The 121440-nt window shown below is 57.1% G+C and overlaps 3 protein-coding genes, 2 long non-coding RNA genes and 1 pseudogene across 14 annotated transcripts; 1 reads left to right on the top strand and 5 right to left on the bottom strand.

Moving 5' to 3' along the window:
- Positions 1-1735: 1735 nt before the first annotated feature.
- On the bottom strand, positions 1736-15138 carry CARD19 (caspase recruitment domain family member 19). Of its 2 annotated transcripts, XM_025931588.2 has the most exons (6): positions 14919-15138; positions 5427-5569; positions 3835-3988; positions 2716-2775; positions 2460-2531; positions 1736-2009 (listed from the first exon to the last, which is right to left on the bottom strand). In XM_025931588.2, exons 1-6 carry the CDS (start codon positions 14923-14925, stop codon positions 1894-1896), a joined length of 552 nt encoding a protein of 183 aa, XP_025787373.1. In that variant the 5' UTR covers positions 14926-15138; the 3' UTR covers positions 1736-1893. The 2 variants fall into 2 exon arrangements, with proteins under 2 accessions (XP_025787373.1, XP_025787375.1); XM_025931590.2 differs by lacking the exon at positions 2716-2775 and having other exon boundaries at positions 14919-15135.
- Positions 15139-15906: 768 nt separating this feature from the next.
- Positions 15907-16944, top strand: LOC147574637 (uncharacterized). The gene is made up of 2 exons (XR_015243365.1): positions 15907-16163; positions 16281-16944. It is a non-coding gene; the product is annotated as an uncharacterized LOC147574637 (long non-coding RNA).
- Positions 16945-21307: 4363 nt separating this feature from the next.
- On the bottom strand, positions 21308-37905 carry SUSD3 (sushi domain containing 3). 3 transcript variants are annotated; one of them, XM_086684761.1, is made up of 6 exons: positions 37751-37889; positions 33278-33358; positions 27045-27233; positions 25423-25567; positions 24891-25043; positions 21308-21995 (listed from the first exon to the last, which is right to left on the bottom strand). In XM_086684761.1, the coding sequence occupies exons 2-6, from the start codon at positions 33321-33323 to the stop codon at positions 21803-21805; spliced, it is 726 nt and encodes a 241-aa protein (XP_086540887.1). In that variant the 5' UTR covers positions 33324-33358; positions 37751-37889; the 3' UTR covers positions 21308-21802. The 3 variants fall into 3 exon arrangements, with proteins under 3 accessions (XP_086540887.1, XP_086540885.1, XP_086540886.1); XM_086684759.1 differs by lacking the exon at positions 33278-33358 and having other exon boundaries at positions 37751-37905; XM_086684760.1 differs by lacking the exons at positions 33278-33358; positions 37751-37889 and adding an exon at positions 33168-33276.
- An 8164-nt stretch (positions 37906-46069) lies between these two features.
- Positions 46070-101994, bottom strand: FGD3 (FYVE, RhoGEF and PH domain containing 3). Of its 6 annotated transcripts, none has more exons than XM_086684754.1 (18): positions 101856-101994; positions 78569-78718; positions 77040-77562; positions 72286-72375; positions 71508-71644; positions 69955-70111; positions 67351-67489; positions 66843-66901; positions 64142-64288; positions 63022-63114; positions 61190-61269; positions 59947-59977; positions 58996-59103; positions 58062-58124; positions 53457-53579; positions 51890-52033; positions 51244-51390; positions 46070-51004 (listed from the first exon to the last, which is right to left on the bottom strand). In XM_086684754.1, exons 3-18 carry the CDS (start codon positions 77520-77522, stop codon positions 50786-50788), a joined length of 2220 nt encoding a protein of 739 aa, XP_086540880.1. In that variant the 5' UTR covers positions 77523-77562; positions 78569-78718; positions 101856-101994; the 3' UTR covers positions 46070-50785. The 6 variants fall into 6 exon arrangements, with proteins under 6 accessions (XP_086540880.1, XP_086540884.1, XP_086540883.1 ...); XM_086684758.1 differs by lacking the exon at positions 101856-101994 and adding an exon at positions 87041-87170 and having other exon boundaries at positions 51244-51387; XM_086684757.1 differs by lacking the exon at positions 101856-101994 and adding an exon at positions 87041-87170 and having other exon boundaries at positions 78601-78718.
- Positions 101995-105817: 3823 nt separating this feature from the next.
- On the bottom strand, positions 105818-109018 carry LOC147574636 (uncharacterized). Of its 2 annotated transcripts, none has more exons than XR_015243266.1 (3): positions 108697-109018; positions 107818-108331; positions 105818-106858 (listed from the first exon to the last, which is right to left on the bottom strand). It is a non-coding gene; the product is annotated as an uncharacterized LOC147574636 (long non-coding RNA). The 2 variants fall into 2 exon arrangements; XR_015243265.1 differs by having other exon boundaries at positions 107818-107981; positions 108697-108996.
- Positions 109019-118537: 9519 nt separating this feature from the next.
- On the bottom strand, positions 118538-118955 carry LOC112868579 (small ribosomal subunit protein uS19 pseudogene; annotated as a pseudogene).
- Between the last annotated feature and the right edge of the window lie 2485 nt (positions 118956-121440).

Below are 121440 nucleotides of genomic sequence, written 5' to 3'. Positions count from 1 at the left end.
TTCTGACGAAGAGCACGAGACTGAGCAGTGCCGTCCAGGGCCTGCTCGAGGAGTGCTCACAGGAGTGTCTCCACTGTACAGATGGGCAAACCGAGGCTCAGTTTGGAGACACCCCGGGGCCTGCAGCATAGAGGTGGAGAGTGAGTGCAGGCCATGCTGTCCCACGGCATCCAGCCGGGGCGCCGGAATGAGGGAATCAGCCCAGGAGCTGGCTGCGTGTGTGGGACACCACGTCCCGGAGCCGGGCCCCTCTGTCCCCACCCGTTTCCCTACACGTGCCCTGCCACCTTGAGACCTGGGAGCAGCTGTCGTCCCTGGAGGTGGCCTGCCCTGGCATCTCCAGAAACCTCCCATGGAAAATGCAAACTCATGGTGATTCTTGGGTTGACAAATACGCTTCTGTTTCCCCAAAAAGGGGCTGTGGGGGAGGAGCTGATGGAGGAGGCAACTGGGAGCGGGACCCCTGGGGGCCACCTGTGCCTGGTGCACATGCATGTGTGGCGAGGCCGGGCGGAACCCCCATCTCGGCGGCTGTGTGGTCCTCGGCTTTGGACTGAAAATGACGGCGCCCAGAGGCGACGCGGTGCCATGAGGTCCTGATTGCAAGTCCGCAGGCGACTCAGTCGGCTTACGGGGCCCTCAGCGTTGTGACACTGAATGCCAAGGCTAGGGCACCAGGCCCTCTTGGACTTGCACACTTACCCTCCCATGTCCAAGGGGAAGTTTCCACATTGGGATCCTGAGCCTGAGGCTGGCAGGTGAGACGGGTGTAGACACCCCAGTTGAGGGGATAGGCCAGTGTCCCCAAGATGAGGATGAGGGGGGTGGTGCAAACCCCAGGCTGGTGGGGGCAGTGGGGAGGAGCCAGAGGCCAGGACCCTGGATGGCACAATGACATTTCTCAACTCTAAAAGTTCTAGAAGGTTTTGTGGACTGTTTTGTTCTGAGTTTCTGCCTGGAATCTGGGACAAGACCTTGGGCTCATTTCTAGGCCCAATGGACCCACCCCAGACCCATTAAGCCCAGGTCTCACCTCCTGATAGGGAGGGACTCCACTCCCAGGACAGAGGCGGGTGAGGTCAGGCAGGGCCCCGGACCCGGGTGTTGGCTCTGGTGACTCGATGGGGACAAGGGGCTGTGAAGGGTCCCTTTAGGACACATCACAGAAGAGAATGAAGGCAGTGGTGAATCTCAGACCCCCTCACGTGCCAGGTCCCCCTTTTCCTGGCTGAGTAACCTCAGTATCCTCTTCAGGAAAGCAGGGATGCAGCCCCCACCTGCTGGGGTCGCAGGGTGGAGTGAACACATATGGGCATGGGGCTTCTTGGGGCATCTTGGTATGTGCAGCTGGTGCCCCCCCCCCCCCCCCCGTGGCCCCAGGCAGGGGCTGGCAGATGGCGGGGCAGTGCCCCCACCCAGCCCTCCCACCTGGGCTGGTGGCTGGGAAGGGCGAGGTGATGGGCAGGGATGGGGGGATGGGTGTGGGGGCTGACCGTGTGCCAGGCAGACGACTACAGAGGGGCTCCAAGCGAGGGGTGTGGGCGCTGGAGAGGCACGGTGGGAGGGAGCAGGGGAAAGAGAGGAGGGACCTTCTGGGGAGACGGTGAGGTGGGGGGACGTTGGGGGTGGGTGCTGAGGGGCAGTGGGGGCTGAGTGTGGGACACTGAGAGCCCTCAGAGTCAGCCCCGCCAGCCAAGACACCACAGGGTCTCAGGTCAGAATCATCCAGAAAACATTCCCAAGGGAAGCGACAAGACTCCAACATTTAATGTTGAGCACCTTTGTCAGGCGAAGGTAACTTTCTTAAAAAAGTATAAATAGTGAAAAATAAACATTTAGAAAAGTGGGGCCCCCTCGGCAGGCAGGCGGGGTTCTTTGGTGGGGGCAGGGTCATCAGAGCCCTCCCAGGTCATCTGTGAGGAAGGCCAGCAGGAAGCGGCTGACGTGCCTGTCGACGATGATGGGGGAGAAGCCCAGGACACGCCGGGTCCCCGGCAGCACCTTGGGGTCTGGAAGACAAGGTGGTCTCAGACACTGCCACCGACGTGCCTGTGCAGCCCCACAGCCAAGCGGCGTGGGGCGTCCCTGCCAAGTGGGCCTGTGCGGCACTGGCTCCCCGTCCACGACTGTGACAGGCCCGGTGTGGCCAGGCAGGGACGGCAGCTGCCATGCTGGGCTGCGGGCCCCCGTCCATTTGCCAGGGCTGTGACATGGGGGCCAGAGGTGGGCACCCTACTCCGGGCCCCACACAGGACAGGGGCCCCCAGAGCCCCGGCTGCACCCTGCCTCCCGCCAGGGGCTGTCACCCTCCGACCCCTGGGGGTGGTGGAGCCCCCATACTCCCTCTTCTTCCTGTGCCTGCAAACTGGGCCCCGCTGCCGTCCCACCACACAGGCTAGGAAATTGAGGCACAGGGAGGCCAGGTGGCTCGGTGCTTGGGCCCGGCAGGCGGCACCCACCTGGAGGGCAGCAGTAGACGAGGAGCGCCAGCCCCGCGGCCAGGCCGAGGCAGGCCAGGAAGGCCACGGGTCCTGGGGAGAAAGGGGGCATGTGGGCACATGGCCGCCTGAGCCCGGACGGCGGGCGCCCCAGCGAGCACCCTGGGGCCCAGTCAATGGGAAGGCAGGACCGAGCCTGACTCGGAAAGGAGAAGACCCTGAGGCAGAGACGGAGCCCTGGGTGGGGGACAGGGTGGGGGACGTGGGAGGCCGTTACCCCTGTCACTGAGCTCGCGGCCCACGGTGCCGGAGTCTAGCTCTGTGCAATCTGAGTTCTCTGGAAACAAAATCACAGGGCTCGGTTAGTTGTGGGCCGGCCAGAGGAGGGTGGTCGCCCCGCCTGCAGGAAACCAAGGGGCTGCTCAGGCTCCTTCCCTCCACCCCCGGAACCCCTAGGCTGGGCCGGCCCAGGCTGTACACACACCCACCCAGCCTTCTGGGCCAGGCGTGGCAGAATGAGCACCAGGGAGGGAACCGTGGGATCAGCGTCACAGAACCCTGAGTTTTGGATCTCCTTCTGTCCACATCCTGAGACCCCGCGGGCCATGGGTAGGGGGCATCGCTCCGTGCGGAGGCAGGCACCGAGCGTAGCATCCCAAGTCTGGTGCTGTCCACACGAGAGCAGGGCACACTCTCTCCCAGACCTCCCCAACTGGCCACCTGCTGGTGGCCCAGGAGCCAGGAAGGTGCTTGATGCCCAGCCAGACCGTGGGGCCCCCCAGTGGCTGGTGTGACACACGGGTCCTGGACCAGAGCTCATCCTCAGGTCAGGGACACCTGCCCCGGGGTCCCAGCTGAGCAGTCAGGGTGAGCCACCCTGTCCCTCAGGCCTCCGGCTTCCCATCACAAGATCGAGGGACACAGGCCCCTCCTCCAGGGGACCAGGGCACAGAGGTCTCAGGCCTGGACTGCCATCCCCGCCTATGTCTCCTCCATCCCCACGTGCAGCTCAGAGGGTCCCCTGGGACTCACGTGCCTCTTGAGCTCTCGGGCAAAACCCTTGAAACCAAAGCGCGCATGCCTCAGACCAGCCACCGTGCCTGACATTGTTCTACAGAAACGCCCACATTACGGGGATCCCCCCGCCCCTGGCCAGGGCACCCTCAGTTGTGGGCACGACCACAGTTTCTGCCACGGGGGCACAGATACTCAAGGCCGGCACAGCCGTGAGCGGGCCCCCAGCCCGCAGGGGACGGGCCCCAGGGCACCAGGCTGGAGGGAGGGCGGAGCCACACCCGCCAGACGCCTCCTCCTGTGTAACAGCAGGCACGCAAGATGCGGCAGTGTCCACATCCGACCGCTTGCTCCTGTCTGGGGGCGCGGGGGGCACACTTACGCAGGGCCAGCCGGCTGGGCAGGCGGCTGTGCAGGGGCTGCGCGTGGATGTACAGGGCCCGGTAGAACTCCTGGCAGTCCCGCTCGCCGCTCCGCTGTAGGTGGCCCAGCAGGTCACAGAGCCGCACTCGCAGGGACGCCTTGGGATTCCGGAACTGGGGGTGGAACGGGTGCGTGGAAAGGTCAGGCTGGAGGGGCAAGGCCAGGAGGCTGGGGGCTCTGGCTCTGCCCTGGGCTCCAGCTTCTGCATCAGAGGGGCCCCTGCCCGGGGTGCGGCGAGGGCGGCAGCACAGAGCACCCAGAGGAGGCATCAAGTGCCACCAGGGCCACGGCCCACCCACGTGGCGCCCAAGCCGGTGCTGTGGTCACAGCACAGCCACTGGTCCTCCCTGTGGAGTACCCCCCCTGTGGAGGCCAGGACAGGTCATCAAGAAAGACAGTGGTGACATTGTTCCAACTGTTAAAAGCTGATGGTTTGCCATGTGACTTTGGCAGGTCATTTTACACCTTGGGACTCTGTTTCTTCACTTGTAAAAAGGCTACAAGGAATCAAGGAGGTGATGTCATAAGTAATAACTTCTAGTAGTTTATAGTCAACAGGAATGTGACTCAAGGAATTTAAAAACGGAGGGCTAAGCAGGAAAACAAAACAAAATAGCCCAGAATCTTCTGATGAGTTCATGGAGAAATGTATGGTTCTAAAGGTCAGTGAGCCGGCAGGTGGCATTGATGCAGGACCTGGAGGCTGTGGCCTGGTGCTGCCACCTGGTGGCAGCATACCGTTCCACTCAGAACCAGAGTGTAACAGAAACTGCAAGTGGAGGGTGGGAGCCAGAGAAACCAAGGAGCAGAATAGCGTGGCAATGCGCATGCAGGACTCTCCTTCTTCTTGTATAAACGTCTGTGACTTCTCAAATATTTATATAATAAACGCGTATTAGACTTTTAATTACAATAATAAGGTATGAATTCCACCCGTACTTTTCCTTTGCTGTAGACTTTCACAACCTGAGCATCTGAGCCAGTGGCAGGGCCCATGAGCCTTCCAGCTGTGTTGGGGGTCAGCCTCACTGTGCCCAGGACAGGCCCCAAGCCCTGTAGGCAGCTCTGCAGCCCCGAGAGTGGGGCTCACTCAGCCACTCGGCTGGAGGGGGCCCCACACCCCAAAGCCCTGGCCCTGAGGGGGAGTCAGGGAAAGGGCGGCTCAGGCGAGGCGCACCCACCTCCCTCGGTGTCCACTTTTGAACCTTTGGAAGAGGCGGGGTGCGGAGCCCTGCGGCATTGGGGTGAGCCCGGCCAGCGCCCCCGCCCCCTCTCCCCTCCCAGGCTTGTCACATGCAGTGGCGCACTGTCCTGTCTCCTGTGATGCTTCCAGCGGCTCTGGAGGGCTGGCAGGCCCCGAGGACACAGGGAGAGACTGAGGCTCAAGGAGCCGGTGTTCCGGGCCCAACGTCACTGCCAGGAGTCAGGCTTTCACCTCCACTGTCCTTCTCCACCCCCCCACCCCCCACCCGCTTTCTCCCAGCCCAGGGAGGGAGGGACAGGGAGGGAGAGATGTGCCGCCCCCCCCCCCGCCTCCCCCCACCCCAGCACCTTCTCTGCATCATTGTTGCTGAGGATCTGGGGGTAGTAGCGGTTCAGCTGGAGGATGATCCTGTCCACCTGCTGCTCACTGAGGCGTCCGTGGCCCATCAGGAAAGGCGTGTCCTGGACCAGGCGGTCACAGTAGGTCTGCTCTGAAACAGCAGAGAGCACGGAGGGCATGAGCCCGCACGGCCGAGGAGCGGCAACGGGGCCCACATGCCACCCTCGGCGTGGCCCGCAGGCCCCCGGGCGGCACATCAGCTGTAAGCCGTCCCACCCGCGCAGGCTATGCACAGCCCAGAACCCCCGTGTCCTGCCGCCCCCCTGCCAGAGATGGGGCGCACTAGTGTGTGGGACCACAGACTCCAGCTCTTCTCTTCTACGCCTGAGAGCTTACAGCAGGAGATAAACTCAGGCCGAGTCCGCTGTCCCTGGGTCCCCCCCCCAGGGCCTGCTGCAGGGACACAGCAGCCTGGAGAAGGCCCGATCCTGCAGCTCCCACGGCTGCTGTTCCCACAGGGACAGGGGCGCAGGGCTGGGTGGCCCGTGCTGGCATGGCCACGGGACACGTGAGCTTGCCCGGCCTTGTGAGACTGCCACAAAGCAGATCGGTGTGCCCAGCCAGGGTCCTGGCATCACTGCCATGCCTTTTTCCCATTAAGAATGTTCTTTAGAATGACAGGCCTTTAAAGCCCAGGGGCGGGTCAGTGGTTGGTGGGAGGCACAGGATCCCCAAGGAAGGGTGCTGAATCCCAGAGCATCCACTACGTGACCAGGTGCATCCCCCCCACCTCCACTGGTGCCAGCCTGTCCCACTTGCTGGTGGACACGGCGGCTGGGTGAGGGCAGAGCTGCAAAGGAGGAGCGTTTTTGTGTGTGACTGGAATTAAGTTGATATCAATTCACATTAGATGGTTACAACTTTAGGATGTTATGTGGAACTCTCATGGTAGCCACAAAGAAAATATCCATGGAATATCCACAAAAGGAAATAAAAAATGTTATTACAGAAAATCAACCAAACATGAAAGAAGGTAGTAATGGATAAAGGACAAAAAGCTACAAGACCTACAGAAAACAAACAGCAAAAATGCAGAAACAAGCAATTCATTATCAGTAATCGCAGTAATTAGTTTATTATTATTTTTTTTAATATTTACTTCTGAGAGTGAGAGAGAGAGAATGAGCAGGGGGAGGGGCAGAGACAAAGAGACAGACACAGAATCCGAAGCAGGTTCCAGGCTCTGAGCTGTCAGCACAAAGGTGGACACAGGGCCTGAAATCACCGTGGGATGATGACCTGAGCTGAAGTCGAGGCTTACCAATGGGGCCACCCAGGCACCCCAGTGATTGAAGTTATTACTTTATTTTTTATTTATTTATTTTTTTTAAATTTTTTTTTTCAACGTTTATTTATTTTTGGGACAGAGAGAGACAGAGCATGAACGGGGGAGGGGCAGAGAGAGAGGGAGACACAGAATCAGAAACAGGCTCCAGGCTCTGAGCCATCAGCCCAGAGCCCGATGCGGGGCTCGAACTCACAGACCGCGAGATCGTGACCTGGCTGAAGTCGGACGCTTAACCGACTGCGCCACCCAGGCGCCCCTGAAGTTATTACTTTAAATGTAAACAGATTAAGGAGTGCCTATCTGGCTCAGTCAGCGGAGCATGCAACTCTTGATCGCGGGATCATGAGTTCGAGCCCCACATTGGGTGTAGAGATTACTTATAAAATAAAAGCTCTCAAAAAAATAAATGTAAACAGGGGCACCTGGGTGGCTCAGTCGGTTAAGCCTCTGACTTCGGGTCAGGTCAGTATCTCACGGCTTGTGAGTTCGAGCCCCACGTCGGGCTCTGGGCTGACAGCTCAGAGGCTGGAGCCCGCTTCGGATTCTGTGTCTCCCTCTCTCCCTGCTCCTTCCATGCTCATGCTCTGTCTCTCTGTCTCAAAAGTAAATAAACATTAAAAAAAAAATGTAAACAGATTAACAGATGCAGATTGGCAAAATGGAATTTTGATATTGTGATTTCTAATAAGAAATACATATTGGCACAGGGCTCCTGAACCCCCTGGAATGTCCTAAGAGATGAGCCATGAAGACGAAGGTGTCTTTTGTTCCTAACGAGCCCCCTTCAACCTCATCTGGCCGTGTGCACGAGGTGACTCTTCTAAAGCCCCTAAATAACCACGAGATGGGACTGGTTGCCAGTGCAGCCAACTACATGAGGCTTAGAGGGGAGAGGGGCTGGAGGCCGAATCCATCACCAATGGCCAATCATTGAATCAATGACGCCTATGTAATAAAACCTGCGTAAAACCCCGAGAGGATGGAGTTGGACGAGCTTCCAGGTTGCCGAGCGCATGGAGGCGCTGGGGCGGCTGGCCCGGCAGAGACACAGAGGCTCTGGGCCCCTTCCCGAGTTCTTTGCTCTAAGCACCCTGTGCGTGTGGATGTTCACTTGTATCCTTCTGTGATAAGTCAGCACTGGTATGGAAAGTGTTCTCCCAGATTCTGTGAGCTGTAGCAAATGACTGAACCAAAAAAGAGGGTCACAGGACCCTCGGTTTATAGCCAGTCAGTGAGAAGCCTTGTGACTGGGGTCTACAGCGGGGACGGTGTACAGGACTGAGCTCTTCACAAGTGGGAACTGAGGCCATCCCCAGGGAGACAGCGTCGGGAGGTGAACTGTGACACCCCCAGCTGGTGTCAGGGGACTGCTTGATGGAGGTGAGGAACCGCATACCTGGTGACCAGAAGTGCCAGGAGTCCTCAGAGGTATGAGTGCTGCGTGTAGGAGCAGAGGAGAAACAGAGTTGTTTGTCCTCTGAGGATTAAAAACATATGATTCAACTGTGAGCTGTCTCCAAAAGACTCAGATCCAAAGACACACATGGGCCGAAAGTGAAAAGAAGGGAAAAGGTGTCGCTGCAAACAGCAACTCAAAGAGAGCAGGGTGGCTCTGCGAATAGAAGCCAAGATTGACTTTGCATCAAAAACTGTTACAAAAGACCAAGAAGTACATCAACGTTAATAATAGAGTCAATTCACCAAGAAGATCTAATAAGCACGTGAGCCAGGTATCAGAGCCCCCAGATAATAGTAAAGATTTAGTAATAATGAAAAATAGTATCAGTTGGAGATTTCAGTGCCACACTTTTATTATTTTTTTAATGTTTATTCTTGAGAGAGAGAGAGAGAGACAGAGCGTGAGTGGGGGAGGGGCAGAGGGAGAGGGAGACCCAGAATCCAAAGCAGGCTCCAGGCTCTGAGCTATCAGCACAGAGCCCAACGCGGGGCTCGAACTCACGAGCTGTGAGATCACGACCTGAGCTGAAGTCGGACGCTTGACTGCCTGAGCCACCCAGGTGCCCCAGTACCGCGCTCTTAGTAATAGCCAGAACTACCACACAGATGACCAGTAAGGGAACGGAGGGTGTGAGCCACATGATAACCAACGAGGGCCAACACACCCGGACTGCAGTCACCCAACAGCAGCAGAAAATACAGGTGCGCCTCCCTTTACCGCACTTTGCAGATACCGCGATTTTACAAACTGCGGGTCTGTGCTGAGCCTGCTCTGAGCAAGTCCACTGGAGCCACTTTTCCACCAGCATCGACTCACTTGGGTCTCTGTGTCACGTTCTGATAATTCTTGCAATTCAAACTTTTCATTCTTCAAACCGTATTTCAAACCTTCTCATTATTATTACAATTGTTATGGTGATCTGTGATCAGTGATTATGAGTTGCTGAAAGCTCAGATAATTGGTAGCATTTTTTACCAATAAAATATTTTTAATTAAGGTATACACATTGTTTTTAAGACAGAATGCTACTGTGCACTTGATAGAGTACAGCATAATGTAAACATAACTTTTATATGTGCTGGGAAACCAAGAAATATACTGGGCTCACTGTTTAATTTTTTTTTTTTTTTTTTTTTAACTGGACTCACTTGGTTGCAATATTTGCTTTACTGTGGTGGTCTGGGACCGAACTCACAATAGCTCCAAGGTGGACCTGTACATTCTTCTCAAGCACACATAGAACATCCTCCAGGACAGACCATAAAACAAATGTGGCTACAAAACAAGTCTTAATATCTTTAAAAAGGCTGAAATCATACCAAGGGTCTTTCTGATCACATGGAATAAAGCCAAAAATCAGTAACAGAAGGAAAACTAGAAAATTCACTTTTATGTGAAAATGAAACAATGGATCAAAGAAGAAATCACAAGGGAAATTAGCAAGTACCTTGAGACAACTGAAAATAAAAATACAACACACCAACATGTAAGGGATGCCATGAAAACCGTTTGGAAGATGACATTTAGGCTGTAAATGCACACTTTACACCAGAAGAAAGATTTCAAATCAACAACCTAATGTTACACCTTAAGGAAGTAGGAAGGGCAGAGCAAACTAGACTCAAAATAGCAGAAGGGGAGGAAATAATAAAGATTACAGCAAAGATAACTGACATGGGAAATAGAAAAAACAAAACCAAAACAAAACTTGGTTCTTTGGAAAGATCAACAAATTGACAAAACTGTTAGCTAGACTTACAAAGAAAAAAGACTCAAATTACTAACATCAGAAATAAAAGTAGGAAATGAACTACCAATTTTACAAAAATAAAAAGGATTATAAAAGAATACTTTGAAAATGTGTAAGCCAACAAATTGGACAAACTATATGAAGTGGACAAATCCCTAAAAACACACAATCTACCATAACCAAAACATGAACACAGAGAAAATCTCAATGGACCTCTAACTAGTAAGGAGATTCAATTAGTAATCAAAACTGTCCTAACAAATAAAAGCTCAGGACCAGATGGCTCCACTGGTGAATTCTACCCAAAATTTAAATACCAAAACTTCTACAATTCTTCCAAAAAACACAGAGGAGGGAACACTTCCTAACTCATTCCACGAGGCCAGCATTACCCTGTTACCAAAACCAGTCACAGATAACTACAGACCAATATCACTTATAAACACAGATGCCAAAATCTTCAACAAAACACTAGTAAACTGAATTCAGCAGCATATTAAAAGGATTATACACCAGAATGCAAGGGTGGTTCAACATAAGATAATCCATCAATGTAACACATTATGTTAATAGAATGAAGAAACACACACACACGATCACGGTCATCTCAAATGATGCAGAAAGGCGTTTGACAAATGCAATATTCCTTCTTGATTAAAGGAAAAAAGCATTCAATAAATTTAGAAGAAAATTTCCTCAACAAGATGAAAGTCACATATGAAAAACACTCAGCAAATATCATGCTTAATGGTAAAAGTCTGACAGCTTTTCCCCTAAGATCAGAAACCAAGCAAGAGGTCCACCCTCACTACTTCTTTTCAATGCATTACTGGAAGTTCTAGCCAGAGCAATTAGACAAAAAAAAAAAAAAAAAAAGTTATTCAAATGAAAAGGAATAAGTAAAAAATAAAAATAAAAAAAAAAAAAGGGGGGCGCCTGGGTGGCTCAGTCGGTTGAGTGTCTGGCTTCGGCTCAGATCATGATCTCACAGTTTGTGGGTTCAAGCCCCGCATCGGGCTCTGTGCTGACAGCTTAGAGCCTGGAGCCTGCTTCTGATTCTGTGTCTCCATCTCTCTCTGCTCCTCCCCCACTCATGCTCTGTCTCGTTCTTTCTCCTTCAAAAATAAATAAAAACATTTAAAAAAATTTTAAAAAAAGTAATAAGTAAAATGATCTCTTTTTGCAGATGGCATGATCTTCTATCTAGAAAACTCTAAAAAGGTTAAAATCAATCAACAAATTCAGCAAAGCTGCAAGATACAAAATCAATACACAACAACTAGTTGCATCTCTATACACTAATAATCAACAATCCAAAAAAGAAAATAAGAAAACAATTCCACTTACAATGTCATCAAAACTAATAAAATACTTAGGAATAAATTCAACCAAGAAGGTAAAAGACTTGTACACTGAAAACTTCAAAACATCCCTGAAAGAAATTTAAAAGATACAAATTAATATACCCTCTGTTCATATGGATTAGAAGATTTAATGTCGTGAAGATGACAATACTTCCCAAAGTGATCTATGGAGTCCACGCAATTCCTATCCAAACTCCAATGATGTTTCTTGTTTTTCATTCTAAAATTCATACAGACTCGTTTTTTTTTAATGCTTATTTTTTGAGATAAAGCACAAGCCTATGCATGTGGGAGGGAGGGGCAGAGGGAGAGAGAGAATCTTAACCAAGTTCCATGCCCAGTGTGGAGTCCTACATGGGGCTTGATCCTACAACCCTGGGATCATGACCTGAACTGAAATCAAGAATCGGATGTTTGGGGCACCTGGGTGGCTCAGTTGAGCATCTGACTTCGGCTCAGATCATGATTGCACTGTTTGTGGGTTCAATCCCTGAGTCAGGCTCTGGGCTGACAGCTCAGAGCCTGGAACTTGCTTCAGATTCTGTGTCTCCCTCTCTCTCTGCCCCTCCCCTACTTATGTGTGCGCACTCTTTCTCTAAAATAAAAATTAAAGCATTTTTAAAAAATAGGTGCATTTCGGGGCACCTGGGTTGCTCAGTCGGTTAAGCAACTGACTCTTGATCTTAGGTCAGGATCTCACGGTTTGTGGGATGGAGCCCCATGCCTGGCTCTGTGATGACAGCACAGAGCCTGCTTAGGATGGTCTCTCCCTCTCTCTCTGCCCCTCCCCCCCCCCCTCTCAAAATAAATAAATAAACTTAAAAAATGTTTAAGAAGAATAAATGCATTTGTTGTGAGTAAATACTACCTCAATAAAGTTGATTTTTTTCAAATGGGGTCATCATGTGGGAACAAGAAGGGCCCCTCCTAGATTTCCGCCATGGGGCCTACTCAACACACCATCTGTCCTCCTCACCTCTCTCTCCCGCTGCCACCTCCTCCTGGCTGGTCTTTTCCCTCAAAAATATGAATTTCTAACTTCTGGATCCTCCCAGGTCCTGAAAGTCTACCTGGCAGACGCACTCACCAGCAGCTCCACCATGGTGAGGAAGTCACCCCCAGGGACACCAAAAGATCTGCCACGGCCACATGGGCAGGACTTTCCCGGTCACCTGGCGTCACCTCTCGTAGCCCCTCTGATCCGGCTGATGGCGTGTGCCCCGTGACCGGGCACTCTACAGGCTCTTTGCGTGCAGATCATCTTCATCGCCCCATCAGCTCTGTGGCTCTAGCAAGACCATCGCCCCCATTTCCAGATGGGAACAGATGAGGGACCTGCCCAAGACCTCAGCCACTAGAGAATGAAGATGGAGGATGGAGCCAGGCACAGCTTTGTGGCATCCAAAGCTCTGTGGCTGTGTGAAGCCACTGCCTCTTGACATCCAAGACTTCCCACTCGTCTAATTAACGTACTAATTAACTGTGCAATTAGTGCATCCTGACCCCAGGCTATTCTGCCCAGCACTGCCTCTACAACGTGTGCACTCGTGCACAGGGCAGGCATACAGCAGGCGCTCACTAAAGAGTTCTGTCAGTGGACCACGGCCAGCACACTGGCGGTCCTCCGGCTGCAGCCCTAGCTAGGTGGAGTCTCCACCGCAGCAAGCATGAGTCACCCGGCGGCACGGGGCATACACAGCCTGGGGCTGAAGCCTTCCGTGGTGGCTGGAAGCCGTGCAGGAAAACCACACTCAGATGGCCACACCCAGGAAGGAAAATGCACAGGAAACTTTGGTCCCGGGTCCTAAGTAACAGCCCCAGAAAGCTCTTGCAGGATGGAGTCGAATGTTCTGGCACAAACCCACCCAACTCTGCCAGCAACTTCTGCCAAGCCCCACCTCCCTCACCTACTTGCTCAGCTGGTGCCAAAACCCAGACCCCCCAACCCCTTACCCCTGCGTGGCACTCAAGGCCCTGCGGGAGCTACCTCAGGTGCCTTCACCCCAGGTTCCTGAGCTGTCCTGCACAGCAGCCGCCCCCCGCCCCTGCCGTGGCACCATGCTGCCTGGGACACCTGCCAAAGGATGAGAACCCTGTCCCTTGGCTTCCCCCTGGCTAACCTGTACTCAGCTCACCATCCTCCCCTCAAGAGGCCTCCCTGAGTTTCATGGCTCCCTCCCCACTGCAGTCCCTGACCCGCTCAGAATCCCCTCCTGTTTGGGGCTCTGGACCTGGCCTCAGGTGTGGCGCTGAGAGGGCTCACTCCCCAGCACACCTGGGTCCACAGAACAGTAACAGCTGCAGTGACACCTGGCCAGCATTGGCCCCGTGCAGACATATCGGGTCCAAATGCTCACCCTGCAACTTGTCATGAAGGCCCCAGAACCAGCACAAGGCAGACCCCCCCAGTCATGGCACAGGAACAACAAGCCAAGGGTTTCATCCCTGCAGCCTGGCAAAGCTGCCCGCACTCTCTGGGCCTCAGCTTCCTGCCCCAAAAATGAGGAGCTGTGACAGGAGGGATCTCTAGAGGCTCAGCGCTCAGACTTGGCTGCGAGAAAGGGGCTGTGGAGAGGCTCCCACAGGACCTTGAGGGGCCTGGGCAGGGCACAGGTCTAGTTCTGCCCCTGACCACCCAGGTAGCCTGGTGCTTGGCACCTGTCCAACCTGAGCCTTTATTTCCTCATCCACATAGAGACAATATCCTACATGTCCTTCTACACCTGACACAGGGCCAAGGGCACAGCAGGCTCTCAGAAAAAGCAGCCACAAATGAGAAGGGTTCTGGGAGATGACAGGCGAAGAGGGTGCAGCTGGGGTCTCTTCTGACCTACGCTGGGACACTGGTGTCCCAGAAGACACCAGGTACCAGCCCATGAAATCCTATTTGTGGGACTCCAGTGAGCACCGGGAAGAGAACAGGACCCTTGGGAGCCTCCCTGAGCCCTCTGCCACCCCGGAGGTTGGAAAAGTGGGGCCCTGGGGAGCAAGAACATTCCCTGACCATGCTGTCATGAGATCCCTGGCCAACCCATCTCCATCACCAGGTCTCTCCATCAGTGGAAGTTCCACACAACAAGGTGACCCCGCTCAGCTGGGACCAGGAGGGAGGTGGGTTCTGCAGTCCATACAGGCTCTGGGGGTTTGGCTGCACTTCAGACCCCACTCTGGGAGAATCTGGAGGGGGCAGGGCCGCCCTGCACGCAGCACAAAGCCCAGGGGTGCTGGCTGAGTCTGTGTCCCCAGTTCTCCTGGGCCTGACCCCAAACAAGAGTCCCACCGGTACTATACACGGGTGTCAGGTGGCCAGGATGACCCCCGCGAAGACTGCTGGTGCCCTTTTCACCCTCGCCTCCCCCTGTCAGGCCGCAGCATCACCCCAGCCCCTCGCCCACGGCCCCTCCAGGCTCCGACCACCGCCCCCGGCCGGTCGTCGTCCCGCCCACAGAGAGGCGGTCACGGACCAAGGTCACTGGCCGCTGCCGCGAGGAGCTGCCGCCGGGGCAGCACCGGGGGGTCACCGCGGCCGCGCGCCGGTCCGGGGCTGGCAGGCTGGACACCCGCCCGGCCCGCTCTCACCTGTCATGGCGACGCACGGCACGCGCCCGGCCGGGCCCGGCCCGTCCACTTGCCGCCGTCCACCCGTCAGGTCGTCTGTCCGCCGCCCGCCCGGTCCCACTCGCTCCGCCCCTTCCCGGCAGGCCCGCCTCCCGGCAGGCCTCGCCCCGGTCTCGGCGGTGTCGCCGCCACAGTCCCAAGTCGTCCCCACTGAGCCGGCCCTTTCCCGTTATGCTCCGCCCACAGAGGCAGCGGCAGCGCCGCGAGCGTCCCAAGCCCTGCCCCCGCTCGAGCCCCGCCTCCACCCGAGACACTTACGGCACCCGTAGAAGTTATAGGCCCCGCCCCCACTGAGCCGCCCCCGTCCCGTTATGCTCCGCCCCCAGCGGCAGCTACGGCGCCGCGAGGACCCAAAGCCCCGCTCCCCACTCGAGCCCCGCCTCCTCCGGACGTTATGCTCCGCCCCTAGACCCGTGGCCTTGCCGCGAAGGTCCTAAGCCCCGCCCCCACTTGAACACCTCCCCCTCTGGCGGCACCTACGGCTCTGGCAAGAGTTCTTGGCCCCACCCCTCGCTGAGGCCCTTCCATCCCGGGCGCCGCAGGCGTCTTCGCCTACGCGAGGGCTATAAGCTCCGACTCCACTGAGCCCCACCCTTGCTGACGTCTGTTAGGTCGCTTCTACAGCCCTGAGCCATGCCCCTCACTGAGCCCGGCCCCGCCACCTAGGGGCCTTCTGAAGTCTCGAGTTTCCAACCCGCATAGGGTACAGAGTCCTCACAAGCCCTTAGCTCCGCCCCTCAATAAGTCCCGTCCCGCCGTCCTGTCCCAGGGTTCCAAACTCCGCCCCCCATGGCCCCGCCCCTTCCGGCGACGACCAGGACTCTGAGCCCCCCACTCCAGCCCCGCCCCCAGCCCTGACGCACCTTCCCCTACTGCCGACTCCCGCCTACTGGCTCCGCCCTATCTAGGCTCCGCCCCTCGAGGCCCCGCCCCCGAGGTGGCCCCGCCCGGGAGTAGGTGGCTCAGCCACGCTGGGCGCAGTAGGCTGCCCTGTCCCGCGCCACAGCGCCCCACGCCCGAATGAGAAAACTGAGGCTCTGAGAGAGGAAGTGACTTACCTAAGGTCACGCAGGTCAGTCTGTAGGAGGAACAAGGACAAGCCTGGGATAAAGGCCGGTGGGCGTCCAGTAGCCAGGAGGGATCAGCCAAAAGGGGGCAGTACCTGGACAGTGACGAGGGATGGATCCCCGCCTGTCCAGCCGTCAGGTGAGACCACAGCCCCAACCTCAACAGAGAGCCAGAGCCACCCTGCCAAACCTCACGTGAAACAGAGCTGTAGTAACAGGTGATAATGACGATTGTTTTTGAACCACTGTGTTTCAGGGTAACTGGTTACCTGGCAGTTATACACGGAATGCACCAGACATCCAAGCAGACGCCCGGCCAGAGGGAGGCAGAACTCCACACGATGGCTGGGGAACAGTATCATGCAGGAGCCCAAGCACAGACCACCTTTCTAGGCTTGAGAGACAGTCTGGGCGGCTGGACTGGAACCTGCAATAGCAGTGAGGTCGGGAGGTGACCGGGGCGTCATGCAGAGTCTCGCAGGCCAGGCAGCCAGGGCCCAGTATTTGAGGTTATGCGCTGAGACGAGGGCGTGGTGATCTCTGACTGATATGTTTGAAAACAGCCTCTGTACACACGAAAGAATTAACAGTAGGGTCTCCAAGAGACGTGTGCACACTCCTGTTCAGAGCAGCATTATTCACGGTAGCCAAGAGGCAGAAGCCAGCCAGTGTGCGTGAGCGGAGGAACGGGTTAGTATATATGCTGTGTCCAGACAGTGGGTTCAGGCTTAAAAAGGAAGGAAAGGGGCGCCTGGGTGGCTCGGTCGGTTAAGCGTCCGACTTCGGCTCAGGGCATGATCTCATGGTCCGTGAGTTCGAGCCCCACGTCGGGCTGTGTGCTGACAGCTCAGAGTCTGGAGCCTGTTTCAGATTCTGTGTCTCCCTCTCTCTCTGCCCCTCCCCTGTTCATGCTCTGTCTCTCTCTGTCTCAAAAATAAATAAACGTTAAAAAAAAAATTAAAAAAAAAAAAAAGGAAGGAAATTCTGACACCTACTGCAACATGGATGAGCCTTGAGGACATGATGTTGAATGTGATATTGTGATTTACAGTAAGAAATACATATTTGGTCTTCCTCCTGGCAGAACTCTTAAAACCCTAGGGATTTCCTAAAGGAGAGAAAAAGGTGCCTTTTGTTATGTTAATGTGGCGACTTTTGGAATGTCCCCAGGTCACCTAAGAATGGGGCTGGTGGCCCAGAGAACCCTCCATGTAATTGGAGGGTTAGAACTTTCAATCCACCCCTCGGGTCAGGAGAGAGGAGGGGGTCTGGAGCTTGAGTCAATCCCCAAGGGCCAATGAATAGATCAATCGTGCCTTAAGGGACAGGGTTCAGAGAGCCTCCGCGTTGGTGTGGGAGAGTGGTCTGCCTGGAGAGTGCCTGGGCTCTCCGTGTCCTCTCTCCACATGCTGCCCTGTGCATCTTTCTGAGTTCTGTGAACGACTCTAGCAAATTAGTCCAATCTAAGGAAGGGATGGTGGGAACCTCTGATTTACAACCAGTTGGTCAGATGCACAGGTGAGAACCTGGATTTACGGCCGGCGTCTGCAGCATGGCAGGTGGGGGACACTCTAGGACAGCCCGCTGCTTGTGGGATCGAATTCTCCTGGCCACAGGGTCAGCAGTGAGTTGAACTGTAGGCCACTCTGCTGGTTTCTGAGAACTGCTTGTTGGTGTGCGGGGAAGCCCCCTCCACACGTTGGAAATTGGTTGCACAGAACATTAAGGACCAAGTGAGATAAGCTGACACAAAAGGTCAAATACTGGAGGATTCCACTTACATGAGATCCCTACGGCAGCCAAGTCCATAGACAGACGGTATGGGATGGTGGGTGCCAGGTGCTGGGGAGAGAGGAGACAGGGGAGTGTTTAAGGGGTACAGAGGTTCAGTCTGGGAAGATGGGAAAGTTCTGGAAACATGTTGGTGATGGTTGTACAAGAGTGTGAATGTACTTAATGCCCCTGCACTGTATGCTTAACAGTGGTTAAGATGGTAAATTTTTATATTATGCATATTTTACCACAATTAGAAATTCAAAACCCCAAAGCAACCCTGTGGTAGGGTTCTTTCTGTGTGGAAATTCACACGTGTGTGCAGGGTGGTACCTGAAGGGAGGCAAGGAGCCTAGGAGACCAGGAAGCTACTCCAACAATCGGGGCGACAGGAGCCAGAGGCTGGATACACCGAGTGGGTTCCACATGGGTTCTGAGGTTGAGTCACAAGGACTCGCTGCAGGACTGGATGTGGGGTCTCAGAGAAAGTGGAATCGGTGTTTGGGCCTGGGGGAGTGGAAGGGGCAGGTAGAATCAGGAGTTCCTCTTTGCTGAGTCCAGAAGCTGAGGTGCATCTAAATCCCTGAATGTTCAGGCCTGAGGAAGCTAACAGCTCGCACGTTGTTTCCTGGGCCGCTTACTTTTGAGTCACAGCCACTTGCCAGACGTATGAGTGGAGATACCCCTGGAAGATTCCAGCCCGGCCTCTGCTGACAAGGGCCGTGGGGCAGATGTGCCCAGCAAACCCACAGAACCAGGAGACGAAATGGTAACCTGGCGGCTGTGGTGTTAAGCCAGAGTTTCCCGGTGGCTGGCTGTCCAGCAGTGGATAAATGGTACACACAGATAACCAAGTTGCTGAGAAATGGACTCACAAGGCAGTTTTCCCCCAGCCATTGTCCCCCGAGCGGGGGACGTTCTACCTGGGATGGGGTGCTGCCTGATGCTGCTCAGCCTCTTCTGGGGACAGGAACGGCAGCGCCCCAGTATTGAGGGCTGACTGGTGTTCTCTGATGGCGTAGCTATCCTAGCACCTCAACACCGCGGGTCTCGCGTGTTGGAAGGGCTGGGGCAGGACTCGAAGCACATGCGGTGGAGAGGAGGAGGGCACACCAGGAGAGTCACCCTCCTGGCCCGTGACGTCAGTCTGGTCAATGCGTGGTGCGCATGAGTGAGGTGCGTGCCCCCCAGGCCAGAGCCCTGCCTTGAGGGACCCTTCACATCCCTTCCTCTTCCCAGAGGTCATGGACCGCCCCCTTGGGATGGGGCTGCTCCCCCAGCTGGGGGCCTGTGACCGCACAGCGCGAGCAAGAAATAAACCCTGAGGCTAGGGGGCTGCTCCGGACTGAATGCTCGTGTCCCCCAAATCCGTGGATCAAGGCCCTGCCCCATGGTTGTCTCTAGAGATGGACCTCTGAGGAAGTACTGAGTGTAAACTGGGTCCTAAGGGTGGGGCCCTGATCCCTACGATTAGTGTCCTTGTAACCAGACACCAGAGAGCCCACTGCCCTGGTCACCCAGCACGCGTGAGGACACAGAAGGTGGCTGTGTGCGAGCACGAGGGTCCACACCAGAACCACATGGGCTGGCACGTGGGTCTCGGGCTCCCAGCCCCCAGGACTGGGAGATAAATCTCTGAGGTGTGCCTCCACCCCAGGGCCTGGGGCTGGCACAGGGCTTGTTCCTCGCAGCAGCAGGACACTTCCTGAACACCATGATGACCTGGGTGGAGAAGCTGGCCTGGCAGCATTGCAGGCATGAGTGGGGATGGGGGTGGTGGCAGGTGCCGAGGCCCCTCCGTGGGAGTGAGCTTGGGGTTTCCAGAAGCAGAAAGGTGTTCACTCCTCTCTTCCCAGTACAAGGTGGTTTTGGGGGGCTTGGGGCTGGCTGCTTCCCTGTTCTCTGCAGCTGGGTGATGCCTCTCTGCCCTGAACCGTCTGGGACGCTCCCAATCCACCAGAGACCCCTGGCTGTGGCGCACACGGGTTCAGAGCCCAGCATGCCACACAGCTGAGGCCTCCCGCCCCCGGGTCTCCTGGGCAAGGACTCTGACACTCGTGCACCTGCCCCAGCCGGACCCCATCTGTCACCCTCAGCTGTTAGGAATGCAGAACGGGGCCGCCCTCCTTGGGCCGCTTCACCCCAGTCTTCCCGTCCTGCGCTCCGGGAGCCCCGGGTCAGTACCCGGGGACAAAATACTTGCCTCGGCAGGACTTGAAAGCACGCAAGGAGCACAGCAGTTTCTGACAGCGTCACGGCCACCCTCTGTGGGGTCACGGCAGCTTGTCACCCCAGCCCGGCCCCCCGCAGCTGAGCCTGCAGACTCGTCAGAGGCGCGTGGCCCAGGGGCACGGCTTGCCACTGCCAGAGAATCTGGGGAGAGCCCAGGTCTGCCGGCGACACCATCATGTGGAGCCTGCACTGCTCAGGTTGAGGGTTGGGAACGACGTTGCCCAGCTGGTGTCCCCCGGCACCCCCCACGGGAGCGTGGCGTGAAAGCTTCCTCGTGCCCAGGTGAGGGCTGCACACACCCTCTGGCCTCACGATCCCACCCTGAAACCCACCCTACAGAACAGCATCCCAGGACAGAAAGGATGTTGGCACCAAATGCAACAGCTGAAAACCACCCAAGGGTCCCTCAGCAGGTGGCTTCCCAAAAGAGCCAAGGGACAGACAGACCAATCCGGGTAGCCTGCATCAGGATATATTTGTAAGTGATGGGAAACACCGCAATCATGGCTTCAGGGGGACAGCCCAGGCTCCTGAGGACCACAGGCTGCCCTCCTCACGGCCCCAGTGTGGCTGTGGAGGCTCCGGGCAGGAAGCAGGGAAGGTCAGAGGACAAACCAAAGTGACTTTTCTCAATGGCCAGACAGATCCCACCCCAAAATGCAGGAGACTGGAGGTTGGATCTTAACCGGCCCAGGACAGTTGTGGACGTGGAGGGTGGGACCTAGCAGCCCCCAGGAGCCACTCAGAGGCGTGGCTGAGCAGCGAGCCCTGAAGGAGCACAGCAGCAGGTGCAAACGTTTAGAGCCACACCTGATGGGTGTGGACATACAGGTATGCTGTCTGTCTGTCCCCTCAGGAAGAGGGGCTGGGTGGTAAGAGACAGGACATCTTCTTGTCAAACTGCTTTGACGAGTTCGGGGTTGGGGGACTGTGATGGCTTTGAAGGTGTCCCCCTGTGCCTGGTCCTCCTCCCATCCAGAAGTGGAGTTCAGCTGCCCCCTTGCTGGCTGGCATGCAGCAGCAGTGACCCGGCAGGACTTCCCAGGCCCCGGAGGGCATGGCTGGCACTCAGGACTCTCACCGTGGACACCAGCCCCCAGTGTGCAAGGAGACCCGGGCCACTCGAGATGGCCACTGCCGTTGAGGTCTCTGTGAGCAGGCTGCTGATGGCACTGCCCGACGGAGCCCGGGCAAGCCCGGGGCCCTGAGCAGCAGTGACAATAAGGGAGTTGTTTTACACCCTGAGTACAACAGAGATTGAAAATCAAGACAGTGATCTTTATCTTTGTTTTCCCAGTGTTAGAATGGTTTATTTCCCACCTCTCACCCCTCGTGGCTACTGTGCAGGTAACAGAGGCAGCACCCCAGCTGGGCCCCTGCTCACAGGCCCCGGCCTGGCCTTCGGGGAAGATGAGGCAGCCAGCAGGAGCCGAGAGGTTGGCTGCCCGGCCTCCTGCTCTGCTATAAGTGAGATTTGCTTAAAATGTCCTCCAGTTTCTTTAAAGGAGCAGGCTAGGCAGGGTTGCACCTGGTTCCAGAACCTTTCGTGCTGGTTCCAAGGGAGCCTATCTATAAAAACTGTTCTGGCTGGGCGTCCCCGGGACAGGACACCCCACTGGCGTCCCCAGCTCAGCACCCTGAGGGATCCCTAACCCCAGAAGGTGATTTCACTGACCACTCTTAAGCTGGGCACAGGTGGATATGCAGGTGGCTGGGTGGTGGGGTTGGCCTGGTCTTCCCAGTGTGGAGGGCAGGCTCTGGCCTCTGCCTCAGTCACCCCGGGACGTAGGCCGCATTCTGCCTGGACATTCCTGCAGCGGGCCAGGAGGTAGGCAGGGCGTGCCCCGGGTCCGCCGTGTGCACCATCACCTGGGCACGGGGTGAGCCAGCAGGACGGGTGGTCCAGGGGTCCTTGTCCACGCCACGGGCCATGCCAGCCATTTCTCTGGTGCCCTCACCCAGGTCTCTGCAGGAAGAAGAGGCAAAGCTTGGGGGAAGAGCGGGGACCCCGTGTAACCCGACACTGCCCCCATGCCGGGCACCTGGGCCCTGCCTTCAGTGGGCTTGGGGCAGGGTCAGAACTGCCCTGAGCCTGAGGAGGCCCCTCCCTGGGCCTCAGACCCCTCACTTCTATGAGGTATGTGGTCCAAGGAGCAGCATGCCCACCTTCCAAGCTGGGAAGGGGCTTCCCGGGGCGGTGCTGGGGAAGGGGGCTTATTCAGCGTGTGCAGAAAGCACAGGGGGGCCCGTTGCTGGGGGCAGAGACAGCTTTGCTCCTCCAGGCTGTCCTCTGGTGGCCTGGGGCCGGGTCACCCACTGCCTGTATCTCCGGTTCCTCTGTGCATCCCACCTCCAACCCACAAACCAATCACACTCTTCAGCCTGACCAGAGGCTGCACCCCCATCCACCGGGTCGTCTCCTGCTCACACTGCCCTGCTGCTTCCTGCCCCCACTTAAGATGCTGTCTCTCTCCTTCCCCCAAATGCAGACTCTCCCCATCTGTTCACCACAGGCATCACCTCCTCCAGGAAGCCTGCCTGGATCTCTGCTCCCCCCACACTTAACTCTCAGAAAAGCTCTAGGAAGTAGTAGGAGTTAAGAAGTTATGTTGGTTTGATGAATAAGTAAATGAACCAGTTAATTAGCGGAGAGGAAAGACTGCTTGGTGGGTGAGGCTGTGGACTTTGGAGCCAGATAGCCGGAGTCCAAACTCGGCTTCACGCTTAGCTGTTATGTGCGATTCTGGACAAGTTTCTATTAAAATGGGATGGAAACAGTGCCCGCTGCTAAGGTTAGAGCAGCACCTGGCCTATTGGGAGTTGCTGGGAAACATACAGAAAACAGGAATGCCGGGGGCACATCTGGCCTCCTCCAGACAGCCCCACTGACCTAGATGGGGGGCTCGAGGCCCTGGGCCTTACCTAGGAAGGCACATCCGAGAGACAGCCGTTCCTCCCCCACTGAACTGGTGCATCCCCAGCTAAGACACAGCATGGTGTGTCACAGTCTGTAATGGGAAGGGAAGGTGCCACCGGGTAGGGGGCGATGGAAAAGCTCGGAGACCTGCCGGGGGGAGGAGGGGGGCTGACCGTCCGCGAAGGGAATGTATCAGCCGAGACCCCACGGTGCAGCCGGAGCAAAAAGGCAGGCACTTGTGGCCGTGGCTACGCTTCTGTCCCAAGGACACACAGAGCTCCCAGAACAGCCGTCACCAGCAGGCGACGCGCAGAGTAACCCCGAAGGACTAAAGCCAACAATACAACTGACAGCGATGGTGTGGGGAACACCTCAGCGTTAACCGAGGAGCCGCCGAGGAGCATGAAGCTGTGCCTGCTAAGGGAGTGAGCGGGAGACAAGTCCTGACACCCGGTGATGGTGCAGCTGTTGTGAAAACGGCTCAGATAACTTGTGCTGGGCTCCTGGGGAAAGAACATGGAAATAAAAACATCCAGACTGTTGACCTCAACAGTCCATTCTTGGGTGGTCCCAAATGTCATCTTGAGAAAGGAAAACCACTCTAAGTAAGTGCAGACATTCACCCAAACCCGAGTGCAGTGGCTGGAGCATCTGGGGCGACGCTCTGGGGACCGCGGACCACGTGGTGCACTGATGGAAAGGGGGCGAGGCAGCATTTCTGCCACGCCACCGTGACGTGCGCCTAGTGTGTGTCTAAGGTGCATCTGGAGCTCCAGGGAGGGAGACAGGAAATCAGCGCCTCCCCGTGGGCCAGACTCCACACTCCAGCCATCGCTGGACCTGGGAGGTCGCAAACAGACACGGGGCCAGACCACCGCACCACAGCCGCGCCTCAAGACAAGAGCAGGATGAACGGTGACGGCCGGCACTCCCCGAGCCCTGTCCAGCCGGCCCAGGCACTGCTAAGACCCTGGCCGTTTGACGGAGGACCCTGAGGCCGAAGCAGCCGCCATGCAGCAAGGCCACCGGACGGGGACAGGTGGACGGAAAGGACTGGAGCCTGTGGAAACGTGAGCCTAGATGAGGTCGGGGACAGTGACCGTGAGCATGACAGGGGGCCCATTACACGTTCCGTCTGCTTCTGTGTGCTCCTGACATCTCCCCAAAATAAAGTTCAGGAAAGAGTTCAGAGTGACGTGCAAACAGCAAAACCAAAAAGACAGTGAGTAAACAGCCAGAGCTCATCCTCATTCCTCACAACAGGAAGGGCAGAGTCGCGGCACAATTAGAATCACCACGTGTAACCCCCAGGCCACAGGTCAGGGCCGTGGGGGGAGCAGTATGGCCCCTTGCAGAGTCCCCTCTTCATCACGGGACGTGGACACCTCAACCGAGAGGCCCCAGAGCATGTGACCACGGGGCGCCAGCCTGACCTGTGTCTGTGACCCACAGCAGCGCCACCAGGGGGCACATCCGGGAGATGCAGCCTGAGTGTGGCCATGCAGAAGCCTGGCGTCCCAGAACCCGCAAGAGACAAAGCTGCCAAAAACAAACAGCCCGCCCCACTGAAGGCGCCCGGAGCCCCAGCGCTGGGGTCAGAGGGCACATGCTGAAAGCTAGAAACACCGGGAGCTGTTGTATCTGCAGCCCACGTGCAGTCTTGACCAGACTCCGGGAGTCAGAGGAAGGGACATAAGAGAAAGTCCCTGTAACGGTTCAGAAAGTCTGTGTGCCCGTGCAAGAAGCACAAGACCCAGAGCCCTGCTGCGTCCCCCGGGAGGGGACCTCCTGTCTCTGCAGGTCTGAGTTCCCAGGATAAAGGCACTGGGTGGTGGGAGCTGAGGCTCAGGTAAGGGTGGGCAGCGTGTGGGATGACGGGCGTCCTGACCGAGCTGGGCCCCCCACCCTCACGCCCAATGCCCCCCTCGCCGTGCCCGTGCCCACGTGGTGAAGCTGTAGTTGTCGTGCGCCTGGCCAGGGCGGACCCCGGGGTCCCTGCCACCACCGCCGCCGTTGTTCGGGCCCTTGAGGCCGAGGTAGGAGGCCTGCACCGTATCCAAGTCCCCGGCTCTCAGCTGGAGCCACAGCTGGGTTGCCCTGGGGAGAGACGGGGGAAGGACATTCAGGATGCCAAATCCTCTGCAAGGCGGTTGATGAGCCGGACTCTGGCTCCTCACCCTGCTCACCCAGCACCATGGAGCCCAGGCCGCGAGCGGACCCAGACTGAAGGAGGCCCAGACCAGACCCATGTGTGCGGCCTGGTTAGGAAAGACCTTCCAGAGCCGCGAGGCTCTGTGAGTCGCAGGCTGCTGTGGGGCAGCACTCGGTAGCCGGGATCCCTGAGGAGCCAGGGCAGCCCCAGTGCCCCTGGACACCCGCCGGAGGCCCAGGGCACGGATGGCAAGTGCCCATGGAGCGCCCTCTGCCCTCAGGCTCGGGCGGCAGGGAGGGCTGGAGGCCGCTGGGGCCAGCGTACCTGTCGGACGGCTGCTCGCTCCTCTTCATGCACCTCATGAGGCAGCAGGTGAGGAAGGCCATGGACATGAGTAGGATGACGGCACAGCTGACGATGGAGGCGATCACGGCCACCTTGAAGCCGAAGGTCTCGTACGGCGGCACGGCTGTGAGGGAGACAGGGCCACCTCCTGCACAGGGCTCGCGAGGCCCTCGGCAACCCCGTTCCGTGGGGGAGGCAGGGAGGTAGGTGCTGGTGGCTGGGGCTGTCAGGGAACACTGTCCCCTAAAGGGGGGGGGGTGCTTGGGCAGGGTTTCGGAGGGTGTGTAGGAGTTCACAGCAGCACGCCCGGAAAAGCTCTGAAAGGAGTTCAGTGATAGCCCCCTGGTTCCATGGCAGCCACATGCCAGCAGTGGCCTGCTTCCACGTGCTCCAAGCTGGTAAACCCTTCAGGGGCCCACGTGCCTTCTCAGTTCACTTTCCAGGAGGCTCAAAAGCAAGAAGAATGCCTGTGTCTGAGGCCAAAGGGCCTTTGCTGCTTAACAGCCGTGTGACCTCAGCTATGGGTCGAGCAGTGTTCTACCGGCTTCTAACGGGCATCCTGGGAAGACAAGGCCCAGGGTCCTAGTCTGAGCAACACTACACACCCTGCCCTGCGGTGACACTGCTCACGCCCCGCCTCCACCCTCATCCCCTGCCCCAGCTGAACACAGGCCACCCAGACCCAAGAGCTCTCCCGGCCGCCCCTGCAGCTGTATATCCATCTTCTGGCCCATGGGGGTGAGGGGAATCGTGTGCGGCACTTCTTAGGGCCTTCCTTTCCTGCCCGGCCACGACAAGCACCAGAACACAGGTGCCATTGTCTTGAGTCCCACCCCAGAGCGAGGGGCCAGTGCAGCCTGGGTCCCCCCTCCACAGGGAGTGCCGTATGAGATGCCCATCCTGAGGGCTATGGGCCCTCAGAGAGAAAGCTCCTTGTCAGTGAATCCCTGTTATCTTGGAGCCTAATCCGGATGGGCGCCCTCCTTCTCAGAGACTGATCCAGCACATGAGCATTTGAAAGGCTCTGAGAAGTGCTCTAGCCTATTAATCCAGCATGTTCCAAACCATATTGGCTACGAAGCCCTCTTTGATGCCCGACACACGTCAACGCGATACAGTGACCTCCCTTTGGAAAACCCTTCACCACCCTGTACAACAAATACAACTCGAAAGCTAGAAAGCCATCTCGTCTCCTGACGGGGAGCCCGGGGCTGCAAGCATCCTGGCCCTCAGTGTCCCCAGTTCTAGAATCCATAGCACACACAATATCCTATTAAGGTCTGTTGCATGGGTGCATAAAAGAATGAATGAACAGACAGAGCTGCTTGCTTAAAAGATGACAGAGAACAGCTCAAACAAGCTCTCGGTGCTGACAGGCCAAGTCGGTGGCAGAGCGAGGGTTGAGGCTGCTGGGCCTGGAGTCCATGTGCAGACATGGGGCCCAGTGGGGGCTGTCCAGCTGCCAGCAGCGGGGTCGGGACCCTACAGAGGCCTAGCGGGGACTTATACCCACCACATCCCCTCCGTGGATGCTCACACCCCACATGACAGGACCAGGTGCCCCCCACCCCCTGCAGGTACTCAGGGGAAGCGGGCCTCACACTTGCACACGGGGCTCACTGAAGACCACTCGGCAATGCTCCCCTTCCAAGCACAGGTGAGGAGGCCGGACCCAACCATCTGGTGGCCTGAGGGGCAGTGGAACACGAGGACAGTCCCCACAGAAGTGCCGTCGCCATGAAGGACTTGAAGGGTGCCCCGCGGGGGTGGCTGCACCCGTGTGCACGTGCCTAGGGAAGAAGAGAGCAGAGATGAGGACCCTACCCTGGACGGCAGAGGGTGGGAAGGAGCCCCGGCGGGGAAGGGCGCTGCTGCTCCAACAGCCACACGACGCCCTGGGTAAGGTGCCACGGCCCAGGCCATCTGGCGTGGCAGCCACTCGGCCGGTGGCCTGGGGGCCAACGCGGAGCAGATCCCAACATTAAGTGAACTTTAGAGGTTCCAAAGACCACAGTGTTGAAAAAACGAATCTGTGTCAGAAGACAAGAAAAGCAAACACAGGTGACTCTTGAACAACATGGTTTTGAACTGCTCGGGTACACTCAAGTGTGGACTTTTTACAGGACAGGGCTGTAAATGGATTTTCTCTTACTTACGACTTTCTTAATGACGTTTCTTTTCTCTAGTTTACTTTACTGTAATCATACGGTACATAACCCATCTAACATGCGAGATAGGTGTGAACCAGCTCTTGATGTGATCAGTAAGGCTTCCGGCCAACAGTAGCCATTAGTGGTTAAGTTTTCGGGGAGTCAGAAGTTATATCCAAATATCAACTGCATGGGGGTCAGGACCCCTAACTCCTGTGTTGGTCAAGGGTCAACTGCACACAATTAGTATCTAAGCGTAGCTCCAAAGGCAGAAGCAAGGAAAAAACAGGGGAAGGGAGAGACGGGCAGTGTGGGTGAAAAGTAAGAAAGGAGAACTTTCGTTGCTCCAATAACTAAGACACAAACAAGCTCAGGTGAAACAACCAGGAAGAGATCTGGAGAGCGCAGGACGAAGGTTCAACCCCCTTGCTGGTTGGTATCTTCGTACCCATCCACAAAAGCTGACCCCAAATAAAAAACAACGGCTAACGTGGGAACACGTGCTTCGCAGAAAAAACACAAGGAGCCGAGAGGCAAGAATCTGTTTCCTCACAGTAGCTGAGGATGTGCGGATTCAGAGACCTCGTCTCTCACCCCTCGAGCTGGCCAATCGTAAGAGAAAAAAGACCATGTGCCAAGTTCAAGAGGCCTGGGAACGCCAGCTCTGCGTGGATCCAAACCTTTCCGGGTGGGAAAACGTGTGAAGAGCTTTGTGTCGTGGATCATCCGAGAATTTAGCCAAAGGAAAGAATTACGAATCTGCAGCCAGGATTTCTACACCAGGATGTTCACCCCCACGTGTACAGAAACCACCAATGTGCCTGGCCGTGGACCCGTGCGGCCAAGCAAGGCATAGCCTGGTGACAAATGCCAGCCAGCCGTCCTTCCGTAAGGACGTACAGAGACGGTATGAACGGAGTGGCAATCACAGCACCGTCATAAGACCGCCACAATGACAACAGCTGGCACTTACAGGGAGCCTACAGAGTGCCGGACGCTGAACGCATGCCTTACGTGCACCGACACATCAACCTGGACAGTGCCTTCCTGGGGAGCCACCATTCTCCCCACTTGACAGGTTAGGAAACCGAGGCTAAGTCACTTCCCAAGGCTACACAGCTCTTGTGTTGCAGGGCAGGGATTCGGAACCAGCAAGACGGCACCAGGCAACCTGCTGAACACGTGTGTGCACACGGACATATGCACGCAGCCACGTGCCCTGTGTCTGGCTCCCCTGCTCAGCACAAGGCCCAGGGAAGGCACCAGCCACGACATTCTGCCGTCAGCCTGGCACGCTGGGACCCAGCCAAGCTCCTGCACTCGCCAGGCTGCGCGACACGTGGCCTTTCCCGTGTTCACTCGGACGGCAGCACCAGGCCGGCTCCTTCGTGCTCCAGCCCTGACACGTGGACACTTCTTGATCCGCAGCCAACTCGCCAGCCAACGCTGCGGGCTCTGCTTTTAAAATCTGTACCCAGGACACCCCCCGGGGGCTAGAGTGCCCCCCAAGGCCACGCCCACCTGGAAGCAGCCACGGGGGCTCCATGCGTGCCACCATGGCACCCCATTCCACATAAGCTGTGGGAGGAGAGCACACCCAGGACCGCCCGGGACAGCAGCTGTCACTCGGGACAGCCACACACGCACATGCCTGGCACATCCAACCTGTCCAGAGGGGAAACCAAGGCAGGGGGAGGTCAAGCCACCCCTTGTCCAGCTGTGCTGGCCTTGCCCCACTCAGGGCGAGGTTGTTAAGGGGGCAGCAGCCTGAGCATCGGCCCCGCTTCGTGCTGTCAGGAAAACAGTAGGAGCCGCGGCTGCCCCAGGCCTCACCATGGGCAGTGACTGTGAGTGACAGCATTTGGCTGTGCTCTGCCACGCCGCACTAGTCCACCCCTTGTTCTGCCCCACCGAGAACTGGGGGGAGGGGGGCTCACGGGCCGAAATGTGGGGCAGAATGTGAACCGGGGGCCCTCATGCTTTGTGCAAGGGGTGGGGTGCTGACTCCTGGATCAGCTGACACCAGGAACCTAGTGGGTGCTTGGCTACAGCCCTGTGAGCAGGGCAGTCCATCACTACCTTACACATGGGGAAACTGAGGCACAGCAAGGCTGGGTGACACACCGCGGGAACTGGCCGCAGCTGTCCCCGTCTGTCCTGCGGCTGGGAGGATGTGGGCCCCCGTCTGCAGGTGTCCGACACCAGCATCACTACCCCCACCAGCAATGCAGCTCTGATAGAATGTTCTGGCCAAGAAGCACCCTCACTCCTAGCCTCGTGCAGCACTCCTAACCATCTCAGAGGACAGCGGAGAAGAATCATCGTCTCCATTTTGCCGCGAGGAAACCAAGGTTCCACAGGGGAGGGGCCCGGGACTAAGTCAGCAGCAGAGCAGGGGGTGTGGGTACCTGTCCCAGAGCGGGTCTTTCCCTGATAGACGGCACTACCAAATTACTAAGACGGTGTCAACAATCACAAAGAAAAAGAACAGGTAAATCAGAAAAGAAAAACCAATGTCTCAGAAACCAGGGGAAGGGCAATTAGTTTAAAAAAAATAAATAAATAAAAAGCATTCACATCAGAAAAGAAGCAAACCTCCATTTGACACCATCTCGAATCCAAAAATCCCCAGGCATCTACTAAAAACCTACAGAAACTCGTAAGTCCAGCAAGGCTGCAGGATGCAAGCCCAACACCTGAAAATCCATCATATTTCAGCACACTGGCAGGGAACAAAGTGGAATAAAGAAAGCAGTTCCATTTACAAGAGCGTCCGAAGGAATACATCGCTTAGGAATAAAATGAACAAAAGAAGAGTAAAACTTAAACCCCGAAAACTACAAGACACTGCGGGCGGAAATAAAGGTCCTGCCCAGAGGTGAAGTCGCACGTGCCCGAGGGCCGGGAGACTGACCGCCACACTAGCCTCGGCTCCTCTGCAGACACACCACAGCCCCTCCCAGAGTCCCAGCTGCTGCCTTTCCAGAAACTGACAGGAGGGTCCTAAAATTCTTAAGGAAATGCAGAAAACCTAGGATAGTTCCAACAAAAACTCTCTTGAAAAACATCAAAGTTGGAGGACTCACACTTTCTTGTTTCGAAACTTTCCACAAAGCTACGGTGAGAAAGGGACAGACCCGGAGCCAATGGAGCAGAAGTGACAGTGCAGAAATGAACTCTTAAAGTCAGGTGAGCTTTGATGAGGGCACGAGGACCGTTCGGCGGGAAGAGAACGGTGTTCCAGCAGCTAATGCTGGGCAACAACATCCACAGGCAAAGCAGCGCTGGCCCTCTCCCCACACCAGACACAAAAACGAACTTCAAGTGAATCCCAGACCTAAATGTAAGAGCTAAATCTGCAGAACTCTCAGACGAAAGCAGAGGGATAAATCTTCCTGACCTTGATTCGACACCAAAAGACTAACGACAAAAGCAAAAAATTGATAAATGGGACTTGACTGAAATTAAAAATCTTTGTGCTTCAAAGGCCATGATCAAGAAAGTAAGAAGACAAGCTACAGAGTGTGAAAAAATATTTGTCAACTGTATATCTGATAAAGGACTTGTGTTTAGAGTGCGGAAGTTATTATGCTGAATTATAAATGAAAAAAATTTTTATTTGAGAGAGAGAAAGAGTGCGCGCGAGAGTGGGGAGGGGGCGGGGAGGGGGCAGAGGGAGAGAGAGAGAGGGAGGTGACAGAGGGAGAGAGAGAGACTCTTAAGCAGGCCCCTTGTTCAGTGCAGAGCCCAAGGCGGGGCTCGATCCACCAACCTGGGATCATGACCTGAGCCGAAATCAAGAGTCGGCCGTTCAACCAACTGAACCACCCAGATGCCCCGTTATACTCACTCCAACATAAAAGACAAATAACCAAATTTAAAAATGGGTAAAGTATCTGGACAGACATTTCTCGACAGACATACCAGTGGCCCCCATAAGCACATGAAAAGATGCTCAACGTCCTTCCTTCAGGCAAATGCAAATCGAATCACCAGGGAGTCCCTGCTTCACATCCAGCAAGCACCTGTCCCTGAAAAGGACCAGGTGTCCCCAGGAGGTGGAGAACTGGAGCCGCGTGCCCTGCAGGTGGGAGCACAACACGTGAAGCCCCCTTCCTGACGGTCACATGGGGCGTTACCACGTGGTGCAGCGCCGCCCCGCCCAGCAACACAACCGAGATGAAAACACATCCACACACAGACTTGCACACACGCACACACAACAGCGTCACTCACGAGAGCCAAACGGTGGAAACCACCCCAACGTCCACACGGATGAGTGGACAGATAAATAGAAAATGGTACAAGCCCCGCTGGAACAGCACCAGACGACAAAAAGGAGAGGGGCAGCGACACAGGCCACGGTGTGGCCGAACCCTATGAGGACAGGACGCTCGGTGCCTGAGCCAGTCACAAAACCTCATGTTGTCAGACTCTGTTTATAGGAAGTGTCTGGAAGAGGCAAGCAAATCCTCACAGGCGGAAAGCAGATTAGCCATGGGCGGGGGGTGCGGGGGGCGTGGGGGGGAGACTGCTGGAGGGCGCACGGCTTCTGTCCGGGGAAAGGACTGTGGTGATGACTGTACCTATCTGAAAACGTACTATAAGCCACTGAGCTGCACACGTTAAATGCACACTTTAAATGGGTGAGTGACATCTCAATAAAGCTCCTAAAAATTCCAGGAAAATACTTGTGTCAATCAAAGAAGTGCAAATTTAAAATGCGAGGTATTGTTTTGGCCCCTTAGCTTGGTCAAGATGGAAAAGACTGGCGTACGGGGCGGGTGGGGTGTGTGTGTGTGCGCGCAGAGCCCCGGCGTGGAGGGCAGGGGACCCACCCTGTGCCCTCGAGGTGGACACTGCCCGCTTCCGCTCGCTGACCTGGGACTGAACACTGCAGACTCTGGGCTCTTAACGGACCGCCACACTTGGCCTCGACAGGCACCAAGGCAGGAGCGACGGAAAGGCTGTCCCAGCCACCGGGCTGCAGCCAGCGCCCCCACCAGGACCCGTGGACACGGACACCGGCTGTCCTCCCCGCCAGGAGGCGGGCGGGGCATTGTGGAACCGGGTAGACGGAGCAGCCACAGGCCGGCCACGTGGCCCCTCCCCCGGGGTCACCAGGGAGCCAACACTTCCTAGTCCTCAATTTAGAGCCGCCACTTCTGCTTCTGGGGCTGGGGCCGCTAAGCAGCCTCTTTCGGTGCTGCCCCGTGTGACCCGCCTGGGGAGGGGGCTGGCCAGGGGGAGAGGCCGGGAGCACTCACAGCACCCGCACCAAGTGCCTGGCCTGCACACCTAGAACTTTCTCAAGAAGGTCAGGAGCCCTGAGGGACAGACCAGAGCGGCAGCAGAGGTGATGAAGCAGCCTGGTGAAGTGTCAAGGGCAGGGTCAGGCTGGGAGGTGTGGTAATAAATCCATTCAGCTCTGCGGGTGCGTCTGTGATATTTAAGACAAGGGGAGAGAGCCTCCAGCCAGTGTCACTGCTGAATGTCACCGCCTGGCAGCCAGGGCCCGGCCCAGCCCAGACCCCTCGGGCTCTGCGGCACCCCCCCTGCCCCCGCCACCCGCACCTGCTGCTCTGGGCCTGTGACCCATCTGGAAGTACCCAGACAGCACTGCCATCTCAGGAACTGCTTCGCCCTGTGTGCACGGGTTGGGGGAGGGCCCCGCTGTCACTCACATCCTGTGCTGCTGCCGGTTCCCGTGGGGGTGGCCAGGATGCCCATCCTGGGTTTCTCCACCCAGGGGATGGGTCACACATCTGAAAGGAGAGAAGTGATTCTCCCTAAGGTGCTCAGAGCCATAAAGGGGACAGAGAGAGGGGGCCGTCAGGGAAGGGGGAGGTGCGGCACCGACCCGCAGACAGGAGACAGGATTTAGAGCCCACCCAGTGAGCACACTGTGGGGTGGGGGTCTGCGGGTCTCCGAGAGACTCAGAGTGGGGGGCTTTAAGTGCAGTCCTGGCTCTGTGCCCTAGCCCTGCGGCCTCACACTCTGCATTTCTGCAGCGAGCTGAGCTCACACCCGTCAGAGGCAGGGAGCCACAGCATCAGTGTGTGGCCGGCCAAACACAGGGCCAGAGGAATAATCGTGGTGAGAGGAGAGGGAGGAGCCCTGCCCACTACCTGCCCAGAAGAGGGGAATGCCTTCCCTGGGGGGCCGACCGGGAGCCCCACGTCCCGGACAGGATGCTGAGGTGGGAAGGTGCTCCTGCCCCTGCTGGGAAGCCCCCAGCCCCCAAACCTCAGGCCCTCTCCACTGGGTCTGACTTGAGTCCTGGACCAGGGCCTCACCTTGCTCAGACTCAATTTCCCCATCTGCAAAACAGGGTGAACTGCCCCCCCCCCCGCAAGGGTCATGAGAAGAGTAAGGCCACCCCAGGGAGACCTCAGAGCAGTGCCTGAGCTCAGAAACACTCCCCAGGAGGGGGCTCAATGCCTCATTCTGAGCACCCAGCCCATGGCACCCCAGACACCCCCAGGCTCCTATGGGTCTCTTCCAGCATCCCTTCCGTGGGCCCAGAAGGCCAGGGAACACATCTCTGGGCTGAGCCCATTTTCGAGATGAGGAAACTGATGTCCCCCGTGTACACTGGCAGGGTCCCCACAAGACCCTTCCACAGAACTGGTGACACACAGCCAGGGCAGGGAGGTGGTTGAGTGCCAAAGGGCTGCGGGGGGCTGTAGTCACGTCCACCCAAGACCCCCTCCCAGAGACGTCCTGAGGAATCACCACGGCCGGCGGATGGGCCAGCGGGCCCTTGACACCATGGCCCTTGACACGGCAAACCCAGCTTCTGCTCACAACCCTTACTGACCCCTCCCCGTCCTGGAGACCCCAGACCCCATCACTGGCTCCCAACAGCCCCTCCCTTGATATCTAAGAGGCAAATCCCACCTCCTCCTGTCGCTGCTGAAAACCCTCACAGACACCCCGCTGCCCCTGGGCATCCTGCAGGACACCCTCACGCTGTCCTCTCCTCCAGGCCCCTCCCACCTGTGGCTGGCCCACACACCTGGAGCTGCACCCCCCCAGCCCTTCTCTGGCTGGACCTATGCACCCCTCAACCGTGGGTGCATTGCTCCTTGGGCCCTTTGTGGCCTTTTTGTACGACCTCTTTTTTACTAGGTGCAAATAAATCTTAAAGCAGGAAAAACAAAGTAAATGGATTCACTGCAAAGAAGACACAAACCCAAACCAAACCCTAGGGGCTCCCTGGACAGTGAAGGGCAGACTTGCCCTGGAACGCCCCTTGTCCCCAGCTCCCGCCCCAACGGGTCCAGGAGGATGCTCCCTCTCATGGGGAGGGGGGGTGCAGGGCCTGCCATGGTGCTTCCCCAGCCCAGCCCCGCATGGCCAGCAGGGTGAAGAACAAGTCTGTTTGTTAATCTTTTATCTGGAACCTTGGGCCGCAGGCCTGCTTGCTCCGTCCTCCTCCTTCCCGGAGCCCACACCGCCCTCAAACCCTGACCTCCCCCCGCCACCCCCCCCCCCCCCCGGACCTGGTAAATCAGTTACTTTTTTCCGTTCTGGGAAGAGGTGCACTGGGACTGGGATGGGGAGACAGGTTGCTGGGCCCGCTCACCACCGGCCTGGGTCCCTGCGACACTGGAGAGTTGCTTCCTTGATCTGCGTCTGGGTTTCCCCCAAACGGAAAGGGAAACCCAAGGAGGAGAGTTCAAAGGGTGACATGTGCTCTATGGAGGGTGGGACCCCCAAGACCCCAGCAGGGGGGGACAGCCACACGTGGGGGGGACCACAGCCCCAGCTGTGTGTCTTCAGGCTAGATACTCGCCCTCTCTGAGCACGTCTCCTGTCCCCTCCGAGGGCAGGCCCGGGCCTCTGGCCTCGGCCACAGTGGAGACGGGGTCTCCCGGCACGCCCCCCAGCTGGTGGGTCAGCCCACACTGGCGGAATCCCCAGTGTGTTTCAGAGCAGACCCAGGCTGGTTCCCACCCAGGAAGAGCTGCCACCCAAAGCTCCAGGGGCGGGGGAAGGAACGTGAAGGCAGAAGGCGGGGCTGGACCTCGGAACAAGGAGGCCACACTTGAATTCCCACCACTCCCCTTGGGCCTCGGTCTGTTCTCTGTGAAGTGGGCGCAGATCACCGGTGCCGCAGGGATATAGGAGTCACGCCCCTGGCACGCCCTCATCATCCGGGTCCTCCTGCAGCCCCCTTCCCAGGCATCTCCTTCAAGGCCCTTCCAGAAGTGGGAGGGGGTCACCTCTGGCTGCTGGAACTGTGTCCTTCCCGCAGGGCTGCGTTCCTGCACAATCTCCCCCATCAGGGAGTGCTGGAGCAGCCCGGGATGCGGGCCAGGGCCGGCGGGGGCCTGTGGGCAGCGGAAGGGTGGCCTCCATGGCGAGCTGGGCACCCGGCCTCCACTCAACAAACACTTAACCCCTGCTGTGAGCCAGCCTCTGCCCTTCACCAGCCACACCTGGGCGAAGAGGGAAGAACGTGGACCCCGGGACGCCAGGTCCGTGCGGCTAGACGTTGGAAGAGCAGAGTGATGCGTCCATTTTACCACGGCAAGGAAAAACACGCCCCCCGCCCCCACTGCTAGGTTGTAGCGTGTGCCAAACTGTCACAACCCCACAGGGACAAGTGGGTACACATTTCAAGCTCAAAAGACTGGGGCCATGGGGCAGGGGGATGGTGGGGTCTGGGGTGACTGTGTTACCCTGGAGCAGAACAACTGTGGCGGGGGTGGGGGGTGCACAGGCCTTCCTGACTCCCCCTGACTGGTCCACAAGGCCGGGGACAGGCATGCAGTGCCCACTAAGCACGTGGGGGAAACTGAGGCCAGAAGCAGAGCGACACATCCCAGGTGAGAGGTGTCTTTCAACCCCAAATGCTGGGGAAGGGCTAATGGGCTGGGACCCCCAGGGCGGCCAGAGGAGTCTGAGCCCTAAGATCCGAGGCGGGGAAAGCCTGAGGGCGGGGACTGGCCTCTGAGGCCCCACCCCCCACCCCCAGGATTCTCAGCAAACCGTCTTTTGTATGCAGACACATCAGGGCCTCCCCTTCCCCGTCCTAGGCTGGTCTTGTGCAAGTGTCTCCACCTCTTGGTCAACACTCACCTCCCCGGCAGTGGGGCAACACTCACTCGGTCGTCACAAGCACCAAATTCGGTATTAGGGGGACAGGGAGTCAAAGAAAATAAACCCACCTCACCAGGCCAAGCTGCCCCTAGAGCCAAGCACCTCTCCTCTGCCGGCAACTTGCCTCCTTGGGCCTCAGTTTCCCCATTTGAGAAGGAGCTGCCCGCCAGGGCCCCCAGGGTGGGGACTGTTTTAAGCAGGACTGGCAGCACCCAGCGGGGGGCTCCTCCAGGCCCCGCTTCCACCCGTGCGAAGAGCCCAGTCCTGAGCCTGGCCTGGGCCACAGGTGTGCAGAGACCTTCAGGCATAAGGGGGAGGGGGCAGTGTCCGCTAAAGTGAGCCTCGGGGACCTCTGGTTCTGTTTCTCAGTTAGGCTTTAGGCGCATTCATGCAGCAAAGCCAGCCTCCAAACCTGGGGCTTCGGACGAGCTGCACACCGCAGCCAAAGCACGAAGGTGAACCCTCTTCAAAACATTCTCGAAATCAGTCACAAAGAACGCTAAGTGCCAGTCCTCCCACTTCCGGAGACCCCAGACTTCGTTCCTGGCCCGGGAGCCTGGCGACCGCGGAGAGTCGTTCCCCCGCCAGGCTCAGTTTCCTCACCTGTGAACTGGGGGTGGGGGGCCAGCCGGGGCACCGGAGCGCCTCCCCGCTAAGCGAGGCCGGGTCCCCACGTCGGCCGCACCGACTTCCCTGCTCCGAGCGGGGCGCGGGCGGGGCGGGCGCCGCAGCGGGAGCGGGCGCGCACCTGCGCGGAGGGGCGGCTGGCCGCCGCCGCCTGGTTTCGGGCCGCCTGCAGCCGGGCTTCGGCTCCGCTGAGGCGCCGGCTGGGCGGGAGGGGAGGGTCGGAGAGGGTCGTCCTCGGGCGGGTCTCGGGCTGTGGGCCTCCCCGGACGCGGCCGTGCGCCCCTTCTCCCGGCTGCGCGCCCCCACCGCCACGGCTGTGCGCACCCCCTCCCCGCTCCCGCTGCGCCGCGCGCCTCTTGGGCTTCCCGGTCCGTGAAATGGGTGCAGAGCCTCGCTCGTGGCCCGCAGCCCCGGCGCTCACCTGTGCCGTTCCCCGGGGCGGGTTCGGCGTCCACCGCGCGCCCCCCGGGCCTCGCCCTGCGGCGAGGGGTCGAGGCCGCCCCGTGCATCCCTGCGCTCCTCGCCGCTCGGCGGGGACCGCGGGGCCTGAGCCGGAGGGGCGGGGCGGCCCGGGACACGTCCCCTAGGGCCGGCCCCGCCCCGTAGGTCGGGGGCGGGGCCGACCCCGCGGGAGCCCCAACCCCCCAGGGGGCAAAGCTGGCGGTGCAGGAAGTCTCGCTCCAGGGCTCTGCACGGGCTTTGCCCTCGGCTCCCGCCCCTCTGAAAACCCCGGTTCCCCAGGCCAGGTGTCCTCCGTGAGCGGCACATGTGAACCCCATCCGTGTCCCTGTGGGCCAGGCCCTCTGAGCTGGGGGGTCGATGCTGTAGGTCTTCACTGAGGAGCCCCGGGTGGTGGGGGCAGATTCAGACCCCTGGGGTCTGGCTGTGCCCTCACGAACGCGGCGGGGCACCTGCCCTCTCCCGGCTCAGCCCCCGGCCCAGCTCCCCGGGTCGTGGTCCGGGCTGGACCCGGAGCTGCAGCCCGCCCCTTCCTCTCCCTCTGACCCCACCCCGCCCAGGCGCCTCGTCCTTGCCTGGCCATTCGCCCAGGGGGCTCTCAGACTACTTCCCAGCAGAGGCGGCACTGGGTGGCTCAGGGCTGCTCCCAAGCAGGCTTGTCTCTTGCGGAGTTGGAGGAAGTGATCTTGGAAGAAAGAAGAGCAGATGCAAAAGTCCTGAGGTGGAATATTTTGGAAGCTTGAAGAACAGCCGAAGTCCCTGGCTCATGAAGCCTGAGAAGGTGGCCCAGGTGGACAGGACTGGCTCTGGAGGGCCTGCCAGGTGGCACAAAGAGGTGAGTGTTCTCCTGGAACCACAGAGCAGGGTCCCAGCAGGGCAGCCCATCCCCACCTCTGCTTTCAGAGCCAGTGGAATACGTGAGGGACCCTCCCCTCTCCTGGGTCTGAGTTGCAGTCACCCCATAATATCTGGTCCCCACTTCAGACCTGTGGACCACACATGATGAATTTCTTCAGTTCCCCTGACCAAGCAAGTATATCCCGTTTGCCACATGGGAAAGCCAGGTGAGCCCACAGGGCCTGCTGTGATCCCTGCTCCCTCTAGACCACACTAGGCTGGAGCCCCAGAATTCCCTGCCAGAGGCGCCCAGCCCATCTCCAGGGCTTGCACACAGGGCTAACCCTGGTCTCTGCTTGTGAGTGGGAGGGGAGGTGGGACCGGCTGGCCCAGGCCTCCAGGAGTCCCAAATGCCAGATTGAGCCTGGCCACTTAGGGCGGTATGTTCCGGGGTACCTGCTGTAACAGGGCGCCACAGGCTGAGTGTCTTAGAACTGCACACCTGTTGTCTCGGGGCCTGAGATCAGGTGCCAGCAGATGTGTCCCCTCCAAAGGCCCTAGGAAGGATCTATTCCAGGCCTCTGTTCAGCTTCCTGTAATTCCCTGGCTTGTGGCTGTATCATTCCAAACTTCACGTGGCCGTCTGTCCCTTTGTACATTTCTGTCGCTGCCCAGATTTACCCTTTTTATAGGGACACTAGTCTTACTGGATTAGAGGCAGCCCTTCTGACCTCACTTTAAGTTGGTTACCTGTAGAGAGGTACTGTCTCCAAAAACGGCATGTTCTGAGGTACTGGGGTTAGGACTCCAGCACTTGAATTTGGGGGGGGGGGGGGTCTGGGCACAGTTCAGCCCCTGACAGATGGCAGCGAGGTCAGGGACACAAACTGTTCTCGCTGGTCTACAGCTGGGTAGTGGGTTCTGGGCGTTCAAGCATGTGGTGCTGGCCCCCTCTACTGTTAGGCAGCTGGGGTGGCCCAAGACCTCTGCCACATCCCACGGGAAACCGTGTCCCTTGTCACAGCTCAGAACACCCACCTGCCACGAAAGCCATCAGAAGCAGCAGGGGGCACTGGGGTCGGTTCTAGAGGTGGGTCCGTGGCTGATATGAGCCATGTGCTGGGCTGCTGCATCCATCCATGTTTTCCAGGGCCTCTTGGAGAGCCCGGCAACGCTGACTGTGTGCAGGGAGGGAAACCGAGGCCCAGGTGGGGAAGGCACTTGGCCTACCTCAGATGACAGACTGCCTGGGCCACCCCCTGCCCCAAAACCTTGTCCCCTCATCCATGGCGGAGACCGTGACTCTGACAGGCCCCCCCACCCCGATGCCACGAAGCTTAGTGTTTTCATCTGGGGGCTAGAGAAGGTTCTGCCACCTTCCTGAGATCACCCTGAGATCACGGAGGCCCTGCGGTGATCAAGGCTGGAACTGGGCCCCTCAGGCCCCACCCCCTTGCCACCTCCCCCCGCCCCCGTCTGCCCTCCCAGCTGCCCAGGGCCCCAGCCTCTCTGTGTCCTGGCCCAGACTGGGAGCAGTGCCTGGGCTATGCCAGGGTCTCTTACCTTCAGGCTTCAGCCCCCCTTCCAGGGAGCCCTCCCTGTTTACCTGCAAACGGCCCCTACAGCGACCTCAAAGCCTGTGCTGAATCTCAGAGAGGACTGTGGCTCCCCCTGTGCAGGTGTAAGGGGCCAGGAAGGAACTTGTGGGCGGCTGTTGGAGAGGCAGCAAGAACCCACACGGACGCCTTGGGGAGCTGATTGAAGCCGTGGCCTCTGCATTTGGGGTCTGGCCCACACCCTACCACCTGCCCATCTCAGTTTACAACTGGGAGCAGGCAGTACGCTGGAACATTGTGGAATGAATGGACTCGTGGAAAGGAACCAGGGAAGGCAGTGAGGGGAGAGAGGTCTGAGGCCCTGGGTCTCCGTGTTCTGCTCTGTAAAGTGGGCTCATACCTGTGCTGCCAGACCTGTCAAGGGGATGGGGAGGATCTACCCTGGGGGTCTCCTCTTCCTGAAGGGGTCCCATGGGTACCTTCCTCAGCCCCCAGTTTGACCGATGTGGTGTCCATGGGCCCTGGCAGCCTGGGGGAGGGGGGCTGTTCATAAGCCTGGATGGGGGCAGGTGTGGTTTTTGGTGTGTTTCCCTCAAATCGGATAATAACTGTAGAAATGTAAAATGCTGTTTATTTTCTTTAAATATTCTTTTTTTGGGGGGGCGCCTGGGGGGCTCAGTCAGTTGAGCGTCCGACTTCAGCTCAGGTCATGATCTCGCAGTTTGTGAGTTCGAGCCCCGCGTCGGGTCAGGCTTTGTGCTGACAGCTCGGAGCCTGGAGCCTGCTTCGGATTCTGTGTCTCCCTCTCTCTCTGCCCCTCCCCCACTCGCACTCTGTCTCTATCAAAAATAAATAAAATGTAAAAAAAGAAATTTTAGGGGTGCCTGGGTGGCGCAGTCGGTTAAGCGTCCGACTTCAGCCAGGTCACGATCTCACGGTCCGTGAGTTCGAGCCCCGCGTCGGGCTCTGGGCTGATGGCTCAGAGCCTGGAGCCTGTTTCCGATTCTGTGTCTCCCTCTCTCTGCCCCTCCCCCGTTCATGCTCTGTCTCTCTCTGTCCCAAAAATAAATAAACGTTGAAAAAAAAAAAAAAAGAAATTTTAACAAATATTCTCTTTTTAACACTTATTATTTATTTATTTATTTTGAGAGAGAGCGGGGGACGGGCAGAGAGAGAGAGAGAGAGAGAAAGAGAGAATCCCAAGCAGGCTTCATGCTGTCAGGGCAGAGGACGATGAGGGGCTTGAAACCACAAACTGAGATTAAGACCTGAGCCAAAATCAAAATTCAGATGCTTAAACGACTGAGCCACCCAGGCGCTCATATATATATATATATATATATATATATATATATATATACACACACACACATATATATATATATTTTTTAATTTATTTAAGTAAAACCTACACCCAGCATGGGGCTCAAACTCATGACCCCGAGATCAAGAGTCACATGCTTTTCAGACTGAGCCAGCCAGGCGTCCCTTCTTTAAATATTATTGATTTTGGTTTGTTTGTTTCTAGTTGATAGAAACGTGAGATATTCATCCTAAAAATCTTTTACCGTGGACCAACTCCAGAAAGTTCTATTGAAAGATGGTTAAGAGGGAAGCAGTGTGGCCTCAATGGGCTTTCCCTCCTTTTTTTTTTTTTTTTTTTAATTAAAAGCAATTCTCAAAAAAGTAACCTGAGGTTGTAGCTCCAACGAGCTGAATGTTTGGGCTGAATTTCCCCAAAATGTTTTCTGTCAGGCCATTTGGTGCCCGTGCGCACACTGGCCGTTCAGCTGCCCCACAAGAAGGCGAGACTCTGCTCCCTGTCAGGCCCCAGCTCTGACTGCTGGGCTGTCCGTCCCTGGCCAGCCGCCTCGCAAGCCAGCTTGCCTGGGCCTTCGGGAGGGGGGTGGGGGAGTCACCCCAGGCGACACCCAGCTGCTGCCTACAGGTTTACAGTGACAGTGACGGCGTGGGGCTCCTGCGGGGACACAGGCCTCGGGGCCACATGCTTCCCCGGAGGGCGAGAGCAGGTGGTGGGTTCACCGACTAGATCCCAGCAGCCCCTCCTGCAGGACAGCCCTCACAGGAGGGACACAGCCTGCGGGGCTGACCCCGCGGCTCCTCCGCCCCCACCGCTGGGCAACTGTTTCTTGCCTCTTGCGTCTTCTTTATGCTGGAGTTTCTACAACAAGCATGAAGCCATTCTCTAGTCAGAAAACAGGAAGCTAGTAAAACCTTTAAGGGTGGGGTCCCTGTAAATGATTGCACACATTCACAGGACAGTCGGGACTCCACTGTGAAAAGATGCGTGATAATCCCTCATTTGCACATGGGGAGACTGAGGCATGGAGAAGGGGACTGTCCCATCCAAGGCCACTCACCAGAATGAGAGGGTTTGGGGCCTGCGGGGGGCGGGGGCTCGTCCTCGAGCAGGGTTCAGGCGAGCCAAGCTGTAACAAGTGCACGGGAGGGTCAAGGGCGATCCTGGGGCTTAGTGCTGATGAGCTGCCTAAGCTTCTTTGAAGCCTGCACCTGCCCAGGGAGTCCCCGGTCACCAGAGAAGTGTGAGAGCCTGCCCCTCATGCTCCGCAGGCCCAGTGCCCAGTGGCCCCCGTCAGTCCCCCTTGTCACACTGTGGTTGGCTTTGGACGAGCCCCGCCCCTCTCTGGGCTCCAGTCGGGCTCCCACCTCCCCCAAGCCATGCCTGTGGATGCTCAGAGCTCTCTCTCTGGCACCTCAGAGGCCCAGGCTTGGGGCCCGGTTCACGGCCTGGGGAGGCACTGCTGGGGCCCCCTATACAGCCGGGGAGGCTGGCTAAGGCCATCCGAATGGATAGATCAGAGAGCCCTGGACCCTGGCAGGTGCTGAGAGGGCTCTCATTTCACAGATGGGGACACAGCTGGCGGGGGAGGGGTCTCCTCTAGTGACACAGCTCATCCCAGACTTCTGCTCCAAGGCCCAGACGCTGGGGCCTGACTGTCCGGCTCTCTGTGCCTCTGTTTTCCCACCTGTAGAATGGGTGCGCTAGACGTGCAGGGCCTCCAAGCATGTGCAGCGCATGCGGCCCACCGTCAGGGCTGGTAGGAGGGGCTCATGCCATCGCTGGAGAAGTGTGCCGGACAGCAGCGCGGGGAGGGCCAGGCTGCACACCTGCCCCTGCCCCAGCACTCTCTGTGCTGATGACCACGCTTCCCAGTAACCACCTTGAGCACTGTGCTGTCTTCATTTAATGGGTGAGAAACTGAGGCTCAAGATTGTGACTCACGCATTTTGCTAAGTGGCTGCCCCAGGCGGCTACAAGAGACAGAACCCCAGCGTTGGCCCAGGGGCCATGGTGACGAGTTCTGAAAGCCCTTGGGGCTCTGGGTCCCCGGGCAGGGGGGCCACCCTCCCAGCGTCCCAACACTGCTTCCCAGGGACGCGCTGGACCACGTGCTCACTTGTCCCTGGGCCACCTGCTGCAGTGAGGCAGAGGTGTGCCACGGGCCTGACCACTGCTGGGGCTCCAGGGCTCCAGGGACGTGCCGCTGCACGGCAGTGGCAATGCTCACGACGGTCATTTCTGCTCATGCATCTGCATCCAGGCCTGGCTGCAGAGGGCTCACCGGGGGCTGCTGGGGCTTCCACGCAGCATGGTGCTGGCTCCCGGGAGCACGTGTCCCAGAACACGGGGAGTGGGAGTTGCCCCTTTCTGTAAGTGTGGCCTGGAACTCGCTTGTGTTCTGTTCTGTCCATCAAGCGGCCGTGGAGCTCGGGTTCAAGGAGCGAGACAGACCTCACCTCTCAGTGGTTAGCAAGTTTGAGAGCCACATGGGGGCCCGGGCACTGGGCCAGCTTGTCCCAAACGCTCCTTGCGTATCCGCCAGGCACACCAGCAGCTGTCCCCAAATCACAGAGTAGGATCAGATTCAGACCCCAAATGTGGGTGCGACCCCGCTGAGTTCCGAGGGACACAGACACACCAGCCGACCCAGGGCTCCGGAGGACTGGGCGTTAGCGCTGGAGGGGACGCGGGTCACATCGTCCAGATGTTCATCTGTATTTTCTAGACTGTTCAGAGGAATGTGTACTTTGTCCATCTAGCCACCTGGAGCGAGGCCGGCTGAGGGCATGTGGGCACAGCCCACGACCAGAGATGAGGGCATCTCTTGACTGCATTCCTGACAGTGGCCCCTCTCAGCCTGGGTGGTTCCATGCTCACGGCCATCCGGGTTTTGCTGCTCTCTTTTCTCCCTTGTCCCCTGCACCATCATGCTCCTGAGACCCTTGGAGACCACCTCGTTCCCAGCTCCTCTGTGAGGCTCACAGAGGCCAGGAGAGACACTGAGGCTAACCCAGTCGGTGAGGGCCAAGGCCCTGATGGTGAGCACAGGCTGGATTTCAGTGTGGCTACATGCTCAGCGGGGCCTTTGCACAGTGGACAACACGCTCAACTGAGCACAGCAATCCTTTGTGGGAAGCGTGCTGCTGCAGTCTTCAGAGGCTGGAGACTCCCAGGTCCTACAGAGGGTGGCCATCACCTCACCTCTGCAAACCAGACTCAAAGGGGTGATTAGGCTGCATGGTGCCTGCTCAGCCCTCTTGCCTCTGTGTCCTCTTAGCCGGTCACGGAGTGCCGCCTGGGGCTGCTCTGGCTGCCGTTTCCCTGATCTCCCGGGTCCACAGGGCCTGGGAGCGAAGCCTTCTGTCATCTCATCCAGCCCTGTGGCTCTGCTGGTGTTTCCATCTCAGCCTCAGTACCACCTCCTGCAAGAAGGCCTCCCTACTGCCCTGGCTGGGCTGGGCTGAGGAGGCCACGAGCAGACAGATTCCGCCCGGAGTGCAGGGACCACACGTGGTTCATCTCTGCCAGGCACAGGGCAGCCGTCACCAGCAGAGTCCACGGACGAGAGCTGCTTCAGGTGGGTAGTGCTGGTGGCACCTCGGGCAAACTCCCCTTCTGTTCGTTCTCTCCACTCACCAGGTGGAGCTCTGGCCTAGACCATCAGCTACCTTGAGCTCAGACCCTGGTGCTGCTGTGGTGCTTTGGGCAGGTTGTCTGTGGCAGGGGCTGCCTGTGCACCCCCCTCCGCCCCGTGGCCTCTCAGCCAAGCCCCTCGGGGCCCGAGGCTCCCCAAGGCTCCTTCCCGATGGCCTTTCATTTTCTGTGATCTGAGGCTTTGCCAGGCGTGCTGACCCTGGGGGCGGCCCCCCCCCCCCCCCCAGTGCTTGGAGATGGTAAAGGATGCCCCCGGGGCTGCCTTCACCTGCAGGCCAGCCTGTGCAGAGCCACAGCCACCTCCTTGCCCCCTGGCCCTGTCCACTTGCCCTAGTCACCCCAGGCCGGGTATCAGACGGCCTCCGAAATTACCCGAACCGCCAGTCGGAAGGCCAGCAGCGTGAGCCGCAGAGACTTCAGGGCCTGATGCTTTGTCCTCACAAGCCTGGGCGCCGCACAGGGGTTCACGCCGCCAGACAAGGGGCCCCACAGGCCTCGCCTGGTGATCCCAGCTCTGCCCCTTTGTCAGACTCGGGGGGTCACAGCCCCGATCTCTCCAGCAGCACCTCAGGTCTCTTCAGACCACAGTCTCTGAACAGGGCATTTCCTGAGTCAACACCCCAGCAGGTTCCCTTCTGCCCAAGGGCCCCTCCCCGATTTGTCCTCAGCTAACATCCAGCTCTACTTTCCACCTGAGGCAAGGGTGGCCTCCCCTCCGTCCTGTCTCAGCTCTCACCGGGGGTGCCCTCATCGCCCGCGTTTCTGGTGGGAGCACGCCCCACACTCCTCCCGTCCGCAACTCCACAGCCACTCGGTTTGGGGTGTTAGTCACACAGCCCGTCCCGTATCGCACGGAACCCGTTTGTTGGAGCTGCCATGCAAATGGTCACAAAGTTGGCAATGACAGAAATTAAGGGATTAAAACAGCAGAAATTTACTCTCTCTTGGTTCTGGAGGCAGGGAGTCTGGGGTTAGGGTGAGGGCAAGGCCACACACCCCCTGGGAGCGTGGGGGGCCTTCCGGAATGTCCTCTCCTCTTCTGATAAGCACTTACTGGGTTTGGGGCCCTGCTCTATGCTTAACCAGCAACATCTGCAAAGACCTTATTGCAAATAATGTCACCTTTTGAGGTTCCGGATGGACGAGAATTTGGAGGTAACGGACACCATTCAACCCGAGACACCTGTGTTGGCTCTCTGCCCTTCTCCATCTCATTCTCCACCCACACAGCTCTTTCTAGGTGGCCTCCTCAATAAACTCCTTGCATTCAATCCACATAACAGGATCTGCTACTGACAGAAACCTGACACAGCCCCTGCTCTGATCTCCTGGGGACCTCCCCGTGCTGAGCCGTAGCGCACCCCTGTGTGCGGGAGAGGGCGGTGGCCCCTTGGTCCCAGGTTTTGGGAGGACACAGAAGAGGCTGCTGTAGGTTCTGGGCCGAGGGCCGCACACACTTCCTGCTCTGGGGATGACCCTGGATGGGCTGCTCAGTTGTCAGTTTTCTGGGGCCCCTTTGGGGGCAGACATTGTGTTTCGGGGGCATTACTTGCTTGCCTAGGTTTTGATAAGGCACAGGGAGAGGGGGGCCTGTCAGAGAGGGGGACATGTGTCACAGCAGGCAGAGCGGCCTTGGCAGGAAGGGGGACAACTTTGTCCCCCTCAGAGGTACTGCCGGTGTGGATTCTGGCGGGGGACATCTTGGTGGCCGCAGGCTGGTCCCTACAGACGGTGGCTGCGGGGTAAGGCAGGCAACAGAGAGCAGAAACCTTATGGCACACGCTTCATTCTCCCACAGCAGCTTCAGGTGAGGCTGGAGATGGCTCTATTCCCTAGGCCCCCAGAGGCCCTTCCTTCCTGTTCCAGGAGGGCCCTCTGGCCCTCTCATGCCCAACGCTGGGACCAACCAGGAGTGCTGCACACAAGGCTTCCCACGAGTAGGCTGGGGGCTGCGCTTTCCTGGGTTCAGCGCCTCCGTCCGCTCTGTGCACCCGTAAGCGGGCACCACACCCATTAGTCCACCGAGCTGGCGGGGCCAGGCCTAGCCTGGCAGTCCTGGGAGCCAGCAGGGCGGAGGCGGCCGTTTTTCCAGGATGGAATGTGCAGAATGTGGGGTGGGCGCCTGGCTCCTCCCCACAACCTGCCCTGACCCCACTCACCGTTTTGGGCTCTCAGTTGTCTCCCTCATAAAGTGGAGCCCTGGTGGGTGCGAGGGTGTTTGGTCAGGGAGCAGCCGTGCCTCTCCTCACAGCAGGTGTTCAGAACACCAGAACCCCTCAGGGACCACCCGGAGACCTGCCAGGACAGCCTGGAGCCCCCTGGCACCCTTGAGACTCCCCTGGGGACCACTTGGAGCCCCCTAGGGATCACAGCTGCATCATCTGGAGAAAGAAAGAGTGCTGACAGGTGGATACACCTGGACCGAACGCCTCTCGAGCACTGCCCACGCGGACTTGCACCTGGGGCACACAGACCTCCTTCCTGGGTGCACTAGGTGGCTGGGTGGGAACCAGGATGCAGAGGGGGTAGAGTCCCACGGGGGGAGGGTGTGAAGGACTCAGGTGCTGTTCTGGGAGGCTTCATGACCCTTTTCTCCCCATGTCAGAGATTGGAGGTGACCACCAGCTGATCCTGCCCACCGGAGCCCTGTGTATGGGGGGGTGGTGCCTGAAAGGAACGGGAGTTGGGGTCCATGACAGCCTCGGTTCCCAGCTGGGCCTCCTGGAAGGATCCGAAGGGGCTCACCTGCAGATACGTGCAAACAGCTCTGGGGGAGCCAAGCCCGCCCTGGTGCCCGGTGCCAGGACCGTCAGGCCCCAGGAGGTGTGGGAGCCACAGCTAGAGCACCTCAAGGCCTCAGCTGTGGGGTCTGGCATGAGCTGGGGCTTCAGGGGCTGATCCTGCCACCTCAGTGTCCCCCTGGGGGACAGGCATAGCTGCAAGTGGACCCAAATGCCCCTCTGCCAGTGTTCTGGGGCATGCTGTCCCCTCAGGTCTCATCGTGCCAATCTCTGCAATGGGACCAGACGCCCAAGGATAAGCTGGCTCTGTCCCTGAGTCCCGGAGACCACGGGGGAGGCAGCCACTGGGTCTCTCTGAGCCTCAGTTTCCTCTGTAAAACAAAGATCCCAGGCCCAAGGTGTTCAGGGGCCACACGGAAAGAACAGCGTCCCCAAGCCTTCACCAATCCTGTTGGCAGATACCAACTGAGCACCTGCTAGGAGGCGAGCACCTGCTAGGAGGCAGGCACCTGCTAGGAGGCAGGCACCGTTGTGGGTGTACCGTGCTGCCCCGGGAGCTTCCGTGCTGGATGGAGAGACAGGTTAAAAAGGGCAAGTATCCAAGCAAAAAGTAGAGACCGGGCACAGGTACATCCAGCACGGTCTCAAAAGGGCCGACAGGGAGGTGGGAAGGAGGCGGGTACGTTCTAATAAAGGTCCAGGGCCGGAGCCGGGGGCACCTGGGTGTGGGGAACAGGAGAAAATGAGGCTGGACGTGTGGAAGGGCCAGAGGCTGCAGGGTGTCGTCTGACCCCCCAGTCCCAGAAATCCAGTGGTGGCACAGAGGAGGCGTGCGAGCAATGCCCGGCACGAACAGGTGGATGACACCCAGCCAAGTCCCTACCTCACTGTGTGACCTCAGGCAAGTGTATTTCCCCCTCTGGGCCTGGTGAGGGGACATGTTCCCACGGTGGGGTGGTTAGTGGGCCCTGGCACCCACGATGGGAGACTGGGCTCCGACTGCTAGCTACCCTTCCTCCTGTGAACACCTGCTCAGGTAGACCCCCTTGCTCCAACCACAGCCCCTATGCGTGGCATCAGGCTAGGCAGGCAGGGACTGAGACCATGTCCTGTACCGTCTGGCATTGCTCAGGACCCTCCATGGGTGGGCAGGAGAGTGTGCCCAGGCCCTGGGCTTCAGGGCAGGAGGGGCCCCTGGGGACAGACCTGCCTCCTGGGGCTGCTCACCGCCACCCACCTGTGACTTCAGACTGTGGTAGTTGCTAACTTTTATCAGGATGTTTCACAAGAACACTGGCGTTTCATCTCTTTAAATGCCGGGAGCTGCAGCCTCCAACTTGCCCATCACAGGGGTTTTCCTGGAGACCCACTGGGGACCCGGGGCCCTGTCTCTATCTGCGCCCCCACAACCCTGCTGCTGCCAGACGGATCTAGTCACACTCCCAGGCCCGCCCCGTGGCCCCCACCTCTCAGAGCAACACCAAGGGACACCTTGGGGAGACCAGGCCCTGGGGTCTCCAGCCTGCTCTGCTCCCCACCTATGACCTGCTGGCCCCTCGTGGCCCTGCCCTAGGCTTGAACTCTCTTCCTGTAACACCCGCCCTGGGGTGTCCTCCGCTCCGGATTCTGTTCCTCCCAAACCCCGAGGCACCATGTCTTGCGGCTGCTGGAGTCCTTCCCAGTGTCTCGTCCAAAATCCACGGGCCCCAGGGCTCTCTGATGGACTGCTGTGGAACATAACTCCCAGCGGACCCTCAAGGTTGCCCAGTGAGGAAAGGGCCCCCCACTGGGATCACTGTGGAAACCTGCATGTGGGGACTCCAGGCTGGTGGGCAGGAGGAGAGGGCCGGGTCTGCCCCGGCTCAGAGAACTCATGGGGGGCAGCTGTGAGGACCCCTCCTTGGGCACCTACTGTGGGGGGGGGGCTAGTTTCCTCCCACCCCACGGAATGCTGCTATTCCCAGTGGGTCACTTCCGGCCACCCCCTGGGTCTGGGGTGATAGGACGCAGTTTCCTTAGCTGTCAAGTGGGCACATCCTGGAGAGAAGGGCCCAGTAGGTCCTGCGGACACAGTAGGTGCTCAGTCACCACACAGAGAGCAGAAGTCATGGGTGTGGGGGGAAGGGGACCAGGTGGGACCAGGGGGAGGGGCTGGCTGGGCCCCAGGCCCTACACTGCGCCACAGGGTGGGTCCCATACCCCCAGGCCTAGCTGTGCTGTCACCCTCTTTCCCCACCTGGCGCCCCTGCCCTGAGGCTGTGCCCACCTGCTGGCTGCCAGCATTTATTTCTGCAGACAAGCAGGTCCTGCCGCTGGCCACACACACAACTCAGGCCTCTGCTGGCCTCCGCTGACTTTCTCAGGGAGGTCCCGCAGGGATGGCCCAGGCTGACCACCAGCCAGTCCGAATGGGGAGGTGGGCCTCGGGGCCCGGACAGGGTGGAGGAGGGGTGGAGTCCACCACCGGTCACAGTTCAGCTCACGGGTACAGACGGTGTGGATGGGGCGGGGGTGGGGCAGCAGAGAGGGAAGGCAGGACTACAGACCTCCACCAGGCCCCGGGTACCCCCAAGTCGCTCCTTCTGCCTTCCAGAGCTGGTGCCCCACACCAGACAGTCTGCCAGCACCCTCACTCCAGGCCACACAGCTGGGGCCGAGGGCAGAACCAGGCTCTTTGCGGAGACATGCTGGGTGGGCAGCTGCCCCCTCTGGGCCTGTTTCCTCCGCTTCTGAGAGGTCCCTTCAGGGTCAAGCGCCCTGTGACCTGTCCACCCCCAGCGGTCCGAGCCCTTTGCACCTGCACGCGGCCTCCGACGCCACCTCCCAGGTGACAACAGGCCCCACCGTGGTGGCTGCGGAGCGGGGACACCTGGCGGAGGCTCAGCTCACGGGGCCCCTGGGAAGGCCCGAGCCGGGTCTCCACGGGCAGCTGCGCTCAGGGCCTCCAGCCACCGCTGCTGCTGCTCTGCCGACGGGGTGCTCAGGTACAGGGCCTGCTGGGCCTGCTGTAGCCGCCACACATGCCCGGTGTCCAGAGTCTCCGTGGGGTCTGGCACGCTCACTGTGCAGCCCGAGAGGGGGATGGTGCGTGGCGGCCGGCCAGCCTGCAGCAAAGGAGAGGTGGGTTGGCACCCAGGCCTCTGTGGTCCGGGCACCGCTGACCACTCCTTCCCACCGGCGGGCAGCAGAGGGGTGACTCAGAGCAGCCGGGGAAACAGAGGCCCCAGATCACACAAGTCCGAGCGGGGTTGGTCCCGGGCAGTGTGGCCCAGGCCCCTCTGGGCTGTGGGAGCTGGGACACGCCCCCCAGGACAACCCCAGGGGCGGGGGGGCAGGCACACACCTGGCTGCCTCCCTGCAGGTGCAGCACCAGCTCCAGGGGCTCCGACGCGGGGATGGTAGCCCACACCTCGCTCCAAGCGTCACCGCTGTCTGACACCCGCAGGTGACCACAGAGCAGGCTGGGCTGGGCGTCCACAGCCGCCGCCTTCTGGAGACACAAAGGATGGGTCAGGCGCAGCCTCCCTGCAGGTGGCAGCCTTATGGGCGGGGGTGGGGGTAAAAGCGCCAGGCCTGGCCTTCTGGGAGCAGACTGGACAAGGTCCCAGGCTGGCCTGACCCACTCCAGGTCACCACAAGGCCTCTTGCTAGCAGGCTGGACCCTCTAGGAGAGTGAGGCCACCAGTGGGTCCAGGAGAAAAATAAAGACAGAGTAGGGAAGAACAGAACAGCAGGAACCAGGGCGTGGCTCACGGGGAAGGGCTGTGTTTCAGCTGAATGCACACACCATACACACACACACACACACACACCATGTGCACATGAACACACACACTGAGCACACGCACACACCGTGTGCACATGAGCACACACTGAACACACACACACCCTCTGTCCCGGCCCAAGGGAAGCCGACAGCTCTGGGAGCATGGTCTACGCCGTGCCAGGGACAGGGGCTCCTGTCCAGGACGTTCACTGGCCCCGCCCACCTCTGTGCTGTGCTTGGGGTCCTCGGGCACCGCCTCAGGGCTGGGGGTCTCAGGTGCTACCTGCTGGGTCAGGAAACACTCTCGGCAGACTCGGCTCTGCCTGCCGTTCTCAGCCTTGAACTCGGAGCACTTCCCACAGATGACCTGTAAGGGAGAGGGCACCTGTGACCTCACCTTCCCGACAGAAGACTGTCCAGGAAGAGGCTGGAAGGGCCAAAGGGCCAGGAGAGACGCGGCATGTAGAGGGGAAGGGCTTCTCCGCAGGAGCCTCGTCAGAGGACAGGGACCCTGGTACGGGCCCCTGCCGGGCATCCAGGACTTGCCTCCTCACCTGGAGGGTCTAGGGGTCTGTGTGGAAGACTGGGAAGAGGTGTGTGTGCACGGAAGGAAGACTGGGAAGAGGCACAAAGCACATGGAAAGATGCTCAACATCACTTGTCATCGGGGGAATGCAAATCAAAGCCCATGATGAGATGTCACCTCACATCAGTCAGAATGGCTATTATTCAGAACACAGAAGGTAAGTGTTGGTGAGGATGCGGAGGAACTGATGCCATCAGCATTGTTGCTGTGAATGTAAAATGGTATGGGTGCTGTGGAAAAGAAATATTTGGGGCCTCAAAAAAATTGAAAATGAAGTTACCCTATGACATAGCAATTTCCATGATTTCTACTAGATTTCTACTTCTATTTCTAAGGATGGTTGAATAAGTGAATGGACGGATGGATGATGACCCATCCGCCTACCACCCACCCACTCATCCATCCGTCCTCTATCCATCCATCCACCCATCTATCCACCCACACACTCACCCTCCATCCATTCATCCATCGAGCTATCCACCCACCATCCACCCACCGTCCATCCATCCATCCTCTGTCCACTCACCCACCCTTCATCCACCTGTCCGTTCACTTAAGGGCTCATCCATTTACCTCTCCTTCCCCCAGTGCCTCAAGGTTTCATGCAAGGGCATGACAGCGAACAGCAGACCAGGCACAGTCCGCTGGTATGTTCTGGAAAAAACAGTTCTAAGACAGCTCTGTGCTTAGACCCCTTGTTGACACACATTCCATGTTAACAACTTAACCTAGGAACACTTCATCAGGCACAACTTTCCCTTCCAGTGTTAAACTCAAAACCCCACCCTCAAGAGAAAGGGTCGTGGGGGCTCTGTGAGGAGAAATGGAGACGGTGATCAGTCAGGGTGCCGGTTGAAGGTGGCCTCACATTCCACAGGCCCACCCAACCGTCAGCACCCTCGGAGCACCCGGACCGAAGCAGCAGGAGGGAGCTCCCATCACGCCTGCACCCTGCACCTGCCTCCCCCCACCCCATCCCCCCCCACCTCCTCACAGGGCATGAGGTCACCCTCATCCCCCAGCTCCCGGGACACCCAGCTCTGAGCTCTGTGGTTCCAAATCTGGCACTTTTTCAGCCACGACAGCGCTGGCCAGACGCGAGCGGACCAGAGAAAGGAGGGGAGCCCCTACTTGGGACGGGCCGTCGCCTGCCTGCTCCAGGGCACCACTCTGCGGGCGGGGAGGGGCCGCCGCTCAGACTCACCGCCCCGCACAGCTTGCACCGGTGCTTCCTCTTGGTGATGGAGTTGAAGGTCTCGCCGCAGCTCCTGCAGCCCTGCTTCTCCTTGTCGCGCCTGGTCTTAGCAGACCCTCTCCTCGGCTCGGGCTACGGGGGTGGCAAGGGCGCAGGGGCAGCTGGGTGAGCACGCGGGCAGTGCACGCGCAGAGCAAAACGCTCGCGGTGCAGAAGACAGAGCAGAGCACGTCGCCTCTGCTCCCGCCCAGCTCCACCCCCCAGGCTGCCCTGGGGTCACTGTGGCCCACAGGAAGAGTGTAAGGGGTCTGGATCTCTGCTTGGATCGACTCGGCCTGCGTGGAGGCCAGTGACAACCTGCTGGGTCTGAGAAGACGGTGCCCAGCCACCCAGGTGGGGAGAGGGGGTCTGCCCGGCATGGCCTGCATTGCCTGGAGCCCGTGCCGCTGGCCTGAGGCTCAGGGGCACACAGGGCCCACCTGGGCACCAGGGAGGTGGGCGGCAACTGCACCCTCTCCGCCTCCACGAAGCCTCCACCAAGCGGTCTGGCCCTCCCGCCCAGGGGTTGCCAGGGGATCAACAGGAAGTCAGGAAACGAATGTGGTTTGTGTTCACAGAGGTTACACAGTTTTGGGACAAGTCACACGAACAACATAAAGCGCTTTTCGTTTAAACAGGCTGCGTCGGGTCCGGAGGGCGAGGGCAGGGGTTTCCATTTTACTCTACTGCTTTAGTGATTGCAGACGAGGATTTTGTTGTCGAATGTATCCACTTTTCTTCCTAACTCTGATGTCGCCCAACGCTAAGGAGGGAGCCCCTGTGTGAGAGGTGCAGTCAGACAAGTGGGGGCACTGCTGAAGGCTGCCCGGACACCGCTCAGGGAGAAGACCCGCGTGCAGGGTGGCAAGCAGAAAGGTTATTTGTGAGCGGAGACAAGGCTGCAGGAAGCACGCCCGGGGGCTGCTACTGGCTGTTTGGGGCCAGGGTAACTTTCTAGCCCAAGTCTGACTGCAGTTGTTCAGTTGGTCACCAGAAACATCTTATAGAAGAGGAAGAAACCAGTAAACAAGCAGAATGCAAACCAGCCTCTGCGAGCAGCCCCCTCCCAGCCTCCCGGCCCCACCAGGTTCCGTCTGCACCACGGACAGCGGGGTCTGCGTGCTCGGCTCCCATCCCCTTGTCACCGTGACTTCAGTTGTGTCCAGGACCCCAGCACCCCCAAGGCAAAGGCTTTCTCACCAGCAGGAGGCAGGTGTGAGCAGGTGCACACTGTGCAGACAGCACAGCATGAGGCTTCAGTGGGGGCTCAGCAAGGCCACTTGGCTGAGCCTTGGTTTCTCCATCTGGGTAGGAGTTGTACAGCCCCCAGCCCCTGCACTGCCCCTCATCAGCCACGAGACCATGAACGAATCATCTCTCCGAGCCTCAGGGTCCCCCATCTGTACAGTGGGGTTAGCAACGGCTCCTAAGCCCCATCATAGCAGGTGGATCCTGACTGACTTTGCCAACCCCCCTTCTATGTTCCCATTTCTCCCCACCTCACTCAGGGCTCCTTTCCTGGAGACTATCTCAGGACTGCTCAGGGCCAGATGTGGGAGGGACGGGGTCTGGGGTCGGGGGCACAGGGCAGGGAGAGGAAAGGGGAATGTGGTCATCCTTGAGGCATGCCATGGCCCGGAAGCCCCCACCCTGCCCTCCACCACCCCCCAGGGTGACCCACCAAGGGCCTACGAGGCACAAGTGGCCAGCAGAGAACAGCAGGGCAGCTGGATGTGTGCACTGGCCCAAGGCCAGAGCCACAAATCACAGCCGGGAGTCCGTGTGGGCTTCCAGGGTGTCCCAGGGGGTTGGGGCAGGAGGAGGGCCGGAGAGGGCTGGCCCGTAAGAGCTGGAGGCGAATGCTGTGGGGCTGGAGCGCCTGGGCACCACCTGAAGGTCAGCAGAATCAAGGGCAGCTCCACAACAGGGAGGCTGGGGGCTGGGGCTGAGGGGAGCAGCCTTCTCTGGAGAGCATTCTGTAGCCCCACGCCAGCACCCTGGGTCTGGTCTTGATGCGGCTCGCCCCAGGCCGCGCAGCTCCCAACACCGACACTGACACCAACACCGACACTGAGGGGTCAGGAACCCACCCGCAAGGCCGGGGACTGGGTCTCCTTGGCTCACCAGGCTCCCTCTGTGGTCAGGTTATCAGACGAGAGAATGAGAGCAGTGCTCATCTGTTTGGATGCTGCGACGCCTGAAAGGCCTGGGCCGAGTCCTCAGGCAGGTACAGAACTGTGGCACCCGCAAGGCTCCACCCAAAGCACCCCACATGCCAACATGGATGCGGGAGGGGGTCTCTGCCCAGGGCGCTGGGGTCTGATTCACTGAGTGTTTTTCGTCCCACAGCATAGAAGCAGGAGAAACATTCAGGCAAACGTTTGCCCCCAACAGGTGGCCGTGACAAGCAGCCCCTGAAAGAACCTCACACCTGCCCGAGGGTCCTGCAGGGCGTGGACATGGACCCTGCCCGGACCCTCTGCTCCCTGTGGGCAGCTCTGTCCTATGAGCCCAGAGGTTGGGCTCGGGGTGGAAGGGCAGCGCCACGTCGTGGTGGTGGTGGGGGCAGGGCCTTGCTTGGCAAGGAACTCCCTTAGAGGGTTCCGCATGCCCCCCCACCCCCATGCGTCTGGGCCCCAGGAAGCCTCTGTGAAGAGCCACGTGACTCTTGCAGAACACTGAGGGCTTCAGCTACTTGCGAAACTTCCTGGTTTGGGTTTAGCTTCTCTTAGGAAAAGCGGCTTGCAGAAGCATCTGTCTGAGGACACCAGGGCTCAGGAAATGAGACCAGCACAGCATGCATGGGCTTAGCCATCCTCTCTAAATGTGCTAAGAGTAAGCTTACGTCTGTAGCAAGGGTCAGTCTTTCGGTGTCAGAATGAAAACTCATTTTTTGGGCACCTTCCGTATAGGTGCCCAGAGGAGGTCTCACTCAGGCCCTGTACAGCCAGGGCTCTGCCCACACTGAGCTGCCCCAGGTCCAGAAACATTTCTGCTCATAGGACGCACCAGTGAGAAAAGTATGGAGCTGCCAGTCTGCTGCATTGTTTGTATGTCGTGGGCCCCGAGCAGGTGCACAGGCCCAGGGGAGGGTCAGGAGGGTGAAGCCAGACACAGGAAGTCCCTCAGGGAGTTCAGGGGCGGTGACAAGACCATCCCTTCCCCACTGCCCATGCCCCTTTCAGGCTTCTTGACTCAATAATTCTAATTGCTGGGGACTGCGTCTGTTCCCCAGCGCCATGAGGCAGCTGTACCACTTGAATAAGGGGGCTCCTCTTGTCACCTGGCCCCTGCACCCCTCATGACCCCCAAATGCCCCCTCCTTCCCTGGGGGCCCAGGAGCTTCTCAAGGTTTTCCCAGCGCCTGGTACCCGAGGACACAGGCTGGGGGCCCAGATTCCACTCTCCTAAGCAGCAGGAGGCTGCAGTGTCCAGGTGCACCTGCCCCTCCCAGCAAAGGCCACGATGGGAGGAGGGGACTAATGTATTCTTACTAAAAATTCAGGCCATGACAGGAACCTTGCTCCCTGTGGCCAAGGAGACAACTGCCATCTCCCCAAAGTTTCTTCAGATGCCCTCTTCCCAACTCGAGGAAGGAGCCAGAAGCCAGGCCTGCCTCCCAAGCCTCTCTCCAAAATGGGGCCGCCCAGAACAACGACCAATCCACAAGGGCCACACAGCCTCACTGGGCGAGCTCTGGGCTTCAACGTTGGATTAGGGAGACTCAATAGCAACTTAAGGCAGCACCTGGGGGGGGACGTGAGCCTGGAAGGTGAGGGCGTGGGAAAGGAGCGGAGAGGCTGGCGGGTCGCAGAATGTGACCTGGGGGACTCAGGAGCAAACCCTTGGGCAGCCAGCCCAAGTGTGGGCCTCCAGCCCTTCCCCGCCAGCCTGCCCAGGAGTGTCCCCTCCGGCACACAGGTGCAACACTCCCCTGGTGCCTTGGGTCACAGCTGTCATCAGGGTTCACGACTGGTCGGCCAGTGGTCAACAACCACACTCACGAAGTGCCAGGCACACACACTCACCCTCCTACCTAACCCCCCAACCAGCCAGAGGAGAGGAGGCCTGTCCCTGTCCGTGGGTGGGGACAGGGACACAGGCTACCTCGCTCCTTCCCTGCCTGCCTGGCCCCAGGTGGCAAGAAGGTGAGCAGGCTTGGAGTGGGGGTCTCGGGCACCACTGTCTTCCCGGGCCTGCAGGGAGGACCTCCCTCCATCCTCCTGGGCCCAAGGCATGGGTCAGACACCGCCTCCGAGGAGCCTTCCCTGAGAGCGCCCCTGCCTGTCCTCCCGAGCCCTGGGGCCAGGGGGCTGACCTTTCCCTTTTGGATGACCCAGCGGCCTAAAGGTCAGGCACCGCCCTGAGTCACTTTTCACAGGAGGTAAAGAGCCCAGCTGTGTGACCTCTACCCAACCCAGGCAATGGACACATGGGTCCCAGCAGGCTCCCCCGAGTCCTCTCCCAGCAGGGCCAGAGGCTGTCGCTGAGGGGACTCAGGTCAAATGCGGTAGCATCCTGGTCCCAGCTCACCCTCCACTTTCCACCCCTGCCGAAGCTGGAGGGGTCACTCACCCCCGTGGTGCCCCCTCCACCGCCGGCTGCCACAGCAGGGTCCTCAGAGCTGGCACTCACCACCTGGAAGGGACAAAGACAGTCAGCATGAGTGCAGGTTCCACGGCCCCGCGCTGACATCCAGTGTGGCCGTAACCCTACCCCTTCTGCCTGACCACAGGGGCAGGAAGAGTCTACTGGGGCCCAGTGTTTGCTGGGACTTTGGGGAACCGCCCCTCCCGGGCCTAGCGTGGGACACTCCTGCAGAGTCTGTGCCCCACCGTGTAGGGTAGGGGAGAGGGCCTGGCTCTTCCTGCCCCTCTGTAGCCGCAGGGATGGTTCGGAGTCCAGGCTGCCTCTGCTTAAGGTGGCCTGAGACGGATGCAAAGTTTTCTTTCAAAATGTGTTCACGAAGCAGAAAATAAAGGACAGATATGATGCAAATATTAAGTGGTCTGACAGGCAGACCCAGTGAGGCTGTGGGAGGGCCAGCCGGGCCTGGTGATGGGGACACGGGGACATGAGGCTGTGGGGCCAGGCTGGGCCAGGCTTCCCTTGGTTTCAAGGGTGCCTCTGCTGGGGGGTGGGAGGGAGGGACCCCTCCTCTGAAGGCACTCATGACTGTGCCCACAGGAGGTGGCCCCTAAGGGGTGGCTGCGGTTGACACGGCCCACACCTGGCCCTGGGCAGGGCCCTGCCTCCTGCGTGTGGGGACAAGCGAGCTCCTCATGCACAGCGTCACCCAGGCCCATTCTTCCTTCCTGCCCAGCTAAGCACTGACCCACCTTGTTGAGCCCCATGGCCCCTGTGTCAGTACTCAGTAAGGGACAGGCAGTGAGTGAATGTCACCCATACGCTGGCCCCTGGTCCTTCCCCGGGGCGCCAGCCCTCTTGCATCAGGCCTAGTGCCCACCCCTCAGGGTCCCTGCCGTGCCTCCAGGGCGCTGGTGCTCACAGGGGACTCTGGGGCGAGAGAGGAGTCCTCATCCTGGCCGAAGGAGCCGCTGAAGGCCTTGAAGGTCTGGCTGTTCTGCCTGTGCCTCTTAATGGTGGCCTCAATGACCTGAGATGAAACCACAGAGAACCAGGGCCCTCAGCGAGCACATCCAGGAGGGAAGGGGCCAGCACACCTCTGTCCTCACGGACGGATCCCATGGCCACGCACGTCCCTCTGACCCACGACCCGACACAGGTCACCCATGGCCAACCAAGTCTCTACTCCCCATCCACAGGTCCCAGGCCCACCCTGCATGCCAGGTGCCGCCCCCCCACCCACACCACCCGCCGCCTGCCAGCGTCTAGGCTGCCACAGATGCTTCCCGGATATTCTGTATGGACCTGCAGACACACATCCATTTCCCACAGCAGCGTTCCCACCTTGTTTCTGTTTGAATTTCCTTTTTCTCGCCTTGCCCAGATTTCTGTTCTAAGAATTCTGGAAGCCACAGGCCTTCCGGGTCAGTGCTACACTGGGCTCCCCTCCTCAGCCCCTGCTCTGACCTTTGCCCTCATGGCTTTAGTCTCTGTCCCCCTTGTCCTCACCGTGGCTGATCCAGGCTAAGTCTGCTCTGGCTGCCCCAGAACACTGGCCACCTCCCCATTCCATGTGACCTGCTGCTCGTGCCGGCTGGCCGTGGGCTCCCCTTGGGCCCACCAGACGGCAGAGATCCACGTCCCCACCTGCCCACCTCCAGGCCTTCCGTGTTTATTTGTTCACTATGGTGCCAAACACGTGAGCCGATTGAAAGACTTGTGGCATCTGAAGGGACTTAATGAGGGTCACGTCATCACTGCGAGGGGACACATGGGTGGGCAATGCCTGGGCCACTCTATCCCTTGCTGCAACATGAAATGGCCACACTGCCCAAGAATTTGGTCGATTACTTTAAAATTTTAAAAGCTTCACCTGAATCCATTCTTTTTTCTCTTCTTCCGTCCTATAAAAACAAAAGCAGTATTTTATCAACCCGGTCTTAGACACCATTAATCACCAGACTCCTGTCAGTCCCGCAGCACATGCCCCAGCTGCTCACAGCCTCCAAGTGCAGCTCAAGGGCTGGAGGACCATCTCCAAGTGCTCTGGCACACTGTGGGCAGGTGCAGTCCTGTGAGACCAGCTGGAGTCAGGGTGTGCAGGTCGGGTAGGTGTGTCCAGGTGGGACAGGTGCAGTCACATGAGACCAGCTGGAGTCAAGTGTGTCCAGGTTGGGGGGGGGCAGATGTGTCCAGGTGGGCAGGGGTAGCCAGGTGCAGTCAGGGGTGGCCAGGTGGGGCAGGTGTGTCCAGGTGGGGCAGGGGTGGCCAGGTGGAGTCAAATGTGTCAGGAGGAGTCAGCTGTGCCCAGGTATGTCTAGGTGGAGTCAGGTGTGGCCACATAGGGTCAGATGTGTCTAGACAGGATCACATATGGCCAGGTGTGGTATGCAGATCCCCCTGCAGTGAATGTAAATCAACGCCTCCCTGGACCACAACAGTTGTTACAAAGATCTCACGTTGCTCATGGAAACGAGAGGCGGGATCTCCTGTACGTTCCTGCCCCTCAGAGCACAAGCCTGGCATCAGTTACAGGGTAGTGTGACAACAGCCACCAAAGCCTAAAGCAGATGTGCTACTGTCTGACCAATGAATTCTACTTCAGGAAACTTCCTGAAAGACAGGCTGACAAACACACACAGAGCTGGCACAAGAACGCTGCTTCTAGCACTTTCTACAGTATGAAGATGCAGGAAGAGCCTAGGTGCCTGTCAGCAGGAGCTGGCCACGGCCCATAACAGAGAATTATGCTGCTTATGGAAACGGGGCTCGGATATGAAATGATTTCTTACAGCAAGAGGCAGAACGGGCTATATAATAAATAACCATGTGCGATTTTAAAACTCAGTACACGTTCATACACCCAGAAGTTCCGGAAAGACACCTTCAAGATGATTAAGAGTGTCTGCTGGGGTGCAGAAGAGGAGGAAGACAGCAGCTAAGTTTTCACCGACTTCCCCTTAGAGCTGTTACATTGTAAACCACAAATAAGTGAATAACATAAGCCCAAAACAACACGTCACAAGGTTATCCCGTTCAGAAAAAGAAAGCTGTCTGCTAAAATCTCAGGTCAAAGCTGTTCCCACAGCAGCAGAGGCTGGGACAGCCACCCTTACCGAGTCTGCAGCTCCAGGGACCGCTTCCTTCCCATTATGACGAAAGTGTGGGGTGCGTTTGGCTTGACGATATCCTGCACCTAGAGACACAGGGCCAAGGGCAAAACAAAACCACCGGTTACTTAGCAGGCCCTGAGCAGCAGGCTCGTGCTCTCAGACTGGGGGTCTTTCCTGAGAGGGGGCAGAGGTGACCTAGTGGGTGGGACACCAAGGGAGCTGGTCCACGCAGGAGGGCGGACCACTGTCCCGCCCAGACAGGGCTAGGACCTCTCGTCTCCTGTGCTTGGAACTGTGCCGGCCAAGCCCTCCTGTCTGTGGGGCTTCCCAGGAAGTCAGCCACCAGCCCCTGATGCCCCTGATGCCCCTGATGAGAGGAACCTTGCCCCACCAAGGCACCTGCAGGCACTGCCCCTGGGAGAAGAATGGGAATCTCAGAAGGAGCCGGAGGATCTCTACCACCCTGCCAGCCCCCGTGATGGGAAGTCACCCTCATCCCTCTGATACCCCACCCCTAACTAAGACCCTCAGGCCCACCAGTGTCAGAACTACAACCCAGCCTTAGGGAGACACAGGCCTACCCAGAATCTGGGGTTGGGCCTCATAGCAAGAATTTCCCAAACGCTCCAAGGTTGACAGCTTGAGCGTTAGCGTGTCTAGTTAATCATATGCCACTGATTCCTTACACAGAAACATTACAAAATGAGTCCTTATGAAAAGTAGAAAAATGTGTTTTTTTCCGTAGTTTTTACTTTTAACGCTTTTTCTTAAGCCTGGATTCAAAGAATTCTAAGAGGTATATTTTCTTCAATCATTAAGGCAAACCTTCATCTCATGAAACTGATTAAGCGCTTGATTTAGTCAGGGGTGCCTGGTGGCTCAGTTGGCTAAGCATCCGACTCTTGGGTTCAGCTCAGGTCATGATTTCACGGTTCATGGGATCGAGCCTGGGCATGGAGCCTGCTTGGGATTCTGTCTCTCCCTCTCTCTCCAAATAATAACTTAAAAAAAAATTCTTTTGGGGCGCCTGGGTGGCTCAGTCGGTTGGGCGTCCGACTTCGGCTCAGGTCATGATCTCGCAGTCCGTGGGTTCAAGCCCCGCGTCGGGCTCTGTGCTGACAGCTCGGAGCCTGGAGCCCGTTTCAGATTCTGTGTCTCCCTCTTTCTCTGACCCTCCCCTGTTCATGCTCTCTGTCTCAAAAATAAATAAATGTTAAAAAATAAAAATAAGAAAAATTTCTTTTGATTTAGTAAGTATTTTCAGAGTGCTGCTTAATTCAGAGCCCTCCCCCACAGGAAAGGGCACTGATTCCAGCCCCTGTGGCTCCTGTGCCAGGACACAGGGGGGCTCGGGGAGCACAGGACAGCAAGCACAACAGGTCGTCTGGACCTTGGGCCTTCAGAACCTCATGTGGATTCCAAGACTGTGCAGGAGAGGAGACAGTATGGGACCAGGGAACCAGGGGACCAGGGACCAAGCAGGGAGAGCACCCTGTCCACGTTCTTCCCAAGCTTCACCTTCGGGTCCCTAAACGGGCCTTGAGCATCAACCTCACAGGGACAGAGGTGGCCCAGGTTCTGGTGCTGTCCTTCATCCTGCAAACAGACCAGCAGCACCCTAGCAGGCAGGCCAAGTACAGAGACAGGGACCCTGCCCACACTGCCAGGCTGAGTGGCCCCCAGAAATATTTAGGCCATACCTGGAGCACAGAGAAGCTCAAGAAGTGGGTGAGGGACCAGGTGCACAATGGTGACGCTCCAGCAGAGCTTGGTGTCCCCACCCCCCTGTCCCATGCCCTGCCAGGGAAGCAGGTGAGAGGGAGGGGCTCACCCACCTGGAGGTCCGAAATGTCCATTTTCTCCCGGACACTGAACTTCTGGCCCATGAGCCGCAGCTTGGGCACACAGTAAAGGATCATGCTGTTGAACTGCAACAGGGACAGGCACCGGGTGAGGGGTGCCTGTACCCCCACAAAGGAGGCACTACAGAGAGGTGGCTTGGCAAGGCCCTGCGGCTGGGCTGGGCGTGGCTCCGTGGAGGGCAGGGCGGGGAGCATGGTGGGTGGGATGTGCTCTTTGGCCGAGGGGGCGGGGAGGGCGTGCTAGGAAGGGCGTGGCTCTAGGTAGGGCGTGCTAGGAAGGGCGTGGCCAAGAGGGGCGGGGCCAGGGGCGTGAACCCGCGACGGGCGTGGCTTCATGCCGGTGGGCGGGGCTCTTGGTCAGGATGAGATTCTGTGGTGGGGGGCGTGACAGGAAGGGGGTGGCCCTGTGGAGAGGCTGGGCAGGGGGCGTGGTTCTATGGTGGCGGGTGTGGCTCTCTCTGGGGCAGAACGCGGTTCTGTGGTGGGGGCGGGGTTCTGTGGCAGGGGCGTGGCACCGTGGGCTGCAGTGCTGGGTGCGAGCAAGGCGGGCAGAGCCGAAGCGTGCCAGGTATAGCGTGAGCCTGAGACAGATGTGGCTCTATGGCTGGGGGCCTGGCGGGGGCGTGGTGATTAGGGCGTGGCTCCGTGGCTAGGTTCTGTCCGGCAGTTTGGGGTTCTGTGGCGGGGGGTATGGCTTTGTAACAGTGGCTCTGTGGCAGGGGCTCTGAGGCGTCCTGGGCTGGGCTCTGTCGGTCAGGTTGGGGGTTCTGCGGCAGGGGAAGGGGGGCGCCCCGTGGCGGGAAGGGCAGGGGCGTGGTTCCCTGTGGGGTTGGGCGGGGCTCTGCTGCAGGGCGTGGCCTGTAGGCGGGGCTCCGTGGTGGGGGCGGGGCTCCTGGGAGGGCTGGGCGGAGCTCTGCAGCAGGGAGCTGGGCTGGGCGGGGCTCTGTCCGTCTGGTTGGGGTTCTGCGGCGGGGCGTGTCGAGAAGAGGCGTGGCTCTGTGGCTGGGGCGTGGCGGGAAGGGCGTGGCTCTGCGGCCGGGGCGTGGTGGGGGCGGGGCTCTGCGGCAGGGAGCTCGGCTGGGCGGGGCCTCACCAGGAAGAGGTGGCGGTCCTGGGCAGTGCCGTTCTTGGCAGACAGCTTCAGGATGTGGCCCTCCTTGATGAGCTCGTTGGCGGGGTTGACGATGTCCTCCTCGCCACCAAGTCGCTCATACACCTCCAACAGCTTGTGCATTTTCTCCTGTGACAGACACAGGGCTTAGGCCACCACATGGGCACAGGGACCAAAGGGCCCGTGGTGGCCACCCTGCAGGTGCGGCCCAGAACCAAGATGGGGCAGCAAGCATGCCGATGAAGAGGTGGGAGGGACACGCCAGGTGCCACTCAGGCTGGGCGTTAAAGAATGAAATGAAGTCGCCCCGCAGAGAACGACGAATAACAGCCACTAACACCACTGCGATGGGCCAGGCTGGGTTCCTCACGATACAGTTATTGGCTCAATTCCAGCACCGACCCTATGACGTAGGTGTCATTTTACCCCAGTTTAGACAAGGAAACTGAGGCATGGAGAAGTCAAGTGAGTTTCTGAAGGTGTTTCTGCTAGAGAACAGGGACTGGCCCTCTCATGACCTCTACGCTGCACCCCCGGTCCCTCTGTGGTCAGAGGAGGTATTTCCGGTGGCTGCAGCTTTTGCCCTGGACCGTCATCACTGCCTGTGGTAACCTTGCCTGGTTTCCTGTTCCTCTCAGACCACGTGGCCCAGGGCCGTCAAGACACCAGACCTCTGCGGGCTGGAGGTCATCTTCGTCTGGCCTCAAGACTGCTTGTGTGGTCACATGGCCACGCGGGTTGTGATAGGAAAGGGTTGGCAACCTGTGGCCCCAGCTCTGAGCCGAGAGGCCATGGGCCCTGCCCTGAGCTGCCAGCACCAGGGCTGGAGCTGGGACCAAAGGAATGAATGCAGCAGAAGGCAGAGCTGAGCCTGCAGGAACCTCAACTCAGTGACACAGAGCCTGGACCTGCGGAGCCACAGCAACCGCTGCCCGGAGACCTGGCCAACCTCAGCCTGCACACCTCGGAAGCAGGCTCGTTTGGCTAGCCCTCTGTCTCTGGTACAAACACAGGTGGAAGATGTGGGTGTAGGTGTAGAAGGGGGAGCCAGCATAGAGAGTAAGCAGGAGCAGGCAGGGCATGGCCAAAGGGCCTTGCATGTACTGGGGTGCTGGGCGTGTACCTGGCATGTACTGGGGGACTGGGCATGCAACTGGTGTGTACTGAGGGGCTGTGTATATACGTGGCGTGTGGGAAAGCTGGTGTGCACCTTGGAGGCAGTAGCAGGCCAGAAGATTCTGAATAGAGAGTGACAAAACAGGTGCCCCATAGAAAGCTCTGAGCTGGAGAAGTGTGGATCAAAACTGGGGAGACTCTCAGGCTGGGAGAAGCCAGGGCAGTGGTCCAGGTTGAGCGGGGGTAGGGCCTGGTACAAGGGTGGAGAGGCTCCCATGAGCACACACTGATAATTCCCTAATGCCATGCCCTGGGGTCAGACCAGGACCCCACACCACCCGCCACCCCTGGCAAGCAGAGACCTCACCAGACTAGGGGAGAGAACCGCTGCAGGTGTGCTACAGGTGGGGCAGGAGTCCACCAAGGAGGAGGCCTCGTCTACACCCCTCAGAGATGGAAACCTGTGGGCACTCCCCCAAACGTCCACAGGCTCCATGTTACTTGTGACCATGGAGTTCTCTTTGGCATCCACCAGATTTAGTGGGGAGGCGGAAAGGGAAATTAGACAAAAAGGACCCAGGGTGAAATGTAACCTGTGTAGGTTGCGGTGGGCACCCCACAGTGGGCCTGATCTCTGACTGATCTGTCCCTGGGGCCCCAGAGCAAACTGGAGACAGGCAGGTAAGGATGTGGGGCTGGACTGCAACACAGCACCTATGGGAACCAGCAGCTGCCTCTCCTTTCTCACAATGAGAGACGTGGGGTCGAACAAATATTTCACTCCTTTTCCTCTCAAAAACAACAGTGCCCATGTGAAAATAAATTAGGTCTCAGGATTGGGAGACCCTAGGGCCAACTGATGGCACAGGCTCACCCAGATGGCATCACAGGTGCAGTGCAGAGCTTATGGGGTTTCCCAGTGAGGCCAGGGATTTGGATTCTCCTGTGAACCGCCCCAATCTACAACGCTGGATGAGGACTTAGAAATTCTGCCCAGGCACTATGCAGGCCAAATAAGGGACAGAGCCACCTGGGTCACAACAGGGCATGGGCTCCTCCTCCACCTCTAGGCTGTGTTTGGAGGTGATGAAGTTTGGCCACAACCCTGATGAGAGACCCCAGAGAGAACGATCTGCCTGCCATGTGCAGACACACGAGAACGGGACAGAAGCCTGGGATAGAAGCTGCAGGTGCCTCCATCTGGGCTCTCCAGTGTTCAGACCTGCCACATACACATTGTTGTGTAAGCCCATCTGTGGGATTTTGTGACAGCAGCCTGTGCTAAGACAGAGCTTCGACAAGTGAATGAATGAATGAATGAATGAATGGTGGGTCCTGTTCTGAGCACTCTATGTAGGGTGACTCATTTGATCCCACAACAGCCCAGTGAGACAGGTCCTGTCAGTGACCTCACTTTACATATGGGGAAACTGAGGCACAGGGCACTAGACAGCTTACCAACAACCCTAGAGTTAGTAAGGGGCTGGCCTGTAGAGCTCGTGGCAGAGGTGTGGGTGGTGTGCACGCTGTGGGGCCCTCAGGCATCTGCCAGGATCCCCACACTCACCATTTTCCGGATGGCGGCGTTGGAGTGGTTGGCGGCAGTGGAGATGAGCTCCAGGGACCCTGCGGGAGGAAGATGTGGAGTCAGGCTGCGGGGTGCCTGCTGGCGCCACACACACATCCTGACCTCACCAGGTGCTGCCCTGCTCCTGCCCTTTCCCTGCTCGGGAAGGGTGGGGCCCTGCAGACACACTCCATTTTGTGGGGGTCTGCGGGGGGTCTGCCAGGGCCGGCACCCCACTCCCCCTGCCGCCACAGTTACTGCCTGTGGACCAGGAGCTGCCCCTTCCTGGGGCCTGAGCTCGGCCAGCATCCAGCAGCCCTCTCCCCAGAACCGGTGTCCACCCCTCACAGTGCAGGGGGGGCAGACGGTTCTCTGTCCTCAAAGACTCAGTCCCTTCCCCAGCTGTGCTTGGGGGCACCTGGCTGTCTCCCCTGCTCTGTCCCGGTCTCTCTTCTCTCTCTTTGGCTTCCCAGCAGGGGCCCCGGCTCCCACTGCCCAGGAGCCTCACTTTCTGCATCCTTCCGGTCAGGGGCGTCTCCGGGGAGCCTCTTCAGATAGTCCTTGAGCAGCAGCTCGTAGCGGGGGACCCTCTGCACGGGCTCCAGCATATGGTGCTGCAGAGTCAGGTTCCCGCACACCTCCTGCTTCTGTGGGGGCGACAGACACACGCGTGGACCCTGGGCCCTCATCCCTGCTTATGGTGCCACAGCACCTGCACCCTGCTGACTGCAGACCACATTTACAGCTGGGTAAACTGAGGCTTGGAGAGGCTGCACAATGGAGCAAGGGCCCAGACTCCCAGTGCTAGCTCCTTTATACACGTCCTCACTGGAGTCCTTGCACCCAGACGACTTCTTTCCCTCACTGGTAACTCCCCCACTCCATCAGGGGCTGGGCCTGCTCCCCTCCCAGACATCAGGAGTTCTCTGAGTGCTGCTGTGTGTTCTCATAGAAATGCAACCCTGCCTGCGTGCAGGGGTGGGCTCTCAGGCCCTACCCTGCCCCTGCCCAGCAAGGCTCACAGGCTCCCTACCCCCTGACCCTCTGCTCCCACAGTGCCACCTCTGTGCTCCCCTCTCAGGTCCCCTCCCCTTGCTGCCCACCTCCTCTTCCTCGCAGATGAAGAGGAAGCACCCCTGTTGAGGCCCTGCTTGCCTCTTACAGAGTCCCCCTCGCCCCTGCCAGGGGAGGTGCACTGTCCACCCGCTGTTCCCCACCTGTCACCTGTGCCCACTCAAGGCCCACAACAGAACGGCTTCCAGCTCAAATGAGCTCCAAAGGCTTCACACACAACAGGCCTGGAGAAACACTGGCCTGCAACTGTCACAAACACGATCCTCCCGGCAGGGGCGGGGGGGGGGGGGTGCGTTATCAGGGGTGAGGAGGAACCAGATGTTCACATAATCTCAAAGTAGCTCCCTGCAAGAAACTTATTGGGACCACGGAGGGCACGTGCTTCCTGGGAAAGGAGACCATGGCACAACTCACGCTCTAGCAGGCGGGCGTACAGAACTGCTGCACCTGCACACTCCGCCCTCCTGATGGCCTGCTCGGGCCGACAGTGCCTGCCCCACCGCTGGGCCTCCAGGCCCTGCTGATGCAGGCGGCACAAGCTCCCGGTTCCTGCTGGTCACCCGGGGCTGGGGCTCAGCCACGGGCCCAGCCTGGGAGGCTGGAGGGGGTATTCCGTGGAGACAGCTGGGGCGGATGTGGCTGCTGGGGGGAGGAAGGACTCGGCATCAGCACTGTCCTCTCTGGGGTGGGAGGGAAGCTGGGACGCAGGGGGATCTCGGACTCTACACTAGGAAATCACAGGTGACCTGATGGCTGCAGGATCTGGGGAAGATGCAGAGTGGAGTAAGGTGTGTGTGAATGCATGTGTACACGCACGTGTGTGTGTGTGTGTGTGTGTGTGTGTGTGTGGCATGTGCACACACATGCACTCTGTGGTGTCCAAGTGTGGCGCTCAGGGTAAACAGATGTTGGGACAAGCAGCTAACTATTCACAAAGATAAAACTGGATTCTTACCTCCTACCACAATCCTTTTGGAAACTATTCTGGAATAGCAATTCTAATTTTTTAAAATGAAGACATAACACAGCCGTGGGATGGGAAACGCATTTGTAAGCATTACTTTAAAGATTTCTTAAAGCGTTAATATATTAAAAAACTAGTGAAGGGGCACCTGCGTGGCTCAGTCAGTGGGGTGTGTGACTCCTGATTTCAGCTCAGGTCATGATCCCAAGGTTATAAGATTGAGCCCTACATTGGGCTCTGCTCCAACAGTGTGGAACCTGCTTGGGATTCTCTCTCCTCTCTCTGTCCCTCCCCTGCTCGTGCTCTCCCTCTCTCCCAAAACAAAATAAACATTAAAAAAAAAAAAAAAGAACTAGTAAACGTGAGTACTTAAAAACAAAAAATTTGTATGGCAAACAACATTAATAAAATTAAAAAATAAAAGATCAATGAGGAAAATAACTTGTAGGACACAGAAGATGTTCTTAACATATCAAAGCCTGGGGCGCCTGGGCGGCTCAGTCGGTTGAGCGTCTGACTTCGGCTCAGGTCATGATCTCGCGGTCCGTGAGTTCGAGCCCCGCGTCGGGCTCTGTGCTGACAGCTCAGAGCCTGGAGCCTGCTTCGGATTCTGTGGCTCCCTCTCTGCCCCTCCCTACTTGTGCATGTGCGCATTTTCTCTCTCTCAAAAATAAACATTTAAAAAATTGTACAATGAAAGAAAGAAAAAAATTCCATTAAAAAACATTAAAAATCTGAAAAATTGTTAAACAAAAAAAAAGTGACATAGAAGAGACTGCTGCAGCAGAGACGTGATCGGGCGGCTTGCAGAAAGACAGAAGGAAGACCGATGCACATTCCCCTCCATGCCTGCGTGGCTGGTGAGTGGGAGACACGGGCACTGGACCCAGAATCTACCCAGTAACACATCGCACCACCTCTCTGAGGCATGCTTCCCTCCTGTGAAATGACAACTAGGGTTCACGTCCCGTGGTTACTGCGTAGAGCTTCTGGACACAATCTGCTGTTTCACTGAACTTCCCTGCGCCAGCACGCGACCCCGCGCCATGCTGCACAGTCAGGCGGCTGCCCTACCTGTATGCCCTGGATGATCTCTTTGAACAGCGGTGAGCGCTGGGTCCAGGTGCTCACCAGCTCCACAGCACGGTCGAAGTTCTTGACGTACTCGCCGTACATCTTGAGGAACGGGGCCAGCTTCTGCAGGATGTCTCCAAGCCGGGGGTTCGTGTCCCTGTGCAGGGGAGACCGGTTGTCCGAGAAACAGCTTGGGCGAGGGGCCAGAGGTAGGACAGGGACTCACCAGGAATCTGTGGGCCAGCAGCCCAGCCCCCAGCTCTGTGTGATGGTGGGCACACCGGTCACCCTCTCTGAGCCTGACTTCCACCCCGCCTCCCATATCCCACGGGCTGGGAAACAGCACACTACACGAGGTAAACGAGAGGATCGCATGGGCCCTTCGACAGTGCAGGCACAGGACCGCCGCTCCACACCAGGGGTGCCCGCGGTGGCGTGACTGCTCAAATGACAGGCACCCATCAAAGAGCATCCGTGAAACCCCATTTCAGCCGTTAGATGAGCAGATTTTAGGAACAAGGGGCTGAGCAGGCGCTGGCCTAAGAAGGGGAAGGAGTGCACGGACGGGGATTTGAAAACGAACTTCCAGAGGAAAAAGACATCAACAGCCTTTGGCCTTGGAACTGTGGGGAACCGACCCTAAAGAGATGGTCAGAAAGCACGTGCAGACAGCCATCCACTGTGGCATCACTGGACCGTGCACCGGGGGACGTCGCTCAAAGGCTGGCCACCTGTGAAGGCAGGCGGGCAAGGCCCTGGGGAGTATCTGCGCACACGTGGTCTTTCCAGATCCTCAAGGAGAAAACCCACTTTTAAGCAAGTGTGCACAGCGGCCTGGGGACTGTATAACCCTCACTGCAGGTGGAGTACATCCTTACAAAGGACCGACCAACTGCCAGGGACCCTCCCTGACACCCGAGTCAAGGCTCCTGGCGTCTGTGCTCTCAGTGGCCCGGCTGCAGCTGCAGAGTGGGCTCTTGGGCGCCAGAGAAGGGAGGGAGCAGCAGAGGCCCCAGAGCGAAGCAGCAGCACCCGGAACCGGGGGGCGGGGAGTGGGGGGAGGCACATGCTGCGGAGAATGGCAAGTCTGGGGCCATGCCTCACGGCCGAGCTGACCCTCTGCTAAGAATGCCCAGAGGGGCAGAGGGGCAGGACCGCCCCTGGGGACAGCAGCAGAGGATCCAAGGGGCACTGCGAGGGGGAACATCTCAGTTTTTAAGGCCAAGGCGGAGTATACACGAGGAGGGAAATGAACCTGCCGGCACTGTTTACTCGATGTTTGAGATCCCATAAAGCCCTGAGTGGGTATTGAAGTCCCTTTGATTTGCAGGTGAGGCAGCCTAGATGTGGGGACACTGCATGGAAGGAGCCAGGCCCTCAGGTGCCTCCTTGTCTTTCAGGCACACAAACCAGATTGAGAGGCCGCTGGGTCGTGAGAATTCCACAAAACCACCACGACAGAGTCGCCAGGGCCCCAGCCTCCACCAGCATTGAGGTCACGCTCCTGGGGAGATGCCCGCCCCCACTTCCGCGGGACCCGGGGCCACGCTCACCACTCCTCCGTGATCCGTGTCTGCAGTTCCGGCAGGAGGAACTGCCCGTGGAAACGATAGATCGAGGAGATGTTGGAGAAGATGCCTGTGGTGACTTCCGGAGGGATGCCTGCTTCCGCCAGCTGGGTGCAGAAAACCTGGGGTGCAGAGGCCCACAGAGCGGGCGCTGAGCGAGGGCTGCCACAGACAGCACGACCGCATTTGCCCCGTGAGGCGTTCGGGAGAGGCTGCTGCTGCCCGTTTTCTTCATCAAACTGGCTCAAACCTACGGTTTTACAGCGAGCGAACTTATGGCTGAGGAGTGTGGGTGAGGCAGACACAGTCCCCTGCTGATGGGGACGGGCCATCTTCCCTCCACCCACCTGCCACGGGACCTGGGAGGTCCCGATTTCCTTCCTCTGCTCCGTGAGCTACAGACAGAAGCAGCACCTAGCACTCTCTGAGTTCCCCAGGGGTTTATTTCCTGTGCCCATAAATCCTGTGCTGCTGTGGGGACAGGGAGGGGCCAGCCGCTGTCCCGACCACTTACACAGAAAGATTTCCAGAGGCCATTCACGAGCTGAGACAACGCAACTGCCAGGCAGAAAGACCCCGCAGTGACAGGACAAGACCTCTGTCCCAGAGCCCCAGGCTCAGACAGCGAAAGGGAGGGGTCTCTGGACGAGACTCACATTCCAACCGTAAGGCCTAGCCAGCACCATGAGATGGGGACTCTGCCTCCGCCACTGCGCACAGACACCCTCACATGCATGAAGAAGGGCCCGGCTGCGTGTGCTACCTGGTCCAGTAGGTGCAGCCGTCTCACGTAGGTTTTCTCTGTGTGCAGGAGCTCCTGGGCGATGTGGAGCAGCTTCTGGGGCTCAGAGCACTGCAGAGAGAAGAGCATAGCTCCCTGGGGAGGCGGCTCTGACGCTGGGTGACCAGGGGTCCCGGAGGGCCGGAGGAGACCGCTAGGCCTGGGACTTTTTGGGGAGGTTTCTGGGGAAGGCACAGCAGCTCCTGCCAATCCCCTCAGAGCCTCTGCAGCCCAGAGACAGCTCTGCCCTCCCGAGACCCTGGCCACAGAGCCGGTGGAGCAGCCACATCAAAGTATCCTGTGGCCTTTGTCAGCAAGATGGCAGACCAGAAAGGCGCTGAACTCAAAACCTGTAAACCAAGAATGCTGTATCTAGAAAAGCTGTCCTTCAAAAATGAAGAAGAAATGGGGCGCCTGGGTGGCGCAGTCGGTTAAGCGTCCAACTTCAGCCAGGTCACGATCTCGCGGTCCGTGAGTTCGAGCCCCGCGTCAGGCTCTGGGCTGATGGCTCAGAGCCTGGAGCCTGTTTCTGATTCTGTGTCTCCCTCTCTCTCTCTGCCCCTCCCCCGTTCATGCTCTGTCTCTCTCTGTCCCAAAAAGAAATAAATAAACGTTGAAAAAAAAAAAATGAAGAAGAAATTAAAAAAGAGTGTCCCAAACAAACAAAAGGCGAGGAGTTCATTATCACCAGACCTGCTCTGTAAGAAATGCTAGAGAGTCATGCAGCTGTACAAAAATACAGGCGCTCTGGTAAGGAAAACACATGGACAGATAGAACCTGTATTATTGTAATTCTGGTGCATAAAATTTAAATGACAGAAACCATTAAAAACCTGGAAATCTACACTAAAGGGTAAACAGTATATCAATGTGTAATTCATGACATCAGTAATGGAGTGGGGAGGAGGGGCTGCTGTAAAGGAGTGGTTTTTGCAGTCAAAGTCAACTTGTTACCAGTTTAAAATAGAATGCTATAACTTATGGTGTTTTATGTAACTTCAATGGTAACCACAGAAAAAAATTCCTACAGAATATACACAAAAGGAAATGAGTAGGGAATCAAAACATACCATTACAAAAATTCAATGAAAAATAAGGAAGGCAGTAGGAAAGGGACAAAAAATCCACAAGACATGTAGAAAACAATGACCAAAATGGCAATGGTTAAGTCCTTCCCAATCAGTAATTACTTTAAATGTAAATGGATTAAACTCCCCAATCAAAAGACATGGACTGGATGAATGGATTAAAAAAATACTATCCAAGTAACTACTTGCTGTCCACAAGACACTCACTCTCGATTTAAGGACAGACGTAGGCTAAAAGTGAGAAGGATGGAAAAGATACTCCATGCACATAGAGACAAAGAGAGAGCAGGGGTGGGCACACTAATATCAGACAAAACAGACTTTAAAGAAAAAAGACAAGACAGAACTTCTGTTACAAGACAGAACAAGGGACAGGATATAATGATAAAAGGATCAATGTAGACACAACCACAAATGTTTATGCACCAAGCCTGATAGCTCCTGAATATAGGAAGCAAACTTGACAGAACTGAAGGGCGACACGGCAACACAGAGATGGTAGGAGCCTTGTGTACCCCATTTTCCTACTGGACCTGCAGACAGAGTCCCAGTGAGGAAACAGAGGCTGTGAACAACACAGTAGACCAACCCGCCAAGCAGACATACACAGAACCCTCCACTCAAATCAACAACCTAACTTTACACCTCAAGAGATGAGAAAAAGAACACACTAAACCCAAAGTAGTCAGAAGGAAGGAAATAATAGAGATTAGATCAGAGATAAATGGAACACAGAATAGAAAAACAATGGAAAAAATCAACAAGACTAAGGGTTGTTTTTTGCAAAGGTCAACAAAATTGACAAACTCTTAGCTAAATTACTAAGAAATAAAGAGAGAAGACTCAAATTACTAATATCAGAAATAAAAGAGAAAACATTACAACTGATGTCACAGAAATAAAAAGGATCACAAGAGATTGGTATTAACATTTATACTCCAACAAACTGGACATCCTACAAGAATGGATAAATTCCTAGAAACACATCAAGACTGAGTCATGAAGAAATAGGAAATCTGAATAGACCCACAATGAGTAAGTAGATTGGCTAAGAAATAAAAAACTTCCCAAAAAAGAAAAGCCCAGGACCAGATGATTTCATTGGAAAATTAATACCAGTCTTTCTCAAATGCTTCCAAAGAATTGAAGAGGAGAGAACAGGTGTGCCTGGGGGGCTCAGTCTGCTAAGCATCTGACTCTGGATTTCGACTCAGGTCATAATCTTGCAGTTCATGGGATCCAGCCCTGCGTGGGACTCTGTGGCAACATCAAGGGTCCTGCTTGTGATTCGCGCTCCCTCCACCCTCTCTGCCCCTCCCCCAATTGTGTGTGTGTGTGTGTGTGCTCTCTCTCTCTCTCTCCCCATCCCCCAAAATAAAATAAAAACTTAAAAAAAAAAATAAAGAGGAGAGAACATAGCTGAGCTCTGTGAGGCCAGCATTACCCTGATACCAAAGCCACTCAAAGACTTTATAAGGAGGCTACAGAGCAACCTCCCTAAAGGACACTGATGTGCAAGTCCTCAACAGAACAGTAGCAAATTTCATTCAACACTACCTAAAAGGATCATATGCCATGACCAAGAAAGATTTATTCTGGGATGCCAGAGTGCTTCCATACATCAACATTCAACACACAACATTTACAGAATCAAAAACCCCACCTGATCATCTTAATTGACACAGAAGAAGCATTTGATAAAATGCAATACCCTTTGTGATAAAAGCAACATACTATGAATAAACGGGGACTTCCTCCACATAATAAAGGCTGACTTGATGTGTGTGACCCTCCCACATCAGCATGCCCTCACTCTACCTGGGTGGGGGGACGTGAGGCACAGGGTCCCAGGGCTCTGGTCCAGTGCCTCACACCAGGGATGGGCCAGTGTGTGATGTTCTAACCAGACACCCAGGATGGAGAAGGCAGACAAACCCAGAAGTGTTGGCATCTCCATATTAGAGACACGAAGACCTGGGCCTTCTCCAGCAAGCCCCTGGCCCCAGGCACATCCCCAGAGCCTGTGTGGGCAGGATGGGACAAGCCTGGGGTCTGCACCTGCTCCCAGCACCCCGGACACACCTTGAGAGTCACAGGTGGTGTGGTCCTTAGTAACCACATCATTTATTTTCTGCATTTAATTTTTTTTAACATTTTATTTATTTCTGACATAGAAAGAGACATCGCACGCACGAGTGGGGGAGGGGCAGAGAGGGAGGGGGGCAGAGATCTGAAGGAGAGCCCCACGTGGGGCTCAAACTCCCAAATGGTGAGATCGTGACCTGAGACGAAGTGAGACACCCAGATGCCCCTATTTTCTGTATTTCAGGTGTTTGGACATCTTGGGACCTTGCTGACCCCACAGCAAGGGCCCCTCCCAGGTCTGGCTGTTTCTTGCAGATATAAAGGACCCACGTGCAATCGTGTCTTTCACATGCAAGCCAGGCCACGCTGATCCAGACATCTGGGAACGCGTCTGTGCCCAGGGCACACCAAGGTCATTCAAGTTGGCCAATCCAAACTTGCTCACTCTGCTTCTCCCGTTCCTTCCCACAGAAACCACAATGTGTATTTGCCACAGTTTTCACCCCCTCTGCCTCTTGACCCACTCTGGTCCTGCCCGTGTGGCCCCGTGGCCCGGCCTGCTCCTCTTCTTGGGAACTATAAGTAACAAACCATCCGTTTTTAAGTAAGCTCCACGCTCAACGTGGGGCCTGACGCACAACCTGGACATCAAGACTCACGTGCTCTACTGGCCGAGCCAGCCAGACTCCCCACCATCTTTTTCAACGGCTGCCGCCTCCTGATGTGTTGGCATTACCACACCCGAACAGTAACAAAACCTAGATTAAACCACAGCTCCCTCCTGCCCCCGAAAAGTTGGCTCACAACAGCGAGGGCGCGTGGTGGCCCCTCACCCTCCAGGCCTGTCTTCTGTCTCGGTCACGTTAGCCAGTAGGCTCTCCACCGGGGCCAGCAGGTCGGGGGTCCCCTCCACCGGGGCCACAAGGTCGGGGGTCACCTCAACCAGGGGTCACCTGGGCTTCTCGTAGGACCCGGTTGCTTGTGCCACCCTCCCCACGCACAGGCGTCTCTCAGAGCCAAGGGCCCCCTGCTTCATCTCCCCATCCCCACACGTCCCCGCACGGCGCCCAGAGCCCGAGATGCTGACAGGACACAGGTGGGTCTGTCACAGCACACCCGCCATGTTGTGGGCATATCTCCTTCCCGGAGCATCTGCACAGGGCTTGGCTCCTGTGCCCAGGCTCCCCTCCCGCCCCTGCCATGCTCCACGGTGACCTTGGGGTTCCCCATTCCTAGCACAGGGGACACTTATGCTGCCTTCCTCACAGGGGCTCTGCCAGGCAGGCAGCCAGTCCTGGTGAAGGGTGTGGTGGTGGTTCCATTAGCACCGTCACGGCCACCGGGGGTGGGGTCCCCGTGCCACCGTGTGGACATGTTAACCTAGGCTCGGCAGTGAGGTTGCCGCCTGAGGTGTTGGGGCCCCTGCCCTACCCACTGACCTGTTGCAGGGCCTGTCTGAGCGTGCTGACGTGCAGCCACTACTGGAACCAGGCGGGAGCGATGCCACCGTGACCCTCAAGACCCTTCAGAAGACCCCTGCTGCCTGGAGGTGGGGTGGCCTACCTTGGCTGTGTCCACACGGGCCCCCGGCGGGCTGTTCTCAGTGTCTGGCTCCTCAGCGCTACCTTCGCCCACATCATCGCTGTCGGCCTCCTCCCGCAGGGCCCCACCTTCTGGGGCTGCCTCTGGGTGTAGCCCCGGGACCATGGGGCCCAGGCCGGCCTCACCACCCTCTTCACAGGGAAAGTGCTCGCCGGCCACGCTGCAGGATGGACTGTCGATCCCACTGTCGCGATTAGGGATCTTAGCGCCACCACTGGGGTCCCCCGCGGGGCCTGCATCTGGGGGCCTGTCCCCTGCGGTCGGGCTGCCAGGACTCCCGGGGTCAGGGTCCTTGCGGGGGGCTCTGGACCCAAGGGGCAGTGCTTGGAACTTCCCCGGGGCTGCCCTTGGCAGCCCTGGGGAAGAGCAGTCAGGCTCCATGTTCGGCTCCTCCAGGGCAGCAGCGGGGGTCGGGGCTGTTGAGGACCCCTCTCCTGACTCCATCCTCAAAGCTGAGCTCTGTGGGGGACCAGCCAGGGGCTTCCTGTGGGAGGAAATGAGCAGGGTCAGTGCCAGCCAGGCATGGACCAGTCCATGGGCACAGGCATGTCCCCCCAGAGAAGGGAGGAGGTGGGAGGGGACCGAGTGTGGAGTGAACAGCCCACACAGCTCCAGCTAGGCCCTATCCAGACAGACTTTTAGAGAATACCAAATGGAAAACATTTTATTTTTAAAATAAAATTTTTTTACATCAAAAAAAAAGGAAGGAGAAGAGACACAGAGGGAAAGAAGAAGAAAGGAGGGGAGGAAGGAAAGGAGAGAAGGAGGGAGAGAAGGAAGAGTGGAGGGAGGAGGGAGGGAAGGGGGAAGGGAAGAAGAAGAGAAGGAGAAAAGGGAAGAGGGAGGGAAAGGAGGAGGGAAGGGAGGAGGGAGGGAAGGGAGGAGGGAAGGGAGGAGGGAAGGGAGGAGGGAAGGGAGGAGGGAAGGGAGGAGGGAGGGAAGGGAGGAGGGAGGGAAGGGAGGAGGGAGGGAAGGGAGGAGGGAAGGGAGGAGGGAGGGAAGGGAGGAGGGAAGGGAGGAGGGAAGGGAGGAGGGGGAGGAGGGAGAGAAGGGAGGAGGGAGAGAAGGGAGGAGGGAAGGGAGGAGGGAGAGAAGGAGTGTCGCAGTGTGAAGCCAGCCACTGCTCCATACATTTAAACCATGTGCACAAAGTCACGGTCATGAGATCACCAGCAGTCTGCGAGGTGCTCTGGCTTCTGGGTGCTGTGTACCCCATGATGTAGTTCTGAGGGGACCCTCCTTGGCATCACTGGGGCTGCGTGTCTGACAGGTGATCAGGCACCTTCCACAGACCCGGGGCCAAGGAGGCCAGGGCTTTGCCCCAGATTCCTCCCCCCCCTCCCCCGCGCCCACCAGAGCACCCTGGAGCTACTTCCTGCTTTCACCTCCCACCTCTCCTGGAGGAGAGGGAGTCAGGTGCCAGTCTGGGAGGGTGGGGCTGGGCCAGGGGAGATGACATTCCCCCCAAACCTTCCTCATGCCCCACTTACCTGGCCCCAGGTCCCCAGTGAGGGCTCTGCACCTGGCTCCTTGCTGGCAGCACTCCTTCCGGGTCACGGTCGGCGGCTCAGGCCAGAAGCCGGCGTGAGAGAGACTGGCCGAAAGTCTCCTTCCTGCCCATCACGTTAGAAGTGGGGGTCCTGAAACAACACGGTGGGAGAGGGAGCATGAAACCGCGGCTCCGCCGATGCCAGGATGCCAGGCCGGCTCCAAAGGCAGCGGGTGTAAGGGCAGCTTCACGGCCCCGCCCAGCGCGGCCAACCCTGCAAGGGTCACGGCCACAGGCGGAGGGAGCACAGGGGCGGCTCGAGGGCCAGGACTGACGCCTCGGAGTCAGGGTCGCACCCGGTGTGCAGAGAGCCGGCGGGCACCCTCCCAACACCCCCGGACGCAGCGCCCAGGGCTCACGCCCACAGTCAGCCCAGCGGCCAGCAAGCAGTTTCTGCACCCCCTCCCCTCCTCCCCGAGAGACTAGGCTAAAGACCCACCGGTGGAGACGCAGCTCCCTCTGGCTCTCACACAAAACCCAACAGGCATCCAGGGCCTGGCCCTCCCCTCGGCGGCGCTTCAGGGCAGGAAGACCTCAGGGCAAAGTCCTGAGGCACCAGCTCTGCCTACGGCACCTGCCACCTGCGTAGCTGGCTTCCGTGTGGCGGGACTGCTCCCGAGCGGACCTTTCCCTAAGGGACACCAGGCCACAGCAGGACGCACACCCTGGCTGCCACGCTCCGGATCGCTTGACGCGGGGGGGGGGGGGGGGGGGGGGAGGGGGGGGGGAGGGGGGGGTTGGGAAATACCAAGATTTCCAGCCCGCGTTGTGCTCGCCGTTCGGAGACAAACTCAAGTTCCAGCAGACACTCAGGACACAGCCCTGCCAACGCGTGGCTGGAATGCGGGCGGCAGGCTGAGCCTCCCTGTGTCCAGCGGGTCGTCCAGCACCAGGTGCAGCCTCCGCAACCCCACCTCAGGCTGTCCTGCCTCTGGTCGGGGTGGAGAGACAGCCTCCACCGGGCGGCAGAGCACAGCGCCCCCAGCAGGTGGGAACCGGCACTGCGCGCACTGTCACCCAGCGGGACAGGGACCTGGGTGACAGTCCAGGAGAAGAGGAGGTGGCGGTCACCAGGCAGAGCCCTGGAAGGAGAGCCCGTCAGGGAGCAGAGCGCTGCAGGGCCTCCAAGGATGGCTCAGAGCACGCGAGAGGGCGCCACGAGACCGAGCAGGAGCCGCTGGAGGGCATGGCACGGGTGCGGGCTGGGCCATGCGGTCCCCACGGGGGACCCACGGGGAGCCCTGCTCAGGTCCCAGGAAGCCCCTGTTTACACGCAGCGTCACTGCGTCCCTGAACAACGTTCACAACCGGTGATGAGAGCACAGACCAGGGAAGCTGCGGGCGCACGTCCTACTCCGTGCACAAGGTCAGCAGAGACGGGGGCGCGCACGACTGTCTTCCAGGAGCGGATCCGCTGTGGGCAACAGAAACCATCCCGACCAAGTCACAGAGATAGCGGGATGTGGAAAAGCCCAGCGGCACAGTGTGCGTGTACCTGCACTCCCTGTGTATATAACTGCAGGCCAAAAAAAGGGATTGAGCAGGAAATGCTTGAGGAAATCATGGCCAAAGTGTTTCCTGATTTAATAGAAGCTGTAAATCCACGGATCTGAGCAGCTCCGTCGACGCCAAGCACAAGAAGAGCGCGCACTTAAACATTTTTCCACAGAGAAAACTCGGCTTACAAAGCCTCTCTGGCGAATTCTGTCCAACATTCGGGAAGAAATGATATCAACTCGACACAAAGCTTTCCAGAACACCGAGGGAAAGAGAACACCTGCCAACCGCACGGATGGCTCTGGAAACACCGTGCAGGGCGGAAGCAGATGGACACGAGGGAAGGTCCTCATCTGCTGCTCCATCTACAGAGTTCCGGGAGACGCACGCTACCCTGCGGCCTGGGATGCCGGGCCGCTCATTGTCGTGACCGGGGAGACCGTTTCACAGGTACGGACGCGTGTGGAAACATCAGGTTGTGCGCTTTGAACACGGGGAGTTCCCTGTGTCGGTTACACCGCCCAGATGGTGATGCCTCTGACTTGCTCCAGCTCGGCAAGTCAATGTCCCCAAGTGCCATCTTCCTTATTCCAAAAAGGGACGGAGAGTCAGCCAGAGCACAGGGCCAGGCCCGTGGCCTAGGGAGGCTCCGGCAGCACTGGTGCCCACCTGGGCATTCCCTTCCGGAGGAGTGGGCTGCATTCTTCCCCCAGAGGCCCTTGGGCCACGAAGGCCCCTTCTTCCAAGGGCAGCAGCAGGAAGCAGCTCAGACAGACAGGAAAGCCCAAGGCTCAACATCAACGCGTCCTTCAGGGAACGCAGAGCACCGCCTCCCACTCTGACTCGGGAAGCCCTGGGATGCAGCCCACGACCCTGCTCACCCCAGGACTGGTCTCCCCGCTGCCTTGTCGAGGCCAAGGTCAGGGAAGGCCAGCCCAGTTGCCGCCCACCTTCCACGCTGCTCAGGGGACCAGACGGCTTTGGGGAGGGAACACACGTGTGCACACACACACGCATGCTTCCACAACACGTGCACACACACACACACACACACCACGTGCCAGGAGCTGTGCCGAGCACTTCTGCACACCTGCCCAGTCACAGTCACCAAGGTGGGTGATGCTCTGTGTCTCAGACAAGCAGCACCTGGGAGTCTCTATCCAGACACGCTGCTCTGAACCCCGGACTGGGCTCTGGGCTCATTCTGACATGTCCAGGGCCTGGGGGGGGGGCGGGGGGTGTCACTACGGGAGGTGACACATCTCTAGCAGGCCCTGGCTCTCCCCTTAGAAGCCCCGAGTCCCCCCAGCTGAGTGAGGCTGGCTCCTGCACCTATGCAGGACTCAGCCAGGGTCCAGGGCCCCTGACAGCCAAGACTGCCACTACCCAACAGAGAAGGCGCCAACACTGGGGCTGGGGGAGGTCTGGGCAATGTAGAAGTACGGACAGATCAAATGTCCCCCTCTGTGCAGGGTGCTGGGGACCATTTAAGTGTCTCCACCGCAGCAGCCAGCAGACGGGGCAGCATGAACGCTGTCGTCCCGGGCCTGGGGCCCTAGTACTGCCCGAGACAGGCAGGGACGGTCCTGCAGATGGACCACAGGGCCGACCGCTGCTTAGTTTCCCCTGTGGCGAGGTCTGCTCCTCAGGAGCAGCACAGGAACCCCTGCTGGAACCACCACCATCTCTGTCTCTTGCCGTCTGGCACCTGGCACCCTGTCAAATAGCAGCCGCCAGAGGCGTGAGCCAGAGAAGCCTCTGGAACTGTCCCGGCCCTGACTGACCCCAGAGAAACCCTGAGTGAGAGCCACCTGGCAGCACCCTGCCAGCCCCAAAACTATGCGAGATATTCAGTGGGGCTGCTCTCTCCCCCACCAAGCTCAAGTGGTTGGTCACCTGCAGCAGGTGACCCGAACGAGACTGAAAATACCATGGGGCGGCACCAGGAACCTCGGTGCTACCACACCTGCACGCGGATCCAGGCTGGGAGACACGGCTGCAGAACCCACGAGCTGCCAGTGAGAGAGGCCCGTGACCCGGGGGTGTTCCGCTCCAGGTCAGGCACTTGTGTTGGGGCCTCAGCCTGCGGTCTCCGTCCCGTCTGCTGAGCACACGCAGGCCCTGGCACGCGTCTGGGGTCAGTGGGATCTTGGAGGCGGGCGGGGCCACCAGGGCAAGCTGAGCACGGAGAAAAGGAGATGGATCGACACGGTGCTGTCCCTGCCTGCTGGGCTGCCCACACCAGCTTACATCCTGACTCAAAGTTCCTGCACTTTTGCAAATGGTTTGATGCATCCTTTCCAGAAAACTTAGAAGTTGTGGGAAAACAGAAAGGAAGTTAGAGCTCCCTGTCACCCTAGCACTGGGATGCTCGTGTGAGCGGCAGCCTGGGGACTGGATGGTCCCAACAGGGTCCTGGGTGGGCTGCAGCCTTTCTTAGAGACATGCTTTTGTTTCAATGCCGATTCCAACACGAATGCGTCTTGTCCTCAAGAATGCTTTCCTCCCAGAAGAACTGAAAGCAAAGACTTGAACGAGTACTTGCACACCCATGTTCACAACAGCAGTATTCACAAGAGTCAAAAAGGAGAAGCAACCCAAGTGGTCACGGGGGATGATAAACAGCACATGGTGGGGCTGTGTGACAGAACATAACTTGCCAGTAAGAGGAGACAGACCCTGACACCTGCTACCTCACGGATGGGCCTTGAGGACATGATGCTGAGGGCGGTGAGCCCGTCACAGAAGGACATGCCCCGTGTGATTCCACCCACGCGAGGTCCCTGGGGTCGTCAAATCACAGAGACAGAACATGGATGGTGGACCCCGGGGCGGGAGGCAGTGGTGGTGGGGCCAGGGCAGTTCGTGTTTCTAAGTCTCAGTTTGGATGAAAATGGTCTGGACGATGGATGGTGGGGATGCTTGGAGAAAGATGTGAATACACTTAATGCCACTGAACCAGACCTTTAGAGTGGCTTGGATGGCAAACTTTATGCCACCTGTATTTTACCACACACACACACACACACACACACACACACACACACACACACAGAGTTTTTAAAAAAAGGTGTGTTTTGGAAAATCCTATCAGAAGTTGTGTGAACCAGAGTCGAGACAACAGTGATTCAAAAGCACCTAAAACCTACTCCCCCGCTGTGCCTTGGCCTTTTCTCCACACCCCGGAAGCCCCTCGGCCTGTGGGGACACGCGGTTGTGGTGAGAGCTTGGCCCAGAGCCAGCTGCCTGAAAACCTATTGACCTGCTGCTGCTAAGCCACTGCTCTGCTGCTCTGCCCCCCGCCCCCCGACCTGGTCCTGGGGCTCGAACAGACGGGGGATGGGGGCTGTGACACAGACCTGGGGGGAATCCTGACAGACCTGGGGGGGGTGCCCACACTTGGTAATGGCTGACACAAATGGGGAGGGGGGACGCTGACACAGACCCGGGGTTGAGGGGGGAGAGTGTGGACCTGATGGACGCACAGCACAGGAAGGACGCACAGCACGCAGGTGTACGGTAAGCGCACAGGACGCTCGGCACAAGGTGCGCACCGCAAACTGGTGAACGGCCCGGGGGACGCATGCGCACAGAATGCACAGCATGCGGGGCGCACGCGCAAGGATGCACAGCATGAGAGGTGCGCGGCACGCAGGTGTATGACACACGCACGAGACGCACGGGACGCTGATAACACAGCGCGCGAGACACATGCGCACAGAACGCACGGCTCGCAGGACGCACGCGCATGGGACGCACGATACGCGGGGCACCCGGCACAGGGAACCCACATGCCCAGAACGCACGTTACCCAGGACGCACAGCATGCGTGACACCCGGCACGCAGGTGTACGGCATGCGCAAGGGACGCATGGCACGCAGGACAAACTGCCTATGGGACGCACAGCACGGTGCACGCAGGTGCACGGCGCACGCCCAAGACACACGGCACGCAGGACAAACAGCCTGTGGGACACACGCCACGCAGGTGTACGGCACTCGCATGGGACGCACAGCACGCGGGTCTGGCTGTGCCTGCAAAACCGACCACCTCCGCTGCCTCTACTTACTGTTTCCTTTTCCTTCCTATTTTGTTTTCCCCTTGAACTTTCTGTATACGCGCGTACTTCTGTTTCCTGCTGTTGGTATTCACCGTCGCTGCACGCTGCGGCCCTTGCCAGCCATCACCCAGCTGCAGGAAGAAGGCCCGGCCTTCCCACCGGTGTGTAGGCCCATGCGGGCGCCGGGCTGTGTGGCAGGGTTGCGTGCTGGGGGTGGGCCACCAACTTCTGGTGCTGCACTGAGCCACCTGCTTCTGGGGTATGTGTGGCCCTACCTTTCATTATATCTGAAATTTTCACTAAAACATCTAGTGAAACAGGCAGACGTGCACATTCCCAAAGCTATCTCACGGAAACCCTGCCCCGCGCTCCCGAGAGCCACCCTGTGTGCGTGCACCCCGGTCCCACCCGGGTCCACACCGCCCTGGGGAGGCCTCCCCACGAATCCCCACCTGCAGTCACTGTCCCTGCTGCCCCGGTGGAGCCCTCCCCATGACAACAGGTCTCTGTGCAGTGAGTGACCTGCCAGGTAATTGTGGGAAAGGGACATCAGGCAGCAGATTCACCTTCCCAAACCCTCTCACTTGGGCGAGCCAGAGTGCCATGTCCTGGGCGCCCACGGCTTCATTCATGTGGGCCCGTCAGAGCCTGCAGAGCACTCCGGAAAGGTCAGTCACCATCCACCTGACTGGACACCTACACGACCAATCATCACCATCATATGCGAGACCTCAGATAAGGAACATATCCCAGCCAGAGGGAACAGCATCCCAGAGAGGGAACAACACCCCAGCCAGAGGGAACAGCATCTCAGAGAGGGAACAGCACCCCAGCCAGAGGGAATGGCGTCTCAGAGAGGGAACAGCACCCCAGCCAGAGGGAATGGCGTCTCAGAGAGCGAACAGCAACCCAGAGAGAGGGAACAGTGTCCCAGCCAGAGGGAACAGCATCCAGAGAGGAAATAGCATCCCAGACAGAGGGTATAGCATCCCAGACAGAAGGAATAGCATCCCAGACAGAGGGAACAGCGTCTCAGAGAGAGAAGAGTGTCTCAGAGAGAGGGTACAGTGTCCCAGAGAGAGGGAACAGCACCCCAGCCAGAGGGAACATCCCAGAGATGGAACAGCATCTCAGAGAGAGGGACCAGTGTCCCAGAGAGAGGGAACAGAGTCCCAGACAGAAGGAACAGCACCCCAGCCAGAGGGAACAGTGTCCCAGTGAGAGGGAGCAGCATTCCAGAGAGAGGGAGAAGCGTCCCAGAGAGAGGGACCAGTGTCCCAGCCAGAGGGAGCAGCATCCCAGAGAGAGGGAGCAGTGTTCCAGAGAGAGGGAGCAGCGTCCCAGAGAGAGGGAGCAGTGTTCCAGAGAGAGGGAACAGCGTCCCAGCCAGAGGGAACAGCATCCCAGCCAGAGGGAACAGCGTCCCTGATGGAAGAAACAGGGCAAACGAGCATCAACCTGGCCATCCAGAGAACCAGGTCATGCGCCTGGAGATGGAGGAGGTAGAATCTTAGGGCTGCAGACAGAATGGGTCTCCCAGCTGTGGGCAGCTAGGGGGCTGTGCAGGTGGGTGACGCCCCATTCAAGGCTGGGCTTCACATCTGTCCTACGGTTTGACTTCCATATTCACCTCCTTTACTGAGGTGCCTCACTTTCGTCATGTGTCAGTGGAAATCCTCAGAATCCACCTGGGGCAGGTGCTCCCAGCACTGGGCCAGCAGGTGCACCACTGTCACCGTTCTGAGTCCAAGGACAGCCCCAATCCTGGGATCTTGAGGGGCTCAGGGCAGCGATGCTCCGTGTGTCCTCAGAGCCTCGTTTAACCCGTCTGAGCTCCGGCCTCAGCAGACCAACTGAGGTTCAGGCCTCTGCGTGTCAGGGCATATGGGCCCGTCCAGTTTCGGAGGCCCCTGAACTGTAGGAGGTGCTGGGCTTTGTGGGGAGACGGACATCAGCCCCGAGGAGGGGAACCAGGGCCCTCAACATCCTGCAAACACCCAGCTGGAGACAAACCACTTCCTCCCTGCGCACCCGGCCCCACCCGGCTAAGCTGTCAGGCTCCGAAGGTTTGAGTTGGGCCCGAGGCCGAGGCCCAAAGCTCCCTGTTTCCTCTCCTGCCCAAGTGGCTGAGTAGTCAGCCAGTCGACTGCAAGCCCAGAGGGCCCCGGGAGTTGGGTGCTCAGGGCGCAACTGTGCCCCTGGACATACTCCTGCTCTGCACAAACACACTGGCGTCTGGCTCCACCCACAGCCACCTGTGGTGTGCCCCCACCCAGGAGTCAGCCGTGTGGGGTTCCCAGGGGGTCCTCCTCCCCAGTAGGGCCGCCACAGCCAAGCCCTGTCAGCATCTAAATTGCAGGTTGCAGAACCTTCCAGAGCCACATTTTGTGGGAAGGCCTACCCGCCCGGGGACTGTGTCTGGGACCACCCACCCCTCCTAAGCCCAGGCAAGGGAAGACCAGCACTGGTCAGGGCCTCAATGACAAATGTGCAGGTCGGACCCACGGAGGGGGGCGGTCACCCTGAGCCAGGTTGGCCTCAGACCCCGGCCCCTCCCGGGCTCCGTTCACCTCAGCCAGTCTGAGCAGCCCCAGACGATGCCGAGTGCTGTCCTGGCAAACGGTGTGCTTGCCGCTGGATGCGGCCCATAGCACCCTGGTTCTTCACAAACAGGCCCCCAGGAGGCAGAGGAGTGCGCACAACACGCTGCTCACGCACCACCACACGGTTCCTGCCTTGGAGCCACCGACGCCAAACGGCCCCTGCTCTGAACACCCTCGTCCCCAGGAGTGCCCTGTGCAGCACCAGCACAGGCTGCGGGGGCCAGCGAAGACCCCGGAGCTGGAACCACTCACCTGCTCTCCGTGGGAGTGTGTGCTTCTGTCCGGGGCGGACCTCAGGCAGCAGCGAACACAACTTCCTTTTGCTAGTTTTGCAATACAGGTCACCAAAGACGTTGCCTTTGCATTTCCGTGTCGTCACACGCCCAAGCTCACTGGTTCCCCAGCTGCCTCTTCTGTGAAAGTACAGCCCGAACCGGCTGGAGAGCTGTCCAGGCCCCGCCGAGCCTCTGCACCGTGGCCTGCAGTGGCTTCACAGTGCCCTGAACTGTCCTGGGCACGGACGTGGCGGAGGCCCCAGACTTCCTGCCTCCAGCTCGCCTTGTGGGCTTTTCTGCACAGATCTGCAAGCACACGATCTTGGGGTGCCCAGCAGACGTGAGCAGTGGGGTCCCCTAGCTGAGAGGAGGGGCCAACAGACTATCAGAGGAACGGTGAAAAGGGCCCACCCTACCCACGACACTCCGTGACCTCGGCGAGTAAATACTTGAGAAGTGGAGTCCTAGAGCTCGGGCCACGAGTTCTGCCCGCCATCCAATGGTGGCTTCTTCATCCCGCCATGATGCTTCTTTAGAGACAAAGTGATTCTTTGAACCTTGATGTCCTCGTTGCTGGCCAGGGGTCACTGTGGAGCCCCCCAGGGCAGCACTGCACACGCAGGCAACGTGTGAGGGTGAGGAAATGAGCAAAGGGGCAGCTAACGGGGTTCTCTGGCCCACGAAGACCTGCCTCGTGCATCCCCACAGCTCACGTGGCTCCCCAGTGGGGTCTACACAGCACGCTCGCTCCCATGCCCTGCTGTTTGGGGGCGGTCAGGCTTTACCTCCAGATAGCCTTCCTTCTAAGCTGAGGTCTGAGAGAGTCTGTGAGGAAGGTGCCGACCGAGGTCAGCCCGCAGCGGGGGCCGCCGTGTGCATGGACGCAGGTACACTTCCTTCCGGGAACGTGAAGACCGAGGCGGGTGCGCATTCTGTGTGCCCCCCCCCACCCAGCCGCCACCTCACTGAGGACTCAGAACTGCCCCACCCGGCAGGTGAAGGACGGTGGCCGGTGTCGCACCGGCACCTGGGCTCACGTCCCGGCTCTTGGGCCAAGAGCTCTGTGCCACAGAGCCTCGCTTCCTGAGCCATAAAATGGAGAGAATACGGGGTACATGGGGTTTTTGGGTGGAACGAGGGCCTGGCCCGTGGCAGGGGAACCCTCCAGATGCTCCCGGCTCAGGTGTGGCAAGAGCAGCACCTGCCACCTTCCCCCAGCGTGGCCCTTGCCCGCTGACATCCCTGAGCCAGGACACTGGCCGTGGGACCCTGTCAGGACCTGAGGACCCAGGCCCGGAGCCCTGCTGCACACAAGTGGTCTAAGAAGGCAGGAATGAGGGCACACGGCACGGCAGCAGGCCAGGTATAAAGACCCAAGAGTGATGAACAAAAAGTGCAGTGGGGCGCGGCCTGGCTGGAGAGCATCCTATGGTGGGCGGCGGGGGGGGGGGGGGGAAGGGGGGAGGCATGTCAACCAGGGAGGTGGCACCGTCCAACAAGGAACACACTTGTGACAGCCAGCTCCCAGGGGAACGGTCACATCTGGGTGTTCCTTCACTGCACACCTGTGCCCTTTGCTTGGGGCTGACCCGGTGACGTGCCACTGGGACACCAGAAACGAAGAGGGCGACCTCCAGGGTCAGGTCTGCCTTTCCCTCCTGGGCCGCTGGCTCTGGGGTAGCCGCTACCACGTGGCGAGGACCCTTAGGCCGTAGTGTGGAGAGCCCCGCGTGGGCAGCAGCGGAGGCTGCCAGCCGGCAGCCGGCACCAGCCTGCCTCGAGGTAGAATGAGGGAGTGGATCCCTGCCTGTCCAGCCGTCAGGTGAGACTGCAGCCCCCGCCTCACCAGAGACCTTGACCAGAGCCAGGCTGCGCCTAAATTCCTGACCCACCAACGCCAATAGAATTGATAAGTGTTTACTGTCATTTTGAGCCACGTGGTTTAGGTTGTTTGTTATGCAGTGATAGGTGATATACTGCGGTCATCAGGAAAAAGGGCCAGGGGTGACCTAAGGTCAGAGGGTGTCAGGCCACAGTGGAGAGACATCAACAGGCAGTCTTGTTTTAAGGCACTATTTCTCTATCCAATGATTTAATCAGTGGCCCAACAGACCAAACTGGGGCCTCGACCCGGAAGGGCTCCCTGATGGCGGTGAAGACCCGTTCTGTGCTGCTCACTCTCGGTGAGCCCAGAGGGCTTCACGGGGTCCGAGGCTCTCTGGGGGAAGGCCGCACATGCCTTCCCGTCTTCCACGCACCCACCCTCCACGGGCGCTGCTCACATGACCCAGCCCTGGACGGTGGGAGCCCTGTGCCCCCTCCGGTCCTGCCCCTTATTGAAAACATCCGGAATTAAAGTGTTTATTTCTTTGTAAAGAAAAAAAAACTTGCCAAGATAACCAAATTCTCTCTCCTGTCCTTTGATAGATTTCTGGGCACAAACATTAAAATTCCATGTTTACTAAACACATTATGGTGCCCCACATCAGATGTGGGTAAAACCTGAGTCTGTGGCCAGTGACATTTTCCCCAAGCTAAGCTTCTGGACAAACGGAGCCCAGTGTGTGGACGTGGACATTGGGAAAAGCTGTGTCCAGGCTACCCAGCAGCCCCTCGTACTGTCTCTGCAACTTGTCTGTGCCTCTAAAATTATTCCAAAATCAATATTTAATGTTTTAATGGATGGAACGATCGTGTTGTGGGACCACGAGCCACGCTGTTTTCCCTCAGAATCATGCTTCTCACAGCCTTTCATGTCCTGAGTGACTTCCACCAGGGAGGCAACGTGAGGGACACAGGTGGTAAAGATGGTCACTGGACGCAGAGCCATCTGTCTGCGGTTTTCACGTGCAGGGCTTCCACTGAGCCCGCGCCTCGTCTCATTGCAACTTGGCTCAGTTTTGTGTCTTCTTCAAGATTCAGACAGCTGGCCTCCATTGGATGAGTCACCTCTGTCATTTAGTCCTGGTGAGGAATGAGGGATGCGTGGGCTGTGGAATGATCCAGAAGCTGATAGCTCACAGAAGAGGAAATCTAAGTGGCCTGCCACACATGTGATGGGACAGCTACGGCCCACACCCACGTACCCTCTCTCCCCATCAGGTTAGCAGAGACCCCTCCACAGGTTGGGTGGGGCAAGGGAAGGGGACACTTGCCCTTTGGCCCAGCACTGACCACTCCAAAATCAGTGCTGAGCATACCGCACAGGTGCGTGGTGGCAAGGGCCAGGTGGCTCCCTGCACCAGGGCCTGGAAACAACCAAGGCCTGAGCACTGGCGGGTGGACTGCACGGTCCCGGGTCAGTACAGAGAAGCACCTGGCTGACGGCTGGGGTGGCAAGGACTCCTCATGGGCTGACCCGGCTGGTCTCTAAAACGGGATGAAGTACTGGCCACAGAATGTTCTAGTTGTGAGTGCTGCGTTTTAAAAAAAATGGTTGTGAGGGGCGCCTGGGTGGCTCAGTCGGTTAAGCGTCCGACTTCAGCCAGGTCACGATCTCGCGGTGCGTGAGTTCGAGCCCCGCGTCAGGCTCTGGGCTGATGGCTCAGAGCCTGGAGCCTGTTTCCGATTCTGTGTCTCCCTCTCTCTCTGCCCCTCCCCCGTTCATGCTCTGTCTCTCTCTGTCCCAAAAAAAAAAAAAAAAAAAAAAAAAAAAAGATTAAAAAAAAAAAAAATGGTTGTGAGAAAAAAGCCTACCTGTCTATGTGGGAAGACCACAAATAGGGCAAAATATTGACACTTGATAAATGGAGAAGGATGGGGGGAGCACGAAGGAGCCCAAGGGAGGAGGATGGGGGAGCACAGGGGGAGGATGGGGGAGCAAGAGGGAGGAGGATGGGGGAGCACGGGGGGAGGAGGATGGGGGAGCATGGGGGAGGATGGGGGAGCACAGGGGGGGAGGATGGGGGAGCACAGGGGAGGAGGATGGGGGAGCACAGGAAGGGAGGAGGATGGGGGAGCACGGTGAAGGAGGATGGGGGAGCACTGGGGGAAGGAGGATGGGGAGCACAGGGGGGAAGGAGGATGGGGGAGCACAGGGGAGGAGGATAGGGGAGCACAGGAGGGGAGGATGGGGGAGCACAGGAGGGGAGGATGGGGGAGCACAGGGGGGGAGGATGGGGGAGCACGGGGGGGAGGATGGGGGAGCACAGGGGGGAGGAAGATGGGGGAGCACGGGGGGGAGGATGGGGGAGCTAGGGGGGAGGAGGATGGGGGAGCACAGGAAGGGAGGAGGAGGAGGATGGGGAAGCATGGGGGAGGAGGAGGGGGGAGCAGAGGATGGGGGCACTGCTACCCCAGAGAAGAAGGGAGGCCTGAACAGGTGCAAATAGTGGTTGGGGAGCACCCCTCTCCCTGCACCTCGTGGAAGGCAATCTGGAGCCTCCACCAAAACAACGATGACGAAATGGCTCACAGCCCTGTGTGCCGTGGCCTCTGCATGTGCCAGTCCTTCGTGCCCATGGCTGAGCAAGAATGTGACACATGGCCGTGTCTGTAGGAGGGAAATCACAGATATGAATGGCTGCCAATGGGGAACCGCTTCTGTCCATTACCACAGTGCAGAGGTTTCTATAATAAGTAAAATGGTTTAGTTCATTAAGTAAAATAATTCCTATAATAACAAAATTAAACTGAATTAAAACAAGACAGGTAGTGTCGGCGGGTCAGGATGGAGGAACGTATGAACGAGCAGGATGGGGAGTCCAGAACTGCAGTCACGCGCACGTGGTCAGCTGGTTTTGGCTGATGGTGTGAGCGCTCACTGGGACGGGACAGCCCCTCGCAAGTGTGCATTAGCAAGTGGACACCGCACGGACAGGTGGACTTCAGCCGTCACTCACCTCACACACAATAGCTGGGACGGATCGGTCTTAACCGCGAGCACTAGAGAGCTTCTAAAAACACGCAGGCGAGACACCTACGCCCTCAAGGCATGCAGATGTCTCGGGCCTAAAAGCCACAGAAAAAAACGTGATAAACCAAACGTCACCGACATGACGCTTGTGCTTATCCAAAGGGGAGCTGCGGAGTAGGAGGAAGTACTTGTAATACATCCATCTGACAAAGGACTTGTGTACAGAATATATAAAAAATTCCTATGGATACATGTTTTAAAATAAGGCTAGTTTGCTGTTTGTTGCCTCTGGGACAAGATATTATTACTGAAATAATCTTGTGAAATGTGCCTATCTCTTTCCCTACTTTTATGTCTATGCCTTTCAGGAAGATGTTAAGGTTAGTTTTCACCTTAACATCAGGTGTTTTAGCACCTCTTTCCTCCATTAGACATTCTATCTGTCACATTTTTCTAGTGTGATAGTAAACACTAGTCAAATGATACAAAAGTTAAAAAAAATTCCTATGAACCGATAAAGACAAAGAATCTGATAAAAATAAATTGAGGAATAGACTAGACCAGGCACTTGGCTTACAAACGTTGTCTAAACAGACAAGGAGCACACAGGGACAGGCTCAGCAGCACCGTCATCAGGGAAACGTAAATTAAAGCCTCCACGAGATACTGAGATACCGCCATGCCCATCAGAGTGGCCAAAGTCCAAGGCTGATGGTACCAAGTGCCGACAGGATGAGGGGTGACAGAAGCACTTGGCATACACCCGCCTACAACCCAGCAATCCCACTCCTGGGGGGGGGGGTCTCCCCAAGAGAAAAGAAAACGCCTGTCCCCACAAAGACCTGGTCACTATGTCTGTGGAAACCTTGTTCATAATAACTCAAAACTGGAAATAACCCAAATGTCCGCCAACTGGAGAATGAATCAGCCAAGTGTGGAACGGTCCTAACAGGAAACATCACTCAGCTACTGATACACCAGCGACAGGGATGCGTCTCATAAGAAGCCAGACGGAAAAGGCTATTCTAGGTGAAGCGAATCAACAGGCAGAACTTGGGCATGAAGTTGGGGCGGCAAAACCTCTGTGGTGGGGGCTGCTCCGGCTGCTGTAACAAAATCCCGTAGAAACCACAGGAATGCATCTGCCCCAGTCCCGGGGGAGGGAAGTTGGGGAGGCAGGCGTGAGCAGGGCCGGCCTCCCCTGAGGCCTCCCTCCTGGTGCGTAGACGGCCATCCTCTCCCGTGTCCTCACGGGGTCGTCCCTCCGTGCATGTCTGTGTCCACATCTCTGCCTGTAAGGACACCAGTCACACTGGATTAGGGCCCACACACAAGACCTCATTTTAACCAGTTAGCTTTTTAAGGGTTCAGTCTCTAAATACGGTCACATTGTGAGGCATTGAGGGTTAGGATTTCAGCACATGAATTTGGGGGGCACCGTTCATCCCACAACACCTCTGGAGGGTGGGAACGGGGGAGGATGTCACTGTTGTTGCTCATCAGAGCGGAGCACATGGAAGGAATAAACGTGTCCATGTGTGCAGATGACACGCTTGTCTAAGAAAATCCCATGAATCTACAAAAACACTTAGAAGTAGCAAGTCACGGACACAAGATCAATTCACGAAAATCGCTTGAATGTTTATATGCTGGCGATGAACGTGCAGATGCCAAAATCCAAAAAACACAATGCCATTTACACACACACACACACGCACAAGCATGTGCTAAGCTTGGGTGCTGAAAAGTATAGTATGATGACGAAGGAAACAGAAGTCTTAAAAAAGGCATATTGTGTTCACGGACTGAGGATTCAAGACAGTAACAACGTCAATTCTCCCACAAATGACCTGTGAGTTTAATTCAGTTTCTATCAAGGTCCCAGCAAGGCTTTCTGTAGACCTTAGAGGAGCTCATTCCAGAATGTACATGGAGGGCACGGGTCCCCAGGCAGCAGGCGGCCGTGAGCAGGTGGACGACGCTGGAGGAGCCCCTGGCCCCACAGTAAGGTCCCTCTGTAGCCACAGCAAAGGGGACAGGGTGGTGCTGGGGGGACACACACAGGCATCAACGGGGCACAGCGGGAGCCCCACTGCGGGGGCGGGGGGGAGGGGGCTGCCAACCGTGCGAAGGGAGGAAAAACAGCCTTTCCACAAATGGCCTTGGAGGACGGGACCTCCACAGGCAAACAAGAAACCCGACCTAAACCACACGCCTGATACACCAGCACAAAGTGGGTCATAGATCAAACGTAAAATGTAAACTAACTTCAAGAAAAACAGGAGAAAACTTTTGGGACCTGGGGCCACGAGCCCCGATGGGAAAATTGACAAGTGCGAGCTTGGCCGGGGTTAGATGCCCTCACACGTGTGGGAAGGAGAACATGGAGACAGGCCACGCCAGCCCACAGCGTCCAGGATGTGCTGAAACTGGCCACCCACACCCGGCTCACAAATGGGCTGCCGCTCTGGGAAGAGCCCGGCAGGTCCTTCTAGAAGGAAAAGGCCACCACCCAGGACACAGCAACGGCCTCGTGTCCGTGCGGAGACGTGAAGTCCTGCGTCCATGCAGACACCTGCACGCAGATGTGCAGCCTCATTCCCAACAGCCCTGGCCTGCACACAGCCCCGTGTGCCCCAGGGGTGCAGGGCGAAGCTGAGGCACGCCCGCAGCCCCGACCCGCTGGGTGCACAGCAGACCGGCGGGTCCATTTGAAACAGCTCCAAGCTCCACCTACAGAGCATCGTTCATGGACGTTCATCGTTCACGGAGCACAGGCGAGCTGCGTCCTTAGGCAGTTCACACCTGGCTGTGCCCGTGCGGACATCCTGCTGTGCACGGCACTCCACAGTTGTGCAGGACGTCACCCTCCGGGGAGGCTGCGTAAACCACACATGAATCTACAGTTAGTTATTGCAGAATAAAAAGGTTAATTTTTAAGAGAGAGCTAATGGAGGGCGCCTGGGTGGCTTAGTCAGTTAAAGGTCCAACTTCAGCTCAGGTCATGATCTTGTGGTTTGTGAGTTCAAACCCTGCATCGGGCTCTGCGCTGACAGCTCAGAGCCTGGAGCCTGCTTCCAGTTCTGTGTCTCCCTCTCTCTGTCCCTCCCCCACTTGCACTCTCTCTCTGTGTCAAAAATAAACATTTTTAAAAAATTGAAAAAAAAAGGGGCTAACGGAGTCCCCTGATTGTTAAGACAGTGACTTATCCAGGGAAACAGGGCAGCTCCTAGAATCCCCAGCACAACAGAAATGGATGTGGGGCCGAGCCCCAAGGCCTCGCAGCTCCTCCACATTAGCCAGCACATCCCCCCCCCCCCCGTCACCCTGTGCCCTCTGCCCAGGGCGCCCCCCGCACCACCGTCCACACCCAGCACAGGTGCGCAGGCTGGACACTCCTGCCCTCCAGTGCCCGCCGCTCCCCTCCCCACAACATCGGCACCTGGCATCACAGCCCCTGTGTCCCCACAGAGTGAAGGAGGAGCAGCCTCGGGGACACCCCGCCTCCCTGCTCCCAGAAGGGAGGCCGTGTCTCAGGAGGCCAAGCAGCTGCCAAGGCCAGGCTGGGAGCCAGCAGAGGATGTGGCCGGGACAGCGGGCCACTGACACGGGGCGCAGGGCAGCAGGGCGAGCCAAGGCCCTGCAGGGCGAGCATCCCGGTACCGACGGCGATGAGGAAACCGAGGCTCAGGGATGCGCGAAGCCTTCACTCAGTCTCCCAGCAGCTCCCCAAGATGGAGGCTTGCCCGCCCCTCATCCCTGCACGGCTCCCTGCGCCCTGCCCCTCCCGCTTACTCCGGGGAGGACCGTCAGGCCAGGGTGGGTCAGTGTCGGGCACTGAGGCGGTGGGTCACAACGGGCTTTGGAGGGGTCAGCTCTGTCAGCCGGCAGGTGCCTGAACACCCACCCACCCAGTGCCGGACAAGACCCGGGAGGGAACAGCAAACTCCCCACGGACGTGCAGGCCGCTGGGCTTGCCAGCTCTAGGGCTGGGCTTCTGGGGTTTTCCATTTTCCTATCCTTGCTTCTCAGGAATATATGCATTTTTACAAAGAACATTTATCGTATTTGCATTTGGGAGAACAGTCAACCTATTTAAAAATAAGACGGTAAACTCTTATTGCTCATTCGAGATTCCAAACCTCCAGCAACTGCCGTCAGAGGCACTACTGTCTCCACGTCTGTTTATACATGGAAAATTTAATTTCTACTTAGCTGTCTTAAATTTCTCTGAGGAAAAATGCGGTCAAGAAACCCAGGAGGAATGGACCCGGAATGTAATTCTGCTTTCTGAAAACACACTTTTGCAAAATGTTCTCTAGATTCCTTTCCACTGAAAGTGCATATTGTTCAAAGACAGAAAATGCCCCCTAAATTGGGCGCTGCTGAGCATGTAGCCAGAAGCCAGGCGGCACAAAGGACGACCGAGTGGCCGAGGACGGACTCGCAGCCCACACCTGGCTTTGGGCGCCAGATGTCAGCGTGAGAGAGTGAGGGCCCGAATGCTGAGCCGTCCCATTACCTCTTTATGCAAACAACACAAAAGCAGAATTGCTCTGAAAACCTTTGACAGTTCAGTCATCCCAGCCAAAAGGAGCCTTTGGGATGCGCTGGAGAGCTTGTGGCCTCAGTCCCTTACCTGAGGTGGCGTTTGGGAGCCTTGCAGACAGAACAGGACAGTTACGGGAGGTCCTGGTGAGTGAGGGCAACGCCCCAGGCGAAGTGGCCCCTGGCCTGTGACACAGCACTCTGACGCCCGTCACTGAGGGGGTGCCGTGTCTACGGGCTTTTTTTTAACCCCGTAAGAAAGAAAATCATTGTGCGTATATAGGCACACCTCGCTTCCCTGCAGTTTTTCACAAACGGAAGGTTTACGGCAACCGTGTGTGGAACAAGACTTTTGACACCATTTTTCCAAACTTGTTCATCATTATATGTTTCGGTGATCTGTGATCTTTGATGTTACCATGCTAAGCTGAGGCACTGCGAGCCAAGCCATATGAGATGGTGAACTTAACTGATAAACTGATAACTGATAAACTGTGGTGTTCTGGCTGCTCACCTGTCCCCCGCTGCATCTCTGTCCCCCTTCTCAGGCCTCCCCATTCCCTGAGACACAACAGTACTGACATTAGGCCCACTCAGAACCCCACAATGGCCCCCAAGCGTTCAAGTGAAAGGAGTCACGCGTCTCTCGCGTTCAATCACAAGCTAGAAAAGATTAAGCTTCGTGAGGAAGACAGGGCGAAACCCAAGCCAGGCCGAAATCTAGGCCACTTGTGCCAAACAGGTAGCCAAGTTGTGAAGGCAAAGGAAGAGTCCTTGAAGGACGCTGCACGCATGCGCCACTCCAGTGGACACACGGGTGATAAGCAAGGGAAACAGCCTGAATGCTGATATGGAGGAAGTCTGGCCGGTCTGGATGGGAGATCAAAGCGGCCACGACGTTCCCTTCAGCCAAAGCCTCGCCCAGAGCAAGGCTCAGACTCTTCGATCCGGCGAAGGCTGAGGAGGTAAGGAAGGAGCAGAAGAGGTAGGAGCTAGCAGAGGTTGGTTCAGGAGGTTTGGGGAAAGAAGCTCTCTCTGTGACGCCCAAGTGCAAGGTGAGGCAGCACGTGCTGACGCAGAAGCTGCCGGAATTATCCAGAAGATCTGGCCGAGAGGACTCAGGAAGGTGCTCACACTAAACAGCAGACTTTCCATGCAGATGAAAGAGGCTTCTGCCGGAAGAAGATGCCACCTAGGATTTTCATGGCTGGAGAGGAGAAGTCAGTGCCTGGCTTCAAAGCCTCCAGGGACAGGCGGACTCTGCTCAGGAGCGGATGCAGCTGGTGACTTGAGGTGGAAGCCAGGTGGAAGCTCACTGGCCATTCTGAAAATCCTAAGCCCGTAGCAATCACGCAAAATCTCCTCCGCCCGTGCTCTTTACTTGGAACAACAAAGCCTGGCGGACAGCAGATCTGTCCACAACACGGCTGACCGACTGGTTCAAGCCCACTGTTGAGGCCTGCTGCTCAGGAGAAAAGATTCCTTCCAAAAGATTACTGCTCAAAGACATTGCACCTGGTCACCCAAGAGCTCTGATGGAGACGAGCAATGAGATTACTGTTGCTTTCACACCTGCTGCCAACACCACCACCATTCTGCAGCCCACGGATCGAGGGGTAATTCTGACCTCCAAGTCTCATTAGTTAAGAGACACCTTTCGTGAGCTCATAGCTGCCATACACACCGATTGCTCTGATGGATCTGGGCAGAGTAAACTGAAAACATCCTGGGAAGGAGTCACCATCCTAGATGTCATGAAGAACATTGGGGATTCATGGGAAGAGGTCACAATTCAACACGAACAGGAGTTGGGAAGAAGCTGGTTCCAGCCCCAGGGAGGACTTTGAGGGGTTCAGGACTCCAGGGGAGGAAGTCGCTGCAGACGTGTGGCAACAGGAGAACCGGAAGCAGAAGGGGGGCCTGAAGACGGCAGGGAGCTGGGCCACCTCAGGATAAAACTCCAACGGACGGGGACTTGCTTCCCGTGGATGAACAAAGAAAGTGGTTTCCTGAGACGGAGTGTGCTCCTGGTGACGATGCTGTGAAGAGTGTCAAAATGCCAACACGGAATTGAGAATATCACATGAACTTAGCTGACAGAGCAGCGGACAGGGTGTGACAGGATAGACTCCGGGTTTGAAGGAAGTTCTGTGTGTAAAATGCTACCAAACAGCATCACGTGCTACAGAGAAATCGTTCTTGAGAGAAGAGTCAGTCAACGTGGCAAACGTCACAGTCGTCTTATTTCCAGAGATGGCCACAGCCGCCACCTCCCTGCGGGGTCAGCCGCCACTGCCCTGAGGGGTCAGCAGCCTTCAACCCTGAGGGAAGACCCTCCACCAGCAAAAAGATCGTGGCTCGCTGAAAACCCAGATGATGGTTCGCGTTTCTTAACAGTACTTAAGTACTTATTGCAATATTCACTTTGTCCCAGTGGTCTAGAAGGAAACCCTCAATTTCTCTGATTCAAGAAGTAGGGTGACACGGGGTGGCCACCAGCACCCAGGCCCAGGCCCTGAGTTCGGGGTCCACCACCGTCCCGGCCGCACACTGCAGCCCCACGTACGCATCCTCTCCCATTGGGATCCTCACTCTCAGCTCCTGATGAACCAAAGTGATTCAGCCTTCATAGCTCTGTGTATTTAGGGGACTGCCTTTCAGGGGAGGGAGGATGGGAATCTGCTGGCAGCCCCCCCCAAACACGCAGTGTGAAAGGAGGGAGCGGGAGGGGCTTACTGGAAATTAATTACTGGGAAACAAAAGGTTCTCATTTCCTGGTCAAGCATATGTCGCCAGCAACTTCATTCTAAAAGCCCCAGCTGGAGCTCTAGAAAGCCCGTGGGGATTCCCTCCTCGGCACCAGACACACCAGACCTGGCCTCCTTGGTCTCTCACCTCCCACTCAGCCAGGCAGGGGCGGCGGCCACCCCCATTCTGCCCCATCTCCCTGTTCCTGCGGGGGACCCTGGGGGCTGAGCAGCCCCAGGAGGGCATGAGCTGGGGGTGGGGGCAACTCTGGGCTGACAGCCTCAGCTTCCACCTGGAGCATCCTGCCCTTGCCGTGTCCCAGGTTGGGGTGCTCTGTGTCCCCAGGTCACCTCGGGGCTCCCGAACAGCAGACCCCCTCTGAGTGTTCCTCAGATCTGCTCATAGGCTCCCACAGCTCACAAGGGCCAACCTGGAAGTGGGAGGTAGCTTCCTAAACTCACAAGCGGGAAGAGTCAGCCCGGGTCCAGCACTCCCACGGAAGTGGGTCCTGGGCTCCCACCCTGCGGCTTCACCAGCCCCTCCCTGAGTTCGGTCTGGCAAACACACAGCTCTCGCCTTGCATGCACCTGCTTCTCTATCCTGCATGCTTTAGCTGAACCAGATCCCTTCTGCAGCAAGATGGCAAAGAGGCAGGAGGGAGGAGGAAGGGAGGGGTGGAGTGGGGGGAGGGAGGAGGATGAAGGAGGGAAGGAGAAAGGAGGGAGGAGGGAGGAGGAGATGGATGGAGATACAAAAAAGGAAGTGGATGGGTCACTAGGTGGTTAGTGGTGCTCAGTGCCCACGGGCCAGTTAGTTGAGTGCTACTGTGGGTGTAGGAGCCTCAGGGGAGTGGCAGGACGGTGCCCCCTCCTTGGCTGCAGCGCAGGGTATGGGGCCAGGCATCAGTGCCCACAGGGAGGAGACGGCCTTCAGCCCCTCGGGGGCAGATCGCTGCCAACATGGGCGCCCAGCCTCTCACTGGACAACTGGTCCCTGTCCACACATGCACACACACAAGTCCACGCACACACACGGTGGGCAGCGGCTGCAGGGAGGGGGTGGCTTGAGTGGCTGGGATTGCTGAGCCATGGGCATGCTCCAACCCCATCTGTGCTTGAGGGAGGTCCCCACACAGCCCCAAGGCCCCTGGGGGTCTCTCACCATGTGTCCTGGGGTGGGAGGAACCCCCAAAGCTGGCCCGAGGCTGTGGGACTGAGGCAGGACTGGCGACCATGAGCCTGGGAAGGCATCCCGCCACCCAGGGAAGCCATTGCAGTCTGACCAGCCATGTGCGTGCACAGGGCACCCTTCAGCTCCTGTCACCCATAGGAAGCCCTGCTGGACAGCTGGGGACACTGAGGCATGGGCCCCAGTCACATGGTTGGGGGGCAGGTGGTCGTGTCCTGCCCTGAGCCCCCAGAGCCCGTCTGTCCACTGTGCCCAGAGCAGGGCCAGGCCCCCATGGCGCAGGCTGAGGTCACTGAGCGAGCCCACCAAGGGCCCGGGGACGAGCTGTGGCAACCACTGTGGTGCAGAGGAGGAAACTGAGGCCCCGGCCCAGGGTCTACCCGAGGGAGTCTCTGTGCCGGTGGGACCCTGGCCTGGCACAGAAGAAGCCCTGCACCCAGAGCCCATGGCCTTCAGCCGCCCGCCCCAGCAGCCCAACAGCCAGGCCTGGAGGGAACCCCCACCCCAGGCACGTTGAACTTTCCCGCAAAGGCACTGTGGCTGGGCCTGCCGGCTTACACTAGTTCAAAGAGGAGTCGTGTGTGCAAACCCCTTCACTCCAGGCTGAGCTGGGAAGTCGCCCAACATGCCCATGTCCTGGTCCACACCTCCAAAGAGCCTGGGGCCTGGCGTCCCCAAGGACTTGGGAGTGTGCAGTCTTCAGCCTCTCTGTCAAGAAAAGGTACCCTCGACCACATGCATCCGAGGGGCTGGTTTTCCTGAAGAGAGAGAAAGCGGGGGGGGGGGGGGGGGGGGGGGGGGGGCGGGGGAACGCTGGAAACTTAAGTGACAGAAGCCAATCCTAGAAGGCAATACCTGCACAGTCCTGCCGGTGTGACCTGGCTGCCAGGGGCTTCTTAGGGTGTGAAATGATGGACAGGCGTCAGGACACGTTTGTCCCAAGCCCACGGAAGGCCCACCAAGAGTGACCCCAACAACGTGTGGGCTCCGGGCCACGATGCCCAGCCCATGCAGGCTCACAGGCGCCCCTCCATGAGGGGGAGGCGGGGGTGGGCCGGGGGCGCAGGGTAAATCTCTGAACTTCCCTCCATTTTGCTGTGGACCTAAAACTGCTCTAAAAAAATTGCTTTTATAAAAAGACTGTCCGGCGTCTGAAACGGGGTCCCTGTTTTCGTGGCAACCTCAGGCCGTGGCATTTCTAAGCACACCCCCACTCCCCTCCCGGCGGTTCAACCAGACGTGGGGACGTCCGGAGACACACACGCACGTGCCCAGCAAACATCCAGGGGCGGGAGGCCGGGGGCGGGCACCCGCCGAGGGAGGGGCAGGCCCCCTCCTCAAGTCACCTGGGCGCGCGCAGGCGCTGTGTCCCTGCCCGCCACCCTGCAGGACGAGCAGCGCGGGGACCGGGACCTCACCGCCACCTGAAACCTTTCCAGTCGCACCTACTCACCGCCTTCCCTGCCAAGGGGGCCCAGCAGGAAGCCCCCGTCCGGCGCGCGCGCGGGGAGGCCACCACGGGGCGGGCACGGCGGCCCTGCCCCCTCAGGCCCTCCCTCGGGCGGGGCGGCGCCCGCACAGCCCCTTTCTTCTCCAGCCCCGACAAAGCCAGCAGGGGGCGGGGCGGCCCCGGGGATGCCCACCGTCTCCGTGGCAACGCGGAGGGCCGGCTGCTGGGTGCGGTGGGACGCGAGCCGGGTGTCCCTGTGGGCGGAAGCGGGCCGGGGCAGGCTGGGAGAAGAGAGGTGTTATCTATTGTTCCGCAACCCCCTGCGGCCTGCCCCCCCTCTTACAGACTTGTTACAAGGTCCTGAGGCCACAGGACACCTTACTCCACTAGCACGGTTGTGTGTACACGCTTAGCACGTGTCTCGGAGGCTCCCGGGAGGACACAGTTGCTTACAGAGGGCTTTGTTTGGAGGCCGTGCGGGTGTGTGTCTGGGTGTGTGTGTGTGCATGTGTGCGTGTGAGATGCTGTGTGTGTGTGATGCTGTGTGTGGCTGACACAGGACCCAGGCAAGACATGGGCAGCCCTGCCAGGCCACCCCAAACCAGCCGTCGGTCGGTGAGGGACAACACACACACACACACACACACACACACACACACACACACGTGCCCACAGGACAGCAACATGCCTGTAGCATCAGGGACAGGAGGTGACAGCCAGGGTGAGGCCCCCGACACCCAGGAGATGCTGGGCCCGTCGTCCTGTCCTCTGGACACAGCTCCAAGTGTCCCCATGTGGCCTTTCCTTTGCCAGGAAATCTGCAGATAGAAACACAGGCTTGTGGTCCACCAAGAATGTCGTGTCATCGGCTCCTGAGGCGAGCGCTACGTGGCATTAAATAGTTAGGAGGCTGTGCAGCAGCCGTGGGGGCCGGATCACCATTTGGGAAAGATGCCTTCTGCCACGTGGAGGGACCGAGTGCAAGTGTCCCTTCTTCCCGCTCAGCCGTGAAGGAAGAGTCTGGCAAATAGCCACCAGGAAGGACGGGGCCGCTGGCTTTCAGGCACTTCCCATCCGGGCTGCATTTCTTCCTCCAAACCCGGGTCTCTTCTCCCGAAACTCCCACCCGACTGCCTCTCGGAGAAAGGCTCCCTCCCAGTGCAAAGCCACAGGGGGCTTCAGATTCAGCCCCAAGGTCATCCCGGAAGGAGACCCCGTGCCTCCAGGTGCCACCAGGTAACTCCATCCCGGGGTCCCGAACCCACCGTGACTGTTGCCAACCCCAGTAAAGAAAAGGTGTCTTCGGCTGAGGTTGGAGCCGTGTGATTGGCCTGTGGCATGCAAGAAATGGCAGAAACACTTCAATCCCAAACGTTTATCTGCTGTGTTTAAAGATAGCCAGCAACGGCCTGTCAACAAACGTTTCTGCTGTGCTGCCTGGAGCACAAGAGGCAAGGCATCCTGTCCCCAGCGAGCTGGACACACACTCTTTTCTCTGCAGCATTGGCCCCCAAGCACACTGGGTCCTGCACCTCTCCCCCGACCTCCACCAGCTGCGTGACCCCCGAGAAGGGGCCCCCTCCTGTGCCGGTCTGATGTGCCCGAACACTCTCCTTCAGCACCCAGGCATCGCACCTGCGGGGCCCACAGCCCCGAGCTTGGCCGCTTGCCGTAGAGATGCTGACTCCCCCTGCCAGACACACAGACAGCAAGTAAGCTACTATTACACGGTGAGTGTAACTCCAATAAGGACTGTTTACTAAACGCTTACGTACTGACCAGTGATGAATCAGTTGCTCTGGACACTCGCTGGACGCCAGGCCCCCAAGTGAGGGCATCATCGCTTGCCCCCAGGGAGGTGAGCATCATTAATTCTAGTCACAGATGAAGAAGCCTCAAGGCGGGTGAAATGCTTGGGAGGGAGCCGGGAGCGCCTCCAGACAAGGCGGCTGGAGCTCTGTCTGCCGGCTCCTGGCTCACCGGCCTGGGCATGGGTGCCACCGTGGCTCTCGTCCTGACAGCTGGTGGATGGAAGCCACATGTGTGCGCACACACATACCCACCCCACATTTCTGTGCTGTGACAAACCCAGAATGTTCTAAATTAAAAAAAAATACTTTATTCTTTTTTTTATTTAAAAAAATTTTTAATGTTTATTTTCGAGAGAGAGAGACAGAGTGTGAGCGTGGCAGGGGCAGAGAGAGCCAGAGACACAGAATCGGAAGCAGGCTCCAGGTGCTGAGCTGTCAGCACAGAGCCTGACATGGGGCTCGAACTCATGGACCATGAGATCATGATCTGAGCTGAAGCTGGACCTTAGTTGACGGAGCCCCCCAAACACACCTAGAATTCTCTAAAGGACAGTAGGAGGAATACAGGGACACGCCTCCAGGCCTGTTTTGGCACAGAGCTTGCTGTGAGCCAAGGTGATGCAGGACACCTACCCGGGGAGGGGTGCCTATGGCCCTCCAGAAGCAGCAGGACAGGCACAACCTGTGCCATCTGATCCCGGCAGCCCTGGAGTGAAGCCTGTCTCCTGGCTTTGCTGGTGGAGGCCCCGAGACAAGGCTGGCCATACCCAGGGGGCAGGGCCCGTGAGCCCCTCTCCCAGGGGGCCCCCGACCGGCTGCTCTCCCATCAGTCTGCAGACTGGGGGTCTCTGAGCAAGAAGCCCCTCCCCTGGCAGCCTCAGGGGTGCCCCCTGGCCCACACAGAGGGTGTAGCAGGGGGTGGAGGTGGCCGCAGGGCCTGGCCAGGATGGCGGAAGCCCCATGTGTGTGCGGAGGCCTCACCCGTGTCATGGGAAAGATGCCCCAGCCCGGCCCCGCCGCGCTCTCGGTGACACGTCCCAGGTCTCAGACCTGAACACACGAGCACGCAGCTTCCCCCAGGCTGCCTCTCTGTCACGGCTGCGTACACGGGGCACCACGAGCCTAAATGACGAGTGCATCCACGCTTGGGGAATACGGTGCTAAAACCTGTGCCAACTGTCCCTTGGAAAACAGCGTATTTCATCTCAGTTTTGGACACGTCCTCCATTCAGCCCAGAAGAGCATCAACAGACAGAGAAACCCAGTGAGACCCTGCCTTGATGGGTCTTCAGATTCTGGTAGCACCTGCAGGGACCTGGGACCTGAACCGGAGGGCAGCCGACCCCATCCACCTCAGGCCACTGACCCGTCTCCTCTGCAGCCCACGGCAGCCCAGCCAGAACAACCCCCTGACCACACCCTCCTTCCCTCAGGGACCCCCTGACCACGCCCTCCTGTCCCTGGACATCCCCTGGAAAGATGAGGCTGGAGCATGTGCTGGCCCCAGAAAGGAAGAAAATGCTCAGAAAAACAGGTGGGACTTGTCAGCAGGACTCAGGACCTGGTCTGGGGCAGCTCCCAGCAGCCAGAGCCGGAATCACTTAAGCAACAAAAGAAAGGGTGTCAGATTTAACCCGCAGAGTCAATATCCATGAGTCCAAGCTGATGTTAATAACTGAAGTCAGCCAGCCGTGCGGGGGACCAGAACCCCAGCCCACAGTGACGCTGCACAGAGGCTTGGGAGGCGCCAGGAACAGGGGCTGAGGACGGGACCACACGCGGGAAGACGGCGGGGGTCTCAGGAGAGACCGGATCCGCACCGTCTCCCCCGAGATGCTTAGCAACCTTGAAGGCGAAGGAGAAACCAGCGGAACCCAGTGACCAGGCCGGGTCGCCAGGGAGACGCTGCAGATGCGTGCCATCCCTGAAGCCCCGGTGTGACCTTCTGCAGGGTTCCTCCCAAATGTAAGCAGCCTGCAGCCACGAGGAAACGGAGGGCAAGCTCAAACTGAGGGCCCTGCGCTGTGGCAAATCGGGGAGAGTCAGGGGAAGGAACAGCTAAGTGCCGGGTGGCATCCGGAGCAGGAAAGGAAAATCACTGGCATTGGGTGAAATGTGGGTGGGGCCGGAGTTTAGACGGCGGGGGGGGGGGGGGGGGGGCACCAAGGCGGCTGTGCCTGATTCGGCGGGTGTGCTGTGGTTACCTACATTCAGGGACCCCGTGAGGAGCCAGGGACCGGCTACCAGTTCCCCAGCTTTCCTGTAACTCTAACATTGGCCTGGAATAAACACCTCGGCGGTTCCCCATGGCCCGCAGGATGAGGCACAGACGCCCTGTCCTGGCATTCAAGGCTCCTCAGCAAGGCTCCAGCCTTCCGTGGGGCTGGAAATGCCCTTCCTTTCCCAGGCAACAGCCCGTTTTGCTCGGCCTTTAAGGGGAAAGCTACTCTGGCTCCGGTAACCTGAGGGCCACACCTGACCTCTCTGACCCATCACACCCAGCTCCTGGCTGTCCTCATGGACCCCTGGGCCCACCACACAACACACACACACACACACACACACACACACACACCTGGCAAGCCTCCTGGTCTTCTGAGCCTGGGGGCGCTGGGTGGGCACCCACTCTGCTATTCTTTGTGCTCACATGTCATCCAGGGGCAGCGGTTAGGGGCTGTGCATCCTTGGACAAGTTACTTACCCTCTCTGAGCTCCATTTCCTCATCCATATAATGAGAATAATGAGTACCAATCTCTCCCAGTTGTTGAGGGGATTAAAAGAGGTTTAGTACAGCCCCTGTTGTCAGGGCCACCAGGATATCACCTCCCCACAGGCTGGTGGGCATGTCCCTGTGACCATGTGGGCGTGCCCAACACTGCAGCTCCCCAGGCCACCGTCAACACTTGGAACCTGGAACAGAGTCTAACCAGAGCGCAGCACCTGCTGGGTGCCCCAGAGCAAATGTGGAAGCAAATGTGGGGCCCGTGTTGCTCATGCTCACACTCGTCCAGGAGAAAACTGAGGGCGGGGAGGAGGCCTGAGAAGCCCTCTTGGTTCTGAGCCACCAGCATCCTTGGCGATTCTGTTCTGCTGCTCACTTGTGAAAACCAACACCTTCCACAGCAGGAAACATCTCAGCTGTTCTATGCGCACACTTAGAGGGTGGTTTCCACGACCAAGGGCTGACGTCCTGCCTGCAAATGAGGTGCAGAAACGGCTTCACGTTTAGGATTTCTCTTTGGGGCCCAGTGACTCGCTGAGGGTCCCTCCACAGGACAGAGCCCACTGACAAGCCGCTCCTGTCGCGCGGGCGCAAAGCTAGACTTGATTTCCTGCCGTTCTGGGAGCTCTTGTGTTCTCACATCGAATTTACCTTTGGGATGTAGCTGGATCCTGTGGGATCTGAAACTTTTAAACAAAGCAGAAAGCTGCTGGCTTTGAAGATGGGGCAGGGAAAGAGACCCTCTCCTGGAGCCTTTGGGGGGCGCACGGGTCTGCCACAGGAGTTCTAGCCCATGAGACCCATACCGAGCTCCTGACCTAAACAAAGACTATACGGGTCAAGTCTGCTGTTTCAAGCCATGACGCATGTGGTAATCTGTTATGGTAGCAATAGAAAATTAATTCAGGCTTTTTCTTGGAACTAGAGAAGCTGATTCAAAAATTCATCTAAAATACTAAAAGTCCAAGAGGCGCCTCAGTGGCTCAGTTGGTTAAGCATCCGACTGTTGATTTCAGCTCAGGTCATGATCTCACAGTTTGTGAGTTCAGGCCCCGAATCAGGCTCTGTGCTGACAGTGCAGAGCCTGCTTGGGATTCTGTGTCTCCCTCTCTCTCTGCTCCTCCCTATTCATTGTGTGCTCTCTCTCTCTCTCTCAAAAATAAATAAACATTAAAATAAATAAATAAATAAACGTTAAATAAATAAATACGTAAGTAAATAAATATAAAAAGCATTGTAGAGGGCCATACAAAATTTCTCCTTTCTTCCATGGTTCTTCTCTTGACTTGCCATAACGTCATATATTTATTATTTAATTTGATTCAACATAACGAAAAGTTTGAATTTTAAATTATTAGCACGAGTTTTACGGTTAACCTTTATAGGATGCAATGCCAGTTTTAAATGCAAATAGAAGAGCATTTAACTCACTCGAGTTACACGGAGTTGTGCAGTCTGTGTTCTCATGCTCATTCCTGACAGAGGGACCTGCTCGCTGAGCCCAGGAAGACCGGCAGGATAACGAGAGGGCCCCCAGCTTGGAGCCAGCTGTGGACATGCTTCTGGGCAGCAGAACCTTCAGCCAGGTGCAGGGCCTGCACAGGTGAGCGCAGAGGCCTGAGGACTGCGAAGGTCGCAGCCACCCCGACTGAGCAACGGGGAGCAGAGCAGGGTCCTGGCAGAGCAGGTAACAGCAGCCCCATGGGGGTACAGTGGTGGGCACAGCCGTGCAGCATCGGTAGGCACAGCCATGAAGCAGCGGTGGGGGCACAGCCGTGCAGCAGAGGTGGGCACAGCCATGAAGCAGCGGTGGGGGCACAGCCGTGCAGCAGAGGTGGGCAGGGGCGCTACACCAGCCCGGCGAGGCAGCGAGGCTTCCCAGGGAAAGGCTCCTGAGTCTTGATGATGAGCAGTGATCAGTCAGAGGAACGCTGAGACAAGCAATCTAAGGTGGGAACAGAATGTGAATGGACAGAAGCCGATGAACAGTCTTGGGCGGGATGATGGGTGGGGGTCACTCTGAGGACAACCTGGACTAGTAACGCTGCCTCGGTGGCTGTGATGGCCGTGTCTGCCCTGGACTCCACGGCCTACAGCTTGTGCAGCGGTCAGCTTGCAGTCAGTGCCGTGGGAGCAGGGGAGGCAGTGGTGGCAAGAACACTCCTTATGTGTGATTGCGAGGAAGAGTGGGGGTCCAGGGAACAGCAGGGTGTAAGTCTGGAGATGGCAGAGCCCAGACATTCCGCAGGGCCATGGGGTGAGCCCAGGACCCCTGTTTCTCACCTGTAATGTGGGGGTGGTGACACGCACCTGACTGGGGCCTGCAGGGGGTCCCCATCCATCAGCCGCTGCCCAGGACCCCGGCTACTGTGGGCGCCTGATGCTGCTGTGCTCAGCCCCCGCGGGGTGCAGGCCACACAGAGTCCGGCAGAGGAGACCGGGGGGCGCACTGCCTCCCCACATCGCTTCCAGACCAGAAAGGTGCCAGGCTGGACTGCGGGCGCCCTCCTCCCCGATGAATCAGTAATTCTTGCTGCTCAGTGCTTTCCTTCCCTGACAGGCAAGCAAATGGTAAGGCTGCCTCACACCCGATGGCCCCTGCCTGCTGGGCGCTTTCACACAGGAACTCACGCCCTTCCCTGTTCTCAGGGCCACAGAGTCTCCGAGAGGTGAGGCAGAACACCCAGGGTCACACAGCCAGGAGGCGGTGAGAAGCAGCCTCGGACACCGGGGGGCAACAGTCCTCCCTTCCAGGTGGGGAAGCCCCATCTCCCACAGACGTGTTGTGGGGTAGGATGGGACCGATCGCGGCCCAGCGGAACCTCACGACCACCCATCAGTACATCCTGTTGTCTACCACACGCGGATGGGGACGCTGAGGCTCACAGAGCTGGAAAGGCTCTGGCCCACAGCATCAACCGTGAGAGGGGTTCCTGGGATGGGCCTTGGGCTGAGGACGTTAGCCCGATGCCAGGCCAGCCGTGAAGTGCAAACTGGAGCTGGGCGACAGGGTCAGCCGGAGTGACCAGTCTGAGGCCCGGGCAGCATTGAATACTTAACCCTCATCCCCACCATTGGAAATCTGCAGCACCTCTGATACCAAAGCGGTGCCCCCCAAAGCGATGTCTCCTGCCAGTTACAGACTCTCGGGACGCCTAGGCCTGGCAGGGACCATCTGCAGGACAGAGGGGAGGTGGGTGTCTGCTCCCGGCCTCGCGGGGGCCCTCCCTTCTCCCTAGTGCGGCCCGGGGAGTGAGCACCCTGTGGAACAGTTCAGGAAGGCCCCACGGAGAGACCAGCGTGGGCTGGCGCCTGTCAGTGTGTGGAGACAGGGGGCAAGACGGGCTGAGCCAGGCTGTGCCTCTAGACAGCAGCTCCGAACCCGCCTGGAGCGTCCAGGCCCCCCCCCCCCCCCCCCCGGCAGCTCGGCCAGCTTTGCAGACGCGGGGGATGGCTCAGCTCGGAAGGTCAGCCGGTGAACCGGTGCCCGCTAACGTTGCTGGACAACACGGTTTGCTGAGTAAAGCGTGTCAGAACACTGGCTCCCTGCTGTCTGACCCTGATCCACATGGATGTTGCGTCAGCCTCCAATGTGGTGCCTTCTGAGGAGATTCTCCACAGGGCTATTTCCACACTCAGTCGTGACCGATTTCAGCTTTCGCCCTGAACACCACACCCAAGTGTTCTCAGACACACCCCGCCTATGGCCTAGGAGTCGCAAATCAAAACAACACAACACTGTTTTCACGCCAGATTGGCAAAACTTGGAAGGACCCACCCTCAGAGCCAGCCAGGATGAAGGGAATGGGCCCTCTCATCCCTGTGAAAGGAGACAGAGGCCTACAACCTCTTCTGTGTCTGATCACAAGGCACCAAGGAGGGTGGTTATGCAGCCCATTTGAAAAGACAAAGCAAAACCTAAAATAAAGAAGAGAAACCACATCTTTTGGGTATATTGTAAATTAAACTAAAACATTTTGAGTTGATTTCTTTTTTAGTTGAAGACTCTTTTAAACTTCAGTTTATCAACTCAGATATTCATGAATTAAGAGTCTCTGCGTATTTTAACAATGCCAATTCTACATCTGTTCCTTTCTCTACTGAAATGTATGGTTCACCCATGGCTCTTTTAATTTTTTTCTAGGATCAATTATTTTTTCTATATGGATTTTAATATTTATTTATTTTAATTTTTTTAATGTTTATTTATTTTTGAGACAGAGACAGAGCATGAATGGGGGAGGGGCAGAGAGAGAGGGAGACAGAATCGAAAGCAGGCTCCAGGCTCTGAGCCATCAACCCAGAGCCCGATGCGGGGCTCGAACCCACGGACCGCGAGAAGTCGGTCGCTTAACCGACTGAGCCACCCAGGTGCCCCTATGTATTTATTTTTGAGAGAGGAAGGGAGGGAGCAGAGAGAGAGAGAGAAAGAGAGAGAGAAAGAATCCCAAGCAGGTTCCACACTGCCAGCGCAGAGCCCCACATGGGGCTCAAACTCACAAACCATGAGATCATGACCTGAGCCGAAACGAAGAGTTGGATGCTTAACCGACTGAACCACCATATTTTTTTCTATATATTTGGAGGAGAGTTTCCTTACTTGATGTCTCACCGACTAGACTATCACAGTATCGTCACACGTACCCGTAGTACACACACACACACGCACACACACACACGCACAACTCATACGGTGCCCAAATACATACACACAGTATGTGAAGCAGTCTGCATATATGTAGCGATGCAGGTAAACGGGGGGGGGGGGGGGGGGAATTCAAGAATGCCAAGTGCTACAAAGAGAATTCCATTTTTATTAGTAGCATTTGGCTTGCTTGAAATGGTCTTTTGATTTTGTTTATAGGATGTTTACCGAGTATTTTTTCACTTTATTTTTTTTTCAACGTTTATTTATTTTTTTGGGGGGACAGAGAGAGACAGAGCATGAACGGGGGAGGGGCAGAGAGGGAGGGAGACACAGAATCTGAAACAGGCTCCAGGCTCCGAGCCATCAGCCCAGAGCCCGACGCAGGGCTCGAACTCACGGACCGCGAGATCGTGACCTGGCTGAAGTCGGACGCTTAACCGACTGCGCCACCCAGGCGCCCCCTTTTTTTTTTTTTTCAACGTTTATTTATTTTTTTTTTTGGGACAGAGAGAGACAGAGCATGTACTTTTTCACTTTAATGTAGCCAAAGGTATCAAGCCTTTCTGGTCAGAGTTGCTAGGCTTTGTGCCATCCTTAGAAAAGTTGTGTCCACTCCAAGTCCCAGCAAGTAAGTCCCAATAAGCTTTATGAATTTTTTTCATTTAAATCTTAGATTCATTTGCAATGTATCCTCTCTGTATGGCATGATACATGGATTCACTTTTTTTCTTGAAAACGGATAATTTTCCAAGCAGCATATGTATTTGAATTGCAACCTTTATCTTATTCTAAATTCTGTGCATATCTGGGACTGTTTTCCGACTTTCCATTCTGTGCCATTTGGCTGTCTATTCATAGATCAGTTCCACACTGTTTTCAGGGCTAAGGATTATGCTCTGTTTTAATATCTCAAGTCCCCATTTGTTTTTCTATTTATTTATCTATTTATTTATATGTTTATTTATTTTTGAGAGACAGAGAAAGACAGAGTGCGAGTGGAGGAGGGGCAGAGAGAGAGAGGGAGACACAGAATCTGAAGCTGGCTCCAGGCCTGAACTGTCAGCACAGAGTCCCACATGGGGCTCAAACCCACAAACCACGAGATCGTGACCTGATCCACCCAGGCACCCCTATCTTTCTTTTTAAAAAATATCCTGGTTATCCTTGCTTTCCCTCTCCCACCCCTGATTTAGATTTTGAAATCATCTTTGCTGGTTTAAAATAACAACGACGACAACAAAATTCCTAATGGCATTTTTACTAGAGCTGAGTTAACTAGGAAATAGCTCAGTGGGGCTTGGCAGTTTTATTATTTTGAGTCTTCCTACCCAAGAACTTGGTAGTTTTTCCATTTGTTCATTTTTTTCATGTCTACTTAAAAAATTTTTATTGGACTTTGTGTTACGGGTCCCCGTGACCACATTCAGGTTCAGTGATTCATGAGGACAACTCACAGGGCCCAGAAACACAAGTTATGCACTGGTTAATGTTTCTTACAGCTGAAGCACACAGATTAGTATCAGCAAAGGGGCACAAAATAAGTCTTAGTAAATTTTTCTTAATGTTTATTTATTTTTGAGAGAGAGAGACAGACAGACAGAACATGAAGGGGGGAGGGGCTGAGAGAGAAGGAGACACAGAAACTAAAGCAGGCTCCAGGCTGCAAGCTGTCAGCACAAAGCTGGATGCAGGGCTTGACCTCACAAACCGCTGAGTTCATGACCTGAGCCGAAGTCAGATGCTTAACCAATTGAGCCACCCAGGCGCCCGGGGTCCTGGTAAATTTTTAAAGATTAAAATCATACAAAGTATCTTTTTCATTCAAATTGGAATGAAATTTAAAATCGGTAACATAAGCTATGACCCTCAAAACCATCTGGAAAGTCAATGCCTTCCTTTTAAACAACCAGTGGCTCAAAGAATAAATCACAAGGGAAATCGGAAAACATCGTGAGGCAAATGAAAATAAAAACACAGCACACAAATACTTATGGATGCAGCACAAGCACAGCTACAGGGAAATGTACAGCTGTAAACGCACACGTTAAAAAACAAGAATCTAAAAAATCAGTAAACAAACTGTATGTCTTAAGGAACTAGCAAAAGAAGAATTAACTGAGCCCAAAGCAGAAGGAAGGAAATAATAAAGACTACAGTGGAGATCAACAAAATAGAGAATGGAAAAATAGGAAAGAAAATCAAAAGTTGGTTCTTTTTTTTTTAAGTTTATTTATTAATTCTGAGAGAGAGAGACCGAGAGAGAGAATCCCAAGCAGGCTCCACGCTGTCAGCACAGAGCCCGCCATGGGACTTGATCCCATGAACCTTGAGATCATGACCTGAGCCGAGATCGAGTCGGACACTCATCCGACCGAGTCACCCAGGTATCCCATTAAATATTTTATTTTTAAGTCATCTCAACACGCAGCACGGAGCTCAAACTCACCAGCTGACATCAAGCATCACATGCTCCACTGTCTGAGCCAGCCACGTGCCCCCGAAAGTTGGTTCTGTAAAAGGTCAACAAAATTGACAAGCTTTCAGCTAGAAGGACTAAGAAAAAAAATAAGGAAGACCTCAAACTACTAAAACCTGAAATGAAAGTGGGGATATGTTTGTACAGAAATCGAAATGACGAAGTCTGCACAGAAACTGGGAGGGCTAATTAGTAAGTGCAGCATGACTGCGGGATACAAAGGTGAGGGCCCGCCAGGGCCGTTGCTGTGGGGTGAGCAGGGCATCCCAAGCCCCCTGAATTAACCCTTTACTGCACAGGCCACCCACCGACACTCAGTCTAGACTCTTGTATAGCAGAACGATCCTATTTGTCCAAACATCTCCATTTAGCGTAGCATTTATGTAACAGGAGAAATCTCAGTGGAAATATGCCCAACACTTGGTGGAGACCTGTGGGGTAGTCATAGATCGAAAGAAGCAACATTTTCAAATTTCTGTATTAATCTAATGACTTGCCCCCCCCCCCATCCACTGCTATTTGTACCTTATGATAATCTAACAAGGCAGCATGACGCCGTGTTGCAGGACGGCCATGGTTCTTCGTTAAAGAACAAATCCAAGCCATCGACTGTGCCTTCTCAACAGAACAGACCCATGCCCATGTGCCAGCTACTATCACGGGCAAGTGTCAGTACAACTAGCCATGACTCGGTTATTTCTGGATTCCAAGTCAGCGGGCGATGAAGCTACTCACCCTTGCCCAGTTTACAGGCTTGTGCTGAGACTGGTTTCCACTGTGTGCTGTTCTCCAGCAGGGGCCTGGCTGGTGTTCAGACTGGTCCCTTTCCTTGATAACGGTACAGCAGGATGTGTCTCACTCTGATCTTTCTGGGGTCAAGGGCAGCCACAGGGCACAGGTGTAAGTTACAAGGGCCCCGGGGGCTCTACAGGTTTGAGGGTCCAGATTCTGACACTGTCTGGAATAAAATAGTCAAGAGGCCCTGCTGGGTCAGGGTGCAAGCACTTCCCCAAAGCCGGGTGCTAGCCTTGCCCAGCACTATTTGTCGACCCTGCCCGGCCCACACCGCAGACACCTTATCGCCTTTCTGGGCTGAATCCCAGCCCTTAACCTTTCTCCCTGTTCTGTCTGTGGGCCAGTGGTAGTTAATCCACCGGAAACGCTGCTGCTGTTGCAGACTAACAGCCTGAGTGCAACTGGTACACGTTCTGTACCAAAAATGTTACTCGAAAATGATACCCGGGAATGTCGGGTCCCTGTCATAGTGTCAGATGAGCAGTGACCACGTCGAGATGTTATTTATTTATTTATTTATTTATTTATTTAAAGTTTATTGAGAGAGAGAGAGAGAGAGAGCATGTGCACGAGAGTGGGAGAAGGGCAGAGAGAGAGGAGAGAGAGAATCCCGAGCAGGCTCTGTGCTGTCAGAGCAGAGCCCGACTCAGGGCTCTGTCCCATGAACCATGAGATCATGACCTACTCAGTCTGAGTAGGCCACAAGGCCTCCTGCTGCTTTCCATGTTCAGGGTGGACTACCCCCCTCCGGGGGATCGGAGGAGCCCCCACGTGATCCCCATTGTTTCAATGCCATCAGGAACCCACTGGTTTTCCTATTCTAACAGCCACCCGTCCCCAGGAAACGGGTGACACAGGCCTATACGCATGTGTCGCAACAGGTGTGCCACTGATGTTCCGTGTCCATGGCTACTAGGAGCCTCTCTAAGTAGCCGGTCCCCAAGGTTTGTGGTCACACACAATCATCTGCCAGGAGTTGGAGGTCACACAGCGGTGGTGGGGAGCGGCTCCCACACACTCCTTTGCCAACGCCTCCGCCGTAAATGTAACCTAAAAAGAGGAGTCAAGAAGCTGGCGTATCCCTGGGGTTCCGCTGGGACAGGAGTCGGTCCTGCTCACATCACGTCGTGTGACCGGAGAGAGGTCACCAGGCTGCAGGCTGCGGTCTGAGCTGGTCAGGAGTCTGGAACCCACGTGTGAGTTCACCCTCCCGGGCGTCTGGTACTTCTTCACGCCCCGACGTCGCTTGGATTCCCCTCTTGGTGTAAGTCATTCATTCACTCCTTTGCCCTCAGTCACGTTTTCTCCTTCTCTCCGTCTGTCGCAGATTTTAAGCCAAGTGTTCCCAACATTGAGAGGCGTTCCCAACACTGCGCTGGCCCGGGGCTCAGTGCAACACGTCCCTCCCCCTCGGTGCACCCGCCTTCCCAGAGGGGCTGTGGGCCACACTGTGGCACTCTGTCACCCTCAGCACAGCCACCTCAGGCCCTCAGAGATTCCAGCTTGTGGGTTTGAAGACACAGCGACAGCTCCTTCCTGCTCCCTGCACGTGCCGTTGCACTCCTGGTCCCAGGACCCCCGCGTCCAGCAGAAGAGAAAGTTGAAGTGATGGGGAACAATTACCCAGCATCCCCCACGGCTCTGCACCAGCCCCTCCCTCAGGCTTCTCGTGCCGAGCGTGAGCACACACTCGGGAGGCGTGTAAGCCAGCCCTCCATGCCTTGTGTCTCCCCCGCGAGACAGGAAACATTTGCGTTGCCCACTTCAATCCTCTGTCAGACAGCGGCTCTGAGGCCGGTATGCGGCGTGCCACGGCCATGGGATGAGCCGCGCTCGGCCATACATGCACTAGAGAGTGTGCGCCTTGACCTGGAGAAATGTGACTGTGCAGTCACCGTGGCAGGTGCACTACCGTGTGAGCATTTGTGTCTACACCATCAGGTGGGCAAACTCCGGTCCAGACCCAGTGTCTGTTACCGGCGGGACCCATTACGGCCCCCGGGGCTACCGGTCGTGGTCCCAGGACTTGCCAGCTGCAGGTAGGTCTCCTCCCCCCGGGGGAATCTGCAGCCTGTCTCTCGCACTGGCAGTGGGGACAGTTCTTACTTGCATTTTGTGGCTCTGAAGCTGCAAGAGGAATATGTAGATGGTCCGCACATCTCTGCATCCACGTTCATTCATTTCAACAGACCGAAGTGGTCGTCTCTTGTGAGCTCACCAGCACACCTGCTTGCCGGTTCTAATCACCTGCCAGTCCTGAGATAGGGTTCTTCAGATGGGGTTCTTCAACATGTCCTATTTAATGTGACTTCATAGGCCACGCCCGACACGGACATCTCTTTAGTTGTCCAGTTCTCCATGGCCCATCGGCCTGACCATATGGCTGAACCACTGGCCGTTGCCCATGAGTCAGTAAAAACTCACACGGAGGGACTCATTGCTCATTGTTCCATTCTTCCATCACAACGAAGGAAACCGCAGGCATTTCAGCACACAGAGATGATTTGCCCTTCCACTGGAGTGTTTCCAACAGTCAATTGAGGTGCACTGACCTTCCAACTAGGGCGATGCTGGGAAGCTTGACCTTGGAGTTGCCATCTATAAAACAAACTGCTGTTTGTTGGTAACGGAGAGCTGCAGACCCACAGCTCCTGGAGGCGGTTCCAAAGTTGGCCCTAGCCAGAAAAAGGCCACCTGCAGATGAACAGGAGCACCACCCTGCTCCCCCAGCAGCATGCTCCTGTGTAAACAACTTCTGTATTATTATGGAACTCCTCAGGTCACTGCCTTCATTATTGAAGTGTGCCTCTGACATCCATCCAACATATTCTGCATATTTCAGGGTCCAAGGTTATTTACATCTGCAGTCATTGGGGCAGTTTCAATTGATGTCGGATGACAAGCTGTTAACGGTCTCAGCTTGTATTTGGAAATGTTCTGGTCCCGAATCCCAGTGGCCACCACTGGGTGGCGCTCACGTACTTTTGTCATAAGCGCCAGCCTAGGCTCAGCTCTGAGAGCCACCCTCCTTCTCCAAGGGCCACACAGTGCTATCTTGCAGAGAACTTGGGTACCCTCAATCCAGCTTCTAACGTGTCATTAATTAAAGTGATCATCTTTTTTGTCCCCAGGTGTGCAATATGGTTTTAAATTAACGAACTGCATGGGCTTAAGCAATTCTATAGTTTCCATTAGCATGTACAGTTATTAGTCTGGTTTTCAATACTAGGTGGAAAAAGTGGCTCCTCGTCAGACATAATATCCATCAATTCACACATCCAGGTAGAGGAAATGCCACCGCTTCACATGAAGTCCATTCAAACATTCCAATTTTCCTCTAAACTGTCGCCTTAACCCCATCAACCTGTCAACCATGGCATCCTCATATCCTTCCAATGTAACCGTAGGCCCATCAAGACCTCATCACCAGATTTGGGAATCAGGGTGCATTGGGGTCCCACATCAAGGTGTCTCCAGTACCCGATTATCCTATCCACACATATGCAGGTGGCCTCCGTGCTGTAGCTGGAGATTGGGTCAAAAGTCCCTGACTCTTTCAATAATCCTGATCACAATTGATTTGCTGGACCATCACCCCCAGTGATTCAAGCTTAGATTTCTCATCATCATCTGCCTTCTGGCGTTTCCAATTCCTTCAAACTGAGGTAAATGGAGCAGATTTTTTTAAAAAGATATTTTCACTGTGGGGGGACTGGCAGCAACCTCTGCCAGTGCTGCATTAAGACATTTGTTTCAGCTTTATTCATCCCATTTCTTAATAACTGTTTAAATACATCTATGCTGCTGGGGAAAGTCCCTCGACTCTCCTTTGTTATCCCCCATCCTCTTGTGGGTTACTCTAATTGTGTTAGCACCTGTGAAACCCAAGAGGGGAAGCTGAGGACATAATGGAACAACTCCATCACATCATACGCCGCAGTTTCAATAATTTCTTAATTTTGTCCCCCTGCCACCTGGACTGCCCTGTTGGTGGCCAGAATTCCTTAGAAGTGCTTGTTATCTGTTGTTCCAACATAATTTTCCCCCTTTGGTAGCATTCTAGAAGCTAGCAGCTGTGGCTCAGATCAGCGGAAATACAAGCTTGGCACAGGGTGAAGTTCCCCACTGAACACTCTCTTTCACTTTATCTCCACTCTTCTTCTTCTTCTTCTTCTTCTTCTTCTTCTTCTTCTTCTTTTTAGAAAAGTCTGTGCCTTTATTGGCCAAACAGGCTACTTGAGAAGGATGTAGCTTGAGGAGTGAGTGGCCTCCGTGCCAGGCCTGACATGCTTCATAGGCTTGTAGGTGATGGAGAACTCACCCAGGTAGTGGCCAATCATCTTGGGTTTGATTTCAACCTGGTTGAAGATCTTGCCATTGTAGACAACCCCCATCTCAGGCAGGATGACCATGTCCCGCAGGTGTGTCCTTAACCACCTTGGGCTTCTCATGAAGGGAGCCTCCTTCTTGGCCTTAGACAGCAGCAGTGAGTGATGCTTCCCCCATAGGCTCCAGTTCAGCCTCTGCCACTGTAGGGTGCTGTACAGCTGCATCAATGGCTCAGGGACACACCTAGCAGCTGGCCAAGGTCATGTCATGGTAGGTGAACTTACGCAAAGCCCGCTGCTCCTTCTGCTCCACTTCCGCCATCTTGTCAGAGCTTGGGGAAGGACAGCCCCCTCTCTTTGCAGACAACCACCACCAAAGAATTGTATATTTAGTTTGTTTCTCACTGTTTTGCATTTCCTTATGTATCTAGTGAGGCAAATTCTCAGGATTTGGGTCTGTCAATACTAAATTCCATCGATAATTTTTATGGCTAGTAAATGATCACAGCACCGCTATTGTTTCATATCACAGGGGACTCAGTAGCCACTCAAATACCAAAGATTAATCAACCGCACCCAGTCACCTTTCCTTTTCCCAAAGAGCACTTTCACCATGGTTCAGTAAGTCAGGATCAGTACAGCCAATCCCATTTAGGACACCAACTGTGTCAGGGATCCCCAAGGTCGCCCTCAGGTTTGATGATTTGCTAAAAGGACTTATGGGACACAGAAAAACAGTTAAATCACAGTTACGAATTATGACAGCTAGTGAATACAGATTAAAATCAGCAAAGGAAAAAATCACATAGGTGGAGTCCAGGAAAAACCAGATGCAGGTTTCCAGTTGTTCTCTCTCAGAGGAGTCCCACAGACAGCGTTTAATTCTCCCAGTGACGATAGGTGACAACATGCGCCAGTCAGGGAAGCCCACCTGAGCCTTAGTGCCCGGGAAGTTTGTTGGAGGTCTATCATGTAGGCGTGGAGCACCTTAGCCACTCTATCTTCAGCCTCCCCAGAGATCAGATTGACACAGCATGGCCCAGAGCCCAAGCAAACAAAAACAGGCAGTCACCACAGATCACACAGTGAGCACACACAAGACCCCAGGTAAAGGCATCCTTATCAGACAGGATGTTCCTAAGGCTTAGAGTTTTTCTGCCAAGAGCCAGTCAAGGGCCATTGTTTTCTCTGGAGTGTGCCAGGTTTGAACACCCCAAGCCCACAGAGTTAACTCTTCACGACACAGTCTTGCACATTTTTGTTAGGTTTCCTATTAGGTATTATCTTTTTAGTCATGCTTGTAAATTGAATGTTTTCTTTATTACATCTGTTATTTATATTATGAAAGCTCTCAGTGCCTCTATGTTCATGTTGTGCCACATTACCTTCCTAAACTCCTCTGCTGACTATTAAATTTGGTTCTCATGGATTTTCCAGACCCACATTCCTGTCACTTACAAATAATCCCGGTTCCGGTTTTCTGATTGCTGCTGTGATGTCTAAAGTAAACAATCCAGCAGGTATAGTTCCTGATTTTTATCAGAATATTATCTTGTAATCGTTGTTATCGGATCAGTTTTGAGGAGACCAGGTGGTGCCCGCATCCATTGGAAACACGGGCTTTGAGATCAACACAGTGATCTCACTGTGAGCATTCACTACCTTTAGCTCATGTTTGAACAGCCCTTTGGTTGCTTTTGAGGTCAGCCAGAGTCTGTATACTTAATGTTAAAGTGGATGAAAATAGGGGCGCCTGGGTGGCACAGTCGGTTAAGTGTCCGACTTCAGCCAGGTCACGATCTCGCGGTCCGTGAGTTTGAGCCCCGCATCGGGCTCTGGGCTGATGGCTCGGAGCCTGGAGCCTGTTTCCGATTCTGTGTCTCCCTCTCTCTCTGCCCCTCCCCCATTCACGCTCTGTCTCTCTCTGTCCCAAAAATAAATAAAAAACGTTGAAAAAAAAATTAAAAAAAAATAAAATAAAGTGGATGATAATAGACCTTTAGGAAGGTTACCGTGAAAGTAATAAGATCTAAACTCATGGAAGAATATTCTAAATTCGCGGACATTTGAACATTCCGTCCACACCCTGTCCCCTTGCCCCTTTCCAGGGAGCCCAACTATAACCTTAGCTGACTTCTACTTCCCTGGGCCTTTACGTCTGAATCAAACTCCCATATGCTGTATCCTGTATGCACTGCCAGAGTTTCATTCTAAAACACAACTGACCGTACTTCAAGGCCTTCTATTTCCTGTGTGAAGTTTAAATCTTCTCACGGCGCAGAATCTTTACAAACTGACACTCGTTTTGTTGTAGCTCTATCTACTTAGTGCCCCTTCTCACCACACAGGCCTTCTCACTGTTGCCCAAACGTTTCATGCATGTTGCTACGGACTGACTTGTGCCCCTATATTCACATTTTGGTGCCCTAACCCCCACTGCGATGGTATTTGGAGACGAGGCCATTTGTGGGATAATTAGGTTTAGATGAGGTCATGAGTGTGACCCTCGTGATGGGATCGGTGCCTTTGGAAGAAGAGACATCAGAGCTCTCTCTGTCTCTCTCTCTTCCTGCCCATGTGACGATGCAGTGAAAAGATGGTCATCTACAAGTCCGGAAGAGAGTTCTCACGAGATACCAACAATGCTGGCACCTTGACCCAGGAACCTCCAACCTTTGGAACTCTGAGGAAATACAGTTCTCTTGTTTAAGCCACCTAGCCTCTGGGATTTTGTTAAGACAGCCCGGCGGCCTTGGGTCAGTTCCCCTGCTGTGTTGGGGGAGGTTTGCCATGCAACACCAGCCGGG

This window comes from Puma concolor, chromosome D4 (genome assembly GCF_028749965.1).
Source record: "Puma concolor isolate L17-30 chromosome D4, mPumCon1.1.hap2, whole genome shotgun sequence".
NCBI classification, from domain to species: Eukaryota; Metazoa; Chordata; class Mammalia; order Carnivora; family Felidae; genus Puma; species Puma concolor.
This window is presented reverse-complemented; position numbering and strand designations above follow the sequence as displayed.

Bases quoted from the DNA above. Each gene is read 5' to 3' on its own strand.
- FGD3 (XM_086684754.1), bottom strand. From the start codon at position 77,522: ATGGAGTCAGGAGAGGGGTCCTCAACAGCCCCGACCCCCGCTGCTGCC. The intron at 72,376-77,039 runs GTAGGCCACCCC...TTCTCTCTGCAG, and splicing joins CCCGTGTGGACACAGCCAAG to TGCTCTGAGCCCCAGAAGCT. The intron at 59,978-61,189 runs GTAAGGGTGGCT...TTGTTTTTATAG, and splicing joins TCCCTGGAGCTGCAGACTCG to GACGGAAGAAGAGAAAAAAG.
- SUSD3 (XM_086684759.1), bottom strand. From the start codon at position 37,838: ATGCACGGGGCGGCCTCGACCCCTCGCCGCAGGGCGAGGCCCGGGGGG. The intron at 25,044-25,422 runs GTACGCTGGCCC...GTCTCTCCCCAG, and splicing joins AGCGAGCAGCCGTCCGACAG to GGCAACCCAGCTGTGGCTCC. The intron at 21,996-24,890 runs GTGGGCACGGGC...TTCTTCCTGCAG, and splicing joins GACAACTACAGCTTCACCAC to AGACCTGGGTGAGGGCACCA.
- CARD19 (XM_025931588.2), bottom strand. The intron at 2,776-3,834 runs GTAAGTGTGCCC...TTTTGTTTCCAG, and splicing joins GCCCAGCCGGCTGGCCCTGC to AGAACTCAGATTGCACAGAG. The intron at 2,010-2,459 runs GTGGGTGCCGCC...CTTGTCTTCCAG, and splicing joins CGTCTACTGCTGCCCTCCAG to ACCCCAAGGTGCTGCCGGGG.